Raw genomic sequence first — 107,790 nt, 5'->3', positions numbered from 1 at the left:
GCTGGTACCACCAGGCTGTGGGCGGCGGGCTGGGGCGTCTGTGAGCCGCTGGTATCACCAGGCTGAGGGCGGCGGGCTGGGGCGTCTGCGAGCCGCTGGTATCGCCAGGCTGAGGGCGGCGGGCTGGGGCGTCTACGAGCCGCTGGTATCGCCAGGCTGAGGGCGGCGGGCTGAGGCGCCCGCGAGCCGCTGGTACCGCCAGGCCCAGTGCGGCGTGTTCGAGCGCCGACTCCGTCTTCGCCGGTCTCCGCGGCTCCTTCATTAGCAATATTGAGCGGTCGCCCCCAGAATGACGGTCGCGGCTCGGGCAATTGTCATGAGCATTCTGGAGCGTCGCTGCCTCTCTGGCGTCCATTCCAATTAGGGGCTCACTTTCCTAATGAAAGTTGGTTAACAGGCGGTAACTTCGTCACGTAAATTTATTAGAAAACTAAAACAAGTGTTAATTACAAGAACATGTTATCACATAAGCAGCTATCCTGGCCGCAGGAGTCCGCTCAAGTGGTAGGGTGCCAAGCGGTCGGCGCGGAGATTGTGACTTATTGCCCAGACATGCGCCTGAGGCAATCGCGTATGAAGCAGCAGTTTCGATGAGCGCAAATCTAGGTAGCTCCACGACAGCGAATACCACCACACGACTCGAATCGGACACGACACCGCACTCGCTTGACCACACACACACAAGCGTAAAGCGAGAAGGTGGCGCTTAACAGTCGCCGTGCGAACGAGACACCTTCAGCCGCACACGGTGCAGAGGGAGCGACGACAGCGAATGTAGCAGTCACACAAACATTTCGTGAAGCCCTCCCGTCACGACCTTAAACCGAGCGAAAGGAATGGACGCCGATGAAATCAAGCCTGAATGGTCTGCGCGGGTCGTTGCGGGTGTTTAGATCCGCGGAATGACTTGATACGTCGCCAGCGCGGCGACACGGTACAGTGTGGCCTAGCCTCACGCGTGCAGAACCGAACACAGGGCGTCCGGGGCTCCTCAGAAAAACAAACACCGTGCGATGCTACTCAAACTTATCTTAGTGTTGGACCCGGTGCAGTGTGAGGGCGATAAGTTAACTCCTACAGTTCGTTGAGTTGCGGCCCCAAGACTAAGGGTCGTAACATTCGTGCTGCAGCTAACGCTAGGTGAAACGTTCCGTCAACAATAATTGGTGCAGCCTCGCAGTGACTACAGTGACGTACGTCACTGTAGTCACTGCGACGTGTACGTACGTGTACGTAGTGTACGTCACTGCCAGTTAGTACGCCACTCTCATCACGCCACGTGAGTCAGATCGAGACTTAAAGATTGGTTTCACGAAACCCCCAGCAACCTCTATCAGGTCACCGGCCACCCGTGGTTACCTCCACAAGGCCTCGGATTATAGTTTTGAGCGAGCCATGCCGAGATAGTCTCAGACTACACAAAACCGCTGTGCGCGCTATATTACAGCCAATAGTCGATGGAAGATAGATGAATTTCTCCCGTTCCCAATGCAATGCAGCATCACCTGGTGACACCAACGTTGACATTTGACGACGTTAACGCTCCCAATAAGAACACAAACGCAAACGGATAAATTATTGCCTTTTCTTGCCACTGAGTTTCCGGCGGGCAGCTATAAAGCTTCGCTTCCCCTCGCCCAACGGAGACGTAACGAAGCCAAGCGACATGGACGGCGAAAGTCCTGCAACAAACCGCTGCACAAACTCCCAATAATCTCGGCATCAGATCTGGTTCATATCCAGAGTGCTCAACCTGTTCCAACCAACACCTCCCTCCATCCCCCACCGGGGCGCGCCACTCGACACGGCCGAGACTTCTCCGAGCCCGGCGCACGTCGCCACCGCTCGCACCCTTAAGTACAGACAACGGGTTAGTGGAATGACGCCCGCCCGCGCACAGCGCTGAAAGGAAGCGAGGACTAGTTCTCCATGGGAGGAAAGCAGACAAGTGACCCCCATCCGCCGTTCTCGGGGGGAAAGGGGGGAGGGGATCGCGGCGACGACGGCAGCGTCTCCTCCATCGACGCCGACGACAGCGCGGTCGTAGGTACGTGAGCAGGCAGCGGCCTGGGCTGCGAGAAGCGGGGCCGGAGGGCACGACAGGACCGCGAGCAAGCGGCAAGCTGACTGGGCGGGCGCTCGGCGGCGGCGCGGCCTCGGCGGAGCAGCGGCGGCCGCTCGCCGACGCCGCAGCGCCGCGCTGTTCTGGGGCGGGCCGAGGCGAGCCGGCTCAGCCGGCTCAGTCCTCCAGCTCCTGGATCCGGCAGCGGACGGCCGTGTCCACCACCTCCAGGCCGTGCAGGTCCAGCTCTTTGACCAGACACAGCACGGCCGACAGCACGTTCGGACTCTGCAACAGCGGCGCCGTCGTCAGGAGCGGCCCGCCGCACGGCGGGACAGCGGGTCCGTCGCACGGCGGGGCGGGCCGGGCGCCTGGCACCCCACACTCTCAAGCGGCACCCGCCACACAGACAACGGCGTCACACACTATGAGATGGCGCAACACGGCACCGCCGCGACGCGCGACGTAACAATAACGTGATAAAGGTAAAAATTAACAGAAAAATCGGCCGAAACTAATCACCATCGCTCGCTAGCCAACTGTGAGCGACGCGACACAAATACCTCCCACTAAGCGGCGCGTCAGTATGCGTTGAAAACTGCGATTTGTGATGTCAAACAGAGGCTGAAACGGCGGCTTAAGCGCTGATGTGTACGACAGCTTTACCACGACTGCCTTCATAGCGATGTTCCACGACGCCGTAGCGACACTGAACTACGTCGCCGTCTCACAAGAAGTCTGAAGTGCCCTGAATGCCTACGTGGCTTAAATACGAGATCCTAAATACCGCCGAGAAACTTTCACGGATCACTGCTGTATATTCTGAATATCTGACGAGCTTGATGTGTGGTGCTCCATTACGTACTGCAGCTTTGTCGCAAGCGTCAACATCGACGGACCTCAAGCATGCTTACGCAATCGGTTTAGTCTTTACATCAACCATCCATCGTCATCCACCTTCCTAAATGCAGGTGTCATCAATATGCGATGCCGCACGCGACCATCCGTGGGTATTTGGTAAGCCCACGAACTTCTTCGGCCCTGATACTGGATTTTTCGGGCGCGTCGACTGCAAATGGTCACGCAGCACCCCGATGACTTTCTGTAGCGTTGAAAGTTAACACCTCATTCATCTCACAACGAAAAACACCGTCCGTTCTAGGTGCGTTTTCCTTCAACGTTTCAATGACAAAATGAAGAGCTGCAACAGACATGTCGCGAGTCTGTTTGACTTGCTGGGACGTTTCGTCGCAGAGCTCGCCTCCACAGTGGTGGAGTGTGGTGGGTGGCGGCAGGACTAGGATCCACGCCGAGCGAGGCTCGCCGCGCGGCCACTGACCCCGCCACCCACGTGGTTCGAACGGCGATGCGACTCCAGATTGCAGTCCAGACGGCTCTTGGCACTCTCGGCGTTGTGTCAAAGGTCATGACGACACGGTCCGGCGGCGAATTCTTCGCCTGGTCCAGAAAATGCGACGCCTTGGGTGGGAATGAAACCCGCCTGGCGATGGGCCAAGCATCCGCGGCGTCTGCCTCTCGGAACACGCTGATGCCGGCGTCCTAACTGTTTTACCAACGGGAGGACACATTTTACCATCGGCATGGCAAGGATGACCTTTGCGAAGCTTTACACATATTTTAGCCTTTGGCAAGGAATTTACAGGCCAAAAACTAGGGTTTCGTAGAGGACTTCACATCGGGCACGCTGACTCGCCTTCCTCTGACGGGATGGTGCACCTATTCCCCGTATCTCCGGCAGTACGGCGCGCGGAACTTGCAAGTAACCCCGGCCTGACTTTACTGTGCGTTGGCGTCTGTCACCAGCAAGGCGAGCGTCCCTCGTACTTGTCCCGCCTTTCACACTCCAAAGTTGTCGAGTGAGCGTTATCATCAGAACCCACGCGAGCGCCACGTTAATTATGGCACGATAGGGACAGAGGATTACCACCTTCCCAACCCAAATACGGACAGAGGGGCCGGTAAGTCCCCCAAACGGGGACGGAGGTGGCGCCCGCCCAGCGGTCCCCGTGGCCCCAACAGCCAGCGGGGCCGGCGCGTGCCTCACCCAGAGTGGGAGGTGGCGCCCGCCCAGCGGTCCCCGTGGCCTCAACAGCCAGCGGGGCCGGCGCGTGCCTCACCCAGAGTGGGAGGTGGCGCCCGCCCAGCGGTCCCCGTGGCCTCAACAGCCAGCGGGGCCGGCGCGTGCCTCACCCAGAGTGGGAGGTGGCGCCCGCCCAGCGGTCCCCGTGGCCTCAACAGCCAGCGGGGCCGGCGCGCGCCTCACCCAGAGTGGGAGGTGGCGCCCGCCCAGCGGTCCCCGTGGCCTCAACAGCCAGCGGGGCCGGCGCGTGCCTCACCCAGAGTGGGAGGTGGCGCCCGCCCAGCGGTCCCCGTGGCCTCAACAGCCAGCGGGGCCGGCGCGTGCCTCACCCAGAGTGGGAGGTGGCGCCCGCCCAGCGGTCCCCGTGGCCTCAACAGCCAGCGGGGCCGGCGCGCGCCTCACCCAGAGTGGGAGGTGGCGCCCGCCCAGCGGTCCCCGCGGCCTCAACAGCCAGCGGAGGCGGTGCGTGCCGCACCCGGGGTGGGAAGTGGTGCCAATACAGCGGTCCCTGTGACCCCTCTCTGGGCTCCGGACGCACGCCCACACTGCGCTGGCACAAGCGTCACTGGCACTGGCTGCAGTCCATCCTGCAATTGGAGACGGCAGCCACCACGTAGTTGGTGGAGGGTGCTTGTTCGCCCCGTCTGCCCTCATGCAGGTGCTGTATCAAACAGCAAGAAACTACAGCACATGGGGAAATGACATTGGGAAATATTTCAAACACCACAAATGTCGTCCATACCAGCAGCCGGTTAAGCATAATAAGCGACCTTCTAAAAAGAATTTAACTTCTGCCAACGGGGTGCAGGTCGTAGCCTGCTCTCCACTTTGCGAACGTGCAGATGACCCAGCCAAAGGCCAAGTCGGCGTTCCAATCTCAGAGAAACGCTACATTCAATTCCCTGGCACAAAGCCGCCGTTGCCTACGCACGACCTAAGGAGCAGGTAAAAATCATGATGATCACGAACATAATAATCAAGATCTGAGATCTAAGTCTCAGCAGCATGCGGGTGGTAGCAACTTTTCCGGTGTTTGCTAGCTTTCCTTAAACGGTTTCCCCGCATCTCATCTGCAGTATTTTCACCCAGCCACCTGTATTCCGTTGTTAACGGCAGCCCAAAGGCCGCGTGGGTTCGCCAACTTATAATGACAACGGCGAATCGACGGGAGACCGGGCTGTCCCGCGGCGCGGTGATGAGCCCGGCGGTCTCTCGGCTCGGTCCGGGGGGAGGGGGGGGGGGCACGCGCTTCAGACGTGCCGCCGTGGGGGCGCCACTTCCACCGTGGGCCGTTGCAGTCACCCGACCCCAAGTCAGGGCACAGTCGGCACGGGTGGCCCACGTCGTGTCGCAGCTTTCCTACCACATAACGCCTCATGACGAGCCGACTCAGCTCCTGTTGCAAAATCACTTCAAATCTGAAGCGTTTAGAAAAGGGATAAACAGATAATACACAAAATGTGTTCGCGCGAGAAAGTTTCATAAACAAGATGTGGCACCTGACTTCAGTACCAATCTAACACCCTAGCAACCCGACATAAAAAGCTTGGCTACAATCGTCGTCAGTCTACAGCATGCGGCTAACCCCGCGACCCTCGCGCTCCGCCAGCGGCATGGTCCACCGCTGGTGGCGCCACCTGTACGCACCTTGCGCTTGGGGCGGACCTCGTACTGCCGCAGCGAGCTGTGCTCGCTGTAGGCCTCGGCGCGGCTGACCGGCGCCGCCTCCGAGCCTCGGTACCCGTCGCCGTCCGAGGCGGTCGTGCCCGCGTACCTGAATGACAACAGCACGGACATCAGGGACAGGCAGCCACGGTACGCGTACCCGCACGGCAACCGGACGGAGATCAGGGGGAGGACGAGGCCACGCCGGTCGGCGGAGCAGCGCTCAGCAGTAACAAGAAGATCGCGGCCCATTGTACGGGCCGGTGCCCACGGCAGGAGATCGCAGCCAGGTGACCGGGCTGGGCGGGGATGATGAGGTGAGTTGAGAGATGGGTTAATTGTGAGATGGGAGGAGCTTGTGTTCCATCTCACCAAGCATTGGTAGTTTCTGTCCCTAGCAACAGGGTGAAAGGAGGGTGGTTGAGTGGTGGACGTCACATCACAATTTGTGACGTCACTTTTAGTGGCGGACATCACGAATGATCAGCAAATAACGTCCCGGAAGGTCACGTGGCAAATGACAACAGAGGGCATCCCTTAGCGAACGTCACGCAATGCCGTCCACCGAACGTCGTCACGCGAGGCCTCCGCCGGGGCGGCGCCGGGGAGCACCGCCAGCGGCCGGCCGAGTGCGGGCCGCCGTCCACTCACTGTCGGTCGGGACTAGCGGCCGAGCGGCGGGCCCGCTCGTCCCGGTAGCCGCTGTCCGAGCCGTCCCGGTAGCCGGACGTCTCGCGGTAGCTGTAGCTGCTGCGCTGCGCCTCGGCCGGCGAGCGGCTGCAACAGACGGACGGCCGCCGTTGGGCCGAGCGGACGGCGACGCGCGCGAGACCGCGGCCCATCGCGGCCGGCGGTAGCGGCGACCGCCGCCGAGCTCAAGCGACACTGATCACCAGCCAGCGGCGGCGGTGCATGTATGCCGGGCGCCATACAATACAGCGTAGTTTTCAGTACGACTGAAGCCAGCGTTTCCGAGCGAAACCAAGTAAGTCCGTGGTGGCGGGCAGCGGGCTCTTAACGGCATCGGCTTGCGTGGGAGGAAGTGTCACCTTCCCGGGTGGATCAGTGGACATTTTACGCCGCGACAAAGGACAAAGCAATGTTCCGATCGTCGTAAGCCTGACATAAGTCTCGCTTATGCAAATTACTGGGAACAATACATTTACAGTCCTCCAATCAGCACACCATGTGGCTAATGCGTACCGGGTTCTACGCAAAGGGTAACGCCTCCCACGAGACTTGGCGAGCAGTGTAACGAGAATCCCCTACGCCAAACGGTAACTATCAAAATCGCAGACAGAACAAAATGAAAGTTTCTAACTGCTGCAATCAAGGTATGTACCAGTAGTCCCCACAGGAAGGGACTATCGCAAAATGCACAATGTCCCTTCTTTAGTTTTAAAGTGGCAGACGCTTGGTGGATGTGAAAGACGCATAGCTCTTAAAACACGTGGATGAGTTCTTAAAGGACGCATAGCTCTTAAAACAGATGGACACTTTTTAAGTCCCCATTTGACAAGTCACCGGCTTGCCTGGTTTAGCCGCGCCTTTCCCAGAATTACCTGTACGTGTGCAGCACCGCCACATCTAACTACTTGAAATGTAACGGGGTTTGTTATTTGAATTTTAGAATAAGCTCGTGGACTTAATTCCGCCAGTTCCCTCTCATGTCCTCACCCTACTTCGTTCCACCAGAGGACAGCATGGTGTTCGAAGATGACACATGAAAATGATTGCAAAGCCCCGTTTAAATTGTCGCGCAAACGGAGGCTTCTGTTGCGCTAATCGATGTTTTATGGCTCATATGTTTCATGCGTTTTTATGAGTTATGGTTGCTCACTTTCGCTCGGCGCCCACTGACCGGACAAGGCCGGGCCTGGCCACGCCTGCTCCAGCACACTGAACCAAGCACCCAGCCAGGTGGGCGGCAGCCATCTAAGGGCCGCCTCCAAAGCGCGCGCGCGCGCACAGCAGCAGTCCGGCGGCATGCATCCGACGTCCGCTACAGGATACAGCCCTGGCGCATGCGCGGGACCTAGCCACGGCGCGGATAACGCAGGCAGCTGCCAGGTGCCCGCAGCCCAGCAGTGGAGCGCGGAGGCGCCCCCGTCCTCTGCTGCTCCGGTTACCTGCCGTGCCGTGCCAGAGGCGGCCTCGTCCTGCCCCCGTACCGGCCGGGCTATGACGCATCAACTGAATGCAACATGTTGTTAGGGATTGTGTTACAGGCTGTAAAAATATTGCTCAGAACAATAAACATGACATGTATAATTCCGGCAAGTTATCAACCTACTTGAACTGGCAAATATAAGCTTGCCTGAATCATTTCATGCACGTTGTTTGTTGCAAGATATCGTCGTCTTAGACCCATTCTAATCGAACACATACAACAGAATGCCAAGGACTTTGCAAGTGTATGGAATTCAACACCGTGCGCCAGAACCCGTTCGGCAACCGGCCAGCGTTAATATCGTTCGTCGGCGTACCACATATCACACATTCCCGCCCTCACATCGTAGGCAAATACCAGCCCACTAAGAACTACCTGTCAGACTTCAGTCAGGTGGCAGGCCGCCCCTAGACGGCAGCCGACCACCTCACCCACCACACGGGCGCCATCTGTCGGCAGGCGCGGACCGTGCGGCGCCGGCGCGACGACGGGCCGCCCCGACGCGTGCAGGGCCATGCGGCGCATGCTCTCGACCCAACCCGTGGTGCGGCGTGCGGCGGCGTGCGGTGCGAGGCTCGCGAACGCGCCGGTGACGTACTGTACTGGACAGGCGGCGGCCGCCTTGTACCTGTCGTCGTAGTACGGCGCCGAGGCCGCCGGCGCCGACTCGTAGTACGGTGGCGAGGCCTCGCGGTAGGCGGGCTGGAACAGACGGCTGGGTCAGGCGCCAGACGATGTCGGGCCGCTGGAACCATGACCCCTGGACAGACGTGGAAACGACCACTAGGAGAGCCCAACGACAGCTTATCGGGTGCTGCCATTCCCCAAAGGTGTGTGTGTGATAATGAATGGTCCGGGAAGAGAGAGAGAGAGAGAGAGAGAGAGAGAGAGAGAGAGAGAGAGAGAGAGAGAGAGAGAGAGAGAGAGAGAGAGAGAGAGAGAGAGAGAGAGAGAGAGAGAGAGACAGAGACAGAGACAGAGACAGAGAGACAGAGACAGAGACAGAGACAGAGACAGAGACAGAGACAGAGACAGAGACAGAGACAGAGACAGAGACAGAGACAGAGACAGAGACAGAGACAGAGACAGAGACAGAGACAGAGACAGAGACAGAGACAGAGACAGAGACAGAGACAGAGACAGAGACAGAGACAGAGACAGAGACAGAGACAGAGACAGAGACAGAGACAGAGACAGAGACAGAGACAGAGACAGAGACAGAGACAGAGACAGAGACAGAGACAGAGACAGAGACAGAGACAGAGACAGAGACAGAGACAGAGACAGAGACAGAGACAGAGACAGAGACAGAGACAGAGACAGAGACAGAGACAGAGACAGAGACAGAGACAGAGAGACAGAGACAGAGACAGAGACAGAGACAGAGACAGAGACAGAGAAGACAGAGACAGAGACAGAGACAGAGACAGAGACAGAGACAGAGACATAGACGAGACAGAGACATAGACAGAGACAGAGACAGAGACAGAGACAGAGACAGAGACAGAGACAGAGACAGAGAGAGAGAAGAGAGGAGAGAGAGAGAGAGAGAGAGAGAGAGAGAAGAGAGAGAGGAGAGAGAGAGAGAGAGAAGAGAGAGAGAGAGAGAGAGAGAGAGAGAGAGAGAGAGAGAGAGAGAGACACGAGCAGCGGTGGGGCTCACCCGGTACCATACGGGTATTACCTGCTGGTAGCTCTGCTGCTGGGCCGGGGCGGCGGACGGGTAGTAGTCGGGCGAGCGGGTCCGCTGGGCCGGCGGTTCGGCGGCCGGCTCGTACCTGGCCGGCTCGTCGTTGTACGATTGCGGCTGCTGCGGCCGGTCAGGGAGAGGGCGGAGGCCGTCAGCAGGGGCACGCGGCGGACAAGCACCGGCGGCTGGGCCCGGCTCCCCGGCTCCGAAGGTTACGACCTCACAGACGGTCCATGGTTAATGAATTGGACAACCCATCCATACAACAGCAAAATCAGGCCACTTTAGCCGTTATAACACAAGCGTTTGCCAAGAAAAAAGTAAGATAAAATCAACTTGAAAATAATCCGAAAAAATATCTGATTTCGATGCAAAGTACGTGAACACGCGTACACATGTGATCTAGCAGTGCACATGCCATTCAGAGTATCACGTTGACATTTCAGAAAACGATCGCGCATCACCGTGAGGCAGTCGCTGTTAGCAAAAGCTGGGTCAATGGTGAGTGGACATCTGGCAGAACGAAGTGTTAGCTTTTGAAAACGACAGCCAGGACCATCTCAAGGTGGAGCAGCTTCCCCCGAGATGTTTATAAGCGCACACAATCGGGTACGCATCCAAGAAGACGCTCTGACGCTTACTTGGAGTATACCAAGAACGCCACGGCAAAAAAGGGCATGACAAGGAGAAGGCGAAAAGGATCTGGCTCCAACACACTGGCATACGAAAGACACACGAAGTTTCTGTTAGTGGGACTGAGAAGGCCTGAACACGCCGACAAGCATTAGTGCACAGCAGGAGCTGACGAGCTGCTCAGAACGCCTCACGACCCTGGAAACTGGGACATCACTACAGGCGGGCTCTCAAAGTCCGGTTCCACAGCCGGCAGCTGAGCAAAGGCAAGCACTTTCTGCAGCGATAGTTCCGACGACGCATCGCACGCCTCGTGGGCAGCTCCACCCCCACGCACACCGGACCCGTGCACCGGCACGCCGGCCGAGCACCGCTCAGGGGCTGCCAAAGGGAAGCACCGCCGCCAACGGACAGGCGAAAGTCGAGAGAAGGTGCCGCATTAGTGAGCGGCAGGCGCCGGCCGCGTCCGCGGGCCGACGGCGCGCGCCGCGCTCCGCCCGGTTAGTGGTGGTGGCGCGCCCAGCCGGGCGGAGCGCGCTCGGCCGTTAGTGGTGGTCGCGCCGGCCGGCGGCGGAGCGCGCTCGGCCCGGTTAGTGGTGGTGGCGCGCCCGGCCGGCGGCGGAGCGCGCTCGGGCCGCCGCCGCACCTGGTAGTGTCCGTAGCCGCTGGCGTGACTGGAGCGGCGCGAGTCGCCGGCGGAGCGGCGCTGCTGCTGCTGCTGCCGCTGCATCTGGCCAGACAGTCGGCGCACGGTGCGACAGCGGGCCAGACAGGCGTGTGACAGCCGACAGACAGGCGAAAGGTAACCGATGCAGACGCCGAACGGCTGACAGACAACCGACGCAGACGCTGGACAGCCGACAGACGGCCGACAGACGGCTACCAGACAGCTGACAGACAGGCACTACAGACAACAGGCAGTGGCAGGCGGTTGACAGACAGCCGACGCAGGCCAGACATCCATCAGACAGCGGACATCGTCGCCGGGCAGCGAACACAGCCGCCAGGACACCAAATCAGACTGCCAGCAGTCGCCCGACACCGGGCAGGCAGCTAGTACAGTACTGGATAACACTGGTGGCGAACACACCCGGCAGACAGCCGCGGGTTAGGGGGCGTGCGGCCTCGGCGAGGAGACACGGGTTCGGAAAACCAGGCAGATGGGCAGAGGTGGGCGCTATGGTCACACTTGCCAACACACACCAACAGAACAGCTGGGACGGGCTTGGACGACTGGCATGAGGTTGGCAGTAAAAACAAATTATCAACTGAATACTCGTTTTGTAACGGCTACAGCGCATTCAATAAGACCTCGAACAAACCAAACATGCATCGTCTGCCTCCCTGTGCGCTGACCGGGCTCGGGTCAAGGTCAAGGGCTCGGCCTGCCGCCAACCACGCCGCCTGGTGCAGACTCCAGCCGACGGAGTTGATGGCACTAGCCGGGCAACCGGGCCGCGAACCGTCGCCTCACCTCCAGCGCGTCCAGCGGGTGCAGCAGGTCCTCGCCGTGGATCATGGCCTTCTGCACCTCCTCGCTCTCGACGGTCGTGTTGTCCAGCTTCTGCAGGTGCGGCAGCGTGCGCAGCAGCGCCAGCCGGTAGCCCTCACGCTGGGCGCACGGGTTGTCCGCCAGCCAGAGCGCCTTCAGCTTGGGCAGCTCCTTCAGGTACACCACCTGGCGGATGGTGAGCGACGGGCAGCTGTTGTCAATATCCAGGGTGAGGTGCAGGCACACAACCGGGCGGAGACGGTGGCAAGGGGCAACGACAAATGTACGAATCCAGCAATAAAGACCACTCACAACCGTCAGTGAGGTGGGTCTGCACTTCGAAATTTGTACGCATGACCCTGTGCACTTGATTTGTGGATTGAGGAGACATGCGTTTACAATGGACGTCGTAGACACTTCAACCACTGGGTACTACGATACGTATGTCCCAGGTCCCAACAAATTCGCGTGTGTGTTCACCCATCGATCACGTACCTTCAAAACGCGAGAAGAGCCAATAGCCAGCGACAAGTCGCTGCGGTAAACATTCAGGCGCGGTGCACGGTGCCTGAACGGTGCCTGAACGGTGCCAGGCACGGTGCCTGTGCAATGCTAACTTTGAACCGAGCTGCAACGGGGTTTCCATTCCTGACTAAATGCGCGGAAAACTCCCACCATTTGTAGGGTTTGTGTTCATTTGTAAATCATCAGCTCGCACCGGCACTCACATGACTTCAAGCACAATAATGCTTTCCATGTGCATCCTTACATCACCAGGATGAGATTTATTGCAGGGATGGTATAAAGTAACATGACATGGAAGGGCGAGTACAGTGATGATCAGAGGTAAACAGAGTTCCCACACAGACTAGACCACACGAATGTAAGCCTCAAAATGAACAATGCATACCTATGATGGACAACACCTAGCATAACTTCACAATCTCCATGCCGTATTTGGATTGCAGTAGTGGACGTGCGCTGCGTTTGCCGCTTCGGTGACCGGCCTCCGTGTCACCAACCGATCTGCCGCGCTTCACTAACCTCAGACCGTCCTCCGTGTCACCGACCTATTTGCTGCGCTTCACTAACCTCAGGTCGGCCGCAGTGTCGCCGACCTATCTGCTGCGTTTCACTGACCTCATTCAGATCTGTGATGTTGTTCTGTCGTATGTAAAGCTCGGACAGGTTGTGACAGTACTGGAAGTCCACCAACGTGGTGATGTTGTTTACACTAGAAAGCAGAGTCACCAGTATTATATTTAGAGCATTACTAAGCCCTGAACGGACGAGACCAGACCCGTCTTGGGAGACAGTACTTAGAAGGTCAGTTTTATTTCGAAGCAGGCGCCCACTTTGAAAAGCTTGACGGCGTCTCCCAACTTCAGAACTCCTAAAACTTTCAGTACATTGTTTCATTCCATGATCAGGCACTATGAACAAAAAGTTTAACACGACGACACTCAGATTTAGACAACCCCGTGGGTGTTATCCCTACCCAGCGGCGTGACCAGTATCCACAAATACCACTTCGTCGCTTTTTCCAAATAACGACGCAACATCTGTACTAAGCGCGGTCGTGACATGTCGAAGCACAGGACGGCCTTTACTCCTCGGTAACATTTGGCCAACGCGCTGAGGACGCTATCATTTCGTTCCGATCACTTAGGTGGTATGGTTGGTGACCACGCAGCAATCTTTACTGAACATGAACTCTGATCTCCAAACAACCGAAAGACACAATTTGTGTGGCAACTTTGGGGAAAAAAGGAGGCATGTATTCAATGGAGCTGGAAGCCAGCAACGACTCGACAAAAAGGCTGCTTCCCGGTTCAGGGAGTGACAAAGTAATGCAAGCTGAGACTTCCTGTCATAAAACATTGTTAGGCCGTCTGAACCAGTAATATGGACAGATCATTGTTCGGACAATGATCCTCGCCCGGTGCGTTAACGTTTACACAGCGCTTCCACCAATTAGCTGCCCAGACATCGTCCGGTGTTATGAAGTCCTTGGAAAGGCTGGGTGATGTTTGACTTTCAGCCATGCACATGTCGCGAGCCGAATTATCTCCCTGAGATTGCTGGGATCTGAACCCTGATCTTCTGATTGTGATTCCGGTACTTTAACCACTGAGCTTACAAGGACAAACAACCAGGAAGGATGGGTCTTTTGGCTGCAAGCCAAGCATCATTCAGTCCTCCCAAGAGCTCCACAACACCTGACTGGGGAGTTAACTGGCTTAACACTGTGTACGTACTAACACGCCAGACAATGGCGGTATTTCGAGCGATTGCTCTACCCGTGATTCTAATGTCACGACTCAATCCCTTTCAACATGCAAACCAGTGGTTTCGTAAATCATAAATGTCCAGAAGTTAATGGAAGCTTATCCTTTTTGAGGTATTCATATTCGAAAGTCAGCTTACCTGAGTGCCAGCACTTCAATGTTTGGAAGCTTTCTGACAACTGAAACGTCAGATATTTCGCTGCCCCTGCAGGATAAGGAAGACCAATCAGATCGTATTCATGATGCACGCTTCTCCGCAAATCAAAGGCACAGCCATGTGCAAGAGTCACTAATCTGTGAAAGATACCACTTATGACCATATGAACCTCAAAGATCCTCGTTGTTAAAGCTTTGTTCACAATGGTCTCTCATGCTATACCAAAACAAAAACAAACAAAAAACAGAGGTATGGGGGTTCAATTGTCACTGCCCGCCCTTCCCACCAGGGCGAGAGGCAGGCGGGCTGTATAGCCTGAACAGCCGAGTGTCGTAAAGCCACAACGACACTTCAACAAAACGTGCTTATGACAGATGCATCTTGAAATGGACCACACGCTGTCTGTGTGAGACACAAGTATAGTTACTCTAGGACTTCAGCATATCTGTTCCGGATGATAAACATCCTTATTCCTCACCAGCAGTTGAGCTTCCTGATGCTATTGAGCTCCGCACCACGACTGCGGGCCACCACCATGTCTTCTGTCAGCTTCATAGCTGTAGGCCTTTATGCCATTTATCTGAAGTCAGGCATAGTGACCCTTTGTCAATAAAGTGTACCAACATGTAACCCCAGAGAGGCTTGGAGTAGTCTGAAAAGTTGGTCCTGTTGCTGCCACTGCCCAAGACCACATGGCAGTCAAGTGCGGAGCAGGAACCATGGGCCCTGCACGGGCGGCGTCTGCAGTGCCACCGCCACCACAGCCCCATTACCTGCCCTGACACAGGACATCAATGCCAACCAGGCAGTGGCGACCCCATGCAGGAGACTGCGGCCCCGCCGCTGCTACAAGCTCATCACCACAGCCTCACTCCAGACATGCCCCATACAACTAGGAGAAATCCTTGCACTGTGGCACATGGTTTGCCTGTGCTGGTTAATGGGCCTGACACCTCAGTGAGGATGGAACTGTGGGTGTGAAAGGAGGAAGGCTGTGAAGTAGTTGGTGGAAGTCAGGTAATCTCAAAGGTTTCTGAGCCTGAAATATCTGGTACCATAAGCCGTACCTTGATCCTAGTGAATCTGAGGAAGTGTTATGACATTTACAGAGTGTTTCCTGAGTCCTAAGCTGTCTGAACATTCACAATCAGCTTGATATCCTTAAAGTCAATGACTGCAATATGCTTGCAGGGGACCTTTTTATGTGAATACTGATGAGCATGATCTGTTGAAAAACAATTTGTTAAAGCACAAATCAGAAAGCACCTATCCATAATAAAAGTCAAAACATCTAAAACTGCCTGACAGTGATCTCCAGGATGAATTATCATTGAATCTTCAGATAATGCCTGACATACTGGTTTTCCCTGATGAGTTTAGCAAGCAACATGTTAAGAGATGGTTTTTAATTATTTTTAAGCATTTATGGTGATTTGGACCTACTGGCAGAGGTCTAAGATGAATGCATTTATGGTGATAAGGGTCTCTTGCTGGGGGACAGAGACAGGTAAGTTTATAGGCCACATCCCATCATGACAGCCACAAGGTCCAGGACTGACATAATTGTGAATGCAGGAGCCTATCTGGAATTTTGTAATGAGAGGGAGAAATCCTAATTTGTCAAAGAAAAACCCACTTAAGTTCACTGCAGGCATGCCAAACTTCTTGGGTAATGTACATCAATGCTGCATATTCTTCAAGCTGCTTAATCTGTTTGGCCAACTCAGTTTCCCACAGCCTTCATCTATCTACATGCATATTAATTTATATTAAATGTGGCATAACACCTGTGTGCCAGTGTGCAAAATATCTGCCCACTGTGCCAAACATGCCTTAGTGCACTGACTTTGGTGCATGAGGCATGTGTATGCTCAACTTAAGTCAGGCAAAATTTTTGATTTTTTTCACAATTTTTGCTTGAAAATTTGTGAAGGGTATTCTTGCTTGATGTCATCTTAACAGTCCAGATTTCTTCAAACATAAGCTTTATATATGTTGAGACTGGTTGTGACTATGGGCCAAACTGAGTGATCAGAATGTTTCCTTGGGTGAGCAGTGATAAACACATGACTGAATCACCAGTAATCAACATTGTCTTAACACAACAACCGGGATAAGCAGATAAGCCTCCCACAGACACACAAAGCTCCATTCAAGTCAAGCTTGACAAGACCAAACGCAATAAACGACTAAACCCTGCACGTTCTTCTCAAAAAGGTGGTATAATGCACGACACAGCACAGCAGCAGATATGATGAGAGCGATGCCGAGAAAACGATCGGTATCGAGGTACTATCGAGGTGTTGCTCACGCCACCACACGTAGGCGCCGACGAGGCGGTGCACTGACACACCACAGCCGGGAGCTCAGTCTACCGTAACAACCTTAATTTCACGCTTTGGTGACCCCCAACGAACAATGAGCCACACCACAACATGTGAATTCTAAGGCGTTGCAAATAAAAAAAACAAAATAATGCGGTAAAATTATCCGACACCTGCCTTATTGTGCGCGAACCTCCCCAGGTGCCCGCGGCCACTCGCGTCCCACGCGATCGAACGGCCCGAAATTAATAACAGTGTTGTAAACCGTGACCTTCACGTTCCATTCATCCAGGCTGTTGGTAGCTGTTAGACACTGCTCGTACGCGCAGCGCCATTCACGCAGAAACCATTTTAAAGCAATCAACGAAGGCAAGGCAATTCAAGGTGTAATATTCTCCGTTTTCATTGGTCCTTGCTAATGCAAGTTCCACATGCATAAAATGGAACATGTAAATATTTCAGTTCTAGCGCAAAAGCGCTGAGGAGTGACGCTTCCAATAATTGTGCTGGGCACTCGGATTGTACTCATGGTTAGGGGAACTTGGAGGGTAGAATTGGGGTTAGATTCGGTTGGGTTCATTCGCACCAGGGCAGGTAGCTGCATGCATGTCGTGGAAACGTCACCATAGGAGCTGAGAGTACCCTTGCCGAAATTAAAGATTTTCTCAATGCTTAGTGTTTGCTGAGTTATCTACAAAAACTCACGAACAACATGCAATCATCCAGTGAATGGGGTGAAGCCGGTGTACAGATCCACAGCATTGGCTACCTTCTTTTTTGTCCTTGCCAGTACCATCCAGCCTTGTGATGCATCTTTGGATGTAGTAGTGTGCCAGATGGTTTAAAAATCAAAGCAAATTGCAACCATGCTGACAAGATGTTGCTGAAATGTGCTATAATTTTCTGCACATATAGGGCATTTTGGTAATTGCATGTACATATGCATTTTTGCCCATCAGGCTGAGCTTCTGTCATGTAAGTTTTTTGCTCAGCCAACAGGGTAGCATGAACTGGAGTTGGGGCTGGAAGCTGCAGTCCTTTCTCTAGGCTTTTCAGCTAGGCTGCATGTATCCACCCTCTAAAATAGAGGGTGGTTGCACTCAGGGCTTCTGCACCCTCCAAAATGGAGTGTGGTTGCACACTGTCAGGAGCAGCATTAGAGATTGTGCATACCCCAGCATTATATTAGCAAAATGCTGTTAGTGCTTTTTATGTGGTGCATATAACAGAGATTTCAGATGTATGCTGTAACAGAGATTGTGCTGACTGCTCAGTGGACTTTACTCTATGCTGCTTTCCTGTAAGCACTGTGTTTCACAGGCCTGTGCAGTAGCTGAAACTGGTGCAACAAGCTTAAGAAGAAATGCAGCACATTTCGCTTAGCAAGCTCACCACAGAGTGAGTTTGGGCTATATCTAGCTGTATGTTTATTTTAGGTGCATTGTTTAAAAATTTTCTCTCTAGGGTCAGGGTTAAAGCTATGTTTAAGTGCAATTTATTGTGTTTTGTCCACTTAACTTTATTGAAAATGTAATAAATAGGATGATAATGTAAAGATATTCAAAATGGTGAATGAATAAGTCACAAGACTTAAATCTATGCATCTCTGCCAAAGAAACAAGGCAGAACACATTTGCTGGACATGTTACTCCATTTAGGTGCTTTGGCATAACACCAGCTATTGCTATCACCACCCCTTTGTTTCTTGCCGCAGTTTTAAACTTGGTTGAATGTGGTCCTGGAAGCATTCTGTGAACACCCAATCCATCCTCATTTTTTTGTTTGTTTTATTCCATGTGTTAGTGTGTGTATTGTGCAAAGTCTAAAAATGGACTGAAAAGGGGACCTAATATTTCCGTGACATGCAGGAAGAGATGGCATCTAATGTGTCAAAAAAGTCAGCAAAAGAGGATGAAGTGATCAGCTGTTTGTGATCTGTGACCACATACACATTAAGGAATAATATATTTTTTTAGCCTGAAAGTGATGTGCATTCAGAGGGAAGTTGCAGTTTCTTATATGCATGTGACAGATGTTTCCAAATTTTGACCTGCATGAAAAATATGGGAAATATTTATCAGTGTCAATCAAATCTACTATGATTCTTTTAATTGTGATGTTTGTGTGCATTTTCTATGTGCTACTGGTAGCTTGCTCCATGTGTGGGTGACTTCAGTATGAGTGATCATTGAAAAATGTTGTTTAATTTTCAGGTAGCATGGGGTGCTCTGGGTTTATGAGTAATTGGCCAGTGTTTGTGATGCATGTATGGGGGAGTATCTGCCAATATAGGGGCATTGTTGATGAGGTTTTGTATTCATCAGCATGTGAAAAGTGACTGTTTTTGCTGCCTCGGTTGTGTCCCAAGGGCATTCCACCCCATGTCCATGCCATGTCCATAAGTTGATGTCCAGGTAAGGCTCCTGATCTGAGTGTCACCACTTGGTCTTTCTTGTTTGTTGTGTGATGTAATGTATATGTCACCAGCAATGCACAATAATTAATATAATATCTTTGTAAGTTTTTACATGTGACAGAGTGTGCTGCAATGTGTGCTTAGCTATGGTGTTAAGTGGGTGTGAGCTATGTATGCCTGCTTATGTTGCTATGTACTTGTGTGTGATATTTCAGATCTGTTTATACAGTACATTCCAGGTATTTATGCACTTTGGTGCCTTGGTAAATGCATTGGCCTGAGCATTTCAGCATTGGTTGTGGGTTTTGTGTTTATGGCTGAATGTCAGGAATATTGTTTTAGAGGTGTTGCATTTCATGGCCCGCTGTCTTCCATCCCCCTCAGAAGCATCCAAGTCAGTCAAAGAGAGTCCTGTACCATGTCAGTACTGTTTGACTATGGGAGGCAGGGAGGGAAGTGTCATTGGCATAAAATAGTATGTCAATAGTTTTTCAGAAAGTCTGTCAAGATGCATAAGAGCCAATTGATGTTTTATGATCAATCCCTGTGGGCGCCCAGAAGCCATGGTTATTGTAGAACTGACATCTCCCACCCTCCCCTTTTGTGTTCCAGTCCATCATGCCAAATTGTTCTCATATCATATTGTAAGTATTCTCAAATTGGATATATTTTGTGTAATCTGTTGTCCCTTGTAGACAGAGGAACATTCTGGTCACTGCTGAGAAGAAGCGGATCTGTGAGCAGAGAGCACTTCATATTGTGGAGATGCTACTTGAGCCTACCATCGAGTCTGCATGGCTTTTGCAACAGGTTTGTGTCATTTTGGCATTTGTTGTGGTGCTAATAATACATTCACCAATCAACAGTTACTCTCATTTAGTTGTCAATGCTTCTCAACTGCAGGTGTAAGCTATTTGCTTCTGTGCACATGAGTTCATGTGCCAGTCACCTGAATACTTAAAACTTATGGTATACCTGAGTATCTACCTGCAGTGTTGTGCTAGGCTTGACACAATGCAACATAAATATTCAGTCATTATACTTAGATGTGTCATGTGTTGAGTGATATCTCCTTCACAAAATGCTTGTACTGGCAGGTGAAATTCATCGATCAGAACCATTACCAAGATGTAACAGAAGAGCGGTGTGTTACTGGCTGCTGTGGGTATCCGCTTTGCTCAAGGAGTCTTGGCAAGATACCCAAAAAGCAGTTCCAGATCTCTACACTCACCAACCGAGTGTATGACATTTCAGAAAGAAAGGTAAGATGCTTCCAGGTACTTGTGTCAATTACTGGAACCGTCCAGGGTCAGCAGGTAGTTGCTACCTCGGTGATTCTAGGATTTTGCCAAAGTTGGACCGCCAGGCTGTCTGGAGCATGTCTGGTGTGGAACATCGCGGAGCCCATGAGGCCAATGCCCCTAAATGCTGCGTCCGTGTTACAATTGAATGATAAACCTTGTGACGGCTCGTTGACCCTCGGTGGCTCTATGGCTTTTGCCTAGCTGCTAATTGCATGCCCCTCGGTATTGCTTGTGTCATTATTTATTGCTCGCACATCCCTTTTTGTATTCCGTCTGCTACTCAGTACTGTGCAGCATTCCATCTGTTAACGCTTAGTTGTCTCTTACTGTGCCGCACGATCTCAGCGCTCTGTTGGCCCTTCCATCAGCAAGGAGCTGGATTACCTGACTGTTGGAACTGTTGCCGCGCGATCTCAGCGCTCTGCTGGCCCTTCCGTCAGCAAGGAGCTGGATTACCTGACTGTTGGAACTGTTGTTTTACCTGACTGTTTATTACCATCTGTTGGAAAATCCTGGCGAAAAATGATGCTTCAGATGATAAAGAAGCTATGATTACACTCTGCCTGTATCATTGTAAATACCCTGAACACTGACGGCAAAAAGAGACAACTTTTTTTGTGTGCGTCATGACCTAGAGAAGAAAGGCATTTGTATTCTACGTGACATCCGTCACGCCGGCGACTGTGGTCCCATCACAGCGTTGTTATCCCTCCTGGACAGTCATTACCAGAACGAAGGCCAACGCTGTTCTATTCATCTTTGCCTCTTCACAAATTATTGCCTGTGCCGTCCAGATCAGTAAGTATTATTGTTTCTGACGCTGGACACTCACGAGGAAGGCCTATCTACCTGGGAATTGGAGAATTGAAAAAATTGAGAAAACGTTCGTCATTGTCTGCGCCTATCCGAGTAACGCGCAGAAAGAAACACGGAAGCGTGATTGGGGATCATGACCTCCGAAAAGCAACAACGACCACCATTAGTTCCGCCCCTGCCACTGAGGCAGGCCCTGCCTCCGCCTCTGCCAGCCAGGCAAGCGTTGCCTCCGACTCCGACTCAGCCAGGCAAGCGTTGCCGCCAGTCTGGTAAGCGTTGAGCACGCCTTTACCAGCCAGGCAAGCGCTGCAAACAACGAGCGAACAGCATCTGTCGTAGCACATGACCCCCAGCTCGATATCAGATTAAGGTTGGCCTTACTTGGAAAATATTTCCCTTTAAGTGGTGTTATTGCGACGTAACAATGACCGCCAAACCCTGGCGGTGCGGCTGTCCGTCTTCATCGTGTTCCTCGGTTGCCTTGGCATTGTCCTACCATTCCCCTGTCACTCCGTATCGCCAGTCCCTTGTCTGTGCATCCATTCTGCTCGTCCCCACGTCCTCGCGTACCCCACGTCTACCGCCATCGCTGTGCAACACGCTGCGCTCGATGCGATGGGCTGGGCTGCCACACTTGGGTCTTCCGTCTCGCGGTATCTTTTCCCGGTATGTTAGTCCGCCCGTATTTCTCCGTTTACATGGTTCTTGCCTCATGGTCGATCCCTTTTTCTCGCGTCGTTTCGCACGTCTTCCGTAAAGTTTTGTGTCTATTGATTGAGCTCTAGTGGTCCTTGTCTTTCAACCTAAATTTTTACCATTCTGATATATATCATTATGTGGTCGGCTTTGGACCAGACGTTGTGGGCGGACCCTATATCCATCACAGCATCCTAGCCAATTCTTCGTAACTTTTTTAGTTGTATTAAATTTGGCTCATTTCAAAATTGGCGTAAACAATTAAGTTAGCGCAGTTAACTCGAGCGCAGTTGCCTGAAGAAGCCAGTGCAGTGTTCTGACACCCTAAACGGCGTTGAGGGAGAGGGGCGAGGTATAAGGGACAGGGTCGCGGGGCTGACGACCTTTACTGCTGGACGTGAGAATGAACGTGAGTGAGCCTGGTGGTGGAATCGAGCCAGGGTGTAGTACGGTTGAGCGAAAGGGGGTAACGTGGAGGGCCCACGGGAGCACGCGGTAGGTCGTCATATAAGCAGGATGTGTAACATCCGTCAAGTCACCTATACGGATTGACCAGCCTCAAAGAACGCCTGAGAGCAACGTGACGGTTTTGGCCAGGGTAACGGCGAGGCGCCCATCTAGATGTGACATAATCCAGCCCGCGTCAGCCGCCCCGTGATATGTGTGTGAAAACCAGGGAGCCCGGTCACTGACCTCATACCAATAACGCGAAATTACCCTCTCCCAAGCACTGAAAATGCCGATATGTCTCGAAGATATTTGAACAGGTCTCGATGAGTCATAATCCCACCAAGGCACGCGTGAAGGCCATGCGTGTTGTGGTGCCTGCCCGCAGTTTGCCTACCCTATCGCCGGTGAGTTCGAAGACGTTCCATGACATCACCGCAGCCGCAGCGACTGCTGTCTCGCTTCAACTCCATCCTTGTCCTTGTCCTTATCACAAGCTAACATTACATTACGACCGCTGTCCCTGTTCTTCCCTTGCTACCCTGTCCTCCTTTGCGTGTGGTAATGGGTAGGGCTTTACGTCTCCCCGACTGCCAGGGCCATGTCGAGACGGACGCCTTCACAAGGGTGTCGCGTGGGACACAGTTTGGCGTGGGAGGGGTCCGAACCCAACACTCACGGGTCCAGAATCGAGCGCTCTAACCATTATACCACCAACGGGACCTCCTTTGCCTCTGGTGCTTTTGGTACGCATCTGACGGACGCACTTCCCCGGACACTTCTAAAGCCTCTGGTACCCCTGGCTCTTACGGCCAGGTGCTCCTGGTGTTCGGAAGTGGTCCGGACGCACGTAAGTCCTCATGGCGGCTTCCGGCGTTCTTCAGAGCTTCTGTTGTTGATGTGAGGTGGGGATGTGACCAAGTGCCACTGGGGTGTTCCCTGGAGTGTGGCGACGTAATCAGGACACTGAGAACCTTTTCAGAAATTCTGCAGCAATGCCTGCTTTCGAGCGTCTCGGCACTTGCACGCGCAGATTCAGACCAGTCCGCTGTGGCTGCGGGACCACGAGCCGGCACCCAGCTTCACCCTCCTAGATGAAGCGGCCAATCGGTAAGATAAACAAGTCTCGCTGGGTCGCCAATTGTATTCTGCTCCTGTTTATTGCTGATGCCACCCATCCCCGTTTTCTCTTCAATAAGGCTGATCAAACATGTTAGACATTGGCGAGGGGTTCAGTATTTTGGCTAACCCATTTCTCTGTCATACCTAGAAATAAATCGATTTTGCTATAAAAAAAATCGTCGGAGCGCATATGCAGTTCCCTGTCCGGCAATGCTATCACCGTATTGAACATGTATCTCGCATATAATGGAACCAGTCGGCAGCCTGTGGCGCGTGCGGCTGGCGCCACGTGAGCGCCGCTGACGCCGCCGGCCGTCGGCAGGCGGGGTGTGGCCGGTGACCCGGTGGACCTGGGCGTGGTGTGCGCGCCGGCCGAGGACGCGGCGCAGACCACCACCGACCAGGTGGTGACCGGCATGCTGCACCAGTTCGACGAGCTCTCGGAGCGGATCGGCGAGCTCGGCCTGAGGCCGGAGGAAGAGAGCGAGCGGCAGCCCGGCGGGGGGCGGGCCGACCGCGGCAAGGTGCGGTTCGGCACGCCCGCCGGTCGGACTGACGACCCGCCGCCTCCAGCACCGGCCGAGGTCGCGCCGGCTGACCAGGAGCCCGGGGAGAGCGGCGTCGCGGAGAGCCCCGCGGACGGACAGGCGGCCGAGGCGTCGCCGACTCGAACGCCGCCAGAGACTGCGGCCGGGGCTCCGCCGCGAGCGCAGGAGCCGGCGTCACCAGACTCGGAGTCAGAGTCGGGCCGGACGGCGGCCTTCAAGCGGCCGTCGTGCGCCGCGCGGCGGCCGCAGCACCCGCTGGTGGTGGTGGAGGCGCGACTCTTTGACTGGATGGCGGCGCGGACGGTACCTGAGCCGCCCGCGCCGCCCGCGCCGTCGAGCACCGCCCACCCGGAGCTCGGACAGTCCGTCCCACCGTGCGCCGAGGCCACGCACACTGTGGCTGAGACGTGCGCACGGGACGACTCGGCCGGCGGCGGCCCGTCCGAGGTCGCCGCGCCGATCCTCACGCGGCAGGAGGCGGAGGCGCGCAACCAGGCGCTGCTGGCCTACCTGCAGGGACAGACGGGCGCGCCGCGGAAGGAGGCGGTGCAGCAGCCGGCGCAGGGACAGTCGCCGTACGAGCCACCGCTGGTCGAGTCGCAAGACAGAGTCCGCCGGCGGTTGGTCAACGATCACCTCGGCCGAGCGTCAGTATTGGTTCTCCTCATACCTAGCGGGCTGCTCCGGTCGGGTGGGCGTGGTTTCGATGTTGGTCGGGTCTTCTCGCTCCGAACTTCGCTGCGATTTTGTAATGACATGCAGATGAGCAGCAGATACGGAATCCTCAAGACAAAACCTGTGATATGTTACGCGTCGCCTGTGGTATCGCCCGAAATCGGTCCTGATGATTCGTAGTATTATTACTGTGCAGAACGATTCAGCTCACCTCGCATTCCAAACAGCTTAGTGGTGGCCATGAACATGTGTACCGTCCTCTACCAGACATGAGACCGTCCACCTATTCATCCATTCCACCGTGGTACGTGGTCACTGGCACGCGGCCCGCCGCTACGGGTCCCGCTCGTTTGAAGCTGTCCGTGTTCTGCGCAGCATGGCGCGTCTGCTGCCGCCGCTCGGCCTGGTCTGGACGGACGTGACGTCACCGCTGCGCCAGCTGATCGCCGGCTTCCATCTGACGGCGCAGAACGTGACGCTTGGGCCGCACCAGTGGACGCTGGCGGCGCTGGTCCTGCTCAGATAGTACGTGTTTGTGCGCGTGGCGGCAGGCCCGCCTGGTGGTGGGCGGCTGGCTGGTCCGTATGCGCCAATCAGGCGTCAGCGACTGAATGCTGCTCCAGGCGCGCGTTATCGGGAGAAATTGCCTGGTGATGTCTTACAGTGTGTTTGCTTCATGTTCACTGGCCAGCTTGTAAGGCGGTATGGTGCGAAGCAGTGAGGCGGTTGCTGCAACGGCGCGGAGAGACGTATGAGAAGACACCCTTTGGCTCGACTCCTGAACACCTCACCCATGTCTTCGTCCCTGACTTAACCCCTTCTCACCCCACTCGTCCCTCACCCCACTTCACCCGTCACTGGCGTCCCAAGCCGACTTTTGTACCACTTCTCGGTGCCGGTTATCCCCGAACTTTGCCCCGTGTTCGGCAGTCTGCCTTGCCACGTACCGGAGCTTACCGCCGCACTCTCCCTAACTCTGCCCCGTGCTATGCAGTCTGCTGCGCCGCAGGCCCGAGCTCACCGCCGCACTCTCCCTAACTCTGCCCCGTGCTCTGCAGTCTGCTGCGCTGCAGGCCCGAGCTCACCGCCGCACTCTCCCTAACTCTGCCCCGTGCTCTGCAGTCTGCTGCGCTGCAGACCGGAGCTGACCGCCGCCCGCTCCCTAACTCCGCCCCGTGCTCGGCAGTCTGCTGCGCCGCAGGCCGGAACTGGACGCCCTTGCCCGGGACGCGGACGGGGCCTTCGCTTCGGCGCTGCGACCGTTCCAGCTGACACGTACTCGGCTGGATAAGCTGGTGAACCGACTGGAGGCGGCTGTGGCTGTCCCGGTGCCCTGCGACTCAGCCCGATGATGGGGTTCTATTGTGACAGAAGTAAATATATTTTTTCGTGAGATTAGCTTGTTTTGGGGATTTGTGCGTCGGATTCTTCTTTGCATCGTACCGAGACGTATGAATTTTCATTTGAACTGACAGCGAGTTGGACCAGCTGCCTGTCTTTCGGACGGTCGTAGCGACGTGGCGTTTGATCTCAGGCTTTGGCGACGTTGAAACGCGTGTTATTCTGGGGATCTGGTGCCTCTGCTAGCCTGGAGGTGTGCGAAAGGCATGAAACGTGGCGCGAACACTTGCTATCCGTGTTTTGGAGGGAGGATTGCACAAGTATTTCTCTGTATATTTGCTCTTATTTGCTCTCTGTATACCCAGCGTTCGGAGCTGTGCAACGGGATATTCCGAAGCGTTACCGTTGTTGACGTTGTCCAGCAGAGGCATCACTGTAACAGTTTGTATGCTGTGCGCCTGTCCTGCCTGCTATTTAACGTTGGAGTAAGGCATGATATCGCTGGTACCTTCCGCACAATAAAGCACGGATTAGCCACCAGTGAGGTCCGGGATACCACCGGCATAACCCCATGTCCCCGGAGGCATCCGAAACATTGTCCCCGCGATGTCCGGGTCCTGTCTGCGTGGTGAGGGGAGCTGACATGCAGGAGAACGTCTGAGCCGCAGGCTCATGGCTGAAGAATAGCCTTCTTTCCCATGTCGGGATGGCTTTGGTCAAGATGGTCGAGGTTCGCGACCGATCTGGAACAGGTGCTATCGATTTCTTGCTTAGTCTGGGCGGCAATAGACTCTTAATTGCACAAAGACTCACAAGCAAGTCAAAATTGCCTCTTTTGAGAAAATTGGGTCAAGGTCAAGCCAGGCCACTTCATACCTAAGTAACCCTAATTGTTACATTGGCCCATATTTGAAGAACATGTAAGTAGTAAGCTTTCCGGTGCACTTTTTCCAAACATCGCAGTCAGCAAGCTTGTTCGCGGGAGCGAATTGAACGGCGGGGTTGGTGGCAGCGTTGACGGGTATTGACCCTTTAAACGGACGTCTCGGGAACTATCTGGAGGCCTGGGAGCACAAGGTGGCTTTTCAAACCCAAGGCGTGCACTTTTACCCGTTTGGATTGGTGGGACCACCGTCACTCCCGAGCGGCTGGCTGCCAACCTGAGATCAGGGGTGCAGTTTCTCATTCAGGTGGGTGAGCGACCCCCTCCCCTGCTTGGAATTTAACGCCACCAACGTTGAAAAGGTCGGCCAACTCCGAGGAAAAATTCGCTCGTTGCTTAGTCACTGCCTTGCGAAGGCTGTCAGTTTAGTTCCCCGTCCTTTCGCAAGTCACCACATGTGAGAGGACGGGGAACTCCACATCACTCAAAAAAAGCCGTCGATTTCGAGCTTGCAAGCACCAGAATACGCACCACAGCAGGAACTAGCGTTCGTCAAAAAGTCCTGACCTCTCGAGGCTACAATTCAAAGCCAAACTGAGGCTCAGGTGTCGGGAAATTTTGGCGATTTACTCAGCGATCTATTCAGCAACGATTTGCGATTTCCCTGAAAAGCGTCATATTGTCAATAGTGGCACGAGAACATCGGAAATAACGCTTATTTTGCAATATCACGTGACCCAAGGTTTAAGGCATGGTCGAGGAACGGCGAAATCCATAACATCAAAAAAGTGCCGGCCGATTTTAAGTTTGCAAACGTCAGTCTTAACAGCCACAAGGACTAGTGTGCGTCAAAAATCTTGCCCTCTCAAGGTCATCCCCCGAGGTCATATTCGGGCTTAAAGAACGGACAACTCTATATCACTAAAACGTCATCGGCCGATTTCAATTTTTCAAGTAACGCAATGTTAACTGCAGGAACCAGCGTCCGTCAAATAGTTCTAACCTCTTAAGGTCATTTTTCATCGTCAAAGTCAGGCTGAAAGGACGGAAAGCACAACATCACCTAAAAATAACTTGCCCATTTTAACTTTGCGTGCTCCAGAATATTCACTACAGAATGAACTAGCGTTGTTCAAGAGTTCTGACTCATCAGGGTTACCCGTCGAGATCAGACTAAGGCTGAAATGATTAGGTACTCTATATCTTTTAAAAAGGCGATGAATTTCAACTTTTCAAGCATCAGAATGCTTGTCAGCGCATGAGCTAACATCCATTAAAAGTCCTGACCTCTTCAGGTTATCCGTCAAAGTAAAAAAATCGGCTCAAATGCCGGGAAGCTCTCTATCCTCAAAAATTACCGGCCGATTTTAAACTTGCAAGCATCAAACGCTAGTTTTCTTTTTCTTTTCCACGGACGCCAGTTTTTGTGCCTGTGAATCTCCTGGTGCTTGCAAATATCGGCAGATATTTGGGATATAATGTTCCCCGTCCCTTGACCTTGTTTTTGGCTCTGAAGGTTATAATGTGTTGCCAAACAATCGTTATTTTCGATGTTGTCCTTCCGTAATTAATCATATGTTGGAGTTTCAGAGAATCCGCAACTCGTCGCTGAATGGATCGCTGAATAAATTGCCAACTTCACGGACATTACAGCCTTCACGTGTCCTGTGTTGTGATCTTGGCTCAAAAGAAGTCCATCCTATCGTTCAATTGCCTCGTTTTATTTTGCACTGCACATTACAACTCAATATGTATGAGAGCTCCATCTTATTCTACGGAGAAAACACAGGGCAGATATGCTGCTTTCACGCGGCACCGGCTATCACTAAGCACTCCAATTTCCCCCCTTCAACTTCCACTTGGTGTATATGGCCCACCGCTGGTTCGCCGTTCGCCAGGTCAGCAATCTGGGCAGAGACCGCCAGGTGACTGGCGTCTGCCGCTGGCGGTGGGCCGCCTCGCCGCGCGTCCGCCGGACCGGACCGCGTCGCCTGGGGCCGGTCGCCGCCAGCCGCCGGAGCCGGCCGAGGCCGGCTGCGTTGCGCCGCGGGACTTCCAGCACGCAAATCCACGCCCCGCGGCCAGGACAGCAGCCCACTAGCTGTACTCTATGAAGCCCATCGACGTCAGGTGCTCGGGCAGGAACGAGTTCATGTCGGGGTACGTGATCCAGGCGGGGTCGGACGGCCATTCCCAGTCGGTCGGGTCCATCATCATGTCGCCCTCTGGCTCCCAGTCGCTCGGATCGCCAAACTCCAGCGGCATCAGGAAGTCGGCCAGCGGGTAGCCGAAGTCGTCCATGATCTGCGGCCGGCCCAGCGCCTGGTTAGAACGGCGGCGCCCCGCTCCGCCGCCCGGTTAGAGCGGCACCGCCCCGCTCCGCCGCCCGGTTAGAGCGGCACCGCCCCGCTCCGCCGCCCGGTTAGAGCGGCACCGCCCCGCTCCGTCGCCCGGTTAGAGCGGCACCGCCCCGCTCCGTCGCCCGGTTAGAGCGGCACCGCCCCGCTCCGCCGCCCGGTTAGAGCGGCACCGCCCCGCTCCGTCGCTCCGCCGCCCCACCGGCTGGACGGGGCGGGGCGGTGACTCGGCTACGCCGGACTCGCCATCGGCGGCAGATCCGGGGGACGGGCGCAGTCTCGGACAGGGGTACTGCTCGTGCTGACGGAAGGGCTGGTTGATGGCGTGTGCTGTGGGCACTTACTGGCAGAGTGTGCTTAGGAAGTCTTGTTTAGGCCGCGAGTCTGGCATGCTGCTATCTGATGCGGCTCAAATGATAAATCGGCACCTTTGGCAGTCTACAGAATTATTAAAACAAACTAGGCTTCAGTAAAGATGCTCCCAACCAATAAGACCACAACAGGCTAAGGAAAACGTGCTGCTCGAGAGGACCCAACGACTTTATCAGCTTATGAGTCGTTGTATACTTTCTGTCTCCGGCAATTTATGGCCAGGCACTCAGGAATGACTCCAGAGGGTACGTATCAAGGGTATGCATCGAGGGTGTATATCGAGGGTATAAATCGAGGGTGTGTATCGATAATATGAATCGATGGTATATATCGCGGGGGGGTATCCAGAGTATATATCAAACGTATACATCGAAGGAATGGCATAGGTGTAATGAAACCCAAGTGACGCCACGCATCTGTTAGAGCAATGATGTTCGTTAGCAGATTCAACCCTCACAGTCGCATCACTAATGCTGCAGCACGGCAACCCATCTCTGCAGCTGCAGCAACCCATCTCCTTCAGCAAAGTGGTGACCGGGCCGGCTTGGTCCCGGAATTCAAAACCCGCCTGGCTAGCAACGTCACGGGTAGCTGGGTAGCATTCCCTCCAACGAAGGTGCCCTTAGTTGGCTCCAGCACACCGGCCGTGACCAACTGGCGCCGTTCTGATGCGGGCGGGTGCCGTGCCGGCATTGCTTGCGCGTGGTGCGTGGCCCGTGTCCTCTGTCACCCTTTGGTTGTACCCTCCCCCCTCACTATGCGCTCACTTAACAACAGCACGCTTCCCGTGTATCCAGCCGCCATCGGCAGGTGGCCGTCGCACCCTCGCTCACCATCGGCAGGTGACCACCGTATCCTCGCTCATCATCGGCAGGTGGCCATTGCACCCTCGCTCACCATCGGCAGGTGGCCATCCCGCCCTCGCTCACCATCGGCAGGTGGGCATCGCACCCTCGCTCACCATCGGCAGGTGGCCATCGCATCCTCGCTCACCATCAGCAGGTGGCCATTGCACCCTCGCTCACCATCGGCAGGTGGCCATCGCACCCTCACTCACCATCGGCAGATGGCCCTCGCGCCCTTACTCGCCATCGGCAGGTGGCCCTTGCGCCCTCACTCACCATCGGCACGTCATCCCAGGGCCAGTCAACGATGATCCAGTCGGCAGATTCGGGCGGCGGTTCCAGTACGTCGATGTAAATAACATTGAAGAGATATGACGGAGGGTCGATGTTGGATGGCGGCCAGCTGTGGTCCTCGGGCGGCAGGTCCACGAACGTTATATCCAGCCCTGCGGCACAGGTTGGTGTCGGCCGTTTCGGGATGCGTGGGGGGCGTCGCCAGTGTCCGGGTCACTCAGCGTCCTGTCCCACCGCAGAGTGGGTGAAAGGTCAGCGCAATGGCGGAGAGATGCTGCCCATGCAAGATTAGATCACCCTTGGCGACCAAAACGGAGATAAGACGATGCTGATGTATTGAAACAGGCACATAGTTTGGGCAGCCACCTCTTTCCCGCCTTTCGGGACCTCAGCATGACGCTGCGCCTCCGGCTCGGGTCACGCAGATGCGTGAGTCCAACGAACGGCGTGGCCCATACTCACAGTCTGCAGGCAAGTCTTCGACCGGCGGGTAGGCGAAGGTGTAGTCAAAGTTATCGTCGAACGGTGGCACTGGAAATGGGCAGACAAGGTTAGCTGGCGCAGCCTGGTCGTCGAATCTCCACCCATCTCCCCCGATGGTGCAGGGACCGGGTCGTCTGAGAGGCGGCTATGGTCGGTGGAGCACGACTGGAACCTCTGGAAATGAAGCTTGGAGGGACAAATAACCGTTGCAGGTTCTGCCTTTGCTCAAGTCTTCGTTGGCTGATTTTTTATTGCGCCCTCGTTGAGCAAATGAATGTTCCCATTTTCATGATGGGAACTGAGAGTATCTACAAAAGAAGCAATGGGTAAATAAGACGTGCTGTGCCACCCACCGCTGGCAGTCTCTTGGGGACAAGTACTGCCCTGCACAGAGCCAGCTTATGGCGCCCCCTGAGCCAAATAAGGGCACTTTTGGAAATAGATGATGGACACGACGACGATACGATAGAAACATACTCAAGACAGTGGCTGGCGCGGACAAACGTGCCACCATCTGAGGCTCCTGCCATCCTGGTCGCCATCTCTTTTTACATTGTTATCTTTCTACCTTTTTCCTCGTTCGCATTACATTCACACACGGATTGTACGTTGACTTAATCAACATTATTTTCCGTGAAGTTGAACCGGTTACTTACGGAAAGTTTCTGGGGCTTTTTCAGAGAAGTCATCTGCAACAAACAAAGCACAGGCATGAGAATGACATGCATAGAAAAGTAAAATACACAGGCACCCAGGGACGTATCCAAAAAGGATGTCACAGGGGCCAGCGGCCCTTCCAGGGACAAGCACTCTGCGCCAGATAGTGCACAGTTTCGCAAAAAAAGAAATAGCCGGGATCTGAACAAATTCGACATTTGGTCTCTTCCTGAGAGAAATTCTGCCGACATAACGCAGCTATCACATTTCACTCGTAGAAAGTAAAAAGGCGCAATATTGCACCACCCACCACTACCCACCGACTGCGCGATGCTACACCACTTAACACCACAGCGTGTTTTTCTTGCGAAAATGTGTGTTGCATATAACTGAAGATACGGAACCACTCAATGGATCAAAAGATGACTGAGGATGAGCGTCTTGGATTAACGCAACTTTTTAGATGGGTTTTAACAGGGTACTGTGGTTGTTTGTTTGAGCCTAGCCCATCTGGTCCGACCACGACCAATTTGGTTCAAGCTTGGCCCATGTGGTCCGATCCCGACCCATCTGGCCTGGCCCCACCCATCTGGTCCGGCCCGGCTAATCTAGTCCGACCCGGCCCGTCTGGTCCGACCCGGGTAATCTAGTCCGACCTGGCCCGTCTGGTCCGACCCCGCTCATTTAGTCCGACCCGGCCCATCTGGCCTGGCCCCCAGCCCATCTGCTCCCATCCCGGTTCATTCTCCAAGCGCTTCGGCTGTTTCGTTTCCGCCGCGTACGCACTCCCACACGTCGCGCCTCGGCGACAGGCCGTCGGTTGGCTCGATGCCGTACTCACCGGGCAGCCCGGGAGGAGGTCCGCCGGGCATGCCCTGCGACCGACTGCTCGGGGGCTGACCTGAAACATACCGGAGCATATGTGACGTCACACCGTCCTCCGTCCGAGGCCCCTGGCGGGAATGCGACTTCGGGCGTCCGCAAGCGACCGTCAACAGGGGCGTGAAGGTGATTGGCAAAATCAGGATGTTCTGTTGATGTAATTCAGCTCGAGATATCAGGCAGTAGTGAAAATAAATCATATGTCTGCGGGAGCAACGTCTTATGAGCACCACTCTTGAGCACCACTTACGAGCAAAAAGGTTGTCACCACTCAAAAATGACGCTACTTTATTTTGCTGTTACTGTTGTGATGTCTAAATTGTTTCCTGTCAGACTTCAAACCAAGATAAACGAGACTGCACAAACGCCGCATCAAAATCGTGGCATTTTAACACGCGCTCGGGTGGGGGTCAAAGTGCCCCCTCCTCCCGAAAGTTTTTTTCCGGAATGGTTTCCGAACGGCACGGTGTGGTAACACCAAAATTTCATATCTGTAGACAACTGAATAGCGGATTGTCTGACATCAACAATTTGGATGTATTTTGTAAGATCGCTAACCTACGGTAGGTCAAAGTCAGGCCTTGGTTTCAGCGAGGGCAGTTTTTAAGGGATCGTTCAATCTGATCAAACAACGGAGTGTTAGACGAAGCCATACATCTCTGAGATACTTTTTTAGGTAACATAAGAATAAAATGAGCAAACTGCATTGACCTTTCAGTTATGGTCAGGTATGAAGGTCAGACCAAGGTCAAAATCAACCTGTTTTATTGCTCTAGGGTTTGCTGAATGGGGTATTTTCTGGCGCTCATTTCGAATTTATTGATAACAGGAACTGCATTATACACCTTCCATGGACTTCTTAAATGTCATTATAGGCCACTGTCCTAAAACGACCCAGGTCAACGTTCTGCTTTCAGGAACATACTGCCTAACGCAATCTTATTCGCTTATTCAAATGCAAAACTCATTGCAGACCTGTATTATTTTGGTCACCATGACCTTCAAAAGGTCAAACGTCACGTACCTTAAATGGGTATGTCACATTTTGCTCAGAATAGTTATCTAGGTTCTAGGGACTTTGGGGACAAGCCTGGAATTTAACCTAGTTTGACTCCCATTTGACCGGAAAGTCATGACCTAGGAGCCTCAAACTTTGGCCTAAGTGAGTTATCATACAGGTTAACACACACTTGACCTCAGAGGGGTCAAATTAACCCCCCAACCCGAGGGAAGAATATCCAGCCGACCACCCGGGCGCGTGTTAACGTCTGGGTTTTTGGGCCTTATGAAGTTGAACACAGGTGCTGGAAAAGATAGTGGCATTTTACGGACTACGGAAATAGTTCAGCACCATGCTGCTGGAGACTGAACACAAATGTTGGAATCAATATTGGAGCATTTTACCGACTCTAGTAAAAGTTCACCTCAACTGTGCAAAAAGCTTGAAATTAGAGAGGGATCTCAAATGTCTGTACATAGCGAAAACTTCGTGCATTACGCGTAATTATAGGCCATTGGCTTCGTGACCACGGAGACCAGTGTTCTCCAGATACCGACTCACTCTCCCATGGAGTGTTCGGCGGAGCGCGTATGACATTGAAAACGGGCACTTGATGTGTTCTTAGAGGTAGTAGACTCTACGCATTTCACCTCGCCCCGGGCGGCTCATGTCATCAGGTCACACAACATATATACATAGCGATGTTAGGTGGAAGCACTGCATTCGATTGTATCGTTAGGACAGTTTTCGGTAACTATATGACTCGGAAAGAGCTCGACGAAAAACAGCATCTCGATGGTTCCCCTGGGAAGAGGGAAGTTCGCTGTCAAATTCCTTGTGCGCGCTGAAATAGCCTACCTAAAGGCAGAAAGACTTTGCACGGCGCCAGGTGAACGTTCTCATTTGTTATAATGTGGATGACGCCAAAACTAAGCTAATTGAGCCAGACACCTTCGCAGTTGTTAACACCGAGTTTGGTCAATCATCAGTACGGTAAAGAACGTCCATTTCATGATCATTTTACGGGTGGAGGTTCAACTGATACACGCAGAGTTGCAGGCATGGAAAGCTCCTAAGAAAAGTGTGAACTCGTATTTGAATATCGTGAATTAAACCGCACCGTTCAAGGTGAGTTTGATGCAACCTTCCCTCGGCATGAGCATGAAACACATTAAAATGACGAGTGTTGATGCGCCGAGGCTTGGGATAGCCAACCAGATATTTATCTAACCCTGCATGAACTATTTACCCCAAATGTTGAAAAATCGCAAAATTACGAGGGCGCATGACACTCGAGGGTACGTGATTAGAAATCATAGAATGATCGAGTTTGTTATTGTTTTAGGCAGGGTGCGGTGAGAGTTTCAAAATCCACGACGTCAAATGAAAATGTCGTCAATAGCTCCCCGCCGGCTAAGAGAGGCATCGAAGGGCTGACCAAAGCCGGCGAGACACCGCCTCCAAAATTTCCCCATGGATGCGAAATCGACTCGCCCAAACGATCATGACGTCAGAGGCTGAGCCGTTCAGCCAATCATCGAACTCTCATAGCTTCCCAGTGCTGTAAAGAAATGTCGTGCTCCCCCCCCCCCCCCCCTCCGCCCAGTCCACGTACCAAATTGATGGCATGTATCGAGCTAAAAATTCCAGGAAGACACATAAAGATAAGAAAATGGAAAACATACAATGCTAGATTGCGACGCCTGAAGAAATTTCGCTCGCATGCAACGCGCTTGACTCCGTGAAAAATTTTGAGTCGCCTCCCCCTCCTCTATTGTGCAATCTTGCGTACATCCATGACTTGCTCTGATTCTGTTCAGATTTATAAAATTGCAATTGTCGACATCCATGAGCACAGCAGGTTTGCGATCTTGACAACTGTGATCAAGGCAGCGGGAACTATGTTCAAGATGGGGAACTCTAAAATGTCAAAACTGCTTCGCTAAGATTAGATAGCGGGACCCCTACAACTCAAAATGGCCCTATTACACAGGCTAGAATGCGCTCTGCAGTCAATGACGGACCCCTGTAGGTCAAAATGGGACCTCTTCAGTCCGGAATGGGCTCTCTACATGGCAGAATGGGACCACTGTTGTTAATATGAACCCCCGAAAAGCCAGAATGGGCCAGCCAGACCAGCTAGACTCGTGTGCCGATTCTCGAAATGTGTTGAAGCAAACGCAGCCATTTCAAGTCGCAGAAGCGTCCTGTTGTCATGCAACATAAATGCGATTGTCGCATAAGCAGCCTCATTAACTCAGCACTGCCAGATCCGCGGCCTTAGTACACCATTACCCATTTTGAGTCCATTTATCGGTCAAACATTCTGTTAATCCGATCTTGAACCAAAGGATTTCAGAAATATGTTACCACACACTGAATACTGGGCACCGCCGGTGATTCATACGTACACTGAGCAAAATACACCGCGCAAATAACGACTGGCATGGATTATCTCTTACCAGGCGCGGTTGTACGGCTAGGCTTGGCTAGGCTGGCTAAGTCGTTGTTGTTCGGATCGTGGATCAAAGCCATAATATCTGATCTGGTCCACAGGTCAGAAGCAGAACGTTATGGTCCCAAAGAATGCATCCAAAAGAGTGGCGGCTCTCAGGACTCACAACCCACAAAACGCATGCCTAGGAAAAGAACATTACCCAAAGGTCTTATAATGCATTGAAATAAGCCCTACAATGGGCCGGATGTTTTACCTTTACTGCCTGCTGATGGTGAGGGCCGAGAAAGAAAGAAAAGAGGAAAGAAAAGGACACTGGCCCAGACCAAGCCGGAAAGATGAAACGTCTGTCCCGCTTTTTGGCTTTGTTTTAATGCATCATGAGACCCTTCTGAGCATCGTTTTGTATGCAATCATAAACTCCAGTCTTAGCTTTGAGCTCAGCTGAGACGCATGGCTTGAAGTATACCCAACTATAAGTGGATGTATTATCATCCTGCCATGCAAAAGACGGTCTGCCGTATCCGTCCTTACCGGGCTTCGGCGGGCCTCCTGGCATTCCCTGCGACCTCGACTGGCCTGAAATGGACAGTGGATGATGATGTGCTGATTTACTTGACAAGCAACATCCGATGTTCTGTACTTTTTGGGTCTATTTGAACAAATATGACACGCTAGATAATTATCTTTACAGTCATGAGCTCGGGTCTTAGCTCTGCGCTCAATGGAAACGCATGGCGTGAAATATCCTTAAATGTAACTGGATGCATTATCATCCTGCCATACAAAAGACGGTCTGCCGTATCCGTCCTTACCGGGCTTCGGCGGGCCTCCTGGCATTCCCTGCGACCTCGACTGGCCTGAAATGGACAGTGGATGATGATGTGCTGATTTACTTGACAAGCAACATCCGATGTTCTGTACTTTTTGGGTCTATTTGAATAAATATGACACGCTAGATAATTATTTATTTACAGTCATGAGCTCGGGTCTTAGCTCTGCGCTCAATCGAAACGCATGGCGAGAAATATCCTTAAATGTAACTGGATGCATTGCCATCCTGCCATGCAGAACACGGCCTGCCCGCCGTATCCGTCCTTACCGGGCACCGGCGGCGGGCCTCCTGGCATTCCCTGCGACCTTGATCCTGAAATGGACCGTAGACGATTGTGATGCATTGTTTTAGTTGATATGTAGCCAGGGGCGTCGCAGCAGGTGCGGATAACGAGAGTAGCCCCCTCCCCTTCTGCCGGCAGGCGGACGGGGCAGAAGTATGTTTGTGCTCCATTAAAATTTTTCGGAGACACATTTCCCCAGACTACAGACATTGTAGCTACCCGTAGATTACCGCTATTCTGATCAAGGAGGCTCCACAATTCAGCTAGCGAGCAATACATATGGCTCAGAAGACTCTTTTCTACATCAAGGGGCCGTTTTTGGATCATGAGGACACTGTTATTAATAAGGTAGCCCACGCTCTATATTAGTAGATTCAATGTCATGTTAAGAATGTCCTTAATTGGCTCTGGAGGCCGCCGTTACAAACTACGAATTCCTGTTCCGTGTTAGAGAGTACTCTCAGGTCCCATTTTTGAACAGCACGCCCACTTTTGGAACACGAGACCATTTTATGCATCAGCTGGCCGCGGTTCCGGATAAGGATGCCCAGTTTTTGGAGTACGGCCCCTTGGCTAGATTCGGAGGCTGGATCATGAATGGGAACCATCCAGTTTTGGAATAAAAGGACTTGGAGGCCCTTTTTGGGAACAGGAGATCTTGTGTTATGAAAGAGATTCTTTACTGGATAATCAGGAGGTCTATTCTGGATATTACTTGGATATGATACATGTAACAATTTCAGAGGACACATACACTCGGTGCCCTTCCCGTTGAATGCGGCACTGTTCAGAAGGCTCCTGGAAATAGTGGCCCCACTCCAACTCAAAATTTGCGGCGCCGCCCCTGCACGCAGTATCGCATGGTATCCAATGTCCCACTTTCTGGCTTTATTCGAGCATATCATGAGACTCTTCTGAGCATTATTTTGTATGCAACTACGAACACTAGTATCAGCTTTGCGCTCACTCGAGACGCATGGCTTGAAGCATCCCTAACTATAAGTGGACGCTTTATCAACCTGCCATACCAAAGACGGTCTGCCGTATCCGTCCTTACCGGGCTTCGGCGGCGGGCCTCCTGGCATTCCCTGCGACCTCGACTGGCCTGAAATGGACAGTGGATGATAATGCTGTACTGTTTTACTTGGATGTACTGTTTTACTTTACTATACTTACTTACAGAACAACATCCGATGTGCTGCACTTTTTGGGTTCTATTTGGATATACCATCAGACTTTTGATCATTATTTGTTTACAATCATGAACTTGAGTCTCAGCTTTGCGCTCAATTGAAACGCATGGGTTGAAGCATTTCTAACTATAAGTGGAAGCATTATCATCCTGCCATACCAAAGACGGCCTGCCGTATTCGTCCTTACCGGGCTTCGGCGGCGGGCCTCCTGGCATTCCCTGCGACCTTGATTGCCCTGAAATGGATCGCAGATGATGATGTGCTGTTTTATTTGATGTGAAGTCAAGATCAGCGCAGTAAAGGAGGGAGGGAGCAGTTCTACCCGTAGATAATCCAACTTCAGATAAATAATTCTCTAAAACTCAGCTAGAGACCAATGAACATGGCACAGAATGCCCTTTCCTACATTAAAAGGAACAATATCTGGATCGTGAGCTATTTTTGTAAATAAAGTAGCTCGTGCTCTATAAAATAAATACAAGATTAAGTTAATGTGTGTTAATTAGCACGGAAAGCCCCCGCTACGAACAGGAAGTCCTGCTTTGGGCTAGGAGGCACTCTCTACAGTCAGCAGGCCCCATTTTTGGAACAGGAGACCCTTTCATGCATCAGATGGTCACGGTTCCAGATCAGGATGCCCTGTTAGAGGATAACAGCCATATGGCTAGATTTGGAGGCCCTATCGTGAATCGAAAGCATCTGGTTCTGGAACAAAAAGGTCAGATGTGCGTCAGAAGGCCCTTTTCTAGGACAAGAGACCTTGTGCTAGGAAAGCGAGGCATTTTGCCGGATAATCAGAAGGCCTCCGTTTTAATATCACTCGGCTATGATGCATGTAGCAATTTGACAAACGGCACATGTCCTCGATGTCCCTCCCCGTTTAGTGCGACACTGCATGAGTGCTCCATTGTGTCCCGGATCCCCCCCCCCCCCCCCCCTCCTCCTGGAAAATCGTACCTACCCTTCAGCTCGAAATTTGTAGCGCCGGCCCTGCATGTATCGTTCAGTGTCCTGTTTTTGGCTCTATTTTAAAACATCATGCAGTATCTGAGGATGTTTTGTATATAGCTATGAGCTCTAGTCTTAGCTTTGCGCTAGTCCTAGTCGAGACCAATGGCCTAACTGTAAGTGGATGCATTATCATCCTGCCATGCAAAAAACGGTCTGCCGTATCCGTCCTTACCGCCTGGCTTCGGCGGCGGGCCTCCTGGCATTCCCTGCGACCTCGACTGGCCTGAAATAAACAGTGGATGATGACGATGTGCTGTTTAATTTGACATGGAGCGCCCGATGTCATGTCTGAACATGTCTGGCTACTGGAAGTAGCTCGATGTATGGTTAGCTTGATGGAACAAATAGGCGGCCCAGTTATGAGGATTCGGTGCGGTCGTGTAGGTGTGGAAGTGAAATTTGCATGCATCATTTTTGGTTTGCACAGGCCAAACCACTTCACGTTGATATTCACCAGCTCAGGACCACGTGACTTAGGAGAAAAGTAAAAAATAGGGTAGCACTTTGTGGTTGCAACCCAAACCGAATCTAGCCCCGCACATTGACCTTAAGTCCAAGGTACGCACAGACATAGAAGCCCCCGAGAGCGTATGTCCCTCCCTCCCATCCAATGATTAATATGTGACTTAGTCTTGACAAATAAAATTGATAAGCAGGCATGTATAAATAAGAAAATTGGGAACATGTGATGTGGTTTTACAGCATGTGAGGCGTTGTGCGCGCCTGCGGCGTGATAAACTCGGTTTTCAGCGTATTTTTTTAGTTGCCTCACCCGCTGCGAAATGTTGCGTACACCCCCGCTTCGTCTGATTAAATAAGTGCGCCTTGACGAAGACAGAATGACATGAAAAAGAGGCAGAACGAATGTTACGTGAATGTTCTGGATTGATTCTTGGTGGCAGAAACAAGACGTACCAAGACTCAGTTGTGGTGAAATGTATGGCCCACGTGAGGGGAAAACTGTGCTACCGGATCGCGTTCAGGAGGCAAACAGCTCTCGCAGGGCTTTGGCCTGGCCCCGACCCTCACATATATATATATATATATATATATATATATATGTATATATATATACATATATATATGAGGGTCGGGGATATATATATATATATATATATATATATATAATATAATATATACATATCTCTCTCCCTCTCTCTCTCTCTCTCTCTCTCTCTCTCTCTCTCTCTCTCTCTCTCTCTCTCTCTCTCTCTCTCTCTCTCTCTCTCTCTCTCTCTCTCTCTCTCTCTCTCTCTCTCTCTCTCTCTCTCCCTCTCTCTCTCTCTCTCTCTCTCTCTCTCTCTCTCTCTCTCTCTCTCTCTCTCTCTCTCTCATATGACCTCATATGACCTCGGTGGCCACGACAGCAAATTCCATTGAGCTCTTGGATGCGATACGCAGCTCTTTTTACTAGGCAGGGACTTTGGTGGCGGGCCTTCAAGCACCATTTGCGACCTTGGCTTACGCGAAATATATAATGTTACCAGTGCTGTGTGGAATTTGATTGAACGCAAAGCCATGGGTTGACATCGTGATTATGGAGGGAACAATGGCCATATGTAGCATGGTATATATTGAAATAGGCAAAAGGATGAAATAATCATTTCACCGTCACAGCCTAATTAGTGGCAGCCTTTAGGGTAATCATAAAAACCAGCACTGAGAAATTAGAAACGGCGAAACGTTTGACCTGTTTTTTTCCCATTCTAATGTTTATCTACCACGAGACATATGGCTAATGTTCCTGTTATGTTAGCGTTATGTCGTATGAATTATCCACACTTAAACATTATCGTCTTGTTGCTCGTGGTAGTGCGGGTAGCTCTCCTGGCGGAAAGAAGATGGCCACGATTTAAAAACTCCATGGACAAAAATTGTTTGTGCTAACGTTGTAGCATATCAGCGGCTGGTAGACAGGAAGGCTTGCTGAAGATGATGTCTACTGGCACAATCTACTGTAAATATTGCTTTGTAAATGCACATGTCTGTGTATGCGAAGATCTAAGGGGAATCTAGAAAGCAAGCTTTACCCGTCGCCGGCGGGACTTCCTTCAATGCCTGAGATCCCAGAGCCGCGACTGAAAAATTGCATGGCATGCGGCTCACAGTCATTAAAGATTTTCTTCAAGTGTACACAGTTTTATGCAAAGGAACAGGATGTTATACGAGGCAACAAGCTGACTAAGCCACGACCAAGAACTATCAACGTTTTGTTAGGTGTGACCACTGAGTGGTGCTGCTGTTCTGGATAGAGGATAAAAGAAACGTAGCAACGACAAACGGATGGCTTATCACTTTCCTGAGACGCGATCAAAAAGGGGAGGCTGGCACGCTACCTTTGTGACAGTATGGCAGCACGCATGCTCACAGCAATGGGCACTGAATACTTAAAAACCCTTGCAACGTGATCCATATGCCACACTTGAAAAATTACCTGGTATTTTCGTCTTAACTGCCCCTGATTTCCCGTCAACGCCTACCGACACCACCCTCAGCAGCAGGTCACAACATTATGTTCTCCTACTCATTCCCCGATGCGTCTTCCGTCAGCGTTCCCGGCGCGCACAGTGACAGTGCACACCATGAGGAGCACTCTTACCGGACGGGGATGGCTGAGCGGCTGCCGTACCTGCGGGGCAAGCGCACTCGTCAGCGGTCGGTGGCTAGTTGGTCACCGTGAGAGGTTCGGTTCACAGACCGACGTCCGCACACGGCGGCTCGGCTCTTGCGCATGTAGTGCGGCAGAGTGGTCTGTTTTCACATAGCAGCGAGTACTTATCAAACGTGGCGTGAATCATCGCCTTAGGTCAGCAGGTGCTAGCAGAGAGGGCATACATGGTATTTAGCAGAAATCGTGAGGCGGGTTTTGTCGCCACAGAGGGCATGGCATGGTCACCTCGCGCGTAATATGTCGTTACTATCATAAATGATCGGCAAATACTACGCAATCCAACGGAATGATGCGGCCGCATTACAGAAATCCAATCCGATAGCCGCCAAACATGTCAAAAAATTTAAAGACTTACAGCAAGAGCTTTTCTTCAAGCTCGATTTTAACTGAACCGTCCATTTTGCTCCGCTGCAGGGAACAGTCGGCAAGCCCTTGATCTTGACGTTGAAGCAGTTGCACTGCTTGCTGAAAATGGGCAGATCGTATCACGTGGTTGCAAACGGTGAAACAATTATCACAAAACATGTCTTCGAATGCATGTTATCACAAAACATGTCTTCGAATGGACTTTATCACAAAACATGTCTTCAAATGCATTTTATCACAAAACATGTCTTCGAATGCATTTTATCACAGAACATGTCTTCGAATGCATTTTATCACAAAACGCAAACAGCTTGATTGCATATTTATTTGTCGAATTGGTTGAGGACAGCACTGTGGTATGTAAAATGCATTGTTTTAGCTTTGCGTGTACCTACGAGATACTTTGGTGGGACTATGCTACCATTTTGTACGTACTACGAATATGCTGCGATGCCAACAATTAAGGCTTCACGTTTCACCGACTGGCAGGGTCATTTCAAACAAGGATGCCTTCATTAGGTGTCATGTGGGTTGTGATGGTGGTGTGGCCGGCACCTGAGCCCAAGACCGCAAAGTCTAGAGACAAGCACGAACTACTACACCACCATCGCTTTGAATATGCTACTAACGTGCAGGATAAATAAACGGCGGATCGCGACAGAAGAGACCGAAATTATGTAACAAAAAATCACAGAAGATGTGCAGATTGGTCATTCTAATTTTCTCCGCAGGTTTTGCCCATATTCTGGTACTACTTTTAGGCCTTACCCTCTTTTTCCTCGCTAGTTTAGATAGCATTTAAGTGCATATAGGCCGGATCAACAAAATCATTGAATATGCTTGCAGTATACTGCTCAGCGTCGGCGAAAACGCTTCTCTTTTCAAGATGTAAACAAAGGTGATCCGATGCTATTTCATCCGATGCTATTTCGTCAAGATATGACCTGACCTGAGGTCATTCATCATCACTGCTGATCCCGTCCCGGTGGCCAGTGGCAGCGGTCGCGTTGAAGGTCAGTTGACGTCAAAGGGCAGGACGGACCGTGCCGAGCATTGCGGCACGTTAGGCTTTCGCCAGCAAATTCTGCCGTTGACATGGAATTGCGCGATCGGGTGAAAGGGGCCAGGGCTCACACAACAAGCACTGCTTAGCGTGAGCTCTGATCCCAGAAATCCATGTATTCAAAGTTTCGGATAAAATCTTCAACAAATTCCTTGTTAGCAGACCGCACGGCACGCCTGGAATGGAGGGCTTCTCCCGGGAACCTTCCGTCACCAGTCGGCCTCTCACGAGGCCATCTCTTGTCCTGACGGAAACTCACTGCTCTGTTCAGATCGCCCTGGCCCTGTCAATAACTCACTGCTCTGTTCAGATCTCCCTGGCCCTGTCAATAACTCGCCGCTCTGTGCAGATCGCCCTGGCCCTGTCAATAACTCACTGTTCTGTTCAGATCGCCCTGGCCCTGTCAGAAACTCGCCGCTCTGTGCAGATCGCCCTGTCCCTGTCGGAAACTCACGATGCAGCGACCCATCCTGCAAAATAGTAGCCCTTCTTGTAGCACTTGCAATAGCAATCCGCGTTGGACTTCGCTCCGGCTATCTTGATATTCTGCTTTGGCACTCGTACCGAGGAGTAGCACTTCTGTCCTCCTGTGCACTGGCTGATCGCTGTCGGAGGGGGGGGGGGGGGGGGTCACTCGCGGGAAACGACCAGCACGTGTACCGGCTGAACATTTAGCATCCCCACGCCAATTGCTGTGCACTGGCTGATCGCTGTCGGAGGGGGTCGCGGCGGTCACTCGCGGGAAACGACCAGCACGTGTACCGGCCGAACATTCAGCATCCCCACGCTAATTGCTCAGTAATTACGCTTTCTGGGCAAAAGTCACACTAACTGCTCAGCAGTTACGGTGAAGTACTCAATAGGCACGCTATTTGCTCAGTGGTTACGTGAAGCACTCAATAGACAAGCTAATTGCTCAGTGGTTACCTTGGTTTCAAATAATTACGACAGTTGTTCTGTGGTTAAGTCAATTGCTTAGTAGTTACATTAACTGTTAAAAAGGTACGCTAATCGCTCAATAGTTACACTGATTGCTCAGAAACTACATTAATTGCTAAAAAGGTACGCTAAGTGATCAGTAGCTATGCTAATTGTCCATAAGTTACACGAATTGCTCATTAGTTACATTAATTCCTTATTAGTCACACTAATTGCTCAGTAACTACGTTAATTGCTCAGCAGTTGCATCAATTGCTAAATAGTTCCGTTAATTGTTCGGTAGGTACACTAATTGCTCAGCAGTTGCATTCAATTGCTAAATAGTTCCGTTACTTGTTCGGTAGGTACACTAATTGCTCAGCAGTTGCATCAATTGCTAATAGTTCCGTTAATGCTCGGTAGTACACTAACTGCTCAGCAGTTGCATCAATTGCTAAATAGTTCCGTTAATTGTTCGGTAGGTACACTAATTGCTCAGCAGTTGCACTCAATTGCTAAATAGTTTCGTTAATTGTTCGGTAGGTACACTAATTGCTCAGCAGTTTGCATCAATTGCTAAATAGTTCGTTATTGTTCGGTAGGTTCCACCTATTGCTCAGCAGTTGCATCAATTGCTAATAGTTCCGTTAATTGTTCGGTAGGTACACTAATTGCTCAGCAGTTGCATCAATTGCTAATAGTTCCGTTAATTGTTCGGTAGGTACACTAATTGCTCAGCAGTTGCATCAATTGCTAAAAGTTCCGTTAATTGCTCGGTAGGTACACTAACTGCTCAGCAGTTGCATCAATTGCTAAATAGTTCCGTAATTGTTCGGTAGGTACAATAATTGCTCAGCAGTTGCATCAATTGCTTAAATAGTTCCGTTAATTGCTCGGTAGGTACCCTAACTGCTCAGCAGTTGCATCAATTGACTAATCGTTCCGTTAATTGTTCGGTAGGTACACTAATTGCTCAGCAGTTGCATCCAATTGCTAAATAGTTCCGTTATTGTTCGGTAGGTACACTAACTGCTCAGCAGTTGCATCAATTGCCTTAATAGTTCCGTTAATTGTTCGGTAGGTACACTAATTGCTCAGCAGTTGCATCAATTGCTAAATAGTTCCGTTAATTGTTCGGTAGGTACACTAACTGCTCAGCAGTTGCATCAATTGCTAAATAGTTCCGTTAATTGTTCGGTAGGTACACCTAATTGCTCAGCAGTTGCATCAATTGCTAAATAGTTCCGTTAATTGTTCGGTAGGTACACTAATTGCTCAGTAGTAGCCCGCTGGCTGTGAGGAGATGTACGCACATAAAAGCGGTTTTTTTCCATGTTATTTGCCAAGCGAGTTAGTTGCGTCAGCGTCATTGAGCAAAAAAACATATGACCAACAGCTGGTAACTGTATCCACGCACAGGCGCAGTCTTATTGCGACACTTGCAAAACGCTCGAGAATCACATTGTTGTTAATGGTTCAGCCAGGGGTGTAGCTTTGTGCATTTCGGGGGGCCTGGGCCCCCCTCCAAGGGTGACCTGAGCCCCCTCAATTCTCTTTTAGCCCCCCCCCCCTCCCAAGCAATGCAAATCAGTAAGAAAGAGAATGCTGGGCCAATGCAATGTTGCATGCGTCTGAACTATTGGCACACTAGGTCCAAACCCATCACTGTCTATAGTATGGACACCTCAAATTGGCATTGTCAATACTACATCAGCCTCAAACGGGAGGCCATTCCCTACATTCAATTTCTGAACCGACCAGGCATTTCTGTTTTAATTTCAATTTCGACATCAGAGACGCAACTCAAAGCGGCCAAAATCTATACAGAAAGCAGGATTTGATGGAAGGCTAGGTCAGCTTCATTGTCCCAGCCCCAACCGATTCTAAAAAGCAAAATTCCTGTGTTTAACGCCGTCTTATTTGTCAGTAGTGTACTAATTTATGCAGTCATACACATCAACCATAATTTTGAGTGTTTCAATGAATCGGCGCCACGTCCCAAGTGTGAGGTATTAAAGTGAAGTATCGGAAACATAAACCATAGTTTTGAGTGTTTCAAACAACTGGCGACCGATCCCAATAGTCAGGTGACCCCTGGCGCGGGACTGCCAAAGTGCTGAGTACCATCCTTCTGTATGTGATGCCAAAACAGAAGCAACAGAGCCCTTGGAAACACACCCAAGTGGGCCCTTTCAACGCACCGAAATATATTGTTTAGGATTGAAACAGGGATATTGGAATAGGCTCATTCATACACAGCGTTCATACGCAAAGTAAAAATGATCTTGGAAAATTTTATAGCTTTAGTCCCAGTACAGCCTGGTCTTTTCCATCGGTGAGGATGATGAACTTGGAACGATTTACTTTTTTGATGACTATAGCCAAAGTATTGTGAAAACACGCACTGTTTTGTCGAGATCGGTCGAAGTTACATGGCACAGGCTTGTGTTGTTTCCATTGAACAATTTCGCTTAGCTGAGTCCCAATGTTGTGATATTCAACACCGGGTCTTGGACGATTACACGACACAACTTCTAACACAACTGCTGCTTATGACTGAACTACGTAAATTGTTAAGTGCATCTGCGAGGAACAACATGCACAGATATCAGACAATGTTAATAGCCTTATTCCTGGTAGAATAATCAGAAGAGTGAAGAGATAGATGGATTTATATTTCGGCCACATGCCTTTATCAAAACGAATATCAGTAGTTAAATCAAAATAACGCAAATTTTGAGTTTGCTGGTGACATTCGCTTTGATAAAGGTATGAAGCCGGAGCATCAGTTCATCTAGGTCTCCACTTTCTTGGTTATTCTGCGGGGAATAAGGTCGCTGGTATTGTCTCATTTAACGACTTCACTTCTAACGCAATTACTGGTAGTGATTGAAATCCCACGACATGACTTCTGATGCGAATACTTCTCCTCGGCTCAAATTACAACACAAACATTTTGTACGCCATGAATTCTAATGAAACAACTTCTCATGCATAAATTTCTACGCGACACACCCAACACAAAAACTTCTGCACTTCATCACTTCTACGTGACAAAACTTCCAACGCAAAACATTACGCAACGCACGTGACATCGCTTCTAAGTCGGTCACATCGTCACTCCTCTCGGTCTTTCGATAGCGCCTGAATATGACGGCTACCACATCCGACGGTCATTGTGGCAGTCCTGAGTGACAGGGGTTATATAAGTGTCCAGGAGCCGAGCCATGCATCATCGAGCCAATCTAGCCAGCAACTTTTTATGCCGCGACTTTTACCTCCGTGGCTTGTATCAGTGATTTGTTTTGTCGCCGCTCGCCGTCTCGATGCCCTCAAGCGCCATGTGCCCGGCGTCGCGGCTCAGGGCTCCGGCCTCTACCGCTTCAAGAAGTGGTATGGCGGTGACCTCCACCAATCAGCGCGGCCGCCCACAGTTTATCGCTTTCTTCTAGACTTGCTGTCAGGTCAAGACGAGTGGCCGCTTTGGCTGCAGCCGGCCTGGCTGCTGTACAGAGGCGGTGCCGGACCCCGGAGCAGCGGGGCGGCCGTGCATCGCATGGAGCGCACCCATCCAGCCGCCGCACAGCAGCGGAGAAAAGGCGGACGTCTCGGGCTGGCCGAGGAAGGCGACGGGGCATCCGCGTCGGGCAGCGCTTGCAACAGCGACGACATCACATCGACAGTAATGGGGTCCGACGGTGCCACAGTACGACCTCACCGCCACTTGGATGCCACCTCTGACTGGCATACAACCGCGTTCTCGTGCAGGTGCCGCCTGCGCCTCTGAGCGTGCTCGTGGCACTACCGGAACCCCCGCTCTTCATAAGCCAATGGAAGTCCATCCCTTACTTGCGGGTTCCTTCCCGTTCCTTACTTTTGACGTCACGAACCAAGCCAGCTCAAGCAACTCGCCTTTCCAGCGGACGGACCTCTGGAAACTCTCTGGGTCCCAGCTTTATGGCGAGGTGAGCGGCTGACTGCGGCGGGCGTCATCTACCGCCCACCCGATAGCTCGGTGACGCTCAGCCTGGAGCACCTACAGGATCAGCTCCGAGAGTCCGTCGGCACAGGCAAGCCCGCCTTGCTCCCCGGCGACGTGAGCTTTCACGCGCTGGACACCAGCTCGCCCTACATAAGCCGCTACTCCGACATCATCAGCGAGCTGAACAGGGTGCAGCTGGTGGACAGCCCGACTCATCTTCGCCCAACTCCGTCAGCCCTGGATCACATCGTCACCAACCAGCGTGAACCCACACCTGAGGTCAACACCTTGCCTGACGTCATCAGCGATCATCGGCCCGTCGCCATGAGCGCACATCTGGGTCGTATACGGAAGAAGCCACAGTGGCTTACTCCGCGCAGCTGGAAGCGCCCAGACTAGAGCGTCACCTGTCTCGATCTTGTCACCTGCCGGGCACAAATCTCGATCTTCCGTCATCTGACTGGGGCCAAGTGGATGGCGCCACTGGCGTCAACGTGTGTCTGCCACACTTCATGACTGGGTGGAGCGCCGTGGGGGGTCGCCACTGCCCAGTCAGAAGAACGCGCGTCTCCAACGCGCACGGCTGACAGACGACACGGCCCTGCGGGCGCCCATGCCCGAGCCAGATAGCCCCCGTGGCAGCTGGCTGCGTCTGCGCTCACCAGAGGCCGGGCCACCTTAACGCGACTTCGCAGTCAGGTCGAGAGCCGCCTAATCGCACCAAGGCGCGAGTTTCTTCGCGGCGAGATGACGCTAGGTGGCCGCCGCGGCTCCTGGCCTGCCCTCAAGAGGTTCGCCGTAGCAGCTTCGACGCCGGCCGAGGCCGCGTCTGCGGTGAGCCGCGAGGAGCCAAATGTGCCGGTCGACAAACTCAACCGCCACTACGCTGCCGTACGGCCCGCGTCACCACCAGCCTGCGGAGCGCGGGAATGCCGGCTCCAAGAATCTCAGTCCACCCATGGCCTGCGCCACTGGCTCGTCGTTCCAACCTGCGACGCTACCAGAGCTGTCGCGGTGTGTTCAGCGCATGAGTACGTCGCAGGCGGTGGGCCTGGATGAGGTCCCATTCCAGGCTTTGTGAGAATGTTTTTTCAGTCGTCGAACCTCATCCTTTAAAATTCATTAGCCTGTCTCTCGTGGCGAAAATGTTGACAGATAGCTGGAAGGCGGCATGTGTTGTACTAATTCCGAAGTCAGGTGATTCGGCTGTACCATCCGACAATAGGCCCATGTCTCTGCTCAGCGCGCTCTCTAAGACATTAAAAATGTAGCTTGCACACAGCTAACGGAATATTTGAACGCGGCGGGGCTCTTGCATCCATCCCGGTATGTCTATAGGCCCCGCCACTCGACCGAGTATGCCGTGCTCGCCGAAGTCAAACGTCTGGTCACCAACACCGACGACAGTCTTGTATTGTCGCTACCGATTACTGACCCGTCAAATGCGCTCGATAGCGTCGACTACGACGACCTCCTCACCAAGCTGTATGGTATGGCGTAAGCGATTGGGACGGTTCAGGAGTTATTGAGTGGCCATGCGTCTGCGTGGAGGAGCGGGCAGGTGGCACATGGAGGACGACTCACTCTCCCCATGTCACGTGGTGTGCCCCAGGGCTCGATCATCCGTCCTCTTTTGTTCATTTTGTTTACTAGCGATCTGTATATGGATAGTTGACTCATGGTCGCCTCATCTCCTAGGCCGCGACACCACGCATGTGAACCGGGCGTCTCCTGACGAATCGAGCCTCGCCGACCTCAAAACCAGAGTGGGACTTACCATGCGTGAGCTTCAGAACTGATTCAGTGTCAATTCTTTCCGAATGAACGAGATGAAAAATACTGTTATGCTGGTTGGGTCAAATAAAATTTTTAATAAAAAGTCAGCTAACTTCCACTTTGAAGCAAACGGTTAAACTGGGCATGTCCGAAGTAGCATCAACATTATGGGTGTCACAGTTGACTCCCGTCTGTCATGGGTTGCCCATGTCCTGAGTGGAATGACAAATGCAACGGTATCCTCGTTTCTTTGTACAAATTCTGCCATCATTTTACTTCAGATCTTCTCAAAATTATCACCCAGGTGTACGTGGTCCCTCATATCACGTCCTGCGCATATGTGCGGGTTTGAGCGACCAAGAGTTAACCACACAAAATTTTAAAAAAAACAATCAGCCTTGCTGCAAGAGGCTCCAAAAAGCACCGCCACACAAATGAGGCTCTAAATTCCCTTAGATGGGCGAGGATCGGGGCCATCCAAGGGTGGTGAAGTTGGAAGGTGCGCCGCACGAGGCCCGTGCGTTTTTGTTTTTTTTTTTGTACGCGCGTCGCCGTTTTAACCCGTGAAACGTACGCCTCAGTCAGAGGTAGCCTGCACTGGGGCAGACACCGAGTGACCACCACACAGAGGGCGCTTTCGCATCGGGCCGCAGCTGCCTGGAACCGCCTGCCGTCGTACGCCTGTGATGCCAAAATACTGAACGCGTTTAACACCTTCATACGTAATGCGATTTTGACCAATGAGGAGTCACTTCTGACCATTGACCACTGACCTGATCGGGCCCAAAATGCATAGATAGGCCTGTTTTAACTTTTTGTCATTGCTCGTATCATTTTATTGTACACGTTTGGTGTGTGCCTTTCTGTACCGCACCTTTTAGTACGTAATTTGAAACATGATCATGACTTGAAACCGTAATAGTCACTTTGTGGACGGCTTCCAATATACTGATGCTGATAATGCAAGAACATCCAGCGCATAAACACTTACGAAATAAAACTTATAATGCAAAAACTTCTACGCAACATTGCTTCCACATGACTTACAAAGCTTACAACGCAAAAACTGCTATACGACATTACTTCTAACACAAAAACTCATCAGCAACAAAGCTTCTAATGCAAATGCTTTCACACGGCATCCGTTCTTATGCAAGAACTTCAAACGCATAAACTGCCACACCACAAAACGTCTGTCGCAAGAGCTTCTAAAACGAATAACTTCCATGGGCTGCTACCACCGGTACGGGGAATGTATTCCCAAATCTGAACCTAAGGCTTTCTCAGCGGTAGTGCATACAAGGTATCTCATCGCCTCTGCAAAGTATGGGCCCCATTTTTCGTGCCGGTGTTCTATGTTCACTACCAATACCAATGGCTAATAGTTCTACCAGTAGTTCATAACCAGAAACTGACCTCTAGATAGGTTTCCTCATGTTTGCGTCAATATTTAAGTATGCTATGCGTTTCAAACTGCGTGCAGTAAACTCGGCAGTGACCATTTTCAAAAATTTGAAATAACTTACATAACAATAAATTGCACGCGCTGCACGTGCACATATGTTGCGCATTGGAACATACGTCGACATGTATAATTTATCGGTACGTTTGTCTCTACAGATTCATACCAATGTGAAATATTTGTCCATGACAAAATATGACCCCGGGATATCAGAACTACGGAAAAACGTGAACTGGCATTCCTTGTGAAAAGAAGTGTGGTGTTGGATTTCCTGCGTTAGAGCATTCTTGCCTTAGTAGTCATATCGTATATGAGTTTCGTGTCGGAAGTTATGTCGTGTAGAAGCAATGTCGCACAGTAGTTTTACGTTGGAATTTGATCGCATGATGTGGCATGATTTAGAAATTTGGCATAAAAGCCAATACTGCAAATTAAGGTTTGTGTTACGCATTGTGTCGCTCATGATAAATTTCGGGCAGAAGTTTTGTTTTAGAGGGTTTGTTATGTAGAAGTTTATGTGTTAGAATTTCTTGCATTAGAAGTGATGTTGCGTGGAACTTTTTGCGTTAGAAGCTTGTCGCGTTGAAATAACGTCGTGTAAAAATTCATATGTTAGTTTCATCGCGTAGAAGTTAATGCGATGCAAGTTCTTGCATTGGAAGTATGTCGCGGAAACATTTTTGCGTTAGGAAATTCATTACGTGGAAGTTTCGTCGCGTAGACGCATTTGCAGTAGCAGTTTTGTCGTTTATAAGTTAACGTCTCAGAAGTTCTTGCATTAGAAGTAGTGTCGCGTATAAGTTATTGCGCTAGAAGTTTTGTCACATAGTAGTCATGTCCGGTAGACGTGTTTTGCTTTAGAAGTTATGTCGCGTAGAAGTTTCTGTATTACAATCTCTTGCGTTAGGAGCAATGTCGTGTGGACATCGCACCGTGAAAGTTTTGTCATTATCATCATTTGTGTTTGAAGCATTGTCGGCACGCCGACTTATCACAGGCTAGTGACCTTTCAATGGTGATCATTTTTCTATAGCAAAAGATGAGCCATTCGGTTGTCTACGGCTGTACAAATTTCGGCGCGGTTGCATCGCACCATGTACCCAAGCGCGCCACGCGAGCTGCAACCCACGCCAGGTGGACTCAGGGCTGTGCACGAGCGCACGTGGCCGGCTGCGCCGATTAACCGACACTAATGCCAATGCGATTACACGTTCTCCTGTCCGCCAGACGGTGTTGGTTCGTCATGGTTGCGACACTAGGATGTCAGGAATCACGACGGGTGTTGTTTTTTTTTCATTTTCCTCTGGGGACATTGGAACGGGAGGTGAAATTTTGGCGATATCACGCGTTCTCTTGATTGAACAGCATGCATGCTTAAATATGACAATGACACCACAGTGTTTACACCAACCTGCTACTTGTTGTTGCAAGCTGCGTTACGGTATGGTCAGTTGTTGCAAAAATATAATACTCTTCAAACCATGACCCACCCGGCCATTAAAGCTTCGATGTTCTGGCATAACTTGATTAGCCCTCGCCCCGACTTGTAATTTTCATAGCGTGGACCGATATAGGGTGGATGCGGTTGCAACCTCTTTCAGATTTTAAACAAGACAGATAGAGCTTAGCAGAAAACACCAGGGGATTGGTCTCAATGAGATTTTGCGACTGCTAATAAATCGTATCTGACTAGTTGAAAGATTGATCCCATTATGCCAGGTCAAAGGTAACATTTTCCCGAAAATAGCACTATTTTCAAACTTCCAACCTCATACTGAGGTTATGCTTTGTGGCAGCACGAACCCTAAAAAGTCGTATCACTTGATCAATTTTAGATACAATGGTGTATAGTTTCAAGTGTTTTAGCCATATCTAGACGGCGTATCGGTCCGTTAATGTTATAATGTCGGCCCGCCGCTCGCGTTCCGCGATACCGTCGGTTGCCACCTGCCGCCCTCGCAGGCTGTAGATCGCTGTGCAATGCTCCTAAAAAAAAGGTCGTTGCTCCGAAACCAGAAACGCTAGGGACACGTTTTTACGTCAAAACACGTGCAATGGATGCCCCATAGGCTGCTGAAAATTGAGGCGTGATTGTATAACATGCCGGAGAGGTGTCAAAAACCTTAAGGGATCAACCTCTCTCCCATTTATTAGCGCGGCGGCTAAGACTCGCTCAGCCAGCGGCGCCGCTGGCAACGAAAGGACCATTATTAGAGTGGTTTGAATGAGCTATTCTAGTGTTCAGTCGGCGAGCAGCCACACGTGGGTGGGAACAACTACACCCTGGAGGCGAGGTAAAGGTTTCGATAGCGGAGCCTCCCCCCCCCCCCCCCTCCTCCCGAGGCGCCCACAGTTACGGTCAGGCGGAGTCCCCCTGACACGCCCACAGTTACAACAGGTGAAACCCCTGAAACGCTCACAGTTACGGCTAAGTGGAACCCCGGACACGCCCAAAGTTACAACGGGTGGAAGCCTTTGACATGCCCATAATAAAGGCGAGGTGGAATCCCTTGACACGCCCTGCGGCCAGGTGGAGCCCCGTGGCATGTCCACAGTTACAGCCGGTTGACTGCCACTCGTGCCTCGCGTGAGCGCGTCCACAGTTACGGCCGGTTGACTGCCACTCGTGCCTCGCGTGAGCGCGTCCACAGTTGCGGCCGGTTGACTGCCACTCGTGCATCGCGTGAGCGCGTCCACAGTTACAGCCGGTTGACTGCCACTCGTGCCTCGCGTGAGCGCGTCCACAGTTGCGGCCGGTTGACTGCCACTCGTGCCTCGCGTGAGCGCGTCCACAGTTACGGCCGGTTGACTGCCACTCGTGCATCGCGTGAGCACGTCCACAGTTACGGCCGGTTGACTGCCACTCGTGCCTCGCGTGAGCAGGGCGTGAAGCGGTGTCACAACCGGACGTGTGACGACTCACCTGAACCGCCGGCGGGTGGAAATGAGGACTTCACGGCGGTGGACCGCGCTCCTGCCGCAGACAGAGAGCGGCGGTCAGACGCGGCCAGCGGCCCGGGCGCTCGACCGTCACCAGCGCCCGCCAGCGGCTCTCATGTGCAACGTCCGCTTGGCGGTATGCAAAGCACGCGATACAAAACATGCGTGCGAAGTGCCACGTCAGCAGGTCAGCTTGCCATTTGACCATCGGAAGCCGCGCACCGAAGGAAACACCGCATGTTCGGATGGTTGCGTACGGCCTTTTTGTCGGTTTTGAACGGCGCTTTGGTACGGCCAGGGGTGCCGGCCAGCAATGCCGGCCAGCGGTACCGGCCATCGTCGTCGAGCTTGCAGTGACTTACCTGCAGCTGGAAGCTCCACGGCGCAATTGTAAAACTCATTCTTTTTTCGGACGTTCTTGCTGAAGCCGTTTTTCACCATGATGGCGTGTTTCTTCTGATTGCAATCTGCCATCGCTGTTCGCTTGGAGCGCCATGCGTACCCACCGTTGTTGTGACACCAGCACTTGCCTGTCTTCTGCACAAGCTGGCCTCTGGAGAGGGACACCCATGGTGCTGTGGTCACGGCAATGGGGCACCTCATTCGAGGAGCAGTGCTACTCGGGGTATGGTTATATTATAGTGAATAGACACATACACATACACACACACACACACACACACACACACACACACACACACACACACACACACACACACACACACACACACACACACACACACACACACACACACACACACACACACACACACACACACGTACACACACACACACACACACACACACACACACACACACACACACACACACGTGTGTGTGTGTGTGTGTGTGTGTGTGTGTGTGTGTGTGTGTGTGTGTGTGTGTGTGTGTGTGTGTCGTAAAAACATTGGAGGGAAAGAACCATTTCAATGAGCTTAACTATCATCATTATTGATGTGCAAAGTTAGTCAGGGACACTAAAGCATTAGGACTAGTAGCATTAGGACTAGTTTTCTGCACACTGGCGCAGAAAAGGTAACCATTTAGCAATTAGTAAGCATTTGGGGACACTGTAAATAGCACTACGACCATTGTACCGAACACTAGTGTAGAATTAGTGATTTACAAAGTCCCCGGCCATCGCTTTAAGTCAAGGGAATAGTCAACCAATCATCAATTTACTTTGGTTAAAGTCACGAAAGGTTGGAAAATACTTGAGGATCTCCAAGTTCCCCAGCCACCTTGGGAAATGCCTGGGGTTTTCCAAGTTTTCTTCGTTGACCATCCATTGGGGAAACACGAGGCCTGCCCGAGTCTCCCGACCGTCAAATTCGGGATTTCGGGGGGAAGGGGCATCTGCAGTGCTTAATCACCATAAGCAGCTCGGGGAGCACTTGGAACTGCCTAACTATGAACTCAGGCTCGGGAAAGATGGGGAAATTCCGGTGGTGGTGATAGTGGTGATGACCAGTGTGAAGCAAAGAAATGATGCATGTTTTGCCTTTTCATGTCCGTTAAGCTTAGTTTAGACATTTGACTAAATACTTTGGCATATTACACGGGTTGTTACATTTATGTTATCACACAGGCACTTTACCAATTGCTAATAAATATCATCCGGGCTATCAGAGAGGGGCTAAACGGCCGACGAGACCTATTGACATTCCCATGCTCCGAGCTTACAAGACCGATCGATACCAAACTCTCCCCTATTCGGTGCCGCTTGGTCGATAGCCGATCTTTTGCAGAAGATGGTGACCTTTGGACCAGGTTCAAAAGTCACTACAAATGCTCAAAGCCGAACAAAATTGTTTGCAGACAACCCCATACTCCGGACCTGTGGCAGAGATCATCACAAAGCTTTCATCAGTCGATGCGTCGTATTCAATCTGCTATCTTTTCCAGAGCATAGTGACCTTAGTTCAGGTCGGAAGTCACTAAAAACGTCCGAAACCACCAACATTGTTTGCAGACTGCGCAAACTTCGAGCCTATAAAGCCGATAGGCTCGGGGTTTGCAAAACCTCTGCAAATTGATGCATCATGATCGATAATCTGACCTTTCCCAGACATGGTGAACTTTCGCCCGGTCAAAGGTTACCAAAAACATCCAAAGCCACCACAATTGGCTGCACCTAACCCCACGCTCCAAGCCCATGGGATCGATTGGCACGAAACTTTCACCAACTGATGCGCCATGGTCGATAGCCCATCCTGTCAAGAGCATGGTAACTGTTGGTTAGAACGAAGATCACCAAAAAAGATCATGCTTCGGGCATCAACCACTTTGCAGACAACCATATGCCCCGAGGCGATCGGACCAATGGGCACACAATTTTTGCTTATCTATGGACAATGGTCGACAGCCTAATATTCCCAGAAAATATTGACCTTGAGCCGGGGTGAAAAACACCGAAAACGCAGAAAAACACCAAAACTGTCTGCATGCAACCCCATGGCCCCAGCCTATGAGACAGATCGGCACAAAACCTCTGGCAATCGACACGCCATGTTCTGTAACCTGTCCTTTCCAGCGAAATGGTGACCTTGGGTCAGGTTAAAGATAATCAAAAAACGTCCCAAACCACCTGAAATTAGTTTGCAAAGTAAGTGTGAACTAACTTCCGATGGCTTTTGTACGATTTTTTTTTTGGAGGCATTCGACCTGACCCGAGGTCGCCATGTTCTGAACAAGATAGGACATCGACTATGGCACATCGACTGGCGGGAGCTTTGTGGTCATTTGTCCTGTCGGCTTGGATTAAAAAAGTTTTCATTTTTTGCATTTTTGGTGACATTTTGATTGACCCAAGGTCACCAGCTTTGTGGAAGATTGTCAACGACCAAGCAGCGTCGAATGGTGAGGTATTGCTGTCGATCGGTCTAATAGGCCTGCAGAAGGGTGCTGTCAACGGGCTTTACCGGCGTTTTGTTCCTCCCAGGTGATCATGACTAAATTGCAAAGAAATGGGGAGCTTTGGCTCCTGGTTACGTGGACGGTTAAAGAAAGCTGAATGAAACCAGAACCCGGAAAATACCACGCGTAGCATAATGACGGCTAGTACTGGGGTGCCGCCCAAAACCAAGGGTTGAAGAAAGTACAAGGAAAAACAGGCGAAATACGAAAATCAATTCGCGTCAAACTTGGTGTAGTAGCAGTTAAGGTAATTTTGCTGCTCAGTATTCCCTTTTTTGCTCACATGCCTTGGGAGTGTCAGAAAAGCAGTTAGGAGGCCCGGGTTAGCGTTGCGGGTAGCCCTCCGAAAGTATATAAAGTGACGCCCCTCCCATGACTTTTTGGAAGCATATAGGTATACATGCTGAAGGCGATCATCTATTTCTGCTTGTTGGTTACTGGTCTAAACGCGCTCGACTTATAAATTGAACACATGAAAAGTGATCGATGCAGGTAATGGAAAAAGTAGGCAACAGAACATTCAGTCGGCTCGGACATTATGCAAAATCGTACTGATTTAGTGCCGGATTCGAATGACATCAGAGTCAAGTTGACTTAATTTGCTTTAAGACGACCAGTCAGATGCGGACCCCACGGCAACTGGTAAGTCAGTCAGACCCACAGTCAGAATAGACTTAGCTATGGGTCAGAGACGAGATGACTCCTCATCCTGAGTCGGATGCAAACTTGGTCATAGCACTGCGTGCAATGAAAAAACATCGTTCCGCAATCGGGTCAGGGACAAAAAGCGGTGGCGAATTTTCTGTTCATCTCAAATCGCACTTTCTGGGTGGCGGGATCGACGCGCCAGCAAAACGCTCTTGGCATATCTGCGCCCTTGTCTATTGTGTTGGTGTATGGTTGGTTTAACACTAGCTTCATATACGCTTGTTTCACTATATATATATATATATATATATATATATATATGCTATTATACACTATATATATATATATATATAAACTATTATACACTGCACTACATACACTACATACACTTCTATGAATTGCAAAGCATGTGCTTCGCGAGTCCGTTTATCACGGTTAGTGACGAACGAACGAGGTGGCGCGATTTCTGCTCGCGTCACGTGACTCACTGGTTGTTGGGCACTCGGTCCGAGGTTTCCTGGGTCGGAATGAAGATGGTGAAGAAGTAGCCATGTCGATCACACCAGCAGTAGCACTCAGCCAGCGAGCACAGGTCCTTCTTGTCAGGGTAGAACCATACGCTCTGGATTTTGTTGTATGACACGCATCTGGCGTAACCGCCGGTGGTGTTCACTGCAATGGGAGGGGAGCAGGAAATTATGACTCTTGAGACTGTCGGTGCAGATCGTAGGACACGTTTCAATGTCTTCACATAAGTGAATACATCGCATAGCGGATGGACTGTTGACTGATGCTTTGGAACTGAGAGAGTAAAGCAAATGACAGGTTTACCCATGGTCTAGTCTGTACTAATAGCAAAGCATTGGGCTCCTTTTGTCAGAGGCTTCTGTCCCATTAGGGTTTCGAAGACTTTCAAGCAGGGATTAAATGTACTTACCTTAGTGAGAGACCCACCGGCGGGCTGCTAGGCAAGGAGGGACAAGGCTGCCTCGCGATACGACGGTAACCCAACATCACGCCCTAAATGGAATATGTATACACACACATTTATATATATATATATATATATATATATATATATATACATATATATATATATATATACATATATATATATATATATATATATACGGCCGATAACGGTACCAATAAGTTTGCCTCAACCCTTGGAACCAGTGAACCGTCAAGTTTAAAAAAGCGAACGGTCATTGCTACCCCAAAATCCTTTTCACACGAAGGGCTGGCCGCATTGCGGCAAGACGATGTAAGCACATCAGCAGCGCCATCTCGAAACCTGACGTGCACCACGAAGCACTAGGAAAACAATTAATTCGGGAATGCCTCTGGTGCTACTTAGGAAGCTGTTTAAACTAGACCGCTGGAGATGCGGCGTGGGAGCAGCATTCAGAGTGCCTTGAAAGGCAAAGAAAATGTTTTTGAAAATAAATAACCCGTTCATCACATGGTACCCGCGATAAAAAACTGATGGAACACGTAACACGTTTTGTCGTACTTACCGCAAGTTCCAGCGACTTTGACCTCGCCCTGGGAACAGACTTCAACCTTTCCTTTGCACAGATCCTTCTGAGCAGCAGCACCTGTGGAGTAAAGAGGCCCGATATATTAGCATAACTCCACTTAGCACCGTGACACATCGACCGATGTGGCATACAGCCCCGGATGTGATAACGATAGCTGCCTTTTATGTTCCTTTATATCTACGAGTCGAACAGTGACGGCTGGTACGCACTTTATAGCGCATGTTGCGGGACCAGTAGTTCATGTTACGTAGCCGCTGGAAATGAGGCGCCATCATTGCATGACAAGTTTTCCTCCCAGGGGTTGGACGTGCCACAAAACACTGTCTGCGTTAAATGTGGGGGAAGTTAAGCCAGGTCCTTCCGACGCGACACTTCACCGTTTCGCTTTGATATATTTTCTTAAAATTGTGATGGTCCAGCGAGGTTCTGGAATTTTGGCACCAAGTCCATCAAGAGAATGGGACTTTTGCAAATATAGCAGTATTTTTGATGGTACACTAAAAAAAATTTCGGCGTTCAATCGCTATTACCTCAACAGCGCGTTGTGGGAATGACTGTACCTGAGCCATTTATATTAACAGCATCGGCATCTGACAAGATATTTTCAGAATAAACTGTCGCTTTTTTAGAAGGAAGGAACCATGGGAAACTTTTTAAAGGCGCAGTCCCTCTAACGAGACTTATTTCACGTGATCGGGAGGGTCAACGCCAACGACGGAGCAGCCGTCGGGGCCGGCGGCGAGGCGGCGGCCCGACGCGAGCAGCCACGCGGCAGATCCCCGACGCCGGGTGCCCACCTGCCGCAATCAGCAGCGCCGCGAGCAGCGACCACCAGAGCCGTGCGTCCTCCATGGTGCCGGACCGCCAGTGGGCGCCGGGCCGGCCCGGCTAGCGCCGCCACCTCGCCGACGACAGCCTGTCAGGCCCGGCGACGGCGCAAACAGCTCGTCACCCAGGGCCGCCGCGTGCGGGCGCGCGCGTCCGACGACTCGGTGACACGCGCAACAGCTAAGGTCGCAGCCGCCACCGCCTCGCGTGGGTCATAGCCCGGGCCCGGTTTCCGCGGCAGACACGGCGCAGTCTCAAAGGACGCGTGGATGGGATGTGTCGAGGACTCCCGCGGGGCTGGGTCACGGCCGTTTTCTTCGCGAAAGGCCAGGTCGCGGCCACACGTCAGGACACGAAGCTAGTTAAGACCTAGACCTAGACCTAGAAGACCTAGCGAAGCGCGACTGGATGCGCCGCTGGACACAGCCACAGCTTCTTACGGTTGCGCGCTACGTCCGGCGCCCTGCGAAGCTCCCTCTGTGTTCGGCGTTTCGTCGATGCTCCGGTTGCTGGCGTGATCTGCGCCCTAGTCGCATCAGCGGTCGCAGCTTGGTGACATTTCGTGATCATGGTTGCATCCAATGCGATTTTCGTCATGCGACGACACAGGCCTTATTAGTCCAAAGCTCACTTCAATGCAACAACTAAATACATACAATTTACACGAGTTTACATTCTTGCCTCACAAACTGCAGGCCGAGCATAACGGAAATGTGCAACCCTGTCTTTCTACGAGCCCAAACCCTGCATTTCCCATCATATCAGGGCATCGGGTTCAAAGGCACTCCATCCGCTGAGCTCCAGCAATATCCATTGTGTATTACAAGATAAAGCCGTACGTCACTCCTTGCGTTTTTATTCATCACAGAGCACACACTGCTTTGGTTAAAGTCTTTCCAAAATCAACGACATAGAAGCGCCCAAACGCGCATAAATTCGCGACTTGAACACAAAATGAACCATGCACAATACTGCACCACGTCCCCATTCACTCCATATTAGCCACTGAGCTCGGCACGTTCATCTCATGACACTACCTGGTGAGCCGAGGGTGACTGCCAGCGAACCAATGACCTCCAATGCCGGCCCACAGCTCGCCCAGCTGCTCGTTTGCAGGCGCTGCACGACAACAGAGCTATACTGAATATGCGGTAGTGTAATAAATATCCTCCAGAACGGCAAGCAGCACCCCACGTACCTATCTGCTATCTGACACCCACGTAGGACATGTGTAAAATAAAAACCCGGCGCTCGGCAGGCACATTAGTGGTAAAAATGCAAAAGCTCATCAAACGGATACATAATCTCTGCTGTTGTCCCCGGCCACACGGCGCGCGGCCCACTTCGAAGGCGTCGGCGCGCGCAGGAGCAACGATATTATCACGGTTGTGGACGCGGCGACCCGCTCCACCGGAGCCGCACGACACCCGTCGCCGGCCGACCCGCGGCATCAGGTGAGCCGCCGTCGGCGAACACCGCCCGAAAGACGTGGCTGGACCGCCGGCATTCCGTTATTGCTGCCGGCCCGCTGTCGGCCGACGCGGCGCCGCTGGCAGAGCAGCGCCGGGAGGCACGCCTGCTGACAACACCAAGCAGCGCCGGACGGCCGCTGAGCGCCGGCGACAGAGCAGCACCGGACGGCACGCCTGCTGACGACACCGAGCAGCGCCGGACGGACCGCTGAGCGCCGGCGACAGAGCAGCGCCGGACGGCACGCCTGCTGACGACACCGAGCAGCGCCGGACAGACCGCTGAGCGCCGGCGACAGAGCAGCGCCGGTCGTTCAGCGCGCAGGCACCTAGGACGGAGCATGGTTCGCGCGGCCCGCGTCGGCGCCAGGCACCGCGCGTTGACCGCCTGAGATTCTCCCGGCTGACGGCCTGGGTCAGGTGGACGCCGGTGGGGGTGGCGCCGCAGTCCGCCGCGAGCTCGCCGGCGGATCGCGGCAGTGGAGCCGATGACGTCGCCTGACGGACGGCCAGGTCCGACAGGACGCCTCGGCCGGTGCGGAGGCCGGCTGGCTTGTCGGCGTCGCACCGCTATGTGACGTTCAGGTCTGAAAGGAACGGGTTGGTCACGGTAAATGTGAGTAGGTAGTTGATTTGGATAATTTGAGTTTGTCGTTTTGCTTGAGACGCAGAGTTTCGAAGCACAAATTCAAGCGGTCACGTTCCTAAGCACGTGTGGTGAGTCACAGCACATGAGTGGAGAATGGCAAGGCAAGGCGTTAAGGTTGCGGAATGGAAAGCCCATCTGAAGTAATACAGGTCCCGCAAATCACCGCATGCATGCCGCCTGGCCAACAGGTTTGTCCGGGAAAGCGTTGTTGAAACTAAGGTAAGTAGTCTCCAGTAATTTCTTCTTTGAAGATACGAATGAATAAGGTCCTTTTGATAGTATACAGGACCATGACATTGTGTCATGGAACGTCACAAATACCCTACAGAACAAATAACGTAACACGCCGTGATGATGGCCACGATTATTTGGGTTATAAGGCGCTTCGACTGCGCTTGTTATATGGCGCCCATTATTACGCCTCGGGTGTCACCGGATGGCTGAACACAAGCGACCATGGCCAATGCATTTTACCACTCAAGGTTTAACTCAAAGCGAGACACGACAGTCCTTATAAATCTGAACACCATCAAATTTAAGGAGCGTAACCAGACCGCCTGTCTTCCGCAAGCTCATGGTTTCCCGGCCGGACATGCCCACGAAAGCACCCGAACGGCGCGACCTGACCCTGCACCAGGTCACCGTCAGCGCGACCTGCCTGGCCGGCCTGTCTGCCGCCCGCCGCGCCCCACAACACACGGCTGCTGCCGGTGACCGCGCCATGTTAGTACCCCGGCGACCCAGCAGCGGCCGGGAGCCAGCCCGGCCGGCCCGACGGCGCCAGCCAGCGCTGCCGGCCGCCGCTCGGCGTCCAGCTACAGACCGGCGGTGTTAGTACGCACAGCTGGCGCGCTGGTGGTGTTAGTGGCGTGGGAGGGGGGAGCAGCAGGTTAGCAGGGTCGGCGCGAGCGCCGACGCCCGGCCGGCACACGAGGCTGACATGTGGCTACGCTGCACCATACACGCTTGCGCAGACAGCGTGGAGGGACGCAGATCGCACTCACCGCACATCAAATCAGAGACGATGGCGGGTTAATTTTGTAAAGGTCAACGACGCTCACGTAAGAAAAACATCTTACTAATCTGATCCGTGTCCCAGCTTTGCCCCAAATTGTCTTATTATATATAAGCTCAGCCCTAGACGGCGGCTGCAGAGGCGGCGGTCGGAGGGGAGGGACAGAGAGGGCGGAAGGATGGAGGCAGGGATGCGGGGAAGGAGGCACGGTGGGAGGCAGCCAGACAGGGGGGATAGAAGGGGGAAAAGAGGGAGGGTGAAATGATGAGGAGGGAGGCCCGGAGGGAGGCGGGCAGACATAGAGGGAGGGAGGGAGGGAGGGAGGGAGGGAGGGAGGGAGGGAGGGAGGGAGGGAGGGAGGGAGGGAGGGAGGGAGGAAGCCATGCAGGCATGATGGGAGGGATAGAGCATGGGACTGCGGGGAAGGAGGCACGGAGGGAGGCAGGCAGGCAGGGAGGGAGGGATGCGGGGAAGGAGGCAGGGAGGCAGCAACGCAGACAGAGAGGGAGGGAGGGAATGAAGGATCCCGAGAAGGATGCAAGGCAGGGAGGGAGGGAGACAGGGAAGGCGAGCCTGTCTGCCCGTTCAGCCCCGTGCGCCGGCGGCGGGGCAGCTGCGGGCGCCCCAGTGGCCGACCGGGGGCGGCTTACTTGTCTGGACACGCGGCCGGCCGTAGCCGGCGCCCTGGCCGTAGGTGCCTATAACACAGAGCGGGCGCGGTGTCAGGCGTCGCACGCGCACCGTCGGCCGGTCGCGCGCCGCGCAGGCGCTGGCGGCCGCCCGCCGGCGGAGCCGTCGCGGCTGCGTTACGAGCACAACAGCGAGTGGTGATGGCCCCGCACCGATTGAGCGGCGGCCAAAGCACAGCTGCACACATACAGAGCGCTGGAAGCACAGAGAAGCAGACGACCTCGCGCACCGGCAAACAACTGAAAACTAGTCGCTTGAGTCGGCGAACGGCGCCTAACAGGGAGCACAACGGTGGTGCAGCACAGAGCCCATGCCGAGCACGCCGCGCCGCACTATGACAAGCACGTGGGACAAGAACTGATATGAATCTCAAAGCGCCGACCTCTACCACTAGAATACCGACAGGAAGGGAAAGCGGGGCAGAACCCCGTTTGGAATAAGTGCGAGATGCTCGTGATGGCCCATATCGACGGCTGACAATTAGAAAATAGCTGCTCTTGCGTTTGAACGCAAGCAATTGATGCACCACAAACTTCTGTGCGGGTGCTACATACAAAATTACAACAAAATTAAAGCATACAACAAGACGAAGTGTGCATCCCCGTTCAAAAAAGGGTGTGTACTGTCAACCGTCGCCAATCATCTCGCGCAGCTGAGAAGCGCATCGGTTGGGATATTTGGTCAGTCCTGCTCGTCTCCTGTGTTGTGGGGTACCCTGGCTGACTGAGGACTGTGGTCGGACGGCGGGACGGCAGCGATCTCGCCGCCCGACTCCGGTGCGGGAGAGAGGAGTGCCGGACACCGCCGTGAACACCGCTGCCTTAGCAAGCTTGAGCCGGCGCTGCCGCGTGTGTCAGCCCAGGACTCGTGTCGGCCGCCGGCAGCCGGCAGCAGTGCCACCCGGACAGCGTGCTGCCAGCGCCAGGGCTCGCTGTGTCGCTGCTGAGCCGACCCCTCCCGGCCGGCAGCGGTCCCTTCAGCCGGGGTCCCGCCGCCCGCGGCTCCGTCGGCCAGCAGCCGGTGACCGGGTGCCGACAGACGTCGCCGCCGTCGCACGTCAAAACAGCGCGCCGCCGGCTACACGACAAACATGTTATCGCTCCGTCAGCGGCTGGCGCGCCGTCAGCGGCCGGCCGGGCGAGTGGCACTGACGGACGCCGCCGCGACGGCCGGCCGGCACTGTCAGGTACGGGTGGGTGTGGTGTTACCGTCAGGTACGGGTGGGTGTGGTGTTACCGTCAGGTACGGGTGACCATGGTGTTACCGTCAGGTACGGGTGGGTGTGGTGTTACCGTCAGGTACGGGTGGGTGTGGTGTTACCGTCAGGTACGGGTGACCATGGTGTTACCGTCAGGTAAGGGTGAGTGTGGTGTTACCGTCAGGTACGGGTGACCATGGTATTACCGTCAGGTACGGGTGGGTGTGGTGTTGCCGTCGGGTACGGGTGACCATGGTGTTGCCGTCAGGTAAGGGTGAGTGTGGTGTTACCGTCAGGTACGGGTGACCATGGTGTTACCGTCAGGTACGGGTGGGTGTGGTGTTACCGTCAGGTACGGGTGGGTGTGGTGTTACCGCCAGGTACGGGTGACCATGGTGTTACCGTCAGGTAAGGGTGGGTGTGGTGTTACTGTCAGGTACGGGTGACCATGGTGTTACCGTCAGGTACAGGTGACCATGGTGTTATCGTCAGGTAATGGTGAGTGTGGTGTTACCCTCCGGTACGGGTGGGTGTGGTGTTACCGTCAGGTACGGATGACCATGGTGTTACCGTCAGGTAATGGTGGCCATAGTGTTATCGTCAGGTGAGGGTGAGTGTGGTGTTGCCGTCAGGTAAGGGTGACTGTGATGCTACCGTCAGGTACGAGTGACCATGGTGTTACCGTCAGGTAGGGGTGAATGTGGTGTTACCGTCAGGTATGGGTGACCATGGTGTTACCGTCAGGTACGGGTGAGTGTGATGCCACCGTCAGGTACGGATGACCATGGTGTTACCGTCAGGTAAGGGTGAGTGTGGTGTTACCACCAGGTGCGGGTGATTGTGATGTCACCGTCAGGCACGGGTGGGTGTGGTGATACTGTCGGGCACGTGTGAGTGTTGTGTTACCGTCAGGTACGGATGACCATGGTGTTACCGTCAGGTAAGGGTGAGTGAGGTGTTACCACCAGGTGCGGGTGATTGTGATGTCACCGTCAGGTAAGGGTGAGTATGGTGTTACCGTCAGGTACGGGTGACCATGGTGTTACCGTCAGGTACGGGTGAGTGTGATGTCACCGTCAGGTCAGAGTGAGTGTGGTAATGCTGTCAGGCACGGGTGAGTGTGGCGTTACTATCAGGTGTGGCCGACCATGGTATTAACATCAGGTATGGGTGACCATGGTGTTACCGTCAGGTACGGGTGAGGGGTGTTACCGTCAGATGTGGGTGACCATGGTGTTACCGTCAGGCACGGGTGAGTGTGATGCTACCGCCAGGTGCGGGGGGCCATGGAGTCACCGTCAGGTTCTGGTGACTGTGAAGTTAATGTCGGGTATGGTTGATTGTGACTACTGTCATATAAACACAATATTTGGAAATATCGCATCATAGAACCACAACCGCTGATAATTCGCGAGTTCTCACAGTCTGTCTGTAACTTTGATAATAATGACTGCCACACATTAACCAATAGCCCAGTGAATTGCCCCTAGCACTTACAAGTACTCAAAGTGTCTCAGTGTACATGAATTGGTAATGAAAACAAACTCAGACGGCCTCGAAGGAACTGTCAACACTGATTCTGGCTCGCGCACCAACAGTGCTATAGCTAGCTCTAAGCGAGTGATAGTGGTGTATGCTGATTGTCTGCAATGCCACCATACTTGACAAAGTTCCAGGTGTGACTATCTGGTGACGAAACTGTTGCCACCACTTTTGGGAAGCCAACTGAAACATGGTGTTGACGATGACGCCATTTTTTGAAGGTCCCGTACTTGCTCGTGGGAAGAAAAGAACTACGATCTCCGGGAGGGTTGCACCAAAGCCGATCAAGCCGCGCGTGACGATGACACTGGCACGTGAAGCCGCGCTGAGACCACGGACACGGCCAAGCCGGCGGGCCCACCGCCTGCGCTGCTGTGTGGGCCGGGGCGGCGAGGCGACAGGGGCACCTCTGGCGGCGGCCCGGCACACCAGGCCGGCTGCTCACCTAATACGATGCGCGGCATCTCGCACTGCTCGCAGTCGGAGATGGCAGGGTGGTTAAGGAAGGTGCATGAGCCACACGGCCACTGCGGTCCCTCGGCAGGGTCGTCCTCCGCCCCTGCAAGTCCAAGAGTGGGGGGGGGGGGGGGGCCAGCAGGGCTCATGAGCTGTGGACCCGCACCCGAAACCGCACCCGCCGACACAACACGCCATCAAGCCGATACATCGTCACCCAGCCGACACATCGTATCAACCAGCCGACATCGTAATGTCAACCAGCCGATACATCATGTCAACCAGCCGATAGATTATGTCAACCAGTCGATACATCATGTCACCCAGCCGCCACATCGTACCAACCAGCCGGTACATCATGTCAACCAGCCGGCGCATTAAGTCACCCAGCCGACATTATATCAACCAACCGACACATCACGTCACCCGGCCGACACCCAGGTCATGGGCGACAGGACGGGTGACGTCCTGTCGCCCATGACCCGCCGCTCCAGGACGTCAGAGGCAGCCGCGCCGCTCGGCCTCAGACGCGGCGCGGAGCTGGATTCTCACCGGGTTCGCTACTGGGCCGGTGGTTGTTGGAGGACGAGCCCGGCGAGACCGGAGACTGCAGCCGGCCTGAACACGACCGAGCAGTGGTTAATGCCAGCCGCTCCAACCGGCCTTCACAACATGGGCGGCGGCGTGGCGGCGCTGAACGACACATTTCTTCTGTGACACCCACAGGCGAGTAAATTACGTCATTAATGCGTTTTATGGGGTCAAGATGAATTAAACAAACGTGCACGTTGGGAGACAAACCTGCTGACTTTCGAAGAATCCCCAAGGTCATAAAGATTTAAAGGGAGTGTCACACATTTGTATTGGGTTTTGAACTGAAATAGCCATCTTGAAGATTATTCAGCGCGGTCCACAGCTCCAGTCCACACCCTTATTCGGACCTACGCCTTTCTGGCTTCTGAGCTACACGCCCGTGAAGATGTGCAAACTTTTTCCGGGAGACTATTTCCGGTTCACCCAGGCATCCATGTCGATACAATAACGTCATTCAAATCCTGTCCTTCCATTATCCATGTGGCGATGAAGGCCCAGAAAAACATAATTGTCGAGTCGTTCATACCTGGCGTTGGTGAGCACGATTTCCGTGCATCACTGCCGTCAACCGGCTCTCAATCGGTTGTGCAAGGTGTGGTGACGTAATTAAACAATGACGAATGAAGGGACATATTTTCTCAACAAAGATTTTGTGTTGTCTGGAAGTCTTTTCCATAGAAAGTATACCATTAGTTATAAGTGAGCTTTTTCACCCTTTCAATATCTTCGAATGGGGAGCGTTCCCTTAAATGAGAGCCCACATCGATGTACACCGGTGGCGATCCACATCCCATCGGATACAGGTGAGGTGTCCGACAGCACGCCTCCGCTACCGCCACCGTGAGTACAGCAGCGACCGCACTGCCCCACGATCTCGGAGCTCCGACTGGCCGCGCCGACCAGCGCGCCGCCGCGGAGCGAGCGCGGCCGCCGCCCGAGCCCGGCCGGCGCTCACCGCGCATCCGCCGCAGGTTGTCGATGTCGGTGGAGATGGCGTCGCACTCGCGCTGCAGCTTGGCGTTCTCCTCCGCCAGCCGGTCCTTCTCGTCCTCCTGAGGCCGACCACGCCACACGCGGCGTCACAACGCAGGCCCGCCGTGGCTGGCCGACCACGCCACACGCGGCGTCACAACGCAGGCCCGCCGTGGCTGGCCGACCGCACACACCCCGGCGCAAAACAGTCGCACTCGCAGCGCGGACCGAGCCCGCCGCGATGATAGCGTGCGGTCACCGCTTCGGGGATGTCGACTTTCCACGGTGACACGGGCGACAGCTGTGGTAGAACACGCGTAGCACTGCGCTCACGCCGGGACGGCCGTAGCGTGTGTTTAACACGTGCCCATCCTGCGATGGCAATCGCTCTGCCCAGTTGCCGTAAAAAGCTGCATGGACCATGACGTAAGCGCAAACGAGGCCACTACGGTTGGTTCAAATCCCGCCAACAATTTACAGGAGCCTTTGTGTTTCTGGAACGTCGGTCCAACTCTGGTCGTCAACGGGAACCGAAAATGTAATGAAAAACAATACAAAACAGGGCAACCGAGTAGCACTGCGAACATGACGAGCATTTCCTCGTCCTAATAAGGAGCGGGCCAGCTTGACAGGCACATACGCCACAGGTCACGTGGCCACGGCAAGGGTTTCCTCCGAGAGACTGGGTCAACGCTTGCCAACAAGGGAGCGGGAGCACGCGTAGCTGAAACACACGAGGGACACATGGCGTCCAGCGCCCCGTCCGCCCGTCGAAATCGCGCCGAGCCCGCACCGCATCCACAGACCGGTACCGGCCGCACGGCCACATGTGCATGTCACTGCAAGTGGCGGTCCACCGACGCGTCTGAGCCTTCGACAGCAGCTGACGGAGCCCCGCTTGGTCCATTACCAGTGCCGCCCGTCGACCTCGCTGGTCCGGAGCCCGGGCCCGCGTCCTCCGTGAGCCTTCGCAGTGCCACACCACGACACGAAATGACAACACTGGCAGTGAACACGCGGCAGTCTGCCGCCGGTGCAGCCCACGCGTTGGGTTGGGTCCCATCGTCTACAGTCCGGGCACTGACTTGGCTGGGCCTGCCTCCCCTCCCCCTCCCAAAAAAAAATTAACTGTACGGCCCGCGGCCTCATCGGCCCAAGGCTCCAGCGGACCGAGGCCCCACCAGTCCGGGGCTCGTATGGCCCGGGCCTCAGCTGCAGGCGCCGGGTGCGCCGAGCGCGGGCCCACCTGCGCCGCCTTCTGCGACAGCTGCGAGTGCAGCCCGTCGATGTCGGCCAGCAGCTGGCTGTGCATGCGCCGGTTCCGCTCCACCTCGGCGTACAGCTTGTTGTAAGCCTCCATCTGGCGGCTGATGAGCGCTGCCGGCCGACAGGAGGGGCACGTTAAGCGAAACACGCCCCCAGAGGGGACAGCTGCACGAGACATGGACGAGGTTGTCGTGAATTGAGGAACCGGATATTGACTCCGTGGAAGGTTTTTTGACTTGCATGTGCTGAGGCATGCCGCCGGGTCGACCAATGATACACAGTACATCAATGGTCATAGTGTCCACCCCGTAGCTCAATTAGCTAAAGCGTTTGACCCCAAACGTGCCGGTAACGGAATGGATGGGTTTGAGTCGCTTCGGCGCTCGCTACTAGCCCATGGCTGGGATGAACTGCGGTCGGTGGCAGGAGCCGCTCAGTCAGGTGAGGTTAGAGGGCGGGGCAGACCCGTGTCGAGCATAAGGGCACCTTAAACTTTCGCCACCAGATTCTGCCGTTGAACTGACCTACCACGATCGGATGGTGAGGTTAGGGTTCATCCGACAAGCCCTGCTTAGCATAGGGTTTAATGTCAAAACTACACCCAGTCGAAATGCCGGGCATTACATGCACAATATACATATACATATATATATATATATATATATATATATATGTATATATATATATATATATATATATATATATATATATATAATAGGGAAGCAAGAGATCCAACTGACACATTTTGCCCCATGGTCCCAAGCCTCCGTGTTCACACGCATTCGCTGGCTGCATTTGGGAGTACATTGGGAGTGGACACAGTTCAATAGTGAAGTCTACTGGCCCGACACATGAGGGTCGTTCGAAAAATAGGATGGTGATCATAAAGGCTTTAGTCGCACTCACTGAACACGACAACGAATGTCTGACAATGTAACAATACATAATTAGTTCTCTAAAAAGCGCACAGACGTTTGAACCTTGAGCATGCTAGCGAATCTGGCATGAACAAAGGCGGGAGGCATGATTTTCACTAGCCCATATGTTGCAATCAATGCCATGTCAAAAGATGCAACATAAAAAATGAACAGCACTGGGATTCGAGAAAAAAAAACACATTTCGGACAGATGTTATGAAACACAAAACGTGAAAAACGGTCGTACATTTCAAATGAGTTAAGCAAACTGGCGAGGTCGCACCCCGCGCCGTTACATCAACGACACACGCAACACCGTGCGCTCCGTACAAAGCATACACAGCAGGCTGGACGCTGTTCTCGGCACACATTTCAAACGGTGAGTGACCAAGACGAAGCGTTAGGCCGTCCGCGCCGCGCCAGGCAGCCGACCGAACGCAGCGGACCGCTGGCCGCAGCCGGCCGGCGACAAAACCACTATGGAACGACCACACTCACGAAACCAAACAGGGTTATCAGCGCGCCGGCCCGGTTAGACGGCGGGGCCGGCGCCGCGTGCGTCTGCGGCTGCGGCCGCGGCGGCCGGTCCGTCTGACCTGTGTGCACCAGCGCCGAGTCGGCCAGGCGGAGCTGGCGCTGGCGCTGGCGCGGGTGCGAGCAGCGGCAGGCGGCCGGCGGCTGCAGCGCGCCGGCGCTGGCCAGCCGCGACAGCCGCAGCTCGGCCTGTGGCGCGAAGCCGCCGTCCAGCGAGATAAGTGGCGGCGGCGCCACGTTGGGCCGCACCAGCGCCCGCGAGCACGGCACCAGCGCCACGCCTCGCTCCGGGTCGGCGGCGTACAGGCGGCGCCGCGCAGCCGCCGGCGAGCCGACCGGCGACGCCGAGAGCGCGTCGCGCCGCCGCGCGTCGCAGCGCCACTGCAGCGCGGCGCGGATCGGCGAGACGCCCGCGCGGAAGGCCGACACGCCGCCGCCGCCAACGCCGTCGCCTATGGAAATGCTGAAACTCGTGCGGAAGCCCGGCTCCGGGTCCGACCAGAACAGCGACGACGCCGGCGACGTGCCCTGCAGGTCGGCCAGCGAGGCGCGCAGCTGAAAATCGATGGCAGTGCCGGCGCCGCTGGCCAGCGGCGGCGCGAGCGTACCCTCCTGGCCGGCGGTGGCGGCCCTTCCAAGCGGTCGCAGGTTGCCGCCGGGCGAGAGACGCGCCGTCGGCGTCGAGCTGTGCCGTGGCCGCGGCTCCTCCGCGTGGCCGGCGGCCAGCGCGCCGGTGCTGCTGCGTAGCGGCGTCCGCTGGAAGCTCAGCGGGGTGTCGGTCAGGTCGACGCGGCGGCCGCCGATGCGCACGTCCTCCAGCGGCTGGTTCATGTCGTGCAGCAGCCGGGCTGTGGACGTCATGCCGGCGGCCGTGTTCGGCTCCATGCTGGCCAGCATGCCCACCGCGTGGCGTGCCGTCGTCGACAGTTGGTGGTACTTCTGCGCCAGCGGCGCCGCCAGCACGCTCGTGTCCACCTCGTAGTTCTCCAGCAGGTCGCAGCACTTCACCTCGTTGTAGTGGTGCTGGGGAGAAGCATGACGTGCTGTACCATCATACAATTGTAACATACATTTGGGAACAGGTTGAGGACATGCTCTTGCACATACAGTTTAGCATGACATCCCAGCTGATCATGAATACCTATAAGAAAGCAGCATACTATGAGGGAACACCAATATTTTGACCACTTGACTGGATTAATGCCTGACATCCTACACCACACGTAAAACCACGTGTGATCGAGCGACCCTGAGCGTGGTAAGAGGACTAAAACGGACAGCTTGCAGGCGGCGAGCCGACCTTGCCTTTCACCATCCTTGGACACGTGCCATCCTAGTGGCCTAGTGGTGAGCAGGAGCCTGTTTCGGAGCACAGCGAGCGGTGTGCAAGGTGGAAGTGGGGCACGACACCAAGAGGGTCCAGTCGTCACCTAAGGCATCATAACCCCAATACAATGAGGGAAGACGTTACATCCAGGCAGCTGTCTTGTCCTTAAAAACGATGCTAAAAAACTCACGACATTAAAACAGCATTACTAGCACCACATCAGGCATGTACATTACTTGGCTACACTAGCCAGGTAGGTATCAATCCACAGACTGGAATATAACTTTCCAGTAGCCCAGACCTCGCAGTGATGGAATCAACACCCTGGCAACAACTTCCACTTAGGATGGCTATGAGCCCAACATAACTCATTCCAGTGATCCAGACAACATTACTTTAAGAACATGGGCGCTGCATGACCTACAGCAGTTGACGTGCCCTAAAACCCCAAATCATCATCATCATCATCATCATTACTTTAAGAACACAGACATGGTGAATGAAACCTGCCAAATGGAGCTGCCTGCAGATTGCCTTACCTTATGCATGACTTCTCTGATGTGCTCATCAGGGACATGGGTAAACCGTTGCTTCAGCTTGTGAAATATCTGAGCCTGTACCACACTGGTGGGATCAGCCATCTTGGCTGGCTTGGTGCACTGCAGTCACGAGCCTCTGGAATCACACACGCAGGGTATGATTATTTCTGAAGCCTTTATTACTGCATGCTTCTAATCGCCTTCAAAAATCTGGCTTCAAAATTTTAAAAGTTGTACAGCACTCAAACTTTGCAATAGACAAAATGGTGGGATGTAAAGAATCCTTTTACAAAGGAAGATGCGCCCCATATCACTCTGTACATCATGTTTACATACAGAAGATCTAGAGAATGCTTGGAATGTTTGGGATGAGGTGTTAATGCAAATTTATAAATATTTCACCTGGCCTTACACCTCAACCCAAACATTCTGTGCAAATGTATCTTTATAGTATCTCCACCTACCAACATCAGTATTGAGGCCTGTGGTTCCCATCAATGTAACAGATAACGATGAAGGCTCAAACATCTTGTAGGCAGCGCAACATGCACTACGGTACAGAACCATGCTATGCCAGCAGCCGAATGACAACACACAGAAATCCCAAAGAATATAGAAAAAGAGCACAGTGCTTCTAAGTGGTACTCAAAGTAGTAAAAGTGTAACTGACAGATGTGCAATACAGAAAGCTGAAACAACATCCAAGCCAGCTTCAGCACAAGTAGTGCCCACTGAAAATCCCAAACACAATTGGGACCATTGGGGTATGGGGTGGCAACCACCTTGCCATCTGCTGAGCTATTCCTTATTCCTGGTCAAGATTATCACACCCTAGAGTTGGAAGTCTGCATTGTAGGCAAAGAAATTCAGCCCTTATGTCTCAGTGATAGAAAATATGTCTTTGCTTTGTGACATGCAACTAATGACCATTAACATCATGAGTTTGTTCACCAAAGCTATACCAGATGGAATTCCACCCATCATTAGAAACAAGTTGGAAGATGACAATTTTTCATGAAAAAATGACAAGTCCAACACAAAACACCACAAAGCTGCAAATATTTTTCTGCAAGTGCAACAGCCTCCCAGTAAGACAGCTAATGCCACCAACAGACAGGGAGTAAGGTGGTGGGCTCATCCCATACAGTGGTGATTGCCAAATGTGCCCACAGTATGTCGATGGAGCCAGCACCATGTATGCACATGGCTGTGCTTTGATGGGACATGTTTGTCTTCTAGCAGTACAAACACATTCCTGAGTCACATTCATGGTCTGTGCCTGTCATTTCAGCTGCTGATGGAGCAATAGGAAAACAAGACAATGCCTGGGCCATTCCTCAGCTTACACATGAACTGGATTACAGCATTATTAGACCACAAACCAACAACGGCACCTGGCCACTACCACAACTTTGAGCCCAGCCAGAGAGCCGACTTTGAGCCGTTGAGCCCTACCATGTCCAGGGAGGCACTGGGTGGCGCAGTCAGAAAAAAAGATGAGCTGTTTTAATGGGAGGTGTCAAAGAAATGCTTCACAAAGGTTTTCATCATGTGGATGCCTGGAATGCCTATCAGTATAGAACAATGCTAACACAAGCCATATGACAATATTGCCTCCACACAGTCCATGCCTGTCTGAGAAGATTCAGAGAATACTTGGGTACTGCAACATCACAGCAGCCCCTATAAGTAGCATGCCATAATGGCAGACCACCACCAATGTCAGAAAATGGATGCCCATTCAGAACATGAGCTGCATTTATGATGTCCATGCACCTGTATAAGATCCCATAAAGGTGAAACAGGCCAACTGCTTTCAGTTGGCAGTGGGAGCACAGGAAGGTAACTATCAGGGGTAGAACAGAAAAGCCAAAAACCTGATGATGGGCAAAGGCAACTGGCTGAAATGTTCTAAGTAACAACTTAAATGAACTGACTGGAAGAAAAGTCCCTTTAACTATGCTATTTACACAGAGGACAGCCATATGAAACAACATCGGAAGTCATTCTACATATTGCTGTTAAAAAGACAAATTTATAAGATATGTTGTTGCAGTGTGTTTATGTCAAAACTTGACAAGATGCAAATTTAACAGGAAACACCTGAGGTCCCTACTCATGTGACAATAAAGTCATTGTCAAATTCTTAGAGCATGCAAAAAATGTGTCCCACATAACATTCAAATATGAGCATACAATTTTTTAAGGAACTGAATATGTTTAACATAAAAAGAGCACCAGCAAAAAAATGCATGCAAAATAAAAAGTAGATGCTTTTTAAGGGTTCATCAATCCTGGACCACACTTAAAATGGATGCACCATTGCCAGTCAATATATAGTCCCCATGCATACATGGCATTCAGGTAATTTGATATATGTTCAGCATCTTAGACACACTTCATTTCAAGTGCACATGATATAATAAACCATTGCATAGGGATGTGCACTCCATGCCAGGTGTTGATTATGTTAAGGTGTAAGGTGCACTGATTTTGGTATTCTTCAAGTACTTTACCTTTTTTAGAAGAAGAAAAATCTCCACCGCGAGCGTTTTACGCGCAGTGCGGCACGGGCTCAACCAGCTCGCGTTAGCAGGATTGCCCGACTTTGAAATCATACAATCCAAACGACATCTTTAGCACCAAAAGTAATGAGCAGGCAATTAACACCATTCACTACGTCGTTTCGACCACTGCTACTCACAATGCTCGCATGATTGCCTATCATCTTTAAGAAATAACCATCTGATAATATAATAATTTCGGCCACAAACAGGTCATATGATTTTTAACACGCAGACAGCCGACGATTTATAGCATGTACTAAAAGGGCAACATAAGCACCAAATTACGTACATTCGAGCAATCAAGAAAATTATCCCAGTTCTTCACATTCGTGTCTCGAGTTGATATTTCCAAACAGACAGCACAGAGAAAAACCCAACAATGTCGGCGGAACTGAAGCATTTCCAGCAGTCTTAAAAAACCGACCAAGCCACGGGAACCAAACACCGAAGCCAAGCCAACGTTTTCGGTGCGGTACATTGACGTCTATTAGCGCAGTGCATCTCATACACGAGTCCGGATAATGTGATTCACACTTATTAGGACCAAACACATCGTAACGACATTGTCGCTTAAACTACAACACTTGGATTCAATTAATATGACTACTCCGTTTGCCGTGACATGCTGCCATCATGTCGTGCAGAGGGACTGTCGTAGTACCCTCTTAAAGTAGTGCACCTCTTGTACAATTCCAACGAGCAAGGCTTGAAATCTCTCTGACATCCAGAGACATACTCTGCCGAGATAATATGCCAACAGCCACCCTAAGGAAACGGATCAAGCCTCGGGAAACGAAGACTGAAGCAAGGCCATCGTTTTCGGTACGGTACATATACGTCTGTTAGCGTAGTGCACCTCACACACGAGTCCGGATAATGCGATTCACACCCTTAGAACTGAACACGTCGTGCTGACAATGTCGATGGAACTGCAAGACTTCGGTCCTATGAATAAGACTCATGCATTGCCGTGAGATGCTGCGATCATGTCGTGCAGAGGGACTGTCGTAGCACCCTCTTAAAGTAGTGCACCTCTTGCATAATTCCAACGAGCAAGGCTTGAAATCGCTCTGACATCCAGAGACATACTCTGCCGAGATATTATGCCAACAGCCACCCTAAGGAAACGGATCAAGCCCCGGGAAAGAAGACTGAAGCAAGGCCAGCGTTTCGGTACGGTACATATACGTCTATTAGCGCAGTGCACCTTACAGACGAGTCCGGATCATGCGATTCACACCTACTAGGACCAAACACATCTTGCTGACGATGTCGGTGGATATGCCAGACCACGGTCCGATGAATAAGACTCATGCATTGCCGTCAGATGTTGCCATCATTGGCGGACGGACTGCAGTAGCACCCTCTTCAAGTAGTACACCTCTGGTATAATTCCAATTGGCGGGACGTAAAAACCGCTCTGGCATCCAAAGACATTCTCTACCGAGATAATATGCCAATAAAAATCCTAAGGATTCGGACCAAGCCTTGGAACCGAAGACTGAAGCTAGGCCAGCGTTTTCGGTACGGCACATATGCGTCTATTAGCGCAGTGCACCTCATGCACGAGTCCGGATCAGGCGATTCACACTTATGGAAATTAAACACATCGTGCTGACAATGACGGTGGAACTGCGAGACTTCGGTCCGATGAATAAGACTGATGCATTGCCGTGAGATGCTGCCATCATGTGCGGACAGGCTGTAGTAGCACCCTCTTAAAGTAGTACACCTCTTGTATAATTCCGATTGGCGAGACCTAAAAACCACTCTGAAAGGCAAAGACACACCCCGCCGAGATAACATCCCGACACGAACCCTGAGGAACAAAGCCAAGCCCCGGGAACCGAGGACCGAAACAAAGGCAACGGTTTAGGTACGGTACATATACGTTTAGTCGTGCGGTGCACCTGAAACAAGAGTCCTTACAACGCGATTCACACTAAGTAGAAATAAACACATTGTGCCGACAATGTCGGCTGAGCTGCAATGGTTTGATTCAATGAATAAGACTCATGCACTGTCGTGGGATGCCACCATCATGTGCGGACAGACTGTAGTAGCACCTTCTTAAAGTAGTGCGCCTCTTGCATAATTCGTTGGCGAGACCTAAGAACGGCTTCGTCATCCAAAGACACACTGTGCCGAAATAACGTGTCAACAGCAATTCTAAGAGAACGGACCAAGCCCCGGAAACCGAAGACCGAAGCGAGGCCAACGTTTTCGGTACGGTACATATATATTTATAAGCGCAGCGTACCTTATACCATCGTCAGCAAGATGTGTTTAGTCCTAATAAGTGTGAATCGCATGATCCGGACTCGTGTGTGAGGTGCACTACGCTAACAGACGTATATGCACCGTACCGAAAACGCTGGCCCTGCTTCAGTCTTCGTTTCCCGGGGCTTGGTCCGTTTGCTTAGCGTGGCTGTTGGCATATTATCTCGGCAGAGTACGTCTTTGGATGTCAGAGTGGTTTCTAGGTCTCGCCAATTGGAATTATACAAGAGGTGTACTACTTGAAGAGGGTGCTACTGCAGTCCGTCCGCCAATGATGGCAACGTCTGACGGCAATGCATGAGTCTTATTCATCGGACCGAAGTCTTGCATATCCACCGACATCATCAGCAAGATGTGTTTGGTCCTAATAAGTGTGAATCGCATGATCCGGACTCGTGTATGAGGTGCACTACGCTAACAGACGTATATGTACCGTACCGAAAACGCTGGCCTTGCTTCAGTCTTCGTTTCCCGGGGCTTGGTCCGTTTTCTTAGGGTGGCTGTTGGCATATCATCTCGGCAGAGTATGTCTCTGGATGTCAGAGCGATTTCGGGCCTTGCTCACTGGAATTGTACAAGAGGTGCACTAATTTAAGAGGGTGCTACGACAGTCCCTCTGCACGACATGATGGCGGCATCTCACGGCAATGCATGAGTCTTATTCATCGGACCGACGTCTTGCATTTCCATCGACATTGTCAGCACGTGTTTAGTTCTAATAAGTGTGAATCGCATTGTCCGGACTCGTGTGTGAGGTGCACTACGCCAACAGACGTATATGTACCATACCAAAAACGCTGGCCTTGCTTCAGCCTTCGTTTCCCTGGGCTTGGTCCGTTTCCTTAGGGTGGCTGTTGGCATATTATCTCGGCAGAGTATGTCTTTGGATGTCAGAGCGGTTTCTAGGTCTCGCCAATTGGAATTATACGAGAGGTGTACTACTTGAAGAGTGTGCTACTGCGGTCCGTTCGCCAATGACGGCAAAATCTGACGATAATGCATGAGTCTTATTCATCGGACCAAAGTCTTTCATATCCACCGACATCGTCAGCAAGATGTGTTTAGTCCTAATAAGTGTGAATCGCATGATCCGGACTCGCGTGAGGTGCACTACGCTAACAGACGTATATGTACCGTGCCGAAAACGCTGGCCTTGCTTCAGTCTTCGTTTCCCGGGGCTTGGTCCGTTTGCTTAGCGTGGCTGTTGGCATATTATCTCGGCAGAGAACGTCTTTGGATGTCAGAGTGGTTTTTAGGTCTCGCCAATTGGAATTATACAAGAGGTGTACTACTTGAAGAGGGTGCTACTGCAGTCCGTCCGCCAATGATGGCAACATCTGACGGCAATGCATGAGTCTTATTCATCGGACCGTGGTCTGGCATATCCACCGACATCGTCAGCAAGATGTGTTTGGTCCTAATAAGTGTGAATCGCATGATCCGGACTCGTGTATAAGGTGCACTACGCTAATAGACGTATATGTACCGTACCGAAAACGCTGGCCTTGCTTCAGTCCTCATTTCCCAGGGCGTGATCCGTTTCCGTAGGGTGGCTGTTGGCATAATATCTCGGCGGAGTATGTCTCTTGATGTCAGAGCGATTTCAAGCCTTGCTCGTTGGAATTGTGCAAGAGGTGCACTACTTTAAGAGGGTGCTACGACAGTCCCTCTGCACGACATGATTGCAGCATCTCACGGCAATGCATGAGTCTTATTCATCGGACCGAAGTCTTGCAGTTCCATCGACATTGTCAGCACGACGTGTTCAGTTCTAAAGGTGTGAATTGCATTATCCGGACTCGTGTGTGAGGTGCACTACGCTAACAGACGTATATGTACCGTACCGAAAGCGCTGGCCTTGCTTCAGTCTTCGTTTCCCGAGGCTTGATCCGTTTCCTTAGGGTGGCTGTTGGCATATGATCTCGGCAGAGTATGTCTCTAGATGTCAGAGCGATTTCAAGCCTTGCTCGTTGGAATTGTACAGGAGGTGCACTACTTTAAGAGGGTACTACGACAGTCCCTCTGCACATGATTGCAGCATGTCACGGCAACGGAGTAGTCATATTAATTGAACCCAAGTGTTGTAGTTTAAGCGACAATGTCGTCACGATGTGTTTGGTCCTAATAAGTGTGAATCACATTATCCGGACTCGTGTATGAGATGCACTGCGCTAATAGACGTCAATGTACCGCACCGAAAACGTTGGCTTGGCTTCGGTGTTTGGTTCCCGTGGCTTGGTCCGTTTTTTAAGAATGCCGGAAATGCTTCATTTCCGCCGACATTGTTGGGTTTTTCTCTGTGCTGTCTGTTTGGAAACATCAACTCGAGACACGAATGTGAAGAACTGGGATAATTTTCTTGATTGCTCGAATGTACGTAATTTGGTGCTTATGTTGCCCTTTTAGTACATGCTATAAATCGTCGGCTGTCTGCGTGTTAAAAATCATATGACCTGTTTGTGGCCGAAATTATTATATTATCAGATGGTTATTTCTTAAAGATGATAGGCAATCATGCGAGCATTGTGAGTAGCAGTGGTCGAAACGACGTAGTGAATGGTGTTAATTGCCTGCTCATTACTTTTGGTGCTAAAGATGTCGTTTGGATTGTATGATTTCAAAGTCGGGCAATCCTGCTAACGCGAGCTGGTTGAGCCCGTGCCGCACTGCGCGTAAAACGCTCGCGGTGGAGATTTTTCTTCTTCTAAAAAAGGTGAAGTACTTGAAGAAAACCCTGATTTTGCTGTGATCATGCCTCATAAGCATCATTTGGGTACTCTTGTACAGTTATTTACAGCTGCTACTGAGAATGCAATATAATTGATACATAGGATGCCACACTGCCCCAAGTGCAGCACTCTCCTGGTGACTTTGAGATAATGCTGAGAAAGCTCCCCACATCTTGTTCATGTGCTTCAAACAGCATAGGGGAGGAGGACATTAAATTTATGCCCCATGCCTGTTAAAAATCAGTGTTTGTTATAATTTTTGTAAGATGGTGTGGAATACACTAAAAATTGCTCACTATTAACACAATTAACCCAATTCACCCTAGTTGTCTGGCATTATGTGACAAACATAAAAAGCAATAAATACAGTCCAACAAAGCAACTAAGTGCCACAAAAATATGACCAAATACCTGACACAAGAAGGAAAAATAAATCTAGATCTATTTTGATAGGATGAAGTAAGACAGACAGACCTAGACATTGAACTTGGGGTAAGGCATGTTGAGGAAAGGTATTGTCCGGTGTTTTTGTGAACCTCAATGACAGAAAAACGAAATGATAGAATAAGATGACACATTGTATAAAAAATTACATAGTATCCCGTGCATGGCCAGACGCAAGCACATAGTTCCGAGCCGTAATTGTAAGATGAGGTTGTGCTGGCGGCCCAACATGTAATGCAAGGTCCTCGGCGCTTGCAAACTGTTCATTTGAAATTATGGCTGAAAACCACCTACCTCATTCGGCGCAATTTAGAGTGGCTTATTGCGCAGACCAACCACCTAATAGACCACTCAAACCAGGCCACATTGCTGCCAACACATGACAGAAATCATAAACGCCAAGAATGCTAAGTAACATCTAACATTGTCTCTTATGCGCCAGTTGTAAGCAGACGAATGAGGCAAATAAAGTTGATGACGTCATTTCGTTCCCATACTATTTCTCCTAACATCTGCCCCAAATAGAATCATTTGAAACGATGTGAAATTTGTGCTTCATTTTGTTTTACTTAACCGACTCGATTTTAGCTGTCAGCAGCTTGTAATGTATAGCAACCGAATATAGATCACAATTTGTCCGTCCAGTACGACGAAAAATGACGTAATTGTATAATACCGCCTTTTGTTCAACTCCATGCCACCTTTTCGGCCTTGGTTGTGGCATCTTCGTCTGAAAATCAACTCATTCAACTCCAAAAAGTATTTATTCACCGCTCACATGCACTTTTTTTAACAAGCCGGGAAAGAGCCATGAACAAAAACGCTATTGTGCCTTTGTCAGCTGTTGACATTCTGCGCATGCGCACATTGCACACCATGTTGCGTTAGGCATTGCTTTGGACTGGGGCATTGCGGGAGGGACGTAGTGGGTCAGCCTGGGACGGCTCTGTCCATTTGATTTCAAGTGGGGCTCAAAACGGCGAGAGGTTAATTACTGTTGTGTTTCATTGCACGCAGCGGATGGAAGACTGTCTTTCATCCCATTAAATCCAAAGGCAGGAGGTGTGTTGTGCCCCAGTTGCGAAAAGCGCCGTCCCAAGTCTTCTCAGAGGTAAATTACATCTTATTGCATTCTTTGTATGTTCAAGTGGCTCACCTTAGAGGAGAAAATGCCTTCTGGCACAAAGCCATGAGAATGGATGGGAACTTGTTATGGCTGTGGCGGGGCGGAAGGTCTGTCTGGTGCATAGATATCACATTTTGTGTTGTGTTGTGCTGTGTGCTAAAATTGCTCATTCTGGTTGTTTAAGGCTGCACCTTATTGATATTCTTGCACTGGTAAAGATTAATATTTATGAGCATCCTCACTTTGTACTGAAAATATGTTGTATAACAAGATCATGAATAAGTGAATTACTTAACATGAGCCAGTCTGCTAATAAGATAATCCACTGTATCAGATGCCCATATGACATGGTGTGCTCAATCCATGTTCACCTATGCTGAAGTCAGACCAGGCCAAACTGTCCTGAATTTTCCATGCATGATGCTTTGTTTTGAGGCTGTGTGACTGAAATTGCCTTTGCAACATCATAACTCATTGAGGCATTATCTCTATGCCCCAAAATTGGATTATGGATGTAAAATGCATCAGTTGTTATTTCTTTCCTACTTTCCCTCTGTTGGTTTGATGTGAGATATTGTCTTCCATGGTTTGTCATTTGCTGTTGATAATGTCATAAGAATGTGTTACCATGATCTGCAAGTTGTTTCTTTCGTACCTAGGATTTGGGATAGGAATAGGGTGTAGAGTAAGTTGAGTTAATTCAGTCACAAGCATGGCTAGAGTGGGAGGGTGGTATTAGGGTAAAGTTTCAATCAGTTTTGAGATGATAATCATCTATGAACAGAGTCACCATTGACAATGTGATGTCTTGCAGGTACAAGAGCTTTTTCCTGATTGTTAAATGGCATCTTCAAGTGGGTAAGTACCTAGAGTACATGCTAGCAGTTTCCCCTGTGGCTCATTGAATCAGATCAACATGCTGTACATAAAGTCACTGCCCATTGCCATTTATTTACTTGTAATGTGTTGTCTGATACCCTGTGCCTGTTGCCTGTGCAACTATTTTTCTTGTGTACCTGTAATGCTATTTTAAGTAACAATGTATTTGGACTTTTGAGTTCCAGGATGAAACATGTAGGCCATTAGGATACCAGGATATGCTGGTTAAAGGAAGATGTCCAGTAATCATTGAAGTATGTTATTAAATTCTCCAAATTGTAGTTGAAGCCTAACCAGAAGGGAAATATATCTCACAAATTTTGGAAGTAATGCAGCATTTTGTCATCCCTTTAATGATTGCCTCACATGTTCTTGTAACAGCATTTTAGAGTATGAAAAACATCAGTTCTTTTATTTTTCTAGCTCCTTATAATGGATATATTGTTGGGAGGTCACATCCTTTTGACAAAGCACTGCATGCACCACCACCCATTAGCTGATTAGTGACTGTGATGTGTGGCCTACCGCGGTGGCTAACGGTGCGCGCGGGTGTTCGACAGGCGGAAGGTGAAGCAGATCGGGTGCCCGGCGCACCCGGAGGCCCATCTGATCGAGGACTACCGCGCTGGCGACCAGATCTGCTCCGAGTGTGGCCTCGTCGTCGGCGACAGGTGACCGGGCTGCGGCCGCGAGCCGCCTCGCACCGGCCCTGGTGGGCGCAGGCGGGCGGCCCGCTAGCACACGGGCAGGCCCAGACACCTGGGACAGGTCCCCTGCCTGCCAGTGTGCGGGCGGCCGGAACGCCAGGAATGGGTCCCCAGTCCGCCCTCGTTTACGGATTGGGGCGCTGAACTTTAGAGTGTTTTTGGCTGCTGACTTGTTTTGTCATGCATGTCTCAGTGTGTGGTGCGGTAGGCTTGACCTCGTGATTGCTGGATGGTCACCTATTCAGCTTGGTATTGTGCTAGCATTAAGATTCACCAGCATATGATTCATATGATTCATAGTGGACTCGTCGCGCATTTTGTGCTGTTTGCAGGACCCTCCCAGATGAACAGTGCAGGGGTATATGCGCAGGTGCAGAATAGATGCGGGGAAAAACGGGGATGATTGGGACGTGTCCACAGCCGTGATTGTGCTGTATGTCCAAGAAGCGAGCACTGGTCATGAACGCATGGTCGTCACCGATGACGTCATCGGCAGGGTCATTGACGTGGGCTCAGAATGGCGCACGTTCAGCAACGACAAGAACGCGGCCGACCCGTCGCGTGTGGGCGGCACCGAAAACAAGCTGCTGGGCAGCTCTGACCTCAGCACCGTGATCGGAGACGCCCGCGGCGCCGCCTCCTTCACCGCCGACGGCCAGTCCAAGTACCAGAACCGGCGCCAGGTCAGTGCAGCCCGCAGAACCGCCGGCAGCGAGCTCTGCAAATGCCGGGGAAATCCGTGAGTCAGTCTAGATACCGCAGCTGGTGGTGGGTCGGTCCAAGCGACAGAACCGGCAGTTAGTTCTGGTCACAGAATCAGTTCAGGTCACTGAGCCAGGTCAGTTCAGGTGCAGGGGCCGGCCGCAGCTCAGTTCAGCTTGTGGCATCAGTGATATGTCAGAGGGGCCAGAGCTGGCCGTAGGTTATTTTGGTTCAACGCACTGAGGTTTACGTTTTGACTCGTAGGGTATCGAGTTATCTACGACAGATGACTGATCCGTGTGCCCGAAATGGTGCTGGAATTTGTTTATGAGTGATCTTTGTATGCCAGAAATGGTGCTGGAATAAGTTTGTGACTGATCCGAGTATGCCGGAAAGGTTGGTGGCATTAGTGCTGTCAAGTAGCGCGGGAAATAGCAAATTTCGATAATGACAGATCCGTCTGTAATACCTAATACTGCGCGAGGCTTCACTCATTGTATAAGGTGTTGACAGCTTCTGTTGGTTACCCAGCTGATTTCCTAATGCCGTATCTGCCGAATATCAGGCGCATCACCTTTGCAAATGAAAGAAAGAGCTTGTCATTCAGTTTGCCACCAATCCCATCAAACGTGCCGACGCCCGGAGTGAGCGGCTCGGCAAATGCTATCGCGGTGCGCGCCAGTAGCCAGCCCTGCCGACGGCACGTTGACCGGTGGCGGCGCCGAGCTCGCCTTGACTCGCCGCCCATCCTGCCGTGGTCAGATGAGCAGCTCGGACCGGGCGCTGACGAACGCCTTCCGCGAGATCGCGCTGATGGCCGATCGGATCAGCCTGCCGCGCACCATCGTCGACCGCTCCAACAACCTGTTCAAGCAGGTGCACGACGGCCGTAACCTCAAGGGGCGCGCCAACGACGCCATCGCCTCGGCCTGCCTCTACATCTCGTGCCGGCAGGAGGGCGTGCCGCGCACGTTCAAGGTCAGCGCGCGGCGTCGGTGAGGGAGTCGGCGGCCGCTGGAGGGAACAGCGGCCCTGGAGCGGCGGTGCCCGGCTGCCGGTGTGGGCGGGCTGGCGTCTTGTGTGTCGGGGACCCGCCGCTATGGCGCAGGTGGTGTGGGCGTCATTCGTCAGGCTGTGCGAATCAGGCTTGAGATGGCGACGGTTTCTTGCATATTGACCCGTCTTGCTTCACCAGGCGCGCTTAGATCAGGCCTCTGCTGGTGATGACTCGCCGCGGCTGGAGTCGTGCTTCTTCAGCCACGGGGCGTGGCCCGTCTTTCGATGTTGCTATGGACGGCTGACCTGGTCGGCTGTCTTTCAGGAGATCTGTGCTGTCAGCAAGATTAGCAAGAAGGAGATCGGCCGCTGTTTCAAGCTGATCCTGAAGGCGCTCGACACGAACGTCGAGATGATCACCACCGGCGACTTCATGTCTCGCTTCTGCGCCAACTTGCGTGAGTCGTCCGGCCGATGTGGAGGACATGCTGGATAGCTTTCGGCGGCATGGGTCTTCGTGCGGCGCTACGCTCCGTAGAGATACGTCTGACGGCTGGGCACGGCCATTGTTGCGGGGCATGTGGCAGTGAGGTCCGTGGCTGCAATTTGAGTGTAAAATAACGCTTTTTCTGACCTCATACCAGGCAGATATGAGGGTGGTTTGGGATTTAAGGGCGCGGCGGCGTTAGGCCATCTTGCGCCCACCCCATGGACAGATGCTACGTTTCCTGACCAAATGAGATGCTAATCCAGGATCAGCGCCAAGGTGCGGTCTTACATCACCCTTTGGTCGCTGGAATCTATCGAAGAAAACGATTTATAGGTACTTCTGGTAGCATAGGCGCAGGTTTTCAGCCAGCAGCGTATGTAAACTCGTACACGCTGATCTGACTGAAGTATGGAGTCAGGCCGTCCATGTGCTGGGCATGCTCTTAAAACGCTGTTCGAAAAAAGGAACACAGTAATGGTTCTCCAAGTTTTGACTGATCGTTCGGTGCAGTCTGATCTATCTGCAGGCCTATTTGGTCAAGTTTAGTACGGCCGTCATCCCGTCTTCATTGTGACTTCCCCGTTCGTGTTCTGTTGATATGCGTTGTCAATTTGTGTCTAGAAGAATGCCACTCGGGGGGGGGGGGGGGGGGGCATGTGGGCAGCTTCCCTCGGCCATCTACTCCGCCCGCCTCCACGATGGTATGCCTGCCCTCGGTCCAGGCCCCCGCACCCGGCTGGCGTCCGCCCGTGTCGTGTTGGGTGACTCGGTCCCCGGCTCCCCCCGCGGGCCTACCGTGGTCGCCGCCGCCGGTCGGCCAGGATGATACCGTCCGCTGTCCGGTCCTCCGCGCACGTCTCCCCGCCGGCGCGCCTGTCTGATGTCCAGCCGCCTGGCTGGCGGCCATGTCCAGCCTCCCGACGGCCGTGTCCAGCTGCCTGATGCCTGTGTCCAGCTGCCTGACGCCCTGGACGGCCGTGTTCAGCCGCTTGACGGTCATGTCCAGCAGCTGGACGGCCGTATCGAGCTGCCTGACGGCCATGTCCAGCCACCTGACGGTCATGTCCAGCCGCCTGACGACCGTGTCCAGCCGTCTGACGGCCGTGTCTAGCTGCCGAACAGCCGTGTCCCGCCGCCTGACGGCCATGTCCAGCCGCCTGACGGCCGTGTCCAGCCGCTTGACGGCCGTGTCCGCGCCACCCGGCCGTGCGTGACGGCCGTTCCGCTGCGGACAGGCCTACCAAACTCGGTGCAGCGCGCGGCCACGTACATCGCGCGGCGGGCGGCCAAGGAGCTCGACATCGTGCCCGGACGGTCTCCCATCTCGGTGGCTGCCGCTGCCATCTACATGGCCTCTCAGGTACCGGCAGCGGGCGGGCGCGGTCGTGTCTTGGGCCGCGACCGTGCCGGGGAGGGGAGGGGTCTGGCGGGTACCAACCAACCAACCAACTACCAACGGGTACAACGGGCTGGCGGGTACCAACCAACTGAGCTATCCGGACAGGCATCTGAAGCCAGATCTCCAATTTACTGCCATTTAAAAGCTCATACATCTCTTCCGCTGCGAGTGCATTTTCTCTCGCAGCGAGTACACGGTTTGTGCAAATCGATGTGTAGGAGAGCCTGACTTTATGGAACATAACTGCCTGACGTTGTTGCCAGAGCACTATCGCTAACCAGTGCATCGGCCAGGGAGGTCTGACTCACCAAAACTGAAGTCACCGCGAAACGACATTGCACGAATTTGCAAACCTGTCCAGAACCACGCACCACCAATCACTGATCAATGCCTGGCACCGTCCGTGATGTTCGTCACTGATCAATGCTCGGCGCGGTCCCTGATAATCTATCGTCACTGATCAGTTCTCGACACACTCCATGCTAATCAGCATCATTGATCAATGCTCGGTACAGTCCATGTCGACCATCACCACGGACTGTGCCGAGCATTGCAGCATGTTGTGGTTTTCGTCGCGATATCCTATCGACCGAGAATTTCGCAATCGGATGGCTGGGTCGGGGTTCGTGCAACACGCGATGCTTAGCGTGGGTGTTGATACCAGGAAGCTGGCAACTGGAACGTTTTGGGGTGAATCTTGTCAGCAGGAAATGAGGCTAAGGTGGCTCACATATTTGACGCTTCACATTATGCGTCATACTTCCAGCGGAATTCAAAGTTCTCAAATGCTGTAAGTCTGTACCGTGTCGTCCACCGACGTGTGTTTGCCGTATTTGGGAAGGGGACGGCTTACATCCGGTTTACGTGTTGCGGGAGCTGCATACGATGCGGTGTTTTCCTGAACGCCTCCGCACACGTGGGCGGCGAGCGGCGGTGCTGCGGGCCGACCATGCTCTGACCGGCTTCCGCAGGCGTCAGAGGACAAGAAGACGCAGAAGGAGATTGGCGACATCGCCGGCGTGGCCGACGTCACCATCCGCCAGTCGTACAAGCTGATGCTGCCGCGCGCCGCCGAGCTCTTCCCGCCCGATTTCAAGTTCCACACGCCGATCGAGGAGCTGCCGCAGCTGTAGGCTCTGGGCCGAGCTCTCAGCACCGGCCGCGGCCGGGGGCGGCTCCGCGGGCCTCGCCAGCGGCCGTGGGCGGCTCCGCCGGCCCCGCCAGCGGCCGGGGGCGGCTCCGCGAGCCCCGCCAGCGGCCGGCGCGCCCACCGCACCCGGCCGGAGACGCCGCAGATGGCGACTCCGGGTCCGCGTGCGCCCCGTCTCGGTCCGCGGGAAGTGCGCGGTGCGGCGCGGCGTTCGCCCTGCGGGACGCAGCGGGCCAGTGGCGACAGCGTCAAGAGCACGCTGCGGTGCGGGACCGGCGCCGTCGGCCGCCGTATCGTACCCGGCAGGCGTGTCGTGCTGCGTACGCTATTGCCCAGCGCAGACGAAGGGTCGGCACCTGGGTCCCGTCTGCGGAGGCTGGGCTCCGCTAGCGACTCCGGCCGTCGCGCCGCCGGCGGCGGAGCGCCGGGCGACCCGCGGGCCGGTGTCTGTGGTGCCGGCGCGGCCTGTGATGCCGTCGAGGTGCGTGGCGAGGGCGATGGACATCATATAGGAAAATGAAGACATCGGGCTGGCCGTGGGCGGATTGGGCGCGTGTGTTCTCTCAGCGAGGGTGGATGCCAGGACCTGAAGCAGGTGAACTGTCGGTCAGCTGCGCACTCCGGCGGCGTGTGCGGCGTGTAGCTGCCTGCCGGTAGTGCGGCGACGCACGGGGTTTCTCCGTGGAGTGACGCCCTGTTCTGGCTGGCGCACTCTCGAGCATTGAGTCGAACAACCCCCGTATCAGTGAAGGTTAGTGCATGGCACCCGCCAGGAGCGGTGTTCGGGGTGACCCGCAGTCGCTAACGCCAGGAATGAGCTGAGGGAGTCATCGGACGTTGTGTGGCTCGCCTGGTTGAAGCATGAATCGTCAGTAGTGGTACAAAATGCTTGTTTGAAGGGTAATGGTTCGTGGGTCCACTGAGCGTTTTCGCTGTTTCCAATGGCGACTGCCACGCTTGTTCTTCATTGGTGAACTTTGCAACGTTCATTGTGAAATGCCTGGTTGATTGTACTGTTTGGTGAACCATGTGTCGCAAGCTTCCTGTCGGGAGTGTTGGAAACTGCTATGCATTCGTCGTATTTTTGTCCTGAACTTGGATTATTATTCTTGGGTGTTGTGTGGACATATGTCTAGGAAGTGGAATGTGCTTGTTCAAGCATACCAATGGCCATTATAAGTAATTCAGCTTTGCAATTAATTCCCGACGCGCGTGGTGTTGACTTTTGTCCCGTTGTCCAGATGACCCTTTTCCAATAATTTTGGGCTGCGTGTGAATAGATCTCTGTTTTTCTGCAAAACCGCACTTGGCTGCATTGTTCAGCAAGCAATGCTGGAATGCAAATACATGAGTAGACCAACCCATTGTGGTGTGTTTGTGTTGATGGTGCCGGGGTCCAGGGTGCAGCCCCTGAGGTTCCTCTTGTGGGGCATGCACTCGAAGTTATGTTCGTCAGGTGGACGGGCTTTGTGTTCCCCCGTTTAAAACGCGGGTTGAGGCCGTGGCTTACCTAGATCAATATTTGTCCGTATAGACATGAGGGGCGTGTCTGCAACCATGCGTGATGCATCTTTTGTCTCGCCGTACGGCGCGTGGTGCGCACGCCGCACATGAGACTAGGATACCAGCGAAAAGCACTGGATGAATTTGTGGCTGAGGGGCATATGCCAAGCTAAAAATGTCTGTATCCGAACTGTTTGTGAATGAATGTAGCCATGTGTTAATCCGACGGGGGGGGGGGGGGGGGCAGCCGCACCGCGGCCCCTCCCCCAGGATGGCCCTAGTTGGGTAAAACATGACGCATTTCCGAACTTTGAAGAAACTGCATGCAACTTTCGCAGAGATGAGGTTGTTTTAGAATGGGAACTGGGACCCAATGGGTTTGTTTTTCAAAAGCAGGACACCTGTTGGATTTTGCTCTCACAAGGCGGCCTTCTGGATCCGCCCTTGCATGTGTCTTCATTATGAAGATGGCATATAAGGTCATGTGGGGTGGTATGATATTTTGCTATGCTCCGGTGACTTACGAAGACATCATTGATTTAAGGGTTTGGAGGCAAGGCGTCCATTCATGGCTTTCGTAGGCTAACAAAACACATTCCTCTGAGTAAAGAAAGCGGCGAATTGTTCACTGCAACATACTATTTTTGGCAAATTTGCCACCAGCGTCATCAGACTTGTGGGGTAAAAGCGTGCGAACTCAGAAAAAGAAGCCGACCTATGCCAATTTTACCTTGATTTGAATCTAAAGTACCTGGATTTGATGGATTTCATTTTTAGGTTCGGGCGGGAAGGCTGTAACTTTGCCCATTGTACCTGCTTGGGCGACCCCTTATCCGTCTTACAGAGGCCCTCTTATCCCTAATCCGTCGCCGACCGTCCTGTTTCCGTCTTGTTTCACCCTTGAGGCCGGCCGTGGTCCGTGGTCTGCCTATCGCACGTTATTTTCTTGACGTCATAGAAGTCTGGCAGGCTGGACTACCATGTTACAGCTAAGGCGATATCACAACCATCATTTAAAGGCAAACATCGCACCTTGAACCGTGCGCTCACATCCGAGGCGGTTTCGGCGGTAAACACCGGCAACGGGGGTTGGCTGCGAGCTGGTTCGGCGATTTCGCTTGGGGTTCGAAAGCAGGTGGGTGACTATGAAGTGATTGTTTAGGTACGTGCTTTGATATACTTCTGCATTGTATGGTTGAAATCTGTTAACTAAAGTGGCGTTGTTCAGGGCCAGTCGCATCGGAAGCTCTCAAAGTTCTTAGTGCAATAGATAATTAACACGCTATACTGAACATGTCGGGCTTAGCAGCGACGTGGCAATAATTTCAGCGTACGTAGGATGAAATGTGAGACTTCAGAATTAAGTGTTCGGTCAGCACGAATTTCAGTACATAGACTCAGATAATTGTGACGTTCTAAGGTACCTTTTGGCAAATATACTTCAAACACATTTTTGTCTAGAATTTTGTGAAAACTCAGCACACTGCCCTGGCAGCATGTGCATTGTGCCTGGCATTGTGCCTGTCATGTGTGCATTGATGTGTGCTGCATTGGGTACAGGTCAGTACAAGGCTCAGCACATCAGTGTTGCATAATGATTTTTCACTGTGAATGGATCTGTTGCAGATTGGTTCTAGGTTTGTGGGCTGATAGTCATATTTGGTCATTTCCTTTGAGTTAGTGCATACAGGGCCAATTAAAATTTTCAAGAGACTGAGGCACTCCAGGATTGGTCAGTGTCCAGTTAGCAGGAAAGCCATCCACTGTCGGTGAACTGAACCCCTGGCTTATAGATGCTGGGCTGGCCAAATTTGGCAGAATTTTTGTGTGCTGAAATCAGGCCAGGCATGTGCATGAGCACGCAAGTCTTAAATGACTGAATCCAAAGAAGGCATAACAAAAAGTATTAATTTTCTGCTGCTTTCAACATGTTGTATGTAATTTGTCTGCAGAGATGGGTGGTGACAGCTTACCTGAAGGCTGGGAAAAGAAGACGAGCAGGTCAAATGGTAAGCTTATAGAATGAGGCAAGTTTGCTGGGCGTGAATGGACTTTTAGGGTGAAGGTTTCAGATTGGCAGGATAAGAATTCATGCGCAAGGAGGTAATATCCCCCTATAATGTCAAAAGCTGTGACTACTGTAATGTTTTCTCTGTAGTGATGATTTTTCCTGTTATATGGTTGTGAATATATACTTGCATGTTTGTGTTGGCAGTGCACTGCTAACACAGTACAGCTTTTAGAATTTCACAACATTGCAGTTGGTTGTGAAACAGTAAACTGTATAATCTTGCATTCAAAATGCAATAATTCTAGGCTCTCCTGGATGATGTCCACCATTGTGGAGCATCAGTGCATCTGCAGTTTAAAACAGATACATTGTTAGCCAAACTTTTGATACTGGCTGATTGCTGGGTTGTATCATGTCACAATATGAGTTTGCATATGTGCGTACAAAAGCGCCACAATGGCGATGTTATTTCAGCTGTGGGATTGGCATGCATGCCTAGAGACTGATCATCATTCCCAAGTCTGATAACCTAGAACAGATTTGTATTAGATTCCTAGCAAAATATGGCAAAACTGTGCAACATGCCATATCTTAAGATGATCACTCTTCCCATGAAGGCCCAGACTATGCTAGGGTAGGCTGTGTTGTCTCTAGCCATTTTTGAGCTATATTTAATGTGTTCATGGATAATATTTATGTCATATAGACTTCATGTATTGTGGTTTTTCACAGATTTGAATGGTGACAGTCACTGGTGTGATCAACAACTATGCAGTGCTGGCTGTGTGCAAAATGGCTCAGAATGGCATGCAAGCCCTCTCCTTAGAATTATGATATTTACTCCAAAACCTCTCTGCATTTAAGAGTTAGAGTTACAGACAGTCCAGATCCAGACCTTTTTGACATGCGATGGAAGCAGACAGCAGTGACCCATAACATCTCAGATGGAAATGTGCTGTAAAATCAAATCTGACCCATGGACAAAGCTGAGTATCTGTAGAGGGACCTTAACCTCCAATCCCCACTCCTACCTCCCACCCCTCCATGTTTGTCATGGTCATAATATTTTGATGTAACTAAAAACTTGTGTAAACCATAGCAACAAAATGTTAATGTGTCCAAGATCAACTCACCACCTGTTCTGGCTTGTCATCACCAGCTTACATTGAACTGGCCTTGACACAGCATGTTGGCAGGTCAGGTATATTACCTGAACAAATTCACCAAGGACAGTCAGTGGGAGGTGCCCACCGAGCCTGCACGCGGCGCCGGCGACGCTGGCGGCGAAGGCCCAGCCAAGGTGCAGGCCTCCCACCTACTGGTCAAGCACCGCGACTCGCGCCGGCCCGCTTCCTGGCGCGAGGACCCCATCACCCGCTCCAAGGAGCAGGCACTGGAAATCCTGCAGGGTCAGTATGCTGGTTGCGCCTGATCTGATCCAGCTGCTCCTCTGCGCCAGCTGTTTCTCTTGTCTGCGCCAGCTGCTCCTTTCCTGCGCCGGCTGCTCCTCTTCTCAGCGCCGGTTGCTTTTCCTCTGTGCCGACTGCTGCTCCTCTGCACCGGCTGCTCCTTTATGCCAGTTGTTCCTCTACTCTTCACTGGCTGCTCCTGTCTGCACCAGCTGCTCCTCCTCTGCGCCAGTTGCTCCTGTGCGCCAGCTGCTCCTCCTCTCTGCGCCGGCTGCTCCGCCTCTGCGCCGGCGGCTCCTCTGTGCCAGCTGTTTGTTTCGCCTCTTCTCTGCGGCGGCTGCTTCTCCTCTGTGCTGGTTGCTCCTCTGCGCCGGCTTCTCCTCCTCTGCGCCGGCTTGGCAGCCTTCTGGCGTGTGGTGTGGGCGGGCTGCGTGTTGTGAAACGCCACTGTGTTCGTGCTGCCCTTTAGGAGCTGTTCGCGCCCACTTGTCCTTCGTCAAGGGGCACTGTCATGATCTTAGTTTGTTTGTTGTTGTTTTTATTTGAAGAAAGGTGCCCTTCCACTCAACAGCATTGTGGTCCCGCCAGTTAACGGGCAGCGGATCATGCTCCGCCCAGGTGGCCTCTGTGTGTCGTCGGGCTATTGGAAGTGGGTGTTGACTAACCGAGTTGACTAACCGACTCTCCAACTAACCGTTGACTAACCGAGTTAACTAACTGACTCTCCGACTAACCGTTGACTAACCGCCGTTGACTCTCCGGTGTTGACTAACCGAGTTGACTAACCGACTCTCCGACTAACCGTTGACTAACCGACGTTGGCTCTCCCGTGTTGACTAACCGAGTGTGCTCGTCGGCTACCGTGCGCAGATGGTGCCCTCCTGCCGTTGACCGTCGACCGTTGACCCTTGACCCGTTGACCGTGCCGTTGATATAAGCCGCTGGCCACCGTCAGATTACCGTGAGCGGATCGTGTCCGGCGAGGACACGTTCGAGAACCTGGCCTCGCAGTACTCCGACTGCAGCTCCGCCAAGCGCGGCGGCGATCTGGGACCATTCGGGCGCGGCGCGATGCAGAAGCCGTTCGAGGACGCCGCTTTCGCGCTCGAGGTGAGCGCGGCCGCGCGCCGCCCGCTCGGCGCCGGTGACGAACGGTCTGGTCGAGCGGAGCGGGTGGCGGCCACCGCTATGTGGTGCCGAGAGACACCCGCAGAGCATGGCGAAGGTCATGTACTGAAAGGTCATCCTGAAAAAGACGCTGATCAGGAGATGTCTACTTTGAATTGTAAACGTGGCGTCCCGCAATATGCTTTCGCTGTGCAACCTCTGGTCGATGCCACTGGCGTCTGTTTGGACCCGTCTTGGTATGATGATGTGGGCTACGTCCTGATTCGGCAGTAACCGGAGATAGTGACTGCCGCCGCAGGTGTCGACAGACTCGCTTCTTGTGGAAAGACGTCATACCAGAGTCCGGGCAGTGTGAAATTTATGCATGGATGGATTATGATCATGCAAACAACCACTCTAGCTTGCTCGAAACTCATCTGGGGAGCAGCTGTCTGTAGTTGGCTTACCCCTATCCTTACATAATATTTTTTCCTCTTGGACGGCATGTAAAAAAATGTGTCATAGACTGTAAAAAATTATGCATCTGGGAAGCGCACTGGTCTCTGTAGACGCGCTGGTATGCCAATCTGGTCCAACTTTTCAGTCTTTGTGGTAGTTCCCCGTCTGGCCCTGCGCGCGCCATCTGCTCTTGCGCAATGCCACTATGTCGCAATGTCACTATAATGGTGTACTGCTTGTGCCCGAACTTTCGGCTGTCCTGTGTTGAGGTACCGGAATCCCCGTCACGCTCCGAGCGACCTGGCGCGTCATGTTAGCGCCAGCGATATTGCGGTTCGCCTATAGCAGCCGCCACCCTGGACCACGCTGGTTGGTCAGGCATGACTGGTTTCCGACGCCGAGCTCTCTTTCTGGACTCCACTGGAAGAACGGTTGTCGGATCACATTCTTGGTCGTCTTGGCTACCACCCTGAGGAATGAACATTGTTGATAGTTCTTTGTTCTAACACGGCGATAAGTGAAAGTGCAGAAACGAAGCATTGATGGCCGCTATTACGAGCAGTATAACCTCAAGGTCGTTCGCGAGCATCAGCTATCCAGGCTCCTAGCAGACGCCTTGCATCTCTACACTGTGCAATCCCCCGAGATAAGCCGTTTTAATCACGATCCTCACCTAGATCGTGCGGTGCCATTTAATGCATGGTCCGGTTCAATGCACGTGCCTGTGGGTGTGGCGCCGCCGCGTGTGGAGAGCTCACCGGCGCTCGCTGTGTGACGCGGCAGGTGGGGGAGCTGAGCGAGCCCGTCTGGACCGACTCCGGCGTGCACATCATCAAGAGGCTGGCGTAGGTCGGCCGGCACGGCAGTCCACGCGTGCCCCGCCCTCCCCGCGGCCGGCGCCGCTCGGCTCGGCGCCACGGGACAGCTCGTCACCAGAAGACAATCCGGCGGCCAGGCCGACGCCGGGCAGCATTCCAGCGCGGGCCGAGTGACGGCTGATGGAGCGGCAGCCGTGCTGGGCGCGCGTGGCGGCGGCGATGCCAGTCAGGCCTGCTTCTTCGTGTCGGCGAATTGGCGGTCTGTGACGGACGGATTCCCCCGTTTGGTGGTCTCCCGCTCGCGCGCGGTACTTTGACCGTTCCCTTGATGCGGCGCTTTTGATTCGTCTGTGCGGCATCATGTGTGTGTCTGTTCGGCGCCGACTCCACCTCCAGGTCATGCAATCGCGACGTTGATCGGCCGAGCGGGCTGGGCGTGACGCCGGCGCGCGGCACGGCCGGCTCCACACGGCCCGCGTTAGCGCGTGACGCGCCGGGCGCTGATGCCCCGAGGTCATGCACCGGGAGCTGGCCGAGGGTCTCGAGCCGAGCTGCGGTGGCCCAGCCCCGGTGCCGTCGTCGGGACCGGCCCTCGGTCGATGCTGTAAGCTCCCGTGGCGTCGGTGTTCGAGGCGTGGTCCTGGCGCTCATGCTCTAAGCGAATCAGCGCTGCTGCTTCCCAGAATACACATCGTTACCGTCGTTTGGGTGTTGCTTCGAATTCCGCGGCCGCTGATCAATGCTGCATGCTCACATGAGATGATCGACGGGCGACGAGGCAAGCACGAACTATCAGCACCCTGCTGACGGGTGCGGTTACTGACCTCAGCTCGTGTTATTATCTCTGATCTTGCAGTTAAGCTTTGAATAAGTATACCTCGGGGTCGATTTTACGAAACATCATCTCTACTGCTTGTACGACATACGTGTTCACAGGGCGTGTCCTGAAGGGGGCATGGCCCTCTTGGGCCACTCATGAGATTTGGTCGTTCTGAATGGGCGGCAGGAACCGCATGGTGAAGGGACACTAAAACCTTTCTTTCGGGGACGTCACCTTTATCTTCAACAGTCGCCAAAAAGTAAGGGTCCTTAAGAGGGCACTACATCTTCATTTTCGGGGGGGGGGGGGGCGCCAAATAAAATAAACACCACAGTGCCGGCACTGCGCTCCTTGAAATCCTGGATAAGCCCATTCGGGGAGTGGGCACGAAAACTTCCATTCCGCACACCGTAACATTTATTTTCAAGGTGCTCCAAATCCCAGCAGGCCTGTGAAAGGGCCAACGGCTTTATTTGGAAGTGGACCAAAATGCAGGGGCACCTCAATTTCTGTGCCTTTCAGCTCGTTTTAATTCTGGATTGATCCGTTCAGCGAATGGTTAGCAAAAGCCTTCATTTTGGTGCATCACAGCTTTTAATTTCCAGAGGCGCCCAGTTCCAGGGGCACCACAGGGTTCTAAAACTTTCATTTGTGGGGGGCACCGCAATGTTTTTGTCTCTCTATTCGCGTAATCCTGGATCGGCCCATTCGGTGAAGATGAACTAAACCCCTTATCTCTTGGCGCCACACAAAGTTAGGCTCCTTTATTTCACTATGGTTAAGTGGACCTTTTCTAAACTGATCCTACTCAGAGATAGTTGAGTGGAGGGCTCTTCAGATACAATAAGAGCCCCTCGAACGTAGATTGTGGATCGAAATGGGAATTAATTTGCTATTTGATCGCGCAGTCGAGCCGCCCGAGCCTCACCTCCGCCAGGCCTTTTTTGTATTAACATGGTCAAACCATGTTTGCTTGAGCACGTCCATCATTTCGCAGAATCGTCTAGTGAGAAAAAAGTACGTTATAAGTTCTGAGCCTGCGTGTTCGCAATCTTAGGAGCAAGAATACCGATGGCCGGGGTTGCAGTTACCTAAAACAGAATATCTGTTGTTCAGTGCATTCGCGAGGACATTATTCGCACAGATGCTTCTGTTATGGTTTCGATAAAGGCATGTTGCCGAAATATCAACCAATCTATTTCTCCATTCTCCTGCTTTTTCTCCGAGACATAAGGCTCTTTCTATTGCCTTATCTATGAAAGCCGAATGTCATTGGACACTGCGGATAACACTAGGCGGCGGACGCTGAGTGCGCGAGAACGACCTCAAGAAATAATGCTTCTGAGAGCGTGTTAGGGCCAATTTGTAGCATTCAAAGGCTGCACTGGGTCATATACTTCACCTGTATAATTTTAGTCTTTCCCTCTGAACAGATTAATGGATACAGTAGCGTGAAGTATGGACATTTTACGTCTACCCCTGCAGTTCCACCACCAGATTCCAGCTCCAGTTCACGGTGCTGCAAATGCCAATCCGTTTATATGATCAATCTAAAAAGTGCACAGGTGAAATGTACGCTCTGCCTTCCTTCCAACCATACCAACTGATATGCTAAAACGCCCAAAGGTCTTCTTTTAGATATGCCATAGTTTTCGTCCGCCTGTTGGTCACTTTCTGGTGCTAGACGCAGGGTCGACGCGGCGCGATCAATGAAGACTGCAACGCCGGCCGCGGGGTTTTGATTTCGAGACGAGCGTATGTTAAAAACTATGCTACATAAATATATTTTCACTTACCGATTCTTAATGAAGATTAGACATTTCTAGAAAAGCATGGGCTGGTCATCTTAATGCAAATTGTTTACCCCATGTCGAACTACAATCTACATTCGCGGGCAGACGCGCGGCCACTGCCATGGCAAGGAAGTGCGCGGGATTAAGAAAGGGTCCCTGATAATGAACGGCCCCCCAGAAAAGGAATCACCGGATATGTGTAATTTGCTATTGAAAACGTGTTTTTATTTGTTGTCCTTTATTTCTACTTTCTATAAATGGGATAAAAGCCAAAAGCTACCATGAGATCAATTATGTCTGACTCTTGCGGTCAATAAGCTGAAGAAATCATGCGTTGAACGACTGCTTAACATAAATCGCTGGTGCTCTTCATTTTACAGGGGTCCAGTGAACTCTTTCTTAACCAATAGAACTCAGAATCTTTGTCAGAATCGTTATCTGGTCTGCACAGAAATATGAAAGACCCCGCGAATGTGTTAACATGTCTAGGCCATGTTTGTCTGGAAACATTCAACACTCAGTCCGAATTGATGATTGGTAATTTGAGCATGCGTTCGCCCAAATCTTGGCAACACATTCTTCGATGTCAGGTGTTGTAATCTCGTAAGGTTGGCCTCGTGGGTAACACTAAGCCATGACCAACTGGTGGACGAAAATGATGATGAATTTAAAGATTTCCGTTGAATGCTCTACGATATCAAATCGTATATTTAAAAGGTAGGCCTTTCAGATTAATTTTTACGCGAAGTAGAGCTGGAATCTGGTGGTGGAGCTGGGGACGTAAATGGAGAATGTCTTTTTTCGTGATACTCTAAATGTCAACCTGTCCAGAGTACAGCCTTAAAGTTGTAAAAAAAAGATGCGCCCAGTCTCATCTCTAACGGTGCGAACCAACTTTGAAAGGCATTCGGAGCCATTATTTTACCGCGGTCGTTCTCGCCCACACGGCGCCCGCCGCCCGGTCTTACTTGTAGTGGCCAATGCCGATCTGTTCTACAGAAACTGCAACCCAGACCAAAGCTATCCTTGCTCCCGAAAATGAGGGTACGCAGACTCAAACCTTTTGATACAGTTTGTTTCACCAGTCGACTATGCAAAAGGATAAAAGATTCTCAGGCAAACATGGGATGGCTTAGCTCGTTTTTTTAGCCCATTTCGAGCCGCTCAATTCATTACCTATGAGACCCCTTAGATCTTTTCGAGGAAGGGGCCCCCTGAGTAGAACACTAGAGGGCACAGTATTGCTTCCGGTCAAGGGCTGAAGTGACATTCCGTCCCGCCGCGGGGTGTCTTTCGGCTGTCATGCTGGCGACACGGAGTGAGATCCCCAGGTCAATCCGGATGCCATTAGAGGGATACATTACATTACATTAGCCCCTTCCTGACGCGGAAAGCCTTCTGACCCGCGCTGTTAGACCCGGATCGCCGCAGGAACCCTCACTGATGAAGCCACATCCCTGATCGCCGCAGATGATTCCTTAACTGCCACGTGGACTCCAGCTCGGCTTAACGGGCCCATGCTGGAACTAGGTTGGAGGGCCCACAGTGCGGCATTGGGGGCCTTGACTTGCACAGGACCCCTCCATTGCCTAAATGTAAACACTCATCATAAGTTCTTATATTTCCTTGCATTGTGAGGGAGCCCCGATCGACGCAAGAGGCCTTCCGTCATTCGGGATCTCATTCCCGCCCCTGTTGAGCAAACCTTGCCCTGACTCACTCGAGACCCCTTGCTGACACAGAATATCCTATTAGACACTGTGGGCCCTTGAGTGATACAGATTGCAAGTTCCCCATCGACGAAAATCGCAGGTCCGCCCTTGTCCCTTCTTAGGAAATGGGCCTCCAGAACTCACCCTGGCACGGAGCCAACTGTTGGTGATCTCTGGCTAAAATAGAGAAACGCTCTGTCTCAGGTGTCCCCAATGGGTACAAAAGGCCGTTTAACTGACATTTTAGATCACAACCCTACGGGCAGGGGTCCGCAATTCGACCTGCGGTTGGCCCTTCGGGCCCTTTAACCCTCAGTCGGGCTCTTCATCTTTGGTCTCGAGATACCGGCCCCTCCTCGGCCCCTCAAACACCGCCCCCTGCCGACTCGAGGCTGCTTTTGCCACAGGACCCTTATTGGGCAGTGTGGCTCCTGACCGACAAAAGGGTCCCTTATTGTGGCATGGTTCCCGAGCATTGCACTTCGCGGACCCTACCCATTTCCTGCTTGAGAACTGGATCTCAATGGCTCAGACGAACATGGAGCCGACTGTTTGGCTCCGTGATGAGGGCGTATATTATGGAGATAGAAAACCCTAATAAGAAGACCCTTATAGACGTCCTCTGACTGATATTTCAGGTCACGGCACTACGGGTGGGGACCGGGCCCGAGTCCAATCGAGACATTGATATTTGGTCTCGAGGCGCTCCCCGGTCCCTCTGCGGGTCATCTCAAACAACGCCCGCAACCGAATAAGGGTCACTGGCCGAGACATGACCTCCTGTTATGTACTGTGGTCCCCTGACCGACATAGGGGCCCCGACCACCGTTACAGGGACTCAGAGCGATGCAAATCGTGTCCCCCGTCTTGCTCCTGCTTGGAAAATGGGCCCCAGCGTTCAGGCTGACATAGAGCCAACTGTTCGGCGTTGGTAGTTTATGGCCGGCCTAAACCCTCGCATTGTCTCAGAGGGTCCTCACCTTTATGTGACCTCCAGCCAGTCCTTCTGTCTACGTGCCCTTCAACCAGGCCTTTGACAGGCGGTCTTGTTGGGCCGCCCGGGCCCCTCATCGGACCTCATCGCACACTGCTCTTGGTCAGCCAAGGGCCCCTTGCGAGCACAGGACCCTCTGTTAGGCGCTATGGGCCCATGACACATACAGGTGTAACCCTGACTAGTGTAAATCACTGACCTCGGCCTTATAGCTGATTGAGAAGTGGGTCCTTAGGCCCATGCCGATACGGAGCCGACTGTGTGGTACTGGTGGTGCCTGGCCGAAATATAGGCCCATATCGATCAGGGAGTCCCCGATCGGTGCAAACGGCCCTCTGACTGTCCTTTGGGGGCCCGTCCCTAAGGCTGGGACCCCTGAATAAGACTCTGACTAGCTCTTCGTACCCTTAGACCCTCTAATCAGGGCCTTGATCGTCGGACCCGGTGGGCTCTCCAGGCTCTTTTGCTCTCCTCTAACACTGCCTCTGGCGGACTCGGAGCCCCTTGCCATCACAGGGTGTGGTAAGGGCCAATTTAGTGGCTGTCATGCCCGGCCTAACGTAGATCGCTGGTTCCGGCTTTGCCATTGCTGGGGAAATGGATCCTCAGGTCCATGCCGCCAACAAGCAGATTGTGCATTTCTGGTGGTGTTTGACCGACATATAGACGCTTATCGACTCAGGGGACCCTAACCAGCACGCAGGGACCCTCTGGTATTGGAGTGCCCGGCCGTGCGGGCCGGGCCCCGTGAATACGACCCGGCTGGGTTTTCAGTCCCCCAAATCGGATCATAAATCGTAGGTCCCGAGCGGACAAGTGGCCCCTCGGAATCTAAGGGGCGGGTGGGAGATACATGCCTCTGTGCCCCCTCTGCCTGCGGTACTGTGCACGGTTCCTCAAAACATCAGAAGAACGCAGAAAAAAATCTGGAAAACCTCCGGCTGCTATCGGCGTAGAATGAATTTACTAAGCCATTGCAAAATGAATGGCGGGAACAGTTCGTTCCAGCAAGTCATTTAACCCCCGTTTCCTTCAGCTCATATGCTGCACCCCAAGTGCAATTAACCAACGTAAATACACAGGTACAGTCCTCCGAAGCAATTTAAGGATTCCCCCCCCCCCCCCCCCGGCGACCTAAAGTCATGGCCGGGGCTGGGGGAACTTACTTCAGGCTTAAGGCCAGGCAAACAGCTGCGTTAAGCCGGCTTGTGCTATCTGGCGCAAAGCAAGAGGCAGGGGTAAGCTACGTTACGTTAAACTGGCTAATGCCGTCCGGTCACAATGCAAGAAAACGTGGTCGATACGACGTTAAACCGGCTAATCTGTCTGGCAGTAAATGCAAAGTAAAACACGAGACACACACACAGTCATTGCATTCAACAACCACAGTACGTTTGGATGACAGGCGACCATCTCATCGCAGCAAAGGTTTCCCCGCACGGCAAACGGCCGGCCTCCGGCTCGGTGATCACGTCTGTCAGCGACCTGAACCGGGTCGCTCCTCCACACTGAATGGGGGGAGCGGCCCGGTGCGACCTCGTCGTTTTGTTTAGTGTAATCCGGGAAAAGTCCTTACTACAAAAAAATCCGGATTTCTAAAGCTATGGGGAAAGACCAGCACGTTTATGCTGAATTGTGCTTGGAAAAACCTTACAAATCAGGAAAACCAGCACGTTTTGGCCGAATTGTGCGTGGAAAAACCTCATGACAATGAGGAAAACTTGCTCGTTGGCAATTGAGCAGGTGAAAACCTTGCAACATTTACGTTGTTATATGTAATTATCTAATTTGGTTTTGTGTAGGTATTCGAAGAGGAGCGCCTAGAGTTCAGGATGTGTGTCGCCCAGCACGGTAGGCAGCGTCAATGGGAGTCTGTGTTTGTGTACTGCATGAGTTTTTCACGGCCGCGCCTGTACACTGGGCACGCCAGCATGAAATGTGCTATCGTGTATGGCGTTTGGCGGTAGTGACAGAGTGGTGATGGGTTGCGTTCAAAGATGTATGCGTGAGTTAGTTTTGTGTGTCCTATTCGCAGCTTAGCGAGGAGGATTTCCTTAAGGCGCGTGGTCTGGTTGCCTGAGCTCCAGGGTGAGAGTGTTGGCTCGATGTCGCGTGTGTGTTGGCGACCATGTTCGTCCCATTGACGTTGTAAAAAGCAGCGATATTTTGAGTTGATAGCAGTCAGATGGTCAGATAATGGGCAGGCAAGATGGTTTCGGGCTGGCATGTTGATTCTTTCTTTTGCGGCAGCGTCGGCGAGGTCATTCCCCTGGATGCCCGCATGGCCTGGTATCCAGAGGAAGACCACGTGTGACTCCGCTGGTAGGGATGATAGTGCGGAGAGGATTTTATAAATCAAAGGGTGTGAGGAATTGTGCACAGCTGATACGCCATGCAGGGAAGAGCTGGAGTCGGTGCAAATTACGGTTGGTTGATGGCATGTTTTTTAACGTGGCAAAGTGCTGAAAAGATTGCTACTAATTCTGATGTGTATACAGTATGATAATCTGAAATGCGTTTGGCTTTGGCATAATGGTTACAGATATATGCCGCTCCCCTGCAGCCATCACCTCGGGAGCCATCGGTATAAATGTATGTATATGCATTATATTCATTACGAAATTCCGCGAATAGGGACTGGACGTTTGACGCTTACGTTTACTGGGACGGTACGTTTTTATGCGTAAATAGAAACCGAATCGTTGCAAGGGTGTCCAGCCAGAACAGGCGTAGTGGAAGCGAGGGAAGCGTGTGAATGTGTGGCAGTTGAAATAGGCGTTATGCTTGTATTACGCGGGCACTGATTGTGGGGTGCGTTGTGAAGTGGGTGCTGTTAGTGTTTTGAAAGTGGGCTGGGTGGGTCTGGCAGCGGCCCGCGCGTAGAATCTCAGAAGTTATTGCTTGCGTCAGTGTATGAGTGGTGGCATGTGTGCATCCGCCAGTATGCTGGACACCGGGGAGGTACGGAGGGCGCCTGTAGCCACGCGGAGAGCGGCGTTCTGGATAGTTTCCAGGGTCTTAATTTTGCTCGAAGAAATGCCATCAAATATAAAGGCACTGAAGTCCAAGATCGGCCGAATCAAGGCGGCATACAGACGGAGCATGGTGCGCCTATCGGCTCCCCACTCTCGTCCGGCGAGACATTTTAGGATATTAAGTCGTTGGGTGCAGCGCTGTTTTAGGTCGGCAAAATGGGGCGAGAAGGTAAGTCGGCTATCCAGGGTGATCCCGAGATACTTGAACTGGGTGACGAGTGGGATGGGTTGACCATGCAGGTTCAAAGGGGCTCGAGGCGCAAAGATTACGCGCCGCCTAGAAAAAGTAAGTGCTGCTGATTTAAGCGGTGAAATCTCAAGACCCCACCGGTCACACCATTGGTGGATGTGATTTAGAGCAAGTTGTACAAAGCGATTTGCTCGATCGACACTGGGGTGGGTAAACCATGCCGCCAGGTCGTCGGCGAAAAGAGAATAGTTCAGATGTGGTGAAATTTCATGAAAATCATTAAAAACGTCGTTGATCATAATTAAAAAGAGCGTCGGCGAGGCCACGCTGCCTTGGGGAAGTGCATGGTCCTGTTCCGCAGGCGCTGACAGCGTGTTCCCGCAGCGAACGGCGAAGGTTCGATCTGCTAAGAAATTTTGCAAAAATTTGGCGAGTCGACCACGAACTCCCATTCTGTGCAGTTTAATCAGGAGGGCAGTCTTATTGACTTTATCAAATGCGGCCTTAAGATCTAAAAATAGTGTAACCGCAACCATTTTTTGTTGGAAACCACGTTGGACTGAGTCAACAAGTTGGACGAGGTTGTCCGCCTTGGAGCGGCCAGGGCGGAAGCGCCGTTTTGGTAAGGGCAAGTAAGATTGTGGGGCTCTAAGTAGGCCCTGATTCGAGCGGTGACCATTCTTCAAATAATTTCGATGCACAGCTTGACAGAGAAATAGGGCGATAGCTTGAAGGATCAGACGGAGGCTTGCGAGGTTTTAGTATCGGGATAAGGGTGCTAGAGCGCCAAGTGTCAGGGAACTTTTCATTAATCCAAATATCGTTAAAGGCAGAGAGGAGATTTAGCAGTCCAAACTCAAACAGATTTCTGAAAAAAGCATAAGCGATCTGGTCTGGATCGACCGAGGTGTTTTCGCACTTGCTGAGGGCCAGCCTCAGTTCGTACAGCATGAAGAGTGCGTTACAGTGTGCGGTGTTGTCAGTAGTAAAGTCGAGTGCATGGAGTGTGATGTTGAGCGAATTCTTGAGCTGTTGGGAGTATTGATCGGACGATGAAACGCGGGCGTAGTGTAGTGTAAACTGTGTGGCGACCTCAAGTGGCGCATGATAGTGCTGGCTGTTGACTATGAGGTATGAGATTTTGTAGTGATATGTGCGTTTATTGGTGAAGCTCCGCATTAGTGACCATATTTTTGACAGAGGGGTGTATCGGTTAAACGTGGTAGCGAAATTTTCCCAGCTTTCCTTTTTGTCTGTTTTATTATTACGTTAGCTTGGTGTCGAGCCCTGCGAGCTTCCTCCTCGTGGGCTGTGCAAATACAATTGCGAAAAGCACGCATGGCCCGGCGTCGCAGGGCCACTGCGCGCTGACACTCGTCGTTCCACCAGGGCGCGTGTTTGGCCCCGGGTCGACAATGAGTGTGTGGAACGGACTGGTGTGCAGAGGCCAAAAGACTGTTCAAAAAATCAATAAGATTAGGGGTCGATTCAGGGGGGGGGGTGAGCCTCGTCTATATAGTTTTGAAATGTGGTCCAGTCCGCTTTGCGGAGGTTCCATCGAGGGAGGAAGTGGAAATCTACCTGTCCTGAGCGGACTTTTAATTCAAGGTGAATTGGATAATGGTCACTGAACAGCGGATCTGTTTGTACGTTGTGAGTGAAGTGTGACGCGATGCGTGGTGCTGAGAGAGCCAGGTCAATCACAGAGAAGCCGGCGGCTGTCCCTCGGTGTTGTATGTGTGTAGGTGTTTGACTGTTGGGGCATATGAGGTCATGAGTATGCAGTGGTGTGTGGAGCATGGTGACGCGTGTCTGTATTGATTGACACCCCCACGCTCGGTGGTGGGCGTTAAAATCGCCCAAGATTAGGCAAGGGGAGGAGATTTGAGAGGAGAGTTCGGGTAGCTGGGAGGCGGGGAGAGGGTTATTTGGGGATAGATAAAGAGAGACGAGAGTGAGGTCAAGTTGTGCGATTTTTACGTTAATTGCTGTAAGATTCAGATTAGTATTAAAGTGTACTCGATGGTGCAGTAGATGGCTGGACACATACAGCGCCCTGCCGCCACGGCGAGGTGTGTCTTTTACGTTATCGGTATAGAGACAATAATTTCGAATATTAAAGTTATAGTTCGTAGAATCAGAATAATTAAAAAAGGTCTCTTGAACAGCGGCAATCATTGGTTTATGTTTGATGATATATTTCTTTTTTGAATTCGCTCCAATGGGCTACTAGGGACCTGGTATTCCATTGGAGAACGAATTCATTAAATGGGGAGTTCATTCATGGGGAGGGGAGCGAGGCCGTCTTGCTGCCCGTGCAGCGGGGCGGAAGCGCGTTTGGGCATGGCCAGCGCGGGTCCTTTTGGAGGGGGCGGGGGAGAGGGAGGGCGGGCGGGGCGGGTCCTCTCTCAGGGGATGGGGAGGTAGTCCGACTCGACCCTGACGGTTCTGCCCCCAGACTGGTCCGGGGGGAACCAGTCGTCAATGACCCCGGTTCCGACACGGCTCTCGGGCGCGCACAGCGTGAGCCGCTGAACGGCCGTGAGGTCTGAGGTGGCGTCAACGGTGTCTCGGTTCTGGCCTGAGGGGCAGGGAGACGAGCCTCAGGGGGCGGAAGCAGGGGGTGGTGGCCCGGGGACCGGACCTCAGGGGCCGGGGACCAGGCCTGGCGGGCCAGGGTGCGGGCCATGGGAT

The 107,790-nt window shown here is 52.3% G+C and overlaps 7 protein-coding genes across 11 annotated transcripts; 4 read left to right on the top strand and 3 right to left on the bottom strand.

Moving 5' to 3' along the window:
• Positions 1-2,205: 2,205 nt before the first annotated feature.
• Positions 2,206-16,991, bottom strand: LOC119101142 (protein tilB homolog). Of its 3 annotated transcripts, none has more exons than XM_037224421.1 (11): positions 16,760-16,991; positions 14,737-14,838; positions 14,241-14,306; positions 12,954-13,047; positions 11,796-11,999; positions 10,968-11,051; positions 9,683-9,808; positions 8,597-8,700; positions 6,480-6,605; positions 5,811-5,937; positions 2,206-2,350 (listed from the first exon to the last, which is right to left on the bottom strand). In XM_037224421.1, exons 2-11 carry the CDS (start codon positions 14,811-14,813, stop codon positions 2,240-2,242), a joined length of 1,119 nt encoding a protein of 372 aa, XP_037080316.1. In that variant the 5' UTR covers positions 14,814-14,838; positions 16,760-16,991; the 3' UTR covers positions 2,206-2,239. The 3 variants fall into 3 exon arrangements, with proteins under 3 accessions (XP_037080316.1, XP_037080317.1, XP_037080318.1); XM_037224422.1 differs by having other exon boundaries at positions 8,627-8,700; positions 16,760-16,990; XM_037224423.1 differs by lacking the exon at positions 10,968-11,051 and having other exon boundaries at positions 16,760-16,989.
• A 206-nt stretch (positions 16,992-17,197) lies between these two features.
• LOC119100657 (putative RNA polymerase II subunit B1 CTD phosphatase RPAP2 homolog) lies at positions 17,198-24,048 on the top strand (the record flags this gene model as incomplete). Its single annotated transcript, XM_037223733.1, has 6 exons — positions 17,198-17,557; positions 17,903-17,980; positions 19,694-19,808; positions 20,096-20,260; positions 23,244-23,371; positions 23,706-24,048. Coding segments are annotated over exons 2-6 (786 nt in total), but the record flags the coding sequence as incomplete, so codon positions are not given.
• Positions 24,049-24,214: 166 nt separating this feature from the next.
• On the top strand, positions 24,215-26,484 carry LOC119101145 (uncharacterized). The gene is made up of 3 exons (XM_037224427.1): positions 24,215-24,578; positions 24,982-25,131; positions 25,793-26,484. Exons 1-3 carry the CDS (start codon positions 24,220-24,222, stop codon positions 25,956-25,958), a joined length of 675 nt encoding a protein of 224 aa, XP_037080322.1. The 5' UTR covers positions 24,215-24,219; the 3' UTR covers positions 25,959-26,484.
• Positions 26,485-28,878: 2,394 nt separating this feature from the next.
• LOC119100656 (uncharacterized) lies at positions 28,879-60,632 on the bottom strand. Its single transcript, XM_037223732.1, has 18 exons — positions 60,578-60,632; positions 58,728-58,911; positions 55,038-55,228; positions 54,659-54,709; positions 44,052-44,202; positions 42,524-42,633; positions 42,097-42,126; positions 39,670-39,720; positions 38,674-38,721; positions 38,351-38,398; positions 37,278-37,322; positions 36,991-37,035; positions 36,710-36,754; positions 32,680-32,739; positions 31,838-31,870; positions 31,161-31,229; positions 30,681-30,850; positions 28,879-29,134 (listed from the first exon to the last, which is right to left on the bottom strand). The coding sequence occupies exons 1-18, from the start codon at positions 60,630-60,632 to the stop codon at positions 28,928-28,930; spliced, it is 1,593 nt and encodes a 530-aa protein (XP_037079627.1). The 3' UTR covers positions 28,879-28,927.
• A 1,706-nt stretch (positions 60,633-62,338) lies between these two features.
• Positions 62,339-82,187, bottom strand: LOC119101459 (TGF-beta-activated kinase 1 and MAP3K7-binding protein 2). Of its 2 annotated transcripts, XM_037224800.1 has the most exons (9): positions 82,091-82,187; positions 73,777-73,912; positions 72,519-72,933; positions 70,440-70,570; positions 69,177-69,273; positions 68,180-68,245; positions 67,617-67,730; positions 64,392-64,439; positions 62,339-62,664 (listed from the first exon to the last, which is right to left on the bottom strand). In XM_037224800.1, the coding sequence occupies exons 2-9, from the start codon at positions 73,876-73,878 to the stop codon at positions 62,648-62,650; spliced, it is 990 nt and encodes a 329-aa protein (XP_037080695.1). In that variant the 5' UTR covers positions 73,879-73,912; positions 82,091-82,187; the 3' UTR covers positions 62,339-62,647. The 2 variants fall into 2 exon arrangements, with proteins under 2 accessions (XP_037080695.1, XP_037080696.1); XM_037224801.1 differs by lacking the exon at positions 64,392-64,439.
• Positions 82,188-82,665: 478 nt separating this feature from the next.
• On the top strand, positions 82,666-89,228 carry LOC119100984 (transcription initiation factor IIB). The gene is made up of 8 exons (XM_037224218.1): positions 82,666-82,907; positions 83,737-83,780; positions 84,362-84,472; positions 85,005-85,191; positions 85,973-86,188; positions 86,532-86,664; positions 87,932-88,056; positions 89,067-89,228. The coding sequence occupies exons 2-8, from the start codon at positions 83,764-83,766 to the stop codon at positions 89,226-89,228; spliced, it is 951 nt and encodes a 316-aa protein (XP_037080113.1). The 5' UTR covers positions 82,666-82,907; positions 83,737-83,763.
• Positions 89,229-91,816: 2,588 nt separating this feature from the next.
• Positions 91,817-97,254, top strand: LOC119099978 (peptidyl-prolyl cis-trans isomerase NIMA-interacting 1). Of its 2 annotated transcripts, none has more exons than XM_037223097.1 (5): positions 91,817-91,883; positions 92,701-92,757; positions 93,956-94,168; positions 95,124-95,278; positions 96,518-97,254. In XM_037223097.1, exons 2-5 carry the CDS (start codon positions 92,703-92,705, stop codon positions 96,581-96,583), a joined length of 489 nt encoding a protein of 162 aa, XP_037078992.1. In that variant the 5' UTR covers positions 91,817-91,883; positions 92,701-92,702; the 3' UTR covers positions 96,584-97,254. The 2 variants fall into 2 exon arrangements, with proteins under 2 accessions (XP_037078992.1, XP_037078993.1); XM_037223098.1 differs by lacking the exon at positions 91,817-91,883 and adding an exon at positions 91,903-91,910.
• The last annotated feature ends 10,536 nt before the right edge of the window (positions 97,255-107,790 follow it).

Source organism: Pollicipes pollicipes, unplaced genomic scaffold, assembly GCF_011947565.3.
Source record: "Pollicipes pollicipes isolate AB1234 unplaced genomic scaffold, Ppol_2.1 Scaffold_4881;HRSCAF=5763_pilon_pilon_pilon, whole genome shotgun sequence".
Classification (NCBI taxonomy): Eukaryota; Metazoa; Arthropoda; class Thecostraca; order Pollicipedomorpha; family Pollicipedidae; genus Pollicipes; species Pollicipes pollicipes.
Note: the sequence above shows the minus strand (reverse complement) of the source record. Positions and strands in the feature narration are given on the sequence as shown.

What these genes read in the sequence shown, in the direction of transcription:
- LOC119101142 (XM_037224421.1), bottom strand. Translation starts at nt 14,813, where the DNA reads ATGAAGCTGACAGAAGACATGGTGGTGGCCCGCAGTCGTGGTGCGGAG. An exon ending in ACATCACAGATCTGAATGAG is followed by an intron (nt 12,000 to 12,953) that starts GTCAGTGAAACG and finishes ACCATCCGCCAG; the next exon opens with GTGGTGTACCTGAAGGAGCT. An exon ending in GCCGCTAGTCCCGACCGACA is followed by an intron (nt 5,938 to 6,479) that starts GTGAGTGGACGG and finishes GTTGTCATTCAG; the next exon opens with GTACGCGGGCACGACCGCCT.
- LOC119099978 (XM_037223097.1), top strand. Translation starts at nt 92,703, where the DNA reads ATGGGTGGTGACAGCTTACCTGAAGGCTGGGAAAAGAAGACGAGCAGG. An exon ending in GGCACTGGAAATCCTGCAGG is followed by an intron (nt 94,169 to 95,123) that starts GTCAGTATGCTG and finishes GGCCACCGTCAG; the next exon opens with ATTACCGTGAGCGGATCGTG. An exon ending in ACGCCGCTTTCGCGCTCGAG is followed by an intron (nt 95,279 to 96,517) that starts GTGAGCGCGGCC and finishes GTGACGCGGCAG; the next exon opens with GTGGGGGAGCTGAGCGAGCC.
- LOC119101145 (XM_037224427.1), top strand. Translation starts at nt 24,220, where the DNA reads ATGGCGGCGCGGACGGTACCTGAGCCGCCCGCGCCGCCCGCGCCGTCG. An exon ending in AACGATCACCTCGGCCGAGC is followed by an intron (nt 24,579 to 24,981) that starts GTCAGTATTGGT and finishes TGTTCTGCGCAG; the next exon opens with CATGGCGCGTCTGCTGCCGC. An exon ending in GCGCTGGTCCTGCTCAGATA is followed by an intron (nt 25,132 to 25,792) that starts GTACGTGTTTGT and finishes CGTGCTCGGCAG; the next exon opens with TCTGCTGCGCCGCAGGCCGG.
- LOC119100656 (XM_037223732.1), bottom strand. Translation starts at nt 60,632, where the DNA reads ATGGAGGACGCACGGCTCTGGTGGTCGCTGCTCGCGGCGCTGCTGATT. An exon ending in GGCGCTGCTGATTGCGGCAG is followed by an intron (nt 58,912 to 60,577) that starts GTGGGCACCCGG and finishes CTCCCATTGCAG; the next exon opens with TGAACACCACCGGCGGTTAC. An exon ending in GACCGAGTGCCCAACAACCA is followed by an intron (nt 55,229 to 58,727) that starts GTGAGTCACGTG and finishes GTCCCTCTCCAG; the next exon opens with AGGCCAGCTTGTGCAGAAGA.
- LOC119101459 (XM_037224800.1), bottom strand. Translation starts at nt 73,878, where the DNA reads ATGGCTGATCCCACCAGTGTGGTACAGGCTCAGATATTTCACAAGCTG. An exon ending in TGTCGCAGAAGGCGGCGCAG is followed by an intron (nt 69,274 to 70,439) that starts GTGGGCCCGCGC and finishes GGTCGGCCTCAG; the next exon opens with GAGGACGAGAAGGACCGGCT. An exon ending in CCGGCCCAGTAGCGAACCCG is followed by an intron (nt 67,731 to 68,179) that starts GTGAGAATCCAG and finishes TTGGACTTGCAG; the next exon opens with GGGCGGAGGACGACCCTGCC.
- LOC119100984 (XM_037224218.1), top strand. An exon ending in GCGTGCCGCGCACGTTCAAG is followed by an intron (nt 86,189 to 86,531) that starts GTCAGCGCGCGG and finishes GCTGTCTTTCAG; the next exon opens with GAGATCTGTGCTGTCAGCAA. An exon ending in CCATCTACATGGCCTCTCAG is followed by an intron (nt 88,057 to 89,066) that starts GTACCGGCAGCG and finishes CGGCTTCCGCAG; the next exon opens with GCGTCAGAGGACAAGAAGAC.